This window comes from Muntiacus reevesi, chromosome 13 (assembly GCF_963930625.1).
Source record: "Muntiacus reevesi chromosome 13, mMunRee1.1, whole genome shotgun sequence".
Classification (NCBI taxonomy): Eukaryota; Metazoa; Chordata; class Mammalia; order Artiodactyla; family Cervidae; genus Muntiacus; species Muntiacus reevesi.
In genome coordinates, this window is record NC_089261.1 from 59,731,181 (window position 1) to 59,875,359 (window position 144,179).

Sequence of the window (144,179 nt, forward strand, 5' to 3'; positions counted from 1 at the left end):
CCCCAAATCATAACATCACACCTTGAATGTAGCCAGAGTAATCAGAGCCTTCCACTGTGAGTACTTCCAACCCGCCAAGCCACCTCGCAGGAGGAGCAGAGGAGACCTCAGATCCTTTCTGAAAGACGGAGAGCAACCTCTGAGTCAGTGTTGTCATCTCATCCATATAGATAAATGAACAAACCAGGATTCAAACTGTCAGACTGCAAAGTCCGGGATAAACTTTAACCCGGGCTTTCGACCTTCTCCCCATCTGCTCCCTATTAAGACCATGGAAGGAAAGCACCGTGCTAATACCTGCAAACAGTGTGTGGTTAATTCAATGGAGTGGGTGAACTCATGGGTCTGATGGCAACTCCTAAGTTTGATCCAAATTGACTAAATCTTGACTTTTGTAGTCCAAACTATTATTTGTTCATTTTCAGCCCCACTTCATTACCAAAACACAGCTTACAAAAATGCATACAGTGTAGCACAATAAAATGAATCAGAAGTAGATGAGAAAGAAAAGTTAACGTGGATAGGGACACAAAAAGGTGCCAAGATTGATGCTAAGACAAAATCACAGAACACAATGTCCTTCTATGTACTTGAGCGTTCATTCTTTTGTAAACTTACATGGCATTTTAGAGTGCTGCCAATAAAACTCAAAGTCACATGATTTACCGCCTAATACCTAGTTATGTCCTAAAAAGACAGGCCAGCTTTGGTATAAGTTGCTTTACGTGAACACTCATCACAGGTCAGAAAAGTTTAGTAGTTCAGAATTGCTTTTAGAAACTAAGACATTACCATGGATTGTGAATCAAAAGACAGTGAGGGACTCATAACACCAGTGTTCTGACTTCTCTATCATACAGGTTGTGGCTACCAGTGCCTACAGGGGAGAAATATTTAATTTAAAATCAGGTAAATGTTAAATTCACCACCTACAGCCTCTATCGCATGCCACAACTCCCATTCCCCAAAATAATGATAGAACTGTGCTATCTAGAACAATGATAGAACGAAGAGTGTACAGCAGTCATAAACATATAGCATTCAACATTTATGGTATTTAATGCTATTAAGATGCTAATAATACCTTGAAAAGTGACTCAGTTGATAGGAAACAGAAAACAAATGCAGATGTTTATCTGTACTTTGAAGAGTTATCAATGAACTACACTGCATATCACAGAGCACAAAGCAGGTACTTAATTGGAAGCAATGATTTTTCACCTTAAGACAAAGTCCTAAGATGCAAACACAGTACCCTCTTACTCCAAGAGAGCAAGAAAAAAGGTTCAGAGCAGAGGTGTTGCTGTTGCTGTTCAGTCGCTCAGCTGTGTCAGATTCTTTGTGAGCCCATGGACTATGTATAGCCCACCAGGCTCCTCTGTCCATGGGCTTTCCCACACAAGAATACAGGACTGGATTGCCTTTTCCTCCTCCAGGGGATCTTCCCAACCCAGGGATCAAATGTGCACCTCCTGCACCGGCAGGTGGATCCTTTACCGCTGAGCCACCTGGGAAGCCTGAAGCGATGTGTAAAGAGCTAGAAAAACATTACTCTAGGGGGTGTCTGTGAGAATTTCCTCCAGAAGGGATTATCATCTGAATCAGTAAAACTGACGATCACCTCTCACCCCTGCAGGTGGCCATTGCCCAATCTGTTGAGCATCTGATTAGAACAGAAAGGAGGAGGAAGGACAGACTTGCTCCACTTATGCCAAGACATTCATCTTCTCCTGCCCTCAAACATCAGTCTCCAGATTCCTCAGGCTTTGGTCTCAGACTGGATTCCAACGTTAGCTTTCCTGGTTCTCCATCTTGCAGACAGCAGATCATGAGACAGCCTCTATAACTGCATGAGCCAATTCCTACAAGAATCTTCTCTTATCTGTCTCCAGCTCTATCTCTTATCTATATTTCTCTCTCTTATTTCTATCTCAAGCTCTTAACTCCATCTCTATCTCTCTTTTCCCTCTGTTTATCTCCAACTCTTATCTCTACTTCTTGTTGTTGTTCGGTTGCTAAGTCTTGTTCAGCTCTTTGTGACCCCGGGGACTGCAGCACGCCAGGCTTCCCTGTCCTTCACCATCTCCCAGAGCTTGCTCAAACTCGTGTTCATTGAGTCAGTGATGCCATCTGACCATCTCGTTCTTTGTTGCCTCTTTCTCCTCCTGCCCTCAATCTTTCCCGGCATCAGGGTCTTTTCCAATGAATCAGTTCTTTGTGACAGGTGACCAAAGTACTGGAGCTTCAGCATCAGTCCTTCCAATGAACACCCAGGACTGATCTCCCTTAGGATGGACTGGCTGGATCTCCTGGCAGTTCAAGGGACTCTCAAAAGTCTTCTCCAACACCACAGTTCAAAAGCATCAGTTCTTCGGTGCTCAGCCTACTTTATTGTCCAAATCTCACATCTGTACATGACTACTGGAAAAACTATAGCTTTGACTATTTCTACCTCTATCTCTATCTATCTCTGTGCATCTCTATCTCTACTTCTACCTCAGTTTGTATATCTATATCTCCTATTGGTTCTATTTCTCTGGAGAACCCTAACTAAAACACTTGAGTAAAAACAAACTGGATCATGTATGCATAACTGACTCACTTAGCTGTACAGTAGAAACTAACACATTATAAATCAACTCTACTGCAATAAAAAATTTAAGCAAAAAAAAAAAAAAAACTTGATTTCACAGATTTCTCAGATGCTCTTCCCCAGTTATAATCCTCAAATTTGTCTCACATAAAAATTTCCAATTTCTACTCCAAAAAAAAAAAAACCATACTAGAAATTGATATTTGAAAACAGTTGGATCTGTACTATGCAATATGGTAAACTCTAGTCTTGGGTGGCTATTTCATTTTAAGTGTAAATCACTTTAGATGAAATAAAATTTAAAATGTAGTTCCTCAGCCACGTTAGCCACATGTTTAAGTGCTTAACAGTCACCTGTGTCTACTGGCTACCATACTGGACAGCGTGGAAGGACATTTCCATTACTGCAGGAAGTTCTATGGAGCCATGAGATGGTTCAGTTACCAAGCACAAATTCAAAGAATAGACTATCAAGTTTATCCCACTTTAAAACAAATCAAAAAGTGAAATCTTACACTGTCATCTATAAAATTCCAGCCACCTTTGCTCACGGGAAGAAAAACAAGCATGGGTCAGGACAACATGAAACCCATTAATAAAAGCAGCTTACATTCCTTCTTCCCAGCAAAGAGCAGTACAGCTCAGCCTCAAATGGAACGTGACATTAATGGGCTAAAAGGGGGAGATGGGTAACAGGGAGAAACTGAAGCTAAACAGAACATGCCCCAGACTCTGCATGCTTCATTCCAAAGTCGTTCTTAACTGTTATCAGTCTATCTCGTGACCTGATGAGGGAACTAATGCCAGTGAGAAAGTGTCTAGGTAATGCGGAGCACCATTCTATGTCCGGCTTTCTCTGGAACACTCAATTCTTCTACAAGCAACAACGGCCAAAAGAAGAAAAAAGAATGTATTAGTCAGGGTTCTCCAGAAAAACAGAACCCATAGGAGACAGATAGGCAGGCAGATATAAAAAGACAGATGTAGATAGAATTATATGTAATTGTAATTTTATACTATAATTTATTGTTAGAGAGAGGGGATTTCTTTTAAGGAGTAGCGGCATGGTACTGCGAGGACTGGCACATCTGATTCCACAAGGCAGGCCCGCAGACTGGATCCCCGGGGAAAGCTGATACTGTACTTTTGAGTTTGCAGACAGTCTGAAGGCCAAATTCCTCCTTCTTTGTCAGGCCTCAGGCTTCTCACGTAAGACCTTCAACTTATTGAATGGGGCCTGCCCACATGGAGGAGACATCTCCCTGACTCAAAGGCTACTGATTTAAATGTCATATCTAAAAATACCTTCGCAGAAAGATCTAGACTGGTGTTTGACCCAACAGTTGGGCCCCACAGCCTAGCTAAGTTAACAAAGAAAATTAACCATTACAGGAGCACAGAGGTGATAAAATCTTTGGCTCCAGGTGCCTAGTATTTGAGGGCTACCTACCCAGAGGCCCTGGTGGCTCAGCTGGTAAAGATTCTGCCTGCAGTGTGGGAGACCTGGGTGGGGAAGATCCCCTGGAGAAAGGAATAGCTACCCACTCCAGTTTTCTGGCCTGGAGAATTCCATGGAGTGTGTATAGTCCACGGGGTTGCAAAGAATGGGACATGACTGAGCGACTTTCACTTCACTTTCTACCCAGATCCCTTCCTTGCTTCTTTCCTCCAACTCAGCAGCCACATCAGTGGAAACGATGATACTGATGTTGTAATAAAGGCAGACTGAGCTGTGGGGACCACCTGTCACCACTTAAGTTTGCTGACAAAGCCACCGTGAGCTTTCAGAATGGGACACCTGATGTCAACCCTGAAACTGTTCCAGGACAAGGGAAGAATGGAAAGCACTGGCATTTCTCTTTCCCCCAAACTCTCCCTTGTGAAGGCCCACCTAAGACACTGAAAATTGAAATTGCACGTCATTTTTTATACGATCACTTGGGAAATCTGGAAAATAAATGAGATGTTTGTCAACTATGCTGAGTATTTCAAAAAACAAGCATGGCTCAAAGGGAAAGGGGGCTTTCATTAAAAGAGCCTTTCTAACCTGCTAAACACAACTTGAATTTTTCCCTGGATTTGGTAGGTGGAGAAGGTAATTTGCTCATCTTCTAGGAAAAGAAAAAAAAAACACAATTCTTTCAGACCATGGACTTCATGGTCTATGAAAGATTATCAGTTTATACTTCCACTAGAAAGTTCCTTCTGCCTTTCATTACTCCTAATTTATATTCAGAACTGATGAATATATAGCCTGCAGTAGTGTTATCTGAGTGAGGAGGAATTAAGTTATACATCTATAGAAAGCCTTCCTCCTCACAATTATATTAAATATTGAGGGAGCAGGTTTATGGATTGATTTCTTTCAGCACTTATTTCAAAGTCTAACCATAAACTTTGTCAATCACAGGTACTAATATCCAACTATCCAACTTGGAATCCAACTGCAGCTCTCTGCCATTGCCTTGGCATAATCCTTGGGGTGTTTTTTTCCTAAGCATTTTGGTCAGACACAGACCCCTTTGGAATATCACAAGCCACATTATCTGCAGCTGCTTATTCCACAAAATACCACTAAAATCCATGATTACCAGTTTCTCTCAGTTGTTGGTGAGAAAAGATTAGCAAAAACACAATTATTTAAATCCATAAAAGTATCTATTTATTTCCACTCCATGCAGACTTTTAAAGATTCCATGGACCAAATGCCACCATAATTGGGTTTCATAGGAAGTAGAAGGATTCTATATGATTAAAGGGACTTGCTTTCCACAGTCAGTGTAAATTCAAGGAACTAGCAAATTCATTCATATGGGATGAAAAATTAGAGTGAGAATATGTTCCTTCTACAACTTGGCCTTCTACCCACCGTTACACACTCTAGACTTACCTCTTGCTACCCTTACCTACCCTGTCTTAAATCCCACCTTCTCAAATTCATCCTTCCCTTTGAATTAATCTAATCTATTCCCATTTATTAGACTCATCAAAAGTCTCATTTGAAGAACCTAGAAAAACAGTATAGATGATCTTATTTGCAAGGCAGAAAGAGAGACAAAGGTGTAGAGAACAGATGAATGTATGGATACCAAGGGGAGAAGTCGGGGAGGAACTGGGAGGTTAGGATTGACACATAGACACTATTGATACTATGTATAAAATAGACAGGGGCTTCCCCAATGGCTCAGCCCGTACAGAATCCACCTGCAATGCAGGAAACACAGGGGATGCAAGTTTGATCCCTGGGTTGGGAAGATCACCTAGAAGAGGAAATGGCAACCTGCTCCAGGATTCTTCCCTGAAAAACCTCATGGACAGAGGAGTCTGGCAGGTTAGAGTCCAAAGAGTTGCAAAGAGTCAGACACAACTGAGCGACTAAAGACACACATAAAACAGATAACTAATGAGAACCTAAGATACAGCACAAGGAACTTGGTGAATGCTCTGTGGTGACCTGAATGAGGAGGAGTTCCAAAAGGGTGGGATATATGTGTGGCTGGTTCATTTTCCTGTACAGTAGAATCTAACACAACATCGTAAAGCAAAGTTAGTTTTTTTAAAAAATCCCATCTGCTAGGTACTTACCATTCAAATCTCACATCTTTCATAAGCCTTCTAGTTCACTTCTCTAAGCACTGAGAATTTAACCTCTCCACGTCCGTACTCTCAGAATGCACTGCCTTCACCCGAATTAAAGCCTTTAAACATTTCAGGTTGGGGTTCCTCATGTATCTTTCTCATCATTTGTGAGCTCTGATTCAAAAAACTTACTGTGTATCATTTTTCTAGCATTTAACACAACCATATGCCCAAATAAATGGTCTGTTTATTTAGACAGAGTGGGAGAGAAAGGAATGGAAGTAGTTCTAAGGGATAGCTTTGCAGGACCAGGTTAAGTTGCCAAAACAGCTTTTCTGAAGGTCCAGGAATTCTGTAATGTAATACAATGTCTTTAGGCCCTGGGACCCTAAAAACAGGGGAAAAAATGTCCTTAGAGAAACTGACATAGAGAAGTAGAAAGAGAGAGAGAGTCCAGTAAAGGCGATACTTCAGCAAAAAGCAAGGTGTACTCACTCTTCGGAACTCCCTTAAATTCCTTATTCTTGCAAGAAGAATCTCCCAACTCTGCCACTGAATCCTCCCCCATCAATGTGAACCATGACTCCCTGCCACCACCCCAACACCACAGACCACAATAACAGGGTAAGAGCATTTAAAGCTCCTCTGTACACACGTCCACGTTCCATTCTCTTGTACCTTGCGCGGGCAGTTTTCCTCATTTTATAGATGAAGAAAAGAGAATCACAGAGATTCATTTTCCTGAGGTCGCACAAGCAGTTTATGGCAGAGCTGGGACTGTCAGCCAGGTCTTTTTTATCCCTGTTTGAGAGCTGGAGTTGCTGTCTACCCTTCCACTTTGTAGGAGTAAGATTTCCAAGCCTTGACTACAATTGAACCTTTGGGGGTTGCAGAGGGGAGAGTAGCAAGCAGGTCCAGCTGCGGAAGCAGGCCTCAGGCAAGGCAAGGTGGGGAGGGAAGAAGGTGAGCCCTGAGGCTGCAGTTTATTGTATCCCGGACTTTCAGAAGCAGAACCTTCCTCTAGCAGCATAAAGTTTGTTCTATTTGGTTAAGAAAAACCCTTCAAAGAGAAGCAGTAATTCAAGTCAAGTTCAAGGAAAGGACTCTATTCCTGCTGGCAGGATGGGACAAGAGAACGCTTGTGACCCACTCTGGAGTCGTCTGTCCAGTTAGGGTGGAAAAGGGACAATCGGTTTCTCAATGAGAAAGGAAAAGTCAGGATCCTTTGAGCTCTGAAAATATGCAAACTTGAGACATCTGATCTTCAGAAGACAGTGCAAATACCTCCTTGACTAAAGTCCATGACATTCAGCCACAGGCTGAAGTAGCCACTTCTCATGGACAAGAGTTGCTGACAAGGATGCCGAATTCAATGTTGTGACATTTTATGGCAATTAACCCAACACCCATGGTTATATGTTAATGATAGGCTGGATAGAAAAGACGGTCCACAATTCAGGGCAAGTTTCTTCAAGAAAACTTTTTGACTCTTTGACATTTGGTATGAAGCCAACATTAACATTAAGTCAATGTTAATGCAACTGAACTAATGCAAAAAATACATCTAGTAATAAGAGAGGAAAAAAGCAAACCAAGATGATGGAAAGAGATAATTGAAAATGGAGACAGAAAATCAGCAAATCTCTGTAAATATGAACATCTGCTCATCATAAAAAGATTTTACTGTTTAAAATATGTTGTATGAGTACTACTTTATAAATTTATTTTAAATATTATTCCATCTTGCTTCAGTAGGTTTAAGATATGCAAAAAGAATTTGAAATTATAAAAGTGTATGTGTATATACACATACACACATATATATACATACACACATATATATACCTACACACATATACATACATATATGCTTATATACACATACATATATACGTATACACACATGTATATATACACACACGCATATGTATACACACACGTGCACATGCTACATGGCTTCCCTTGTAGCTCAGTTGGTAAAGAATCTGCCTGCACTGCAGGAGACCAGGGTTCAATCCCTGGCTTGGGAAGATCCCCCAGAGAAGGAAATGGCAACCCAATCCAGTACCCTTGCCTGGAAAATCTCATGGACAGAGGAGCCTGGGGGGATGCAGTCCATGGGGTCACAAAGAGTTGGGCACAACTGATCGACTAGCACTTACTTACATGCATATATACTTTCCTTTAAAATACAGGCAAAGACTCATAAATCTTAAGCAGGTTGTGAACTCTGGGTTCACTAGGCTAAACAGAATAATAATTTAGCTAAAGAAACAAATTTTAAATATCCATTGACAAAGGAATGGATCAAGATGATGTGGTACATATATACAACAGAAGATTACTCAGCCATAAAAAGGAAAGAAGCTGGGCCATTTGTAGAGATGTGGGTGGATCCAGAGCCTGTCATACAGAGTGAAGTAAGTCATAAAAAGAGAAATATTGTACATTAACTCATATATTTGGAATATAGAAAAATGGTATAGATGATCTTACTTGCAAAGCAGAATAGAGACACATATGTAGAGAACAAACATATGGGATAGAAAGGGGGGTGGGTTGGGATTGGGATTGACATGTACAGACTACTTACACTATGTATAAAATAGAAACTTACCCAACACTGTGCAAGCAACTATATGCCAATAAAAATTAACTGTAAAGAATAAATAAATTTTGAGAGGGATGAATGACTGTGCTGATAAGGGAATCTTCTCCTGGCTGGTCCAAAAAGCTACAGGGAAAGACTGAAAGTAGGAGCTGTCCTCACTCCCTCCCACACTCACAGCTCCCAGATGTCAGCCACCAGGAAGTGCAGCAGGAAAGAAAAAGACTCAGTAGAGCAGTCTCTGGAGAGCTGGAGGCCATGAGTAATCCAAAGAACCAAACAGAAAAACCACTTCCTCCTTTCCTGATCTAGAGGAAGAAATTTAAGACTTGGTTACAGCATTGCTATAGAGTGTGTGCACATGTATGTTCTAACGCAAACTTAAATCAAGTTCTAAATGACTATCAGATAAGCAGAACTTATTTTTGACTCTGAAGAAAAATCCAAAAGAACTGTATTTTATCTGAAGAAGTAAATCCATTATTATTTATGTATTATGATTTCTTGCCTAATTAAAAGAGGGTAGGGGGATTTGATACAGCTTTTTGCTAAAGTCAGGCATAAATACTGTTTGAATAGAAATTAAAACCAGAAAAGGAGTAAGAAACAAATATCCTAACCACAAAGGATAATACAGTTACTGTGACTGAGCCCCACGCCTGGCCCCAAGCTTCTTGGCAGTCAAGACAAAAAGGAAAACACAGTGAGTTATACAGTGCCAATGAAGGAAAGCATACAAATGCTTCAAGGGAGAAAACCTTTGTTGCTGGTAACAAATTTTCCAAAAAGCATTCATCACTAGATTAAACAATAATTGATAACAGTTGAGGTCTTGCGGAAGGAGCTTGCATTTGTATTTCTGAAAGAGAGCTATTTTTTATCGTGGCATAAATGTATAATTCATCTCTTACTTTATAAGAGGTTAATACGTCTGTGACTGATGCTACAATTAATTGTATAACTATACAAAAATGTCTAAGATCGTGGACAATATGTTAAAAGTCTCTCTCTTAGTTTTTTTAATAAGCAAACTTTACCATTTCAGTCAAAGCCAAATGCCAGTTCATGGGGGAACCCAGCAGAATTGGTTTTAATCTTCAAATCTACTAAGACATACAAGGCACCATCTCTAGCTTCATAAGTGAGGGAGCATTCTAGTCCCAATGGGATTTTAAAATAGCTTGGATATTTTACCATAGTCCAAAGTTTTTTTGAGTACAGTGGGTTTGTTCTCAGTTTGATATCAGAAGTGGCGAATGGTTTTCTGCTTCTGCCTTGGAATGATGAAGACAAGGGTCTGCCTCAAAGCATAACACTGACACATGGAAAGAGGTTATAGAAAAGATTAAGAAGTGAAAAGCAAAGTTTTAAAACAAGAGGCAAAACAGGAAGTTCACATATCAAGGGAAAGCGTGGCAGCTATGAAGGACACAAGAAACATTTGCAGGTGGATTTTCAAGGAATAGGTAAATTTCAGAAGGGATTGAAAGTCGCTGAAAATCTGCTTTAAAAGCAGAACTCATGAACTAATAGGAAGAAAAACTTACAAAGACTATAGACGTTTTGGAGATCCAAGGGGCTACTTAAGAGTTCAAGGGGCCTTATTCTAGAATACATATCAAGTGTAAGAACAGAAGTAATCACGTCCACGTGGGGATTTAAAGCCTGTGACTATTGCTAGCAGAGTTGAACAAAGTGAAAAGAAGAGGGTAGACAGAATAGGAGATTCAGTACAGAAGTAAGAAGAGAGAAAGACGACCTGCAGGGCAGCAACACAGAAGGACCGGTAGAAAGAGGCTGGACTGGGAGCTGGACGCACATGGACGTGACCTCTCTCTGACCACTCACTGTCCTGCCATGTGAGTCAAGTTACAAAACTTCTCCAAGCGTCTCATTCTTCATTCAGAAAAATAAGAGTAAGAATAGAGTTATCAGGCAAGGTAAGTGGCATCATACAAAAAATACCAAGCACAGTGCCCTCCACAAAGACTGCTGAGGCATTTACAGGGACTAGGGGTGGGGGAGAGAGAAAGAGTGAGAGGTGAAAAAGGAGGGCTGGGGGAGAGAGAAGGGGAGGATGAGAGAGGGAGTAGCGAGGGAGGGAGGGGGGAAAGGAAGGAGACCCAGAGGAAGAAACGAAGGATGGCAGGGAGGGAGGGAAGGAGGAAAGAGAAGGAGGGAGGGAGAAAGAGAGAAAGAAAAGGGCAAGGCAAGAGGAAGAAGGAAGCAAAGAGAAGAATCTCTACTTCGGGAGCCTGGAAAGAAATGCAGGCAGCCAAGTAAATTACCGAAGACAGCCCATGCTGTTGCACACTATTGGACGGAGCATGTTGGAGTAGCCATGCCTGAGACCGTGGTCCATGAGGTCACACAGAGTCGGACACGACCGAAGTGACTGAGCAAGCAAGGTACCTCAGAGATGACTGAGTTCAACTCCAATTTTATAGAGTTAAGTCCTGTCCGACTCTTTGTGACCCCATGGACTATACAGTCCATGGAATTCTCCAGCCAGAATACTGGAATGGGTAACCATTCCCTTCACCAGGGGATCTTCCCAATCCAGGGATCAAACTCAGGTCTCCCGCATGGCAAGCAGATTCTTTACCAGCTGAGCCACCATGGAAGCCCACAGATAGTTAAACGGATGCCCAAAGTAGTTCTATCTCAAGATCTCACTGTGAGTTTGCAATAGATCTCTTCTCCGGGGGTGGGGGCGGGGGGGGGATCTATTATACTCATTTTAGAAAATTAATGTCAGGCAAGGTTGGGTGATTATTTACAATCATAAACAGGGGATGAGCATAGCCCTGGCTGACCTACATTTCCAAAATTTATGGTCTGAAATTTTTACTTGCTTTTGGCCTAGTCACTTGAAGACATTCTCCTAAATTTAATGAATAGTGTTTCAGATTCTATTTAAGTATAAATCTAAAGAACTTATTGAACATTTTATTCATTATAAGACTGCCAAGACTGAGCATGTTGCTCTTTGGAGTAAATAATTATTACCTCTTTGTTACTGTAACCACTGTCTCTGAAGACAATTTAGCCCAGACATGCCAATTAATGCCAGAATCATTAGTTCTTGGCAGCCAGTGCCCCTTGATACCTTCTCCCTTATTCTAGCCAAATCCCAGCAGCTATAAAAACAGAGATCCTTTTCAGTGCCCTGTACCCTTGGTTGTTATTTTTAAATTGTAGCTAGAAAGTGTATTTCTAAAAGAAAAAAAAGCTTTTTTTGAAAAAAAGAAATTATGTATTCCAGCCAATGAAGCCTATTGTTGAATACTTGTAGGGAATATACATGTATTATGTATACATGAACACATTTCAGTTCTTTCATTGTTTCAAAGCCCAAACTAAAAAGTCACCAAAAAATACTAACTGGAATGGGGTTTTGGTTTATTTTTGACATCAGCATATGCCCCAAGATCTACTCAGGTTGAGTTTGTCTTAGGAAAATGGCAGAGGGACTTGGTTCTACCTTTTAATCAGATTTCACTTGGTGACCACAATCACTCTCCTTTCAGTGATTAGACGTTAGCTACGTTTTTAGACTCTTACATCTTTACAGAAAAGTATCAGACAGATCCCCTCATTTCCTGAAGAAGTTTAGCATCTAAAAGAGGAGATAACACTTAAAAAGTTTAAAAGATGATCCCACAAGATGGTAAACATATTAAAATTTTTATTGAATCCTAAAAACAAAGGTAATTACCAACACAAGAAAAGACACCATTCTGTCAGTTACTAAATGTGTGTGTGCACGCTCAGTCACTTCAGTCATGTCTGACTCTGTGACCTCGTGGACTGAAGCCCACAAGGCCTCTCTGTCCACAGGAGTTCCCAGGCAAGAATTCTGGAACAGGTTGCCATTTCCTCCTCCAGAGGATCTTCCCAACCCAGGGATCGAACCCATGTCTCCTGCAGCTCCTGCATTGGCAGATGGATTATTTACCACTGAGCCACTTGGGAAGCCCAATTAATAAATGAGTAATTATTAAAAGCATAATTTAGTCAATAAATGCTGAGTTGAGAGGGGTAAGATGCTCAAAGAAGACCTACTTTCTCATCATGTCATCACCATCATCAAAATCACCATCATCACCATGTATCTAACATGAAAATTGTTTATCATGTGCCGCTGGCTAGTTTAAGTACTTTATGCACACTACCTCATTTAATTTTTACAACAACTTATGAGATCGCTGATATTATCTTAATGTACAGATGAGGAAACTGAAGCTCAGAAAGGTTAAGTGACTTATCCAAGATCACACAATTAGTTAAGTACCAGAGCTGAGACTCAAATCCACACATTCTGGCTTCACAGTGTAAACCCAAAGGAAGTAAGGTTTAATCTCAGTCTTGAAGAACTGATAGATTTCACTAAATGAGGAGGAGACTGAAGGGGGAAAGTATGTGCAAAATCAAAAAGGTGAGAAAATACAGTCTGCCAAAGTGGAGAAATATGACTGGAGAGTTGTTGTTAACAACAACGAAACCGCTGAGACTTCTGAGCAAGAAACAAAAATCAAAATGACATTTTAGGAAGATGACTCTGACAATAATGTGCTGGATGGATTCAAACAGCCAAAGGACTAGCTGACAGACCTTCATTATAAGTCAGTTTTGCAGGCATAAAGACTTGGACAAGCAGTAATGAGAAGAAAGAAATGAATGAGAAACATTACAATAAGACATGTCTGATCTCAGTCACTGAACGAGCCTAAAGGGTCAGAGAAAATGGAGACCCAAAGATGGCTCTGAATTCAATCTGGACAAACAGGAATATGGTGTCATCCTGACAAATTGGAGAGGTGATTTTACAAAGACAAGGATGAACTAAATTGATAATTTCCCTGAAGTCTCTGGTTTTCCTACACAACTTATTTCTTCGTTGCATTACTTCTGTCTCTGACACGCCACGTTTCTATTTCCCAAGGCTTAATCTTTGATCCTTTTGTCATCTTCACATTCTCACGATCCTTTACCCTACATTCTCATGATCACTCTATGATAGAAGTGTGAGAAAAGATCACCATTCTCATGATCACTCTGAAGGTTTGGATAGGTTTTCATAGGGACAGTTGTGATAATATGGACTGCCTAAAATATTTTGCTCCCCCTTTGTGTGAAGATGGTCTGAAAGTCTGGCATACCCTGTAGCCTGTACACTTCAGGATAGCACCCTTGCTGAGATCTCTAATTGTATCCAGCTTTGAATTCAGAGGATTTGGGCTGGCTGAATGATGCCTCTAGAATACTGTCATGTTTGCCTTAATGATATTTCCAAACAAGCTATGATCAGAATGCCTAAAAGTGGATAAAGATTTGAGATCTGTGCACCCTTTCGTGCCTGCTTGCTAGTAAATGTTGCACGTGTGTTCAGATGTGTTCTGAAACTTGCTTTCACTGTAACCTGGTAGTGAGGTGGTGAAGGAACGGCAAAGCCTTTCTGGCCTCTCTTGATGGCTGTACCCAAAGGAACAGAATAATCATGCATAACCAATTAGTCTGGGCTAGTTCATATTCTGTGGATTTAAGAGAGAACAAGGGAAAATAGAAATTGGAGACAGTAAGTACAGACAATTCTTTCAAGACATTTTGTAAATGAAACAGAGATTTAGGACCATGATGTGGTCAGGCTGGTGGAGGGGGGCGGCAAGCAGGGTGGTGAAGTCAAGAAGGATTATTGTATTCTTTCTGAATCGTCAATAAAGTAATCCTCCTTTTTAACTTCCTAAAAAAATATTTTCCCAATACACTAAAAGTATCACAAAGAAAAATAACTGAGAGCTTGTGATGCTCAAAGGTGTTCTAAGTTAATTCACATCTTAATAATTATTGTCTATATTTGAATGTGCACATATGTGATCTATTTATTATCTCAAAGAGTTTGGCAAATCAAACAGTTTATTTAGACCAATAAAATCAGTTTTCAAGCTTTAAACATTTTAACCACTGAGAAAGAGGACAGTCTTGGGCTTTCCAGAAGGCATGTGTTATTCTGTTCCATTTCTGTGGAATGCCATTCCCCTTCAACCACCACAAACAAACTTTCAACAGTATTTGTTCTTTGGAGCATTTTGTTTCCATAACTTCAGGTCACAGGAAGGTTGGACAGAAGAGAGGGACTTCTTGTTAATGAATCCTTCTCTTTTTCCAAAGGCTTAACCCTGATCCATTAGAATGCTTCATCTTCTTCTACAATAAATATACCCCAAGGTTATTTTCCTTGGTGAATTAGCTGGGCACAAATGAATCCTGAGTTGTCATGGCCTGACTTCAATTTTTTTTTCTTTTACAATTTTCTGCCTGGCAGAATTCTCAGATTGAAGACTAACTTACAAAGACGGCCAGATTGGGCGTTCTGATTAAAAGAAGGAGCCTCTTCAGCTGATGCTAGTTATTGTAAGGAGCTAACCAAGGAAAGGTGAGTCCTAAATATCTGTTCTAGAGAAAAGACTCAGCCAGCCAAAATAAATTAAGTACATTTAGACAAGGCACATTCTAAACATTTCTAACCCACTATCCAGATGTTTCTATGAAAACATCTCCAAATTGGTTCCTTTTGGGAAGCATAATTTTGAAACGCTGATGAAAACAAATGCCCATTTTTCAACAGATCTAATGAACTGTTCAACTTTATTAAACAGAGAACTTATTATTCTGCATTTTTCTCCCTATACAAAAGGTCTCATTTTCATAATTAAAAAATAACAAATACTTGAGTTCAAGTTGTTCTCCTCTCGAAGGAAGCCATGAATTCTATCGATCTTAAAAATCCGTCTTTGAAGAGATATCATTGGTAAGGTATGAGGACATTAATAGCTGACACATTCATTTAGCTCTGATTTCTTAAAGGAACTACACATTCATTCTCTCACAACCTATGCAATAGAGATGGGCAGGCATTATCATTACCATTTTGCAAATGGGTAAACTGAGGTTCAGAAATTTAAAGGACTTACTCAAGGTCCCAAAGCTTGGAATGCTAAAGGCAAAACACAATTATATTACTTCAAACTCCAACCCCACAGCTTTTCATGACATCACTCATGTCTTGTTTGAGTATCTGAGAAGACAGTCAATCTACCAGTACAGTCCCTATTTCCAAAAGGTTTCATAACAACCATTCCTCAGCTGATTTAGTGACTGAATTCCATATGGGCCTTTCTGAATAGATTACTATAAAGATCATAGCGTCTATAATTTTTAAAAATTTCAACCACAAAACTTGTAATGCTCAAATAAGTTGATGGATCAAATATAAAAAGGAATCTGAAGATTCAAAAGTGATTAAGATAAATATTTCTAGTTAACTCTGCATTCATACCATAATGTCAAATTATTTTTTAAAAAACTCTAACATTAACTCAACAGTTAGAGGGGGGGGAGGAAAAAATATATGTTTGCTTAAAAAGAGACTGAACAAGGCCTAATAAAGTCATAAACAATTGCTAGACAGAGCTCACAAAGTTTTCAAGGTGGCAGAAGAAACATATATGCTTACTTTTTATTCCTTCCCAAAACCCATTTGACAATAAGAAGTTTTTTTTTAAAGAATAAACCTCTAACAGCAATGGAAACAAGAAATAATACAATCAGTAGACCAGCAACTTTGAGGAAATAAAAAGCAGATGAGATCAGACTGATGGAAAATCCAAACCAGAGAAAACTGCAACACACAGTAGGTGTGGGAAAGACAGCCGTGAAAGAGACATTCATCTCGAAGGATTTGTCTCAGAGAAAGTGCAAGTTCTGAATCCACAAAGAGAGGGGCAGAGAGGATGATGAGATTATAAAGATAAAGCAACTGAAGAAACGCAGATAGAACAGGTGAGCCAGGGGTGGCCCTGAATCTCCCTGTGGAAATTTTCTGGCTGGGTAATTGCTTCCAGAGGATCTGACTGAGAAGCGCTCCTAGCATAGGGCATGAAATGGAAGCATAGCCAAGGCTGGGTTGCCATTCCCTTCTCCAGGGGATCTTCCTGATCCAGGGGTCGAACCTGGGTCCCTGTATTGCAGGCAGATTCTTTATAGCCCAAGCCACTGGGGAAGCCCAGAGGTAATTCCAGACACCCACAATGGACACACACACACACACACACACACACACACACACACACATGAAAGGAAGCAACTTCCACACCCAGACATTTCTTGCACTGGAAATCCTGGCATCTCAGCCTGGACAGCTGCTCCTAGTATGTAGTCCAGAAGAAAGCATGTCTGCTTACACAGAAATTTTAAAAGTCACAATGAAATTCTATGTTCCTAGAAAACATAAATATACACAGTTCCAGAAGAAACTGTCAACCCAAACTAGATAATAATTTGGGGGCAAATTAAGTATATATGTGTGATCCCAAAAGGGTACTGGATCCAGACCGTTTTTGGGTGAATCTGTCACACACACACAAAAAACCCCAATAAATTCTATTTTATTTAAATTGTCCCTTGACATTTTTTTTATTTTTTATTTTTTTTTTATTAGTTGGAGGCTAATTACTTCACAACATTGCAGTGGGTTTTGTCATACATTGACATGAATCAGCCATAGAGTTACACGTATTCCCCATCCCGATCCCCCCTCCCTCTCCACCCGATTCCTCTGGGTCTTCCCAGTGCACCAGGACTGAGCACTTGTCTCATGCATCCAGCCTGGGCTGGTGATCTGTTTCACTATAGATATTATACATGCTGTTCTTTTGAAATATCCCACCCTTGACATTTAAAAAGAGAAAAAAAGAATAGCCTCCTAACTCATTCTGTGAGGCTGGCACAAATACATACACAAATATACTAAATGTTACTAGCTGGGTTCTCTGAGCCATAACTATCTTGCCAGTGATCATATTTAGCATTTTTCAATGCTGAAGATACATGTTACAGGAGAAGGAAACGGCAACCCACTCCAGTACTCTTGCCTAGAAAATCCCATGGATGGAGGAGCCTGGTAGGTTACAGTCCATGGCATTGCAAAGAGTCAGAAATGACTGAGCATACATATTAAGAGACCCAACATTCATTCTCCCATTATCACACTCTCCACTTCTCTTTGTGAGCCTCATCTGCTCTACTCAAAACTTTTTAGACAAATTAGATCCTCTAGGCATCTGAGTTTATAGTTCTTACCATAAACTAATTTCACATCAGTCAGTTCAGCCAGTTCAGTCGCTTAGTCGTGTCCGACTCTTTGTGACCCCATGAATCACAGCATGCCAGGCCTCCCTGTCCATCACAAACTCCCAGAGTCCACCCAAACCCATGTCCATCGAGTCAGTGATGCCACCCAGCCATCTCATCCTCTGTCGTCCCCTCCTCCTCCTGTCCCCAATCCCTCCCAGCATCAGGGTCTTTTCAAATGAGTCAACTCTTCGCATGAGGTGGCCAAAGTATTGGAGTTTCAGCTTCAGCATCCATCCTTCCAATGAACACCCAGGACTGATCTCCTTTAGGATGGACTGGTTGGATCTCCTTGCAGTCCAAGGGACTCTCAAGAGTCTTCTCCAACACCATACTTCAAAAGCATCAATTCTTTGGCGCTAAGCTTTCTTCACAGTCCAACTCTCACATCCATACATGACCACTGGAAAAACCATAGCCTTGACTAGACAGACCTTTGTAGGCAAAGTAATGTCTCTGCTTTTTAATATGTTATCTAGGTTGGTCATCACTTTCCTTCCAAGGAGTAAGCATCTTTTAATTTCATGACTGCAATCACCATCTGCAGTGATTTTGAAGCCCCAAAAAATAAAGTCAGCCACTGTTTCCACTGTTTCCCCATCTATTTCCCATGAAGTGATGGGACCAGATGCCATGATCTTAGTTTTCTGAATGTTGAGCTTTAAGCCAACTTTTTCACTCTCCTCTTTCACTTTCATCAAGAGGCTTTGTAGTTCCTCTTCACTTTCTGCCATAAGGGTGGTGTCATCTGCATATCTTAGGTTATTGATATTTCTCCCAGCAATCTTGATTTCACATGTGAATGTATAATTTTAAATTCTTTCTAAAATATTAGCAAATTAAGACTATCTTAATTCTTTTACTAGAGTAAAAAGCATAGAGCATTATAACTAAATATAGCTTTACAAGGCCTCATTTCTCATTGGAAACTTAATTCACAGAACTATGTTAACATAATAAAGAACCATTTGATGGATGGACACACACACACACAAACTTGAACACTTTATATCCATTCCTGACTCTTCATAATTCTTAGTAAGTTAAGAATAGAAGGAAACTGTTTGAAAACCATTGATAAAAAGATTTGTATCTGAAACATGGAGCAAACAACATTCTTAAGGGTAAAAGATAAGAAAGAATCAAGAAAAAGACAAATCATCACTATTACTCAAACTTATCTTGTAAGTTACTAGACAAGAAAGGAAATGAAGCATAAATGTTAGAAAGAAAATAGACAAGTCTATAAATAGTTATAGTTCAAGATAATCAATTGAAAATTATTGAAACTAATAGAGAGTTTCCTGAGGGATCAAGATGTAAGATACATCAAATAATTACATTACCATAAAGCAACAAAGCCATTAAATGAAATTTAAAAATCATATTTATAATAATTTAAATACTCATATAAATAAGAAAAACCAAAAGGTGTAAGAAAGGGTTTAAATACTGCTGAGAAACTTTTTCAAAAGTCTGAATAAATATCAAAATGCATAAATAACTACATTATTATTCTTTTATACACAGGACTATCCTATTGGTATATGTATCGATTTTTGCCAAATCAGTAGCTACAAATTCCATGTGACTCTGATAAAAATCCAAACTATTTTTAATGGAACTTGAAGAGTTGATTTTAAAGTTTATTTGTAAATGTGGCCAGAAAAAGAGCTTAACAGTGAAAAGAATAATTGAGACATTTTTCCTTAGCAAATAATAAAATGAACTATAAAATCATATTAATTAAAACAGAATTCATAATAAAAATATGTGGAGATGATACAGTAGTGAAGAAGCCTGCCAATGCAGCGGATGCAGGTTCGATCCCTGGGTCGGGAAGATCCCCTGGAGAAGGGAATGGCAACCCACTCCAGGATTCTTGTCTGGAGGATCCCATGGACAGTGAAGCCTGGAGGGCTACAGTTCACAAGCTTACAGAGTCCGACACAACTGAGCAACTGAGCACACGCATATACATAGATACACACACACACACACACACACGAATCTCCAGAATATATCCAGTATCCACAGTAGTGAAGAAAACACATGAAACAAGGAAATAAATGAATCTTACTAAACTCTGCCCTCTCAGTGAAGCAGGATCAATCAGAGAAAAGTCTATGAGACTGTGCAGTTGATAAACACTTTAAATGCAGTATGGAAGGCAAAATGCCAGTAACCTGTCAGTGATGTTACATGTAAATCTAACAGTGGAAATCTGGTTAAGGGTGAGCATTTTAGTGATTTTTAATCATGGTCACAGGTGGCTTTTTCTTCAGAAATACACGAATTATGACTCAGTAGCAAAAGAAAACACTTGTACTTGGAAACATGTGGACCAAGGTTTCTCAGCTGACATAACGGAAATCTGCGGCATCTAATCCTCGGTTGTGGGCATGTCCCTGTGCATTTTAGGATGCTTAGCAGCATCCCTGGCTTCTACCCAGGCCAGAAAAACATTTTTTATAAATGAATCAGAGCACCTTTCTCCCTTATTCAAAATTCCCCAATGACTTCCCAGTCAGTTCAGTTGCTCAGTCATGTCTGACTCTTTGCAACCCCATGAACTGCAGCACGCCAGGCCTCCCTGTCCATCACAAACTCCTGGAGTCCACCCAAATTCATGTCCATTGAGTCGGTGATGCCATCCAACCATCTCATCCTCTGTCGTCACCTTCTCCTCCTGACCCCAATCCCTCCCAGCATCAGGGTCTTTTCAAATGAGTCAGTTCTTCACATCAGGTGGCCAAAGTATTGGAGTTTCAACTTCAGCATCAGTCCTTCCAATGAACAGCCAGGACTCATCTCCTTCAGGATGGACTGGTTGGATCTCCTTGCAGTCCAAGGGACTCTCAAGAGTCTACTCTAACACCATAGTTCAAAAGCATCAATTCTTCGACCCTCAGCTTTCTTATACTCCAACTCTCACATCCACACATGACCAGTGGAAAAACCACAGCCTTGACCAGACGGACCTTTGTTGGCAAAGTAATGTCTCTGCTTTTTAATATGTTATCTAGGTTGGTCATCACTTTCCTTCCAAGGAGTAGGCGTCTTTTAATTTCATGGCTGCAATCACCATCTGCAGTGATTTTGAAGCCCAAAAAATAAAGTCAGCCACTGTTTTCACTGTTTCTCCATCTATTTGCCATGAAGTGATGGGACTGGATGCCATGACCTTAGTTTTCTGAATGTTGAGCTTTAAGCCAACTTTTTCATTCTCCTCTTTCACTTTCATCAAGAGGCTCTTTAGTTCTCCTTCACTTTGTGTCATAAGGGTGGTGTCATCTGCATATCTGAGGTTATTGATATTTCTCCCAGTAATCTTGATTCCAGCCTGTGCTTCCTCCAGCCCAGCGTTTCTCATGATGTACTCTGCATATAAGTTAAATAAGCAGGGTGACAATATACAGCCTTGACGTACTCCTTTTCTTATTTGGAACCAATCTGTTGTTCCATGTCCAGTTCTAACTGTTGCTTCCTGACCTGCATACAGGTTTCTCAAGAGGCAGGTCAGGTGGTCTGGTATTTCCATCTCTTTCAGAATTTTCCACAGTTTATTGTGATCCACACAGTCAAAGCCTTTGGCATAGTCAATAAAGCAGAAATAGATTTTTTCTGGAACTCTCTTGCTTTTTCAATGACTTCCTATTACTTTACAGTAAATTCCAAGTTCTCCTCTGCTCCGTAGCTGCCAGAAGAATACACCACACAGGTCTCCACCCTAGATGCCCACAGAACCCTTCTCCCCACTCACCCACCTTCATAGCTATGAAACCAAAAAGGTCTCCAGACATTGCCAAATGTCCCCTTGGGGGCAAAATTACCTCCAGTTGAGGACCACTACTGTGAACAACTGAAATCAAGTCTCTGCCTCCTCAGGGTCTGAAGAACACCCCCCAGTGGGTTTGGCCTCATTTCATGACTATTGTTGACACGTATGAGTACTGTTAACACTCATCTCTGACCATCCCTTTGTATTGCCTGGACTTATGACACTGCACCCTCATGGGTCACTCTCCCAGAGTCCAGGACCAGAAACAACAGTTTCATCCCTTCTCTTTTCCTCAAACCTCCATCTGTTCATTCTCCATCCTCACATTCCACTAATGGCTTTACTTCCTATTTCACTGAGAAAATAGAGGCAATTTTAAAATACCTTTCTCATCTTCCTATTACAAATTCTACCAGCATTCATGTGGCTGTACCTCTATACTCAACCTTTCCTCTTATTAGAGTGGGTGATCCCTCCCTGCTCCTAGCTACGCTCATGTAATGAGAGGTAGCACACACATTAATTGTATAGCCATTAATAATTCATATTTGCCACCATTCAAGGTATATACAATACTTAAATCAAGACACTACCTTATTACAATTGTAGAACTATTGTGATAATGCTCCATTTTTTATATCTGATTTTATAGCCTGGTAACATTATTTATAGATATCAATAAAGTATGAGGAAACTTGATATCTGATAGCTATTGACAAAGTGTTTGGAGGTTCAGTGTCTTTCAAAGAATGGATGACACTCTCCATCTGGTATCAAGCAACCACATTTATAACTTTGAATAAACTGAGGATGTTGAAGAGTAAAGGTGAAAGTCATTGGGTGTTATTTTTAAGAAAAATTCAGTAAGAAAAAAATATGAAAGCATTTTGTCAGGTTTTTTATTGAGAACCTACTATACTGCTTTTAGACTAGCTCTAAGGTAAGTGGAAATCTTTAGTAAGGTAAGTAACCTCAAAAGTTAACTTTTTCTATTTGGGGGGAACAAGATATCCTTAAATGATTCACCTTATGATGCAGTTTCCTGAGAAACTCTGGTAAGAAAATAAGATTTCCCTATTCCTGCCCCACTTTTCTTATAGAAATGCTATGAGGCTTCAAAAATGTTGGCTATACATGCAATTTGAAAAAGTTAAGTGAATTAAATGCAAACTATTACCCCCTTCAAAAAATTTCACTCCCAACCCTGGAAATATTCCAACATAAGGTAGGCAGAATGATGGCTCTGCATTGCTCTATAAGCTCCTTTTAGCTTATAAAATTTCCAGAACCAGGGACTATTATATTCTTTTCCATTATAAAGCCTAAATAAGGGGGGGAAAGGAATATAATTAAATAAGCATTTAAGTAATCTAGAAGACAGAGGAATGGACGCGTTCTAACTCCTGGAGTGATGAGTACAAATGAACTCAGCAGGCCACGTCTGGAAAGGGCTCACAGGTGAGGTGAGTCAGAGGTTGTGATAAAAGAACGAGTGTTTCTGAAAAGGACCTGGGAGGGTGCTCTGGTCATGGTGGGCGGCAAGCGTCAAGCCTAGATATCAGGCAGGACAGGGCAGAGCTGGAGAGCCTTGCTGGAGAGTTATCCAATGTATCTGTCCAACTAAATTCAGAGAACATGTAGGCTCTAAAGTTAGTGCCTGTGGATTAACGTATGAAGTGAAATAAGTCATAGACAAATATGATATCACTTATATGTGAATTTTCAAAATGATACAAATGGACTTATTTACAAAACAAACAGACTCACAGACACAGAAAACAAACATGGTTACCAAAGAGGAGACAGGGGGCAAGTGGGGGGAAAATACACTAGGACTTAGGGATTAACACATACACACTATTACATATAAAACAGATCACCAACAAAGACCTACTGTATAGCACAGGAAACTATACTCAGTATCTTGTAGTAACATATAAGGGAAAAGAATCTGAAAAAGAATAGATATACACATATATATTTATAACTAAATCACTTTGTTATACACCTGAAACTAATACATTGCAAATAAACTGTATTTCAATTCTTTTAATGGTTAAAAATAAAGCTTAAAATAAAGGTAGGGCCTAACCTATAACAAGTTATAAATACAGACTAGTAGGATTTCAGTTTGCAAGGCTGTGGAGAGATAAGACAAGAAACAAGGTGTTTAAAGTTTTCCATAGTTCAAGGTAGAAAACAGTGAAATACTGGCAGTGTCCTGGCAAGAGTGTGTACATGTGACTAAACGTGGTTCTAAGGATGTAGAGTCGGCTCTGAATAAAGACAGGAAGAGGGGATGGGGTGGAGTCATTTATATAACTCTTAAGTTAGTTCCTACCAGGTATCAAAAAAAAATTTTTTTTTCAGTGTTTTGCGGAAATATTACCATGTCCCAAAAATGAAAAAAAGAACATCTCCAATGATAAAGTAGGCAATGGCTCAACATAAAATAGCTTAAAATGCTTTTTTTTTTTAATGTCTAAAATGTAATATCCTGGAGGCATGATTTTTTTAAATCTCATGTGGACAGAAATTACAAAACTAGAGCATGAATAAAGTTTCCCTGTAGTGACTAACAGCAACAGAGTATAGCTAAAATGGTGACTAATGACATCACCACATCCTTGAGACAGCTCATACCAGCATTTCCTAACATTACTTAACCACAGAACACTTTGTCAATGGTAAAATGTTGATGAAACACCAAGCTAGAAGATAGTCTGCATGCTTGACTAAAAGGGGACAGCAAAAAATGAGTGCTTCAGGAAGATCTCAAAATTGAATTCATACATTTGAAAAGAAATAAACATTTAATAAAATCACAAATGAATTCAATACAAAAAGATTCTTATGGGACTTCCCTGGTGGTCTTGTGGTTGAGACTGTGCCTTCCATTGCAAGGGGGTGTATCCCACATGCCTCAGGGCAAAAAAAAAAAAAAAAAAAAAAAAACCCAAAACATAAAACAGAAGCAATACTGTAACAAATTCAATTAAGATTTTAAAAATGGTCCACATCAAAAAAATCTTTAAAAGAAGAAAAAGTTCTCATAGTTGAGAAATAATCAAATATTTAGACATGAGGCTTATAAAGTCTGTAATTTACTTTAGAACAGTTCCCCAGAAGCACATACACTTGTGAAGCACATAAAGCAAAGGTCAGCACACGAAGCAGCAGGCAGGAGCAGAGCCTGGAGCGCGGGGGCTCCATGCTGCCGTTTAGACCCAGAGTGCAAGCGTTAGATGCAATCATGGCACATGGCGTGTAGCAGTGCATATATATGGAATCCAGAGAGAGTGCTGGTGAGCCCACATGCAGGGCAGCAAAGGAAACACATCTTGGACACAGTGGGGGAAGGAGAGGGTGGGATGACAAGAGAGAATAGCACTGAAACATGTACATCACCATATGTAAAGTAGGTAGCCAGTGGGAGTTTCCTGTATGATGCAGGGAACCCAAAGTCAGTGCTCTGTGACCACCTAGAGGGGTGGGATGGGGAGGGAGGAGGGAGGGGGTTCAAGAGGGAGGGGACATGCGTACACCTGTGGCTGATTCATGTTGCTGTATGGCAAAAACCATCACAATATTGTAAAGTAATTATCCTCTAACTTAAAAAATTATATGTATATATATATACACACACACACACACACACACATATAAAGTTGTAGTCATAGGGGAATTGTATCCCCTCTAAAATGCCTATGTTAAACTCCTATCCCCAATAACTGCATTTGGAGACAGGGCTTTTAAAGTGCTAATTAAGACAAAACGAGATCATATGGTGGGCCCTAAACAAATAGAATTAGTGTCCTTGTAGAACGTTAAGACTAAAAACAGACATGAACTCACATAAGCAAAGACCATGTGAAGACCCAGCAAGAAGGCTGCCATCTACAAGGCAAAGAGAGAGGAAATCTCAGAGCAGACCAAATCTACAAACACCTTGATCTCAGACTTACAGCTCCCAGAACTATGAGAAATCAATTTCTGTTGCTGAAGTCACTCAGTCTGCAGTATTTTGTTACAGCACCCTTAGCAAACAAATACAGGTGTCTACCCAAAAATATTCAAATCCGAGAGCTGTCAACAAATGTCCTTGAGATGCTATCTAATCCACCCATCCTCCTTTAGGCAAAACCACCTCTCAGTCTTCCAGTTGAGGGATAAAAAGTGCCTGGGAAGGAAACCTCATTCATGGAAGATGGCTAAGCTGTTGGTAATGGCACACTGAGAAAATTCAGAAATCTATATTTTAAGCTCTTTACAGCACAGAACCCGTCATCAGTTTTGGACATCTAAGTTGTAGTCCTAAAGCCTTGGTTGACAAATTAATATTAAAAACATTGGAAAGCTATGTTACAGAACTCTGCATTAAACATTACTTAAAATCATCAATAAATATACATGAAAAGCCAGAGGTCTTGATTTTTTTTCTTGTATTTTGTTTCATTATTTAAATTCTTGATTCATCTGGTATTTATTTAACAAACGAAACAGATGTAAAGCCCATCCCTAATGTTTATTCATTCCTCAGATAGTCTTTTTCCCACTGACCAATGATCTGTAACAGTTCATTGATACCACTGAGACTTCTGGAGTCAGACTGCCTGGCTTAAACACTTACCAGTGATGGCTTTAGGTAACACTGTAAAATCAAGATAGTAATTGCACCTATCGCAGAGTTAAAAAAAATAATCTGAGAAAGGGTTCCAGTAGTTGACATGTAAGCCATCAACAGACGTGAGCTACTATGATTATATTAAGCACTTATACATACACAGCAGTTTATTTCTGGATTCTATATTCTGTTCACTGGAAACTCACATCTATGTGATCCAACCATTAACACTCCATAACCCAACCCCCTGCCCCACCTAAAAGCTCCTCTTTCCTCATTTTGAAACCAAGGAGGACATGAGGGGCTGCTGGGCACAAAGGCCTTTCTGTGACCCTCATTTCTTTTATAGACATACTGTGCAGCTTACAGGATCTTAATTCCCCAACCAGGGACTGAACCCAGGCTCTGCTGTGAAAGCACCAAGTCCTAACCACTGGTTTGCCAGAGAACTCTCTCCAACTTCCTGATTATAGGAAATAGGCATCCTTCAGCCTCCATGGCCTTCCCTGAGTTCCAGCGAGCAGGTTCAAACAGTGGCTAATCAGGGAAGGGAGGAGATGAGGAGACAAGGGAGGAACAATCAAGGAACAATGGCGCAGGACTTCCTCGGCAGCTCAGTGGTAAAGGGTCCACCTGCCAGTGCAGAGGACAGGGGTTCCATCCCTGCTCCAGGAAGATTCCACATTCCTCGGAGCAACTAAGTCCCTGCATTACAACTACTCTGCCCGCACTAGAGGCCATGCTCTGCAACAAGAGAACCCACTGCAATGCAAAGCCTGAGCATCACAACTAGAGACAGCCCGAGTGTAGAAACAAAGACCCAGGGCAACCAAGAATAAAGAAAGAAACAACAGATCAGGCTTGGGGCAAGGTCCTGGTTCCCCCTCAAAGGATACACAGAACTCTACCTCGGAGCTCTTTTGCAGATACTGAAACCCCCACCAGGTGGGAGAAGTTAGCTGTGTGCGGCCCACAAGCACAGAGACCCCAGATCAGTTGAAATCAGAGGTTGATATGCTGACTCCCATTTACCGATCATCAACCAATCAGAAGAAGGTCCAGGAGCTGGTCTCAATCATGCTTTCTTTGATCCATTACAATGAGGGGGTAGGCTCCTCACTACTCCCTCCAGGTGGGGACACACAGTCTTGACAGCATTAACCCACTGTGACCCATTTTGTCTAGCAAAGCAAAAAAAAAAAAAAAAGCTATTCTTTTCTACTTCACTCAAAACTCTGTCTCTGAGGTTTCATTCTGTGTCTGGGTGCAGAAGTTAAATTCAGCATCCATTCCATCAAAAAAATGTCGTATCTTAACTACCTTTCTAATTGTAACTAGAGCCTGAAACCATGAACCTTGGTGAGGTATGGATGGAAATAAGCCCCTGCTTCATATTGCATAGGAACCTGGAATGTTAGGTCCATGAATCAAGGCAAATTGGAAGTGGTCAAACAGGAGATGGCAAGAGTGAATGTAGACATTCCAGGAATCAGCGAACTAAAAGGGACTGGAATGGGTGAATTTAACTCAGATGACCATTATATCTACTACTGTGGGCAGGAATCCCTTAGAAGACATGGAGGAGCCATCATGGTCAACAAAAGAGTCTGAAATGCAGTACTTGGATGCAATCTCAAAAATGACAGAATGATCTCTGTTCGTTTCCAAGGCAAACCATTCAATATCACGGTGATCCCCGCCTATGCCCCAACAAGTAACACTGAAGAAGCTGAAGTTGAATAGTTCTATGAAGACCTACAAGACCTCTTAGAACTAACACCCAAAAAAGATGTCCTTTTAATTATAGGGGACTGGAATGCAAAAGTAGGAAGTCAAGAAACACCTGGAGTAACAGGCAAATTTGGCCTTGGAGTACGGAATGAAGCAGGGCAAAGGCTAACAGAGTTTTGCCAAGAGAACTCACTGGTCATAGCAAATACCCTCTTCCAACAACACAAGAGAAGACTCTACACGTGGACATCACCAGATGGTCAACACTGAAATCAGATTGATTATATTCTTTGCAGTCAAAGATGGAGAAGCTCTATACAGTCAGCAAAAACAAGACCGGGAGCTGACTGTGGCTCAGATCATGAACTCCTTATTGCCAAATTCAGACTTAAACTGAAGAAAGTGGGGATAACCACTAGACCATTCAGGTATGACCTAAATCAAATCCCTTATGACTATACAATGGAAGTGAGAAATAGATTTCAGGGACTAGATCTGATAGAGAGCCTGATGAACTATGAAAGGAGGTTCGTGACACTGTACAGGAGACAGGAATCAAGACCATCCCTATGGAAGAAATGCAAAAAGGCAAAGTGGTAGTCTGAGGAGGCCTTACAAATAGCTGTGAAACAAAGAGAAGTGAAATGCAAAGAAGAAAAGGAAAGCTATTCCCATTTGAATGCAGAGTTCCAAAGAATAGCCAGGAGAGATATGAAAGCCTTCCTCAGTGATCAATGCAAAGAAATAGAGGAAAACAACAGAATGGGAAAGAGATCTCTTCAAGAAAATTAGAGATACCAAGGGACCATTTCATGCAAAAATGGGCTCAATAAAGGACAGAAATGGTATGGACCTAACAGAAACAGAAGATATTAAGAAGAGGTGGCAAGAATACACAGAAGAACTGTACAAAAAAGATCTTCACAACCCAGATAATCACAATGGTGTGGTCACTCACCTAGAGCCAGACATCCTGGAATGCGAAGTCAAGTGGGCCTTAGGAAGCATCACTAGGAACAAAGCTAGTGGATGTGATGAAATTCCAGTTGAGCTATTTGAAATCCTGAAAGATGATGCTGTGAAAGTGCTGCACTCAATATGCCAGCAAATTTGGAAAACTAAGCAGTGGCCACAGGACTGGAAAAGGTCAGTTTTCATTCCAATCCCAAAGAAAGGCAATCTCAAAGAATGCTCAAACTACCGCACAATTGCACTCATCTCACATGCTAGTAAAGTAATGCTCAAAATTCTCCAAGCCAGGCTTCAGCAATACGTGAACTGAGAACTTCTAGATGTTCAAGCTAGATTTAGAAAAGGCAGAGGAACCTGAGATCAAATTGCCAATATCCACTGGATCATCGAAAAAGCAAGAGAGCTCCAGAAAAACATCTATTTCTGCTTTATTGACTACGCCAAAGTCTCTGACAGTGTGGATCACAATAAACTGTGGAAAATTCTGAAGGAGATGGGAATACCAGACCACCTGAACTGCCTCTTCAGAAACCTGTATGCAGGTCAGGAAGCAACAGTTAGAACTGGACATGGAACAACAGACTCATTCCAAATAGAAAAAAGGAGTACGTCAAGGCTGTATATTGTCACCCTGCTTATTTAACTTATATGCAGAATACATCATGAGAAACGCTGGGCTGGAAGAAGCACAAGCTGGAATCAAGATTGCTGGGAGAAATATCAATAACCTCAGATATGTAGACGACACCACCCTTATGGCAGAAAGTGAAGAAGAACTAAAGAGCCTCTTGATGAAAGTGAAAGAGGAGAGTGAAAAAGTTGGCTTAAAGCTTAACATTCAGAAAACTAAGATCATGGCATCTGGTCCCATCACCTCATGGGAAATAGATGGGGAGACAGTGGAAACAGTGTCAGACTTCATTTTTGGGGGCTCCAAAATCACTGCAGATGGTGACTGCAGTCATGAAATTAAAAGACGCTTACTCCTTGGAAGGAAAGTGATGACCAACCTAGATAACATATTAAAAAGCAGAGACATTACTTTGCCAACAAAGGTCCGTCTGGTCAAGGTTTTTCCAGTGGTCACAAATGGATGTGAGACTTGGACTGTGAAGAAAGCTGAGCACTGAAAAATTGATGCTTTTGAACTGTGGTGTTGGAGAAGACCCTTGCGAGTCCCTTGGACTGCAAGGAGATCCAACCAGTCCATCCTAAAGGAGATCAGTTCTGGGTGTTCATTGGAAGGACAGATGCTAAAGCTGAAACTCCAATACTTTGGCCACCTCATGCAAAGAGCTGACTTGTTGGAAAAGACCCTGATGCTGGGAGGGATTGGCGGTAGGAGAAGAAGGGAACGACCGAGGATGAGATGGCTGGATGGCATCACCGACTCAATGGGCATGAGTCTGAGTAAACTCCGGGAGTTTGTGATGGACAGGGAGGCCTGGCGAGCTGCAATTCATGGGGTCGCAAAGAGTCGGACACGACTGAGCGACGGAACTGAACTCATGAGATAGCAAGACTCAAAATCCAGTCAAGGAATCAAACACAGGTAGGTGAAGGGGCCGGGTTGGGAGCAGGGGGCGGTAAGCACGTTCTCCTATCTTCTTTTCTGGAAGGTCTCAGCCCTCACCATATAACTGAGGTTCTCAAAAATCAGCACCTGTCTTCCTACTCTAGTTTGCAACTAGCGGCAGTCATTCACCTTGGTATCCCGGTGGGCCCTGAACTTGAGGTCACAAGTTTGAAGATTTGGAGCCACCGGCGGGGGGAAGGATTCCTACCTGGGCCCGGGTCCTGACCTGGCCGTTTCCTCCTGGCTGAGGGTGGGCAGGAGACTCCTGGGCCTCTGAAATGTGCAGGGTCCAGCACAAGGGCGGGCAAGAAGGACCGCCAACAGAGCCCTCAGAGAAGACAGCGCGGGAGAGACGGCAGGGAGGAGAAACGAGGAACTGGGAGGGGAGGAGCCAAGGGCGAGCCGCTTCCTGCTCGACTGCGCAGGCGCGACTCTGGTGCCGGGAAGCCGGCGCGGCCCCCGGGCCGTGTGTCCTCTTCCAAGCTCCTCTGTTGTCTCCCAGTACCCCCATACTTCACTGCTCGCTTCTCCTGCACTAGCCTGCTCACTTCTGTGCATGCGTGTTAAGTCGCTTCAGTCGTGTCCAACTCTTTGTAACATTATGGACTGTAGCCCTCCAGGCTCCTCTGTCCATGAGGTTCCCCGGGCAAGAATACTGAAGTGGGTAGCCATTTCCTCTTCCGGGAGACCTTCCCGACCCAGGGATCAAACCTGGGTCTTTTACATCTCCTGCATTGGCAGGCGGGTTCTTTACCACCAGCGCCACTTGGGAAGACCACTCGCCTCCTACCTACCTCTCTCCATTATTGTTCCTTTCCTTTTTTAAAGGTTTTAAATTTTATATCGGGGGGTCATTGTTTTATGGGCTTCCCTGGTAGCTCAGTGGTAAAGAATCTACCTGAGATGCAGAAGACACGAATTTGATCCCTGGATCAGGAAGATCCCCTGGAGGAGGAGATGGCAACCCACTCCAGTATTCTTGCCTGGAAAAATCCCATGGACAGAGCAGCCTGACAGGCTACAGTCCATGGGGTCGCAGAAGAATCCGACACAACTTAGCAATTATCCAACAACAACATGATTGATTTACTATGTTGTATTAGTTTCAGGTGTCCAGTAAAGTGATTGTTAAACAAATACATGTATCTATTCTTTTTTAAATTCTTTTCCCACTTAGGTTATTATAGAATATTAAGCAGGGTTCCCTGTGTTACACAAGAGGGCCTTATGATGATCTATTTTATATATAGTAGTGTGGACATGTTCATGCCAAACTCCTCATTTATCCCTCCCCACAACCTTTCCTCTTTGGTAACCATGAATTTGTTTTCTTAGGCTGTATTCTGTTGTTTAGATAAGTTCATGCATATCCTTTTATTTTTTTTTAGACTCCACACACATGCTCTTTCTCTGCCTGAATTCACTTGCTCTGATAATCTTTAGGTCCCTCCACGTTGCTGCAAACGGCACTATTTCATTTGTTTTAAAGACTAATATTCCATTTTGTGTGTGTACATATATAATACATACAAATACACACCACATCTTCTTCATCCATTCATCTGTCAATGGACATTTAGGTTGCTTTAACAGCATTCAGATAAAGCCACGGAAAACATCTTCACTTTTTAAAAATGTAAATTAGAAATTAGAAAAAGGCTTTGCTTCCAGCTTTACTTTACATGCAGACTTCCTTGTCTCTTGTTCCCCTCCATATAAAAATAGAAATGGAACTATATCCCAAGAAAATTATTTTCCAAAAGTTACCAAGAAGTCTTGGAAAAAAGCCTAATGTAGCACATGCTAATTGTAGATGGTGTTGATTTTTCTTCCACCTATTACAAAAATATACTTAACAAAAAGAGTTATACTCGCTACTTAGCAATGTTTCTGCATGTCTTTCTGCACTGTTTCTAATTACTAAGCTATTTTGAATGTGTGTAAAGTGGAAAAGTTTCCCTAAAGGCTCAACTTGGCGGCCTTGGAACAATATCCCCCTTATTGTCCATCTCCGTGACCCGGCTCCACTCTTCATTCCCTTTGACCTCTCTTGACCACTCATTCATTCCTGAAACTCTGTTCTTTCTTCGTGCCACCAACACTGCCCTTCTCTGGTTCTTTCTCGGATATTCCCTCCATTTGACAAGCTTCTTACTGAATGCTTTGTATGAAGCTCATCCTTGTTTCTTTGCCCTTTTCTTTTACACATTCTCCAAATGAAATGCGTCCAACTCTTGGCTTCAGTTACTGATTACTGTAGTTTTATTTCAAGTCCAAAGCTCTCGTATGCCCTTAGATTCAAGCTGTTAAAAACCTGAATTTCTTTTCTTCCCACATAAGCTCCACTTGCCCCATCAAACCTGGTTTCCCCTCCTAGGCACCCTAATGGATTCACTGTCCATCTTTTTCACCTGGTCACTTTGCTTACATATATTCTAGGGCTCCTTTCAAGTGATCACAGCAGAGTTTAGTGGTTGTGATAGACGCTATTGGGTTCACAGAGACAAAACTATGTACTAGACATCACTTTACAGAGAATGTTTCCCAGCCCCTTATCTAAGGATATCTAAGACCCAGATAGGTCTATCCTAACACTTACTGGGTTGTTTTTAAGCTGATTGCATAACTTTTCCCCATTAGACTCAAGGCTTCTTTAGGATAGGGTCCTATCTTATTTGCTGTTACTTTTTCAAATCTCTGTTCCTAGCTGAACCTAATACAGTTTTTGCTCAATAAATATTGATGAACAGTTTTGAAGTCCCTCCAGGAAATTTTAGGGTCATTTTTTAGACTCTTCTCACTTCATCCCATAGATCCTATCTGCACTCCCTCATCAAAAAAAAAAAAAAAAAAAAAAATTTCTGTGTTGCATTAGCTGGTCTGCACAAATGACTAGTATAATTCCCTTTCTTTTTTTTCACATTATTGTCTAGTTTTCTTCAATACTGACTCTGGGCTTGTGTCACTTGCTTTGGCCAATGGAATGGTAACAAATACGAAGTTCTTGAAAAGTAGCTGTTCACTGAGGCTTGCCCTTCCCTGCTGCCTTGGGATCCTGATACCACTAGATGAATGGGCCAGAAAAGCCTGCTGGATGATGAAAGACACATGACCCTGATAACTAACCCCTTACTCCAGCCAAGAGCCAAATATGTGAGCAAGGCCATCTAATGCTAGCTGCCTTCAGATATGTGAGCACACTCTACTGCATGAAGAAGCCTAGGCAAGACCAACAAAAAGAACCACCTAGATGACCTAGCCCACATTTCTGATGTGCAAAATCTTGAGCTAGGAAACCATTGTTGTTTTCAGCCAATATGTCTTTGGTGGGGAGAGGGGGAAGGATTTGTTTATGCAGCATAAGCAGCATAAGCTAGCTGCTACATTTTAAATGTCTCCAGGACTTTTGCCTTAAACATTACCTTCAAACCACCAAAGCAGTGTCCATTACTACTTTATTCTCTACCTCCATGCTTCATACTAAGATATACCAACCTAACCTGTCTTCTTGCCCCTAGTTACTATTAAGACATGTAAAATGCTTTTGCCAAATTAATCTTCCTAAAACTTTTCTTTCACATATCCTGATCAATGATAAATAAGGACATCTTCTTCCTAAACACAAGGTCCATTTTATCTCCTGAATATCGATTTTTATATTCAGAATATCCATTTTGATCCTAAAGCCAAGGAGCTTATACAATAAGCTCTATGCAAAAGGAATTGTAGAATTATAAAGCATACAAAAGTCTAAAGTTAATATCATTTTACAACTTCCCATTACATATGAGGAAACTGTCTATCCTATAACTACCCCACCATTGTTTTTGTAAGCATATAGCTTGTCTGGTTTCACAGGTTCACAACAGGAGAGAAATTTTGTCTCAGGGTGAATCATACCCTGAGTCTACTTGAATCTTATTTAGATAATGTTTAAATGAAACTTTTGGACCTTAGACTTTAGAATTGATGCTGGAATGAGTAAAGATTTGGGAATTGTTGGATGAGAATGAATGTATTTTGGGAGTTTTTATTAATTTATTTGTTTATTCATTGGCCATACTGTGTGAGTTGTGGGATCTTAATTTCCTAACCAGAGACTGAACCTGGGCCCTTGGCAGTGAGAGTGCAGAGTCCTAACCACTGGACCACCTGGGAAGAACAATGAGTATATTTTGCATGTGAGTAGGACATGAATTCTGGTGTGGAGTGATATGAACTGAATGTCTGTATCCTCCCCTCCAGGTATTTGGAGATGGGGCTTTGGGAGGTAATTCAGATTAGATAACATCATGAGAGTTGGGCCCTGAGGATGGGATTCAGTTCCATTCAGTCACTCAATCATGTCCAACTCTTTGCGACCCCATCGACTGCAGCATGCCAGGCTTCCCTGTCCATCACCAATTTCCTGAGCTTACTCAGACTCATGTCCATCGAGTCGGTGATGCCATCCAACCATCTTGTCCTCTGTCATCCTCTTCTCCTCCCGCCTTCAATCTTGCCCAGCATCAGGGTCCTTTCCAACAAGTCAGTTGCTTGCATCAGCTGGCCAAAGTATTGGAATGTCAGCTTCAGCATCACTCCTTCCAATGAATATTCAGGACTGATTTCCTTTAGGATGGACTGGTTGGATCTCCCTGAAGTCCAAGAAACTCTCAAGAGTTTTCTCCAACACCACAGTTCAAAAGCATCAATTATTCGGCACTCAGCTTTCTTTATAGTCCAACTCTCACATCCAAACATGACGATTGGCAAAACCATAGCTTTGACTAGACGGACCTTTGTTGGCAAAGTAATGTCTCTGCTTTTTAATATGCTGTCTAGGATGGGCATAGCTTTTCTATGGGATTAGTGCCCTCATAAGAAAATACCAGAGTACTCTATCTATTTATCCATCACCTATCATCTCATTCTTTCTCTCTGCCATGTAAGGACAGAGCAAGAAGGTAGTAATCTATAAGCCAGAAAGAGAGGACTCTTACCAAACCCTGAGCATTATAGTCCCTGATTTTGGAATTTCAGGCCTCCAGAACAACAAAATTTCTATTGTTTTAGCCATCCGGTTTGTGTATTTCATTGTGGCAGCCCCAGCTGACAATATCACATCCACAAGGCACTAACCAGTCAGGACACCTACCAATCTTTTCTGTCAATGACAAAGCCTACCATGTTTCCCTAATATATCTAAATAACGATTAAAACCTAATTGCCTTTCCCTCTCCTGATATGAAGTTACTACATATGAGACCTGCTGTTGCCTTGTATGGCCAGACCATTCAAGATGATTATACTCTTGCTATCTGCACACTCCCTGCTTGTCCAGAAACTATTCACGTAAGTGACCTTCTCACTCAATCAGAGAGCCCAATCAGCAAATACCTACATATATGCCCCCTGCCTTAGTTGTTGATTTTTCTAATCCTTAGATCAGAATGGCTCCCCTACAATAATTTATCAAATGGAAGACCTCTGCCCCTTAAAGGTACTTAGATCAAGGGGCTAAGAAGGCTGTAACCCTCTGCTGGTTTCCTTGGTAACTGATGAGTCAATTCCCCCTATAACTGGTAGTCTTCCCGTTTGCCTCAGGAGTGAAGGCTGCTGCTGTGCCCTGCAGCCTGTCTGCTGTCCACAGTGGGCTATTGCCCCAGGACACTTTTGCTTCAGACATGTAGGAGCTCCCATCTAATAAAGCCCCGATGTGTCTGTCTCTGAGTCTAGGCCCTATCTTCAGTCTTAAGGCTGGGCAATACAGGGCCTGCAGGTCCTTGGGGTGCAGCCCAACACACCTCCTTTCACTAAGTCTCCTTCATTCACAATCAGGCTTTTGGTTTGTCTTCTTTGATTACAAGTGCAACTCACAATTCTCAAGCCCATTTCAACCTAAGGATCATTCAAGAGCCAGAGACACAGTGATGTCATGAGAGGACCCATCTTGACCTGTCCCAACTAACAAACTCTGTAACACTTAGGCCCCTCCATCTTTTTTTTTTTTTTTTTTAATTTCTTTTGGCCATACCACACAGCATGTGGGATCTAAGTCCCCCGACCAGGGATCGAACCCATACTCTCTGCCGTGGAAGCAAAGAGGGCTAACCACTGGACCACTAGGGGAATCCCAGGCCACTTGCATCTTGTTAAGGATTCCTGCTGCAGTGTTGACATCAGCTCTGCTGTGGATAACTATTCTCCTCCTGACCGACTCAAGGTGGCAGAGCGCCTGTCAACTTTTACCTGTGGCTCCTCAGATGCCACTGGTCTCCCTGGCCTTAGTCCCGCTACTGTAATATCAGATGATGCTGCTTATTCTGCTCTACCAGTAACCACATGGACAAATCAGGAAGGAACCCATGAAAGTGAAAAAAGCTATCATTTATTGCCATTACTCCTGTTATGTGCCAAGACTTCGGGTATTAATACTTTCTTCTTTTTTTCTCTTAACTCTTTCTTTTTCATTTCTTCTTTGGTAGTTAAAAGTAAATTCTATCTCCCTTAAGAGAATCTTGAAAAGATAAGACTATTCTTCTATATGACCCTCCAATAATATCACTGAATAAGTTAATAATTTCTTAATAACATCTAATACCTTGGTGTTGTTCAGTCGCTAAGTTGTATCCGACTCTTTGCAGATTCCCATGGGTTGCAGCATGCCAGGCCACCCTGTCCTTCACCATCTCCCAGAGTTTGCCCAAGTTCATCTCCACTGAGTCAGTGATGCCATCCAACCATCTCATCCTCTGTCACCCTCTTCTCCTCCTGCCCTCAATCTTTCCCAGCATCAGGGTCTTTTCCCATGAGTAGGCTCTTCACATCAGATGGCCAAAGTATTGGAGCTTCAGCTCTTCACTATTAGCTCAGATAGTAAAGAATCTAATGCCTAGTCCAAATCTAAATTTCCCCAGTTCCCCCAAAAAAATGTCCTTTATAATTGGTTTATGAAAACCAGGATCCAATCCAGGACAGTGTAACTCCTTTAAGTTTTTAATCTAGAAAAAAATCCCTTTTTTATTGATTAATTCATTGAAGAGACAGGGTTAGTTGTCCTGTAAAATGTAATACTTTCTGAATTTATCTATCTGCTTCTCCGTGGTATTTGTTTAACTTGTGTGTTCATCTTCGATCTTTCCTGGAAACAAGAATAGCTAAAGTTTTGATTCAGATTAAACATTTTGGGCCAGATGGAATATGTCATAAGAGGACACCTAATATCTGCTCAGCCAATCATGAGTGATGCTTGACTTTTCAGCCCTCCAGTGAGGCCACCAGCAGTTTATAAAACATCTGGGCTACATTCTACCTTCAATATATTTTGATGAGATATCCTGCAGTCTTGACCACCAGGTGAAAAACATTGTTGCAATGAGAAAACACTTTAGAGGGACTTTCCTGGCAGTCTAATGGCTAAGAATCCACCCTCCAAAGCAGGGGACAATTCCTAGTCAGGGAACTAAGATCCCGCATACTACAGGGCAACTAAGCCTGAGCATTGCAACTACTGAGCCCCCACGTGCTACAACTAGAGAGCCCACAAGCTGCAACTAAGACCCAATGCAGCCAAATTAAATAATCAATCAATTACGTATTTATTTAAAAAGCAACAGTTTCAAATACTTCCTTTTGTGAATTTAGATTAAAAATGGACCTTCAACTCCCAGGGCTTGCTTTTTCGCCTCCAGACCAGTGACACTCACTGCCGACAGCAAGTCTCAGCTCTGACAACGCTTAGTTCTGCTGTAACAGGTTCAGGATCTGGTGTACGCTTCCCCAATCTCTCAGTCTCTCTTCTCACAACCAGCTGTCCAGCCTTTATCGCTGTGGTTCTTCCCTGAACCATTCGTGTTTTATTGCCCCCAGGGAGCCCCAAAATGAACACAACATTCCTAGAAAACACTGCAAGATTCAGATCCTTTATTGCAGTTCAGATTTGAGGAGCTAAAGAATTAGCGATTATGAAATGGGTCTGCACATTTGAATCAAGGAACTTAAATTAAATTCAAAGAACATTTACCCCAAGGACAGATGAAAAGTTGCTTTTTAAGTGCTATCTTGAGTATGTCTTAATCTTCTGCAATTATTCTTCAGGAGATCAATGATAATATGACGCTAAGAAAAACCATTGTAACTGTCATTACAGTAATTCTCCACTTAATGAGCAGCTTGAACTAGAAGTCAAGTGCACCTGAGAAAGACTCCCTGCAACCTATAAGACCTGCATATTGCATCCAATCCACCTTCTAGGGAAAATAAACAACCTTTGGGAGCTGAGTTGAAAAACTTGGTCAAAAATATAAATTATATGTTTGTTAAAAGTACAAGGCAGAGAATACAGAAGTGGGGCAAGTATTTAAAGTCTTGGCTATGGGGAGAGGGTTGGTAATTTAAATAGCTGGTTTAAAATCCACTGAAGTCATTTTCCCCAAAGTAAAGCAGAGAGGATGAGAAAATAAATCTCCAAAAACTAAGGAAGGTTTGGATTGTTCTCACCTAGAATGAGGCAACTCCAGTGTCTTACAAAGGCAGATCTGTGCTGGCGATCCACATAAACATATTTGTTTGTATCTGAAGATCTTTATCAGAGAGACAGAAAGCTCTTTAATGAACTTATAGAGGAGGTCAAAAGATAATATTATAGGCGGGAAGATTTCATCTTAATGTCAGGAAGAATTTTTTTATTGTGGTAAAATATATGTAAAATCAATTTATCATTTTAACCATTTTTAAATGTATGGTTGTGGCATTAAGTGCAACCATCACCACTATCCACCTCCATAACATTTTCATCATCTTATACTGAAACTCTGAAGCCCATTAAATAATAAATCCTCCTTTCCAGAGTCCCTCTTAACCACCATTCTACTTTCTGTCTCTATGATATCAACTACCATTCCAACTACCCCATATAACTACCACTTAAATGAGGTGCAATAGCTCTCCTTTTGCATTTGGCTTACTTCACTTAGCATAATGTCTTCAAGTTTCATATATGTTGTAACATGTATCAGAATTTTATTCCTTTATAAGCCTGAATAATATTTCATTTACATGTATATACTACATTTCATTTGTCCATTCATCCATAGATAGACATTTGAATTGTTTTCATCTTTTGGCTATTGTAAATTATGCTGCTATGAATATGAGTGTATGAATATCTGTTCAAATTCCTGCTTTCAATTATTTTGGGTATATATCCCAAAATGGAATTAGAGTAATTTTGTCTTTAATTTTTTGAGGAACTGCTAAACTGTTTTCCACAACTGCTGCACTATTTACATTCCCACCAGCAACACACATGGGTTCCAATTTCTCCACATTATTTCCAACACTTGTTGTTTTCTACTATTCGATAATACCTATCCTAATGAGTGTAAAGAAAAAACTTGGAATAAGCAGACCTGTAGCACAGCAGGATGAGCTGTGCCCACAGGTGGGGACTGACGGATATGCCCTACCAGAGCCCGAACAGACTGGCGTGTTCAGTTGCACAGGTCATGCACCATCCAAGTGCATCTGGTCACAGGGTACATAAAGGCTGAAAATCAACACGTTTCACGTGCCAAGGTTTGAACCCTGGATTAGGACATTTTCTTCCCTGAAAATATTGCCAGCTTGCTAAGCCATGTGCCTGAAGTGGCACCTTTTTTAATGCAAACAAAGGCACTTATAAAAGCTATTAATTATTCTGACTGACTGACTCTTCACTATGAGGAAGCTGTAGATAGAACAGATTAATGCACAGGCTAATACCCAGTCCATTGGACTAGATGACTATTAAGGTCCTTTCCAATGGTGGTATTCTGTGGATCTCTTCAATAGTATTACAAAATGAACCTTGAATCCTTTGACACGCCTTGCCTTGACCGATGAAGTCGATAACCCCTTACCTTTCATCTGGGGTGGTGAGTGCTTCACTAATAGGAGTAACTGGAATAGGAATAGGAATTCTGCAGGAGTAACACTGTATCAGTTTCTAAGCCCAGACTTTAAGACACTGGCAGCTACCATTTCCTGTCTCTTGGGACACGCCTTCTTGGACCCCAGCCACCACTCTGTGAGGAAATATGAACCACTTCGTAGGGAAATACACATGGAGAAAACCCAACACTTATTACCAAGAAAGCAAACTATCTTGCAAGTGGAGCCTCCAGCCCCAATAAAGAGGATGATCTGTCCCAGCCAAACCCTGCCCAAATTGCAGATTGATGAGTAAGGTATGTTGTTTTAAACCACTACCATTTTAGGGTGATTTTTCTTTAGCTGCAGCTGATAATCAGAACAGTCTGGAATATAATGTGACCTGTGCTCCAAACTCACATTTCCACAACATGCCTCACACCAACAGTGCACTGAAGGATTCCCAGGTGCGGTCTTCCCTAAGGAGCCCTTGATTAACTTTTTTCCATAAAATGTTTTATTTTGATTATTTACTTGATATTAAACAATCAGATGATTAAATATTCTGTCATGATTTTTATCAAGGTGTAGTTGATTTACAATATTATGTAAGTTACAAGTATATAACATAGTAATTCACAATTTTTACAGATTATACTCCATTTAAAGTTATCACATTACCTATATTCCCTGTGCTATGTATCTTTGTAGATTATTTTATACATAGAAACTTGTACTTCTTAATCACCAACTCCTGTCTTATCTCTCCTCTCTCTCTCCCCACTGGTAACCACTAATTCATTTTCTATATCTGTGTGGTTTCTTTTTGTTATATTTATTGTTGTTTAGTCATGTCTGACTCTCTGTGACACCATGGATTATAGCCCACCAGGCTCCTCTGTCCATGGCATTTTCCAGGCAAGATTACTGGAGCAGGTTGTCATTTCCTTCTTATATTTATTAGTTTGTTTTATTCTTTAGATCCCACATATAAGTAATTACATACAGTACTTGTCTTTCTCTGCCTTATTTCACTAAATATAATATCCTTTGAATCCATGTATGTTGCAAATGGCAAAATGTTTGGGTTTTTATGGCTCAGTAGTATTCCATAATATACATATGTACTTTAGTAAAAAGCAGAGACATTACTTTGCCAACAAAGGTCAATCTAGTCAAAGGTATGGTTTTTCCAGTAGTCATGTATGAATGTGTGAGTTGGAACATAAAGAAGGCTGAGCGCCGAAGAACAGATGCTTTTGAACTGTGGTGTTGGAAAAGACTCTTGAGAGTCCCTTGGCCTGCAAGGAGATCCAACCAGTCCATCCTAAAGGAGATCAGTCCTGAATATTCATTAGAAGGACTGATGCTGAAGCTGAAGCTCCAATATTTTGGTCACCTGATGCGAAGAGCCGACTCATTAGAAAAGACCCTGATGCTGGGAAAGATTGAAGGCAGGAGGAGAAGGGGACGACAGAGGACAAGAAGGTTGGATGGCATCACCGACTCGATGGACATGAGTTTGAGCAAGCTCTGGGAGATTGTAAAGGACAGGGGACCCTGGTATGCTGCAGTCCATGGGGTCACAAAGAGTCGGACACGACTGAGTGACTGAACAACACCACCTTCTTTATCCATTCATCTATTGATGCACACTTGGGTTGCTTCCAAATTTTGGTGATTGTAAATAATGCACTGGGGTGCACGTAACTTTTTGAATTCGTGTTTTCCGTTTTCTTCAGAGATATACCTAAGAGATATACCTAGGAATTGCTGTATCATGTTGTAGCTCTATTTTTAGTTTTTCAAGAAATCTCACTACTGGGTTCCACAGTGGCTGGACCAATTTACATGCCCATCAAGAGCATATAAGGGTGTCCTTTTTAAGGAGGTTTTTTTTTTTTTTCCCATCTGCCTCATGTCTTCTCCCATATTCCCATTTAAGATAAAAATGTTGAAACCCACCTTCTGCAGCATCTGCACCCTCCCTGATTGAATTTCTTGAGGAATCATAGGTTTCTCAGAGCCACACGCTGGGCCCTTCCACAGTCTCTTCAGAAGCTCCCATTTTACCCTGAGCCAGTAGTATATAGCCTTCAAGGGACAACGTAGACACAAAACGGCCTTGATACAGTCAGCTGATGTGCACACTGGCTATTTGTCGCTGTTCAGTTGCGAAGTTCTGTCGGACCCTTTGCCACCCCGTGGACTGCAGCACACCAGGCTTCCCTGTGCTTCACTATCTCTTGGAGTTTGCTCAAATTCATGTCCATTGAATGGGTGATGCAACCTAAGCATCTCATCCTCTGCCGCCCCCTTCTCCTTTTGCCTTCAATCTTTCCCAGCGCTTTAACTTGCTATAAACTTAAGAGGGAGCTTAGGAAGCCCAGCAAAGGGGCAGGGAACGCAGAGCTTCGAAACCGCTAGTTCCGGCCCCTGACTCTGCAGTTGCTCCATCCAGATCAAATCTGCCTGCACTCACTGCGGAGGGAAAGGTTTCTTGGCAAGGCCTTCCTTAGTTCCTGGTCTGTTAAACTACCCTCCTCCTCGACGACCGCCCCCTCACCACCACCACTTTCATTTCAGGAAGGAAATAGTTAAAAAGACTCCTGCCCTTCAGGGCCTGGGAGGGGGCGGCCGCCTAGTGCTTCATAGTGGCTGCATCCCTGGAGGACTGGAAGGCTGGGACATTCTCGCCGCCCTAGATGGAGTAGAAGATCTGGGAGCTTTGAGAGGAGAAGGCGAGGACAGAAGCGAGGCGCGTTCCTTCGGAGTTTTCTTTTTCTTGCGAACCCTCGCGCACGCACACAGCCAGCCCTTTGGTCTGGCGATTGCGGACAGGAGGTGGAGAAGCTCCATCCCCAGGTGGCTGAAGCCTGGCGGCTCGGGGAGGACCTCCCCAGAGAAGCCGTGCCCAGGAAGTTTTCCGAAGCGGCGGCAACGGTGCAGCCGGGGCCGCCGCCGCGCCGGATCCCGGGACACTCGCCATTCACCCTCGCCGGCTCGGCTTCAACTCGCCCGGGCGCTGCACGCGGACCGCGCAGCCGTCTGAGCCCGCGGAGCTCCACGGTCGGTGCAACTCTTTTCTCTCGGGGTCCCAAGTCGGGTATGGGAGACGCTGGTGGGCCCCTGGGTGGGGAGGAGAGGCGACCCCCGAGCGTCGTCGCCCGTCGCCGGCACCTCCTGCACCGGGGCTGGCATCACCTGCCCTCGGGGGCGCGTGGCTGCGCGGGCGCCTTCCTGGGCGGGGGGGCTCCCGAGAAAGTTTGGGGTTTGGGGAGCTGATCCGAAGCCCCTCAGCCTTCCCGGGCGGGCGGCGGAGTTTTCGTCAAAGGAAAACCTGGGTCTCCCTGTTCCAGGCGTGCGAGAACTTTGTAGACCATCACGCCCGTGTCGCTGGCTCCAAAGCCGGCTTGTGAAGTTTGCCCCGCAGCCCGGGGCCACCGCGCGCCCGGGACGTGCCAAGGGCAGCCAAGGGCACCCGGTGTGAGGGGCAGAAGTGTTTGGGAAAGATGTGTTTGGAGAACCCCCAGGGCAGAAATTTTGGAAACCCGCCCGTGGAGGTCTGCGCGTTTTATTCTGTACCCTCCTTTAAGGGACACTTGTTGCCCTTCACGTGCGGAAAACAAGGGCCGTTCCCAGATAATCAGCCTCTGTTTACGCCGTCCTGATGGCATTCCGGGTACTTGGCGGCAGAGGAGGGTGTGCTGGGAGGCATATTAAAGACAGGCGTCGTCAGTCAGGAGAGTTACTAATTTCTTACTCAGTGAGCAAAACCCACCAAAGTCGGCGGGGAGGCGGGGGGGGGAACTTATTTAAAAGTTCCTAGTTTATCTGTGGTGTTTTTTTTTTTTTTTTCCCCTCTTGTAGATTATTTATGGCTCCCTCGCCCCCACCCTCCGTTTTGTGTTAACTAATTGAGAAATACCTTGGCAATCATTTCATGTAAATTACCTGCTCTAAACTCATGCCAGGTGGGTAAGGTTGGAATTTCCAAATCGCTAATTTGGTGAACTTTGATCCTGAGAGTCCCCAGATGTGAAAAGGTTTAAGCATCAGGATAGAGTCCTCTTGCCTCATAATAGCTTTTGAACTCCAGCAAATCTTTAGACCCCAAACATGAAGAATGCTGAATCTGTAAACCAGGTCCTTCAGGTCTGAACCTGAGAGGCTTCGCTAGAGCTATGACTGATGATGAGTGATGATCTGAAGCCAGTGTGACTTAGAGCCATGGAGATGAGCTAAGACTCATCCTTGGAGGAACATGCAGTTCAGAGGGTTTTCTTCCATTTGGTTTTGTGTCTTTCATCCAATGATGATATGGCAGTCACATGCCTTTGCCAAATATACCTTAGTTCTGCAGCTCCATGTCTGCACAGACAAGGCTGAGCGAGATGACTTCAGAAATGGTGGTGTCACTGTTGGAGGAGGGAGGCAAGTGGTTTTTATGGTAGCCAGCTCACCCTTTGATAAGAACCCACAGCTTTGATAAGACTCCTCAACTCCTGCGGTAATCAGCTCACCAAATGAACCAAAGGGCTGATGTTCAAACAGTAGTGCTACTTCTGTGAACCACCTAACCAGGTCCGTTCACAAAATATCCTCCTAGCAGACTGTGATGGGCAAAGAGCCATTCCATTTCTGAGAAAGGCCTTCTGTCTCTTACTTTGAAGAAAACTCCTTATTAAGATTCATTCCCACTGGGAAACTGGAAGGCATTAGTCATTAAATAGCACAAGATATTGAAGAATTTCTTTTTCCATCTCTGATCTGAAGAGGAGGATGACAATATGCTTTATTCTTAGAGTGGTATGGAGTGGAGTCCTGATCACCACTGTGTAACAGAAATAGCAGCATTTCATAGGTCTGTCAATATTTTGTCAGATACTCCAAACTGTAAGAAGAAAGGGGGAAAAAAAAAAAAACACATAAGAAAACTGCATACTATTTGACTTGGTCAAAAAGTTCATTTGGGCTTTTCCATAAGCTGGTACCAAAAAACCCAAATGAACTTTTTGGCCAATCCAATACTTACAATTGTCTAGGCAGAACTGTATGCCCAGTATGCCCATAGCTTAGACAAATTGATATTTTAATCATTTAATCAGACTGAATCAAGTCCTATGGTTAATTAGAGTGAAGGGTTATACCTGTCCTACCACTTCTTGGTCACAAAAATGTAACTTCTTCAAGGCTGTTTCCTCATGATATTCTCCCTGCCTACCTAGAGTTGTAAAGCTCAAGTCAGATAACAAATAGGTGTACAATAGATTACCATAGTATGTAAATTTTTTTTTTGGCCTCATGGCCTAGTTTCCTGACCAGGGATGGATCCCATGCTCCCTGCAGTGAAAGCACAGTGTCTTCACCACTGGACTACCAGGGAAGTCCCAAATATTTTTATTAATTCAGATTCCTGGGGGAGAAAATCTCTGGGGAAGGCAGAAGTATACAGTATTGCACCTTACATTTACTTTAAACCTTCTATACACCTTGAATAAATCTTATTTCTTCATATATTGACTAAGTCCTAAGCTTTATTAATAACCAAGATAACTGTCAAACTCCTAAAAATGGTTAATATCAACCATGGATAGACTCAAAAGGACACAATTCTTAAAACTTAAATTGTGACCTGGGTGTGTTCATCATATGAACACACTACATCATAAACCAAAGATTCACAAAAACAGAAAATATCCAAAATATTAAAATGGGAAGAGCCATATCTGTTGTGTAATCACCAACCTCCCTTATTTTCCCAGCATCTTTTCTTTAAGCATTGAAGTAGAAATCTAGACTTCCTGAACAAGAAGGACCACTTGCCCTCTGTGAGTGACTAAAACAAAACAATGAAATGGTCTTTTGAAATCATATCTAAGCATCCTGCAATGTCTGTTGCTTCTTCAGAATGCTGGAAACATTGTTGAACATTTTCAGTGCTAAGTGAGTGTACAGTCTAACAGTTAGGAGCTCAGACTCAAAGTCAGACTCACCTGCCTTGGTGTCATAGAAGGGCCACATCAGCTATGGCCTTGACGAGCTACTTGACCTTCCTGAACCTGTTTCCCTGTGTTTATAATGGAAACAGATATATGGTTCTCATGGTCATTGTATGGATGAGATGATATCACATGTATAAAGTGCTCAATGTGGTGAATGGCTGGTCAGAATCAATGTAGCTATGAAGGATGTTTAAAGAATATATAAAGGATATTTGGAAAATCAAATAGTACACCTGGGTTGGGAAAGTCCATTACTCCTAGTTCTACTCATTGACAAATATCCTTATAGTAATTTCTGACAAATGGAAGAGCAAAAAAACTCCTGTTAGAGGGTGTAAATTGGACTTCCCTGAAGGTTAAGACCTGGGTTAAGACTTCCTGCAGTTAAGACTCTATGCTTCCAAAGCAGGGGGCGTGTATTCAATCCCTGATCAGGGAACTAAGATCCCACATGAGTGCAATGCCCACCCCCCCAAAAAATATGTAGATTGTACATATTATTCATCCAGGTTTTTAATAAAATAGATATTCTGTCTTTATCAACTATCTTATTTTTAATTGACTAAGATTGTTAAATGTATTGATGGTTTAATCACAGTTCTGATTTTCAATGAACATCTCATAATACTTAATAGCTTCCTGAGCTGCATTTTATTTCTGTGTTCTACCACATGGAAAACAGCACACATGTTGAAATACTAGATTGTTAATTATAGAATTTGGTGATTTTATGCCTTACTACTCTATGACTTTCACTCAGTATGTAATGTCTTTTCCATTAGTAAGTAAAATATTGTTATCTCAACTCTTGAAGATTTTCTGTAATTCAGGCTATCAGCCTAAGTGTAAGGGAGAAAAGAAAGTAACTTCTTCTATACTACTTAAAGGAAAAACTGTCAAGTCCTCATTCATATTATAATCTAGATGTAGATGTGTGCATGCGCGTTCAGTTGCTTCAGTCATATCTGACTCTGTGCGACCCTATGGACTGTAGCCCGCCAGGCTCCTCTGTCCGTGGGACTTCCCAGGCAAGAATACTAGAGTGGGTTGCCATGCCTCCTCCAGGGGATCTTCCCAATTCAGGGATTGAACCTGACGCATCTCCTGCGTCTTCTGTATTGCAGGTGGATTCTTTACCACTGAGCCACCCAGGAAGCCCCAGATGTAGGTATAGCTATGGAGAGAGGTGAGAGAGACAGAGGCAGAGGCAGAGATACAGAGATATAACTTGCCCTAATAGAGAGCTTTGATCTTGTCTGCTTTTGTTCTGCCATGGGGTAACCTGACACAGATGTTATCTTATCTACTTACCAAATAAATCCTGCTTTTTAATTGAAGCAGTAAATTATCATTGACTGCAATCTTACTGGCAGCTGGATTTGTAACCAAAATCATTTTTTCTCTTTTCTTTTTCCAGGTGGAGAAAGAAAAAAAAAAAAAAAGAGTGTCAGATCAACAGATTAAGTGACATTTCCTGAAATTTGCATCGAGATGGAAACCTTTTGGCTCAGGGTGTCCTTCTGGGTGGCGCTGGTTGGAGGTGTCATCAGTGATAACCCTGAAAGCTACAGCACAAACCTAAGCATCCACGTGGACAGTGTCACCACTTTCCGTGGGACAGAACTCAGCTTCGTGGTTACCACTCATCAACCCACGAATTTGGCCCTCCCCAGCAATGGCTCAATGCACAACTATTGCCCACAACAGACTAAGATTACTTCAGCTTTCAAATACATTAACACTGTGATATCATGTACTATTTTCATCGTGGGAATGGTGGGGAATGCAACCCTGCTCAGGATCATTTACCAGAACAAGTGCATGAGGAATGGCCCCAACGCGCTGATAGCCAGCCTTGCCCTTGGAGACCTTATCTATGTGGTCATTGATCTCCCTATCAATGTATTTAAGGTAGGAAATCACCACATGTGCGTTTGCAGGTTGGCATGCATGCTCTGGTTCCACAGTTGAGAGAGGTGCTACAGACCTTTCTGTCCTTTGGAATTTCAGTCTGTGTTTTTACTGAGAGCCGTTTCTGCTGTCTTAAAACCGGGTGACATTTATAATCTTTATTATTTCTTCAACGGGACACTGATTTTCTGACTTATTTATTAACAAAAGAGTATCTCAGGGATGACTCTTCCAGGTTATGGTCTTCTATGAATGGGGTTCTCATGCCAGTCCTAAGTTGGCTGAGTGGATGGGCAATATGGGAAAAGATCAGTGGATTTTTTTTGAGATTCCATTTCTGGGGTGAGACCTACTGAGCCCAACAAGTATTTAAAATAAATATGTCTTCAGTTTTAGTTACCTTTTCAGCATGACGCTGTCTGGGAGTCAGATATCCACAGTGTGACTTGAAATGAGAGGGCTTGTTTTATTTTGACTGTCTGGATGATTGAAGTCAAAGGTCATGCTGGCTTCTGCAGTTATCTGGTTGACTTAGAGATAACAGGGTGCACTTGACGGCAAGCCAGTGGTGACCACGTTGAGCAGTGTTGCTAAAACCACTTAAAACAGGCATCGGTTTACTGCTGCCTCCTTCCTTGTTTCAGCTTACATTTTTGGAGCACCCACTGTGTGCCTGTGTGCACCCACTGTCCAGAGCTAGGAGGTAGGACCCAAGCTAGTGCCTGGGTGGGAGAAAATGATAACTCGCCCATTGTTGGTGAGATCACCTTGCTCTCGGAACTAGTTAGTACCAAAACAACTACAGCCAAAAAGAGTAAGTCATTCCATATTTGGTTTAGTGGTTGTGAGGGGGAAACTGCTGCAAAAATTCAAAATGAGCTAAAATTCAAACGAAATTTCATGATCTTTGCCAGATGTTTTGGAATGTCTTTATTCCTAGCCCAGGGATAGCACGTTCCTCAGCCTTTTTTTTTTTTTTGTCTTCTATGTATTATCTGTAAAAGCAAAACTATTCTGAGCAAGAATATCCTGAAGTATGACTGGAAGTGGAAAGTTTTGTCAGTTATAGACATGATTAGTTTTACGAGAAATAATAGCATCTCGGTTTTAAGTAGATAGACTCCAACCTTGGTGAAATGACACTAGCCTACTAGAAAAAGCAGTGGTCTGACAGCAAAGATGAAAACATTGATGAAAACTTTGAACATTACAAGGAAATAAGTCATCTCACAATTATTCCAATACACTGTTTGCCAAATTGGGGGAAAAACAAAAAGTTAACAATTTTAACAAAAAGTTAAAAATCACATACCATCTTTTGACAGAAGGGCATGAACACATGTGTTTTCTATTTGAACTTAAAGCAGAATTTCAGAACCAAATTAGGAGGCAAAATTGTAAATAGGAGGCAAATGTGTAAATAATTTAAAATATTTAGCATATGCTACAGAACTTTATTTTTTTTTCTTTTCAACAGTTTTTTTATTTTCTCTTTGTGAAATATTATATGTACTCAATATAGCTTCCTCAAGACATCTCTTTAGTAAGAGATTAAAAAATGTTGACATGACTTATTCACAATTGTGGTGTGGAATATTAAATAAACATTGATTATTCATATTTATACAGCTAGTTAACCAACCCATTATGGCTCAGGAAAACAACAGAACTGTCTCTGAATTAATAATCCCTATCTGACCATGTGCAGAAGCAGCTCTTTGGCACGTCAGTATCTGCAGAGAAGGAGACTTATCTCTTAGAGGTGCTCCCTGCCATTCACTAGACTAAACTTCATTTCTATTCCATAATAACATTTTAAGTCAGATCACATGGAATATCTCCAAATTTGGTGAAAATTCAAATAAAGCTTTGTTTTACATTCACATAGCAATGCGCGAAAACTAGCACTTCCTTATTTGACCTTATAAGTCTTCCATCGTGGGAATCCCATACTTTATACTGCCATTTTCAACCATGTGGACAGTTTGATGTGTTTCTTTGTTGTGGTAGTACTTTTGTATAATTCCTGTTTTTCTAAAATTCATGTAATGAGTCATTTAACCAACGGTTATTTTAGAAAGTAAACCTTTGGGGTTAAAAAAAAAATTACTCTTTAGTCATTTCGGTCTTCTTTCAGGGGAAAAGAGAAAAGCACTGAAATGAGCATAAAAGTCTCACAATATTCGAGAGTTATTTCTGCTTCCTCCTGGCAGTCTTCTTGTCTAGGTTAGGAAACCATAAGATGCCCCTGTTTCTCTGACTTCTGCCTGAGAGTCAAGAGAATTCCTTCTAAGCAAGCTGCCTCCTGCTGTGAGAGTCTGATGCCTTGAAGTCTCACATCAGATCAATGGATTTCTCTGACCATGTCAAGCTATCTCTGCATTTCAGGGCAAAATAGTAGCCATCCAATCTCACTGTACCATTATGTATAGGTACCAATGAAAAGTGCATAGACTTGAAGAACATTCTATTAAAGGGATGCATGAAGCTTCTTTATCTCCCCTACTATTAGAATTAGGTTGAAAGAAGAATGGGTGAAAGGATGTGCCATGTTCTTCAAAGAAAGATACTTTTTCAAATCACACAGGTCATTGTGTTTAGCAGTTCCATCCGTTGCTTTTTAGACTCAGTTCTAAGGTGTCTCCAGAGGGCAAACATTGCATTGAGTGGGGTTAGAATCTGAATAAGTGAAAGCAGTGTACAGGCGGCAAGCTAGACTTGCTGATTAGACTATTACAATAAAAAGGAGAGTGTGTGATAAAGTGCTCTTTCTTTTTTTTTTTTAATTTGTTTTTATTAGTTGGAGGCTAATTACTTTACAATATTGTAGTGGGTTTTGCCATACATTGACATGAATCAGCCATGGATTTACATGTGTTCCCCATCCCGATCCCCCCTCCTACCTCCCTCCCCATCCCATCCCTCTGGGTCTTCCCAGTGCACCAGCCCTGAGCACTTGTCTCATGCATCCAACCTGGGCTGGTGATCTGTTTCACCCTTGATAGTATACTTGTTTCAATGCTGTTCTCTCAGAACATCCCACCCTCGCCTTCTCCCACAGAGTCTAAAAGTCTGTTCTGTACATCTGTGTCTCTATTTCTGTTTTGCATATAGGGTTATCGTTACCATCTTTTTAAATTCCATATATATGCATTAGTATACTGTATTGGTCTTTATCTTTCTGGTTTACTTCACTCTGTATAATGGGCTCCAGGTTCATCCATCTCATTAGAACTGATTCAAATGAATTCTTTTTAATGGTTGAGTAATATTCCATAGTGTATATGTACCACAACTTCCTTATCCATTTGTCTGCTGATGGGCATCTAGGTTGCTTCCATGTCCTGGCTATTATAAACAGTGCTGTGATGAACATTGGAGTACACGTGTCTCTTTCAGATCTGGTTTCCTCGGTGTGTATGCCCAGGAGTGGTATTGCTGGGTCATATGGCAGTTCTATTTCCAGTTTTTTAAGAAATCTCCACACTGTTCTCCATAGTGGCTGTATTAGTTTGCAATCCCACCAACAGTGCAATCTTACACCAACAGTGTAAGAGGGTTCCCTTTTCTCCACACCCTCTCCAGCATTTATTGCTTGTAGACTTTTGGATAGCAGCCATTCTGACTGGTGTGTAATGGTACCTCATTGAGGTTTTGATTTGCATTTCTCTGATGATGAGTGATGTTGAGCATCTTTTCATGTGTTTGTTAGCCATCTGTATGTCTTCTTTGGAGAAATGTCTGTTTATATCTTTGGCCCATTTTTTGATTGGGTCATTTGTTTTTCTGGAATTGAGCTGCAAGAGTTGCTTGTATATTTTTGAGATTAATCCTTTGTCTGTTGCTTCATTTGCTATTATTTTTTCCCATTCTGAAGGCTGTCTTTTCACCTTGCTTATAGTGTCCTTTGTTGTGCAAAAGCTTTTAAGTTTAATTAGGTCCCATTTGTTTATTTTTGCTTTTATTTCCAATATTCTGGGAGGTGGGTCATAGAGGATCTTGCTGTGATTTATGTCAGAGAGTGTTTTGCCTATGTTCTCCTCTAGGAGTTTTATAGTTTCTGGTCTTACATTTAGATCTTTAATCCATTTTGAGTTTATTTTTGTGTATGGTGTTAAAAGGTGTTCTAGTTTCATTCTTTTACAAGTGGTTGACCAGTTTTCCCAGCATCACTTGTTAAAGAGGTTGTGTATTAAAGAGGCTGTGTATAAAGAGGTTTTTCCATTGTGTATTCTTGCCTCCTTTGTCAAAGATAAGGTGTCTGTAGGTACATGGATTTATCTCTGGGCTTTCTATTTTGTTCCATTGGTCTATATTTCTGTCTTTGTGCCAGTACCATACTGTCTTGATGACTGTGGCTTTGTAGTAGAGCCTGAAGTCAGGCAGGTTTATTCCTCCAGTTCCATTCTTCTTTCTCAAGATTGCTTTGGCTATTCGAGGTTTTTTGTATTTCCATACAAATTGTGAAATTGTTTGTTCTAGTTCTGTGAAGAATACCATTGGTAGCTTGATAGGGATTGCATTGAATCTATAGATTGCTTTGGGTAGTATACTCATTTTCACAATATTGATTCTTCCAATCCATGAACATGGTATATTTCTCCATCTATTTGTGTCCTTTTTGATTTCTTTCATCAGTGTTTTAAAGTTTTCTATGTATAGGTCTTTGTTTCTTTAGATAGATATACTCCTAAGTATTTTATTCTTTTTGGTGCAATGGTGAATGGTATTGTTTCCTTAATTTCTCTTTCTATTCACATTTTGTTATCTTTCTTTCACTTTGAAAGAGTTTGTACTGAAGCTGCTTCATGTATTTATGTGCTGGAAAGCACAACGGAAGAGCAGTGCAGCCAGTTTCAGACAACTAGGCTCTTTCTGGTCGGTCATCATCCCATGCAGCTAGTGTTGGGTGACTTGGGATGCTCTGTGGGCATGGAAGAGGCATGCCCTATGTATCTGAATTTCCAGGTTTCCTTGTTGATGTCTGTTGTGTCAGGATTCCTTCCTCCAGTCTGCAATGATCCTTGCTTGCACTTATCACATGCTGCTCTGCTCAGACACCCCCAAGAGCTCCTGCTTCTTCCTAACACACATGTGCAGCTCTCGTCCAATGCCGTCACTCCCCCTAAGTAACATTCTCTGCCCTGAGGCTGGATATAGTCACCGAATTGCCTCTGCTGAAGCATGTACAAATCCTGAATTTAAACATGAATTAGGTCTTAAGTTATGTACATTGTGTGGAGAAGAAATAACCCAAAAAGTGAAGAGAAATTCCTCTGACCTTGGTTATACTTGTGTGAGTACACACACACACACACACACACGCACACACTACCTGGTAATAAAAGTCAGTCTGAGACAATAAACTATAAAGTAGAAGGAACCAAAGGATGCAAATAAATGCCAATTACCCTGTTGACTTTCAAATGGCAATGTTAAAGAAATGCTATTATTTATCAAGGGATTACTCTAATTTTGAATTGTAAATATATATATATATATATCATTAGCATGAGAAGACTGACAAAAATAGGAGAGAGAAGAGAAAAGGAGTTAGTAGACACTTTGAAATAGTCACACTTATAACCAAACTGATGGTGGATTCAATCTATCAAGAATTATACTATCTGATATGCTAAATTTTCAAGGAAGACAAAAACTTAGCAAAATAGATCAGTCTGTATATAAAATATTTACATTCATTATAATGACAAAACATCATTATCTGTGTTTTGAATCCAAAAGTACCCCCTAATGACTCAACGACAATATAGATTAGAAGTATAGAATTTAATAATTATATATATTTTTAATGACTCATTTATGTAAACTTCAGGGAGATAGGTTTTAAACTTGAATAGAGTGGCAACCCTAAAAGTGATATTGGTGCATGGGTGGACCAAAGCTTGGTATCATGTGCTTTCAGTTCAGTTCAGTTCGGTTGCTCAGTCATGTCCAACTCTTTGTGACCCCATGGACTGCAGCACACCAGGTTTCCCGATCCATCACCAACTCCTGGAGCTTGCTCAAACTCATGTCCATCGAGTCGGTGATGCCATGTGCTTTCAGGATAACAGTAACTCAGAGGTACACACAGATATGCCCCTAAGTCATTGCGCCATAGCCTCTTAAGTAGAAACAGGCGTGTGGGGAAATATACGTAGGAAGGAAGCAGAATGGAGAGGATGAGGACGGCAGCCGTGGAAAGAGGAAAGCAGTTGAGTCCAGTGACGTGGCATGGAAATGTCATCAGAGGGGGGAGCTGGAACCAGTGACATCATAGACAATACTGTAGGTGAGTAACGTCTCCACTTAGTGGGTAGGGTAAAGCAGATCTCTGAGAACAAGTTAAGCAGCCAGTGACACATCTAGTAAATAGTTGTTGACTAATTGAGTCCACTCCAAGCAACCACCTCTTCCTGAGGACAACAATGAAAAATAAACAAATGCAATTTCTGTATGAAATTATCAAGGATATTTTGCAACAAAAAGCCAAGATTCTCAATATGTTGCTCTGGCAGAGGATCTGAGCGATGTGGAAACCAGAGACGTGCACACAAACACAGTTTATCTCCATATTCACACAGACTTTGACATCTTGTGCAACTGGAGTCCATCTTGTTTGGGCAGCCATACAAAAATTGTTTCCGGACGCATCAAATCACCAGGGCAATATCTGTGTTGGAAACAAATTGCCACAGCATATAAATCATGTGCCTCAAACATAGAACCTGTTCAATAAGTGCTTTTTAATACGATTTAACAAGACCATATCAAAATGATGTGACTAAAATTAACTTCTTTTTTTCCCACTGAAGTAGAGTTGATTTACAAGGTTGTGTTAATTTCTGCTATACAGCAAAGTGATTCAGTCATGCAGATATATCCCTTTTCATATTCTTTTCCATGATGGTTTTTCACAGGATATTGAATGGAGTTCCCTCTGCTATACAGTAGGACCTTGTTGTTTATCCCTCCTATAGATAATAGTTTGCATCTCCTCATCCCAAACTCCCAATCCTTCCTCTCCAACCCTACCTCCCCCTTGGCAACCACAAGTCTTTCCTCTATGTCTGTGGGTCTCTTTCTGTTTCATAGGTAAGTAAAATATGTAGGAACACTTCACAAATTTGCATGTCATCCTTGCCCAGGGGCCATCTGTATCATTCCAGTTTTAATATATGTGCTGCTGAAATGAGCACTAAAACATACTTCTAATCTGATTTTTCTGAGGCCTTCAAATTAAAATATTGATGATGGTTAGGACAATGATGTTGATCTGTCAGAGGGAGTCTTCATTTACAAACAAGGCACATACTGCTCCCCCAAGCTGATCAAATTACCCACCGCTGCATATATAATCATGATGTTTGCCTCTTACTCATCATCAAGCAAGTAAAAACAGGCCTTTCTCATATATTCCAGTAATAGCACTATAACCATAAAATTAGGTATTCCCTAAATTTTCAGAAAGAAAACTGTCCCTTCACTGAGCTTTCTCTCTGCTTGTTGGCACCCCATACCCCAGCTCATCACGTCCTGTTAAATGTCTCTGACTCAGCCTCATCTCCACATGCTTCTCGTCCACTCCTCTTTATCCAGCTAATCAAGAGTAGCAAGACGATCCTTCTACCTGAAATATCCCCCCTCATGCCTCCTCTGGTTTATTCCACTGTACTCTTCAGATCTCAGCTGCAGCGTCTCTTTGTCTGGCAAGCATGCCTGACCTAGACTGGGTCAGGGCCTTCCTCCTGGGCTCCCATGACTCTCTGTTAGCCCTGTAAGAGCATGAAACACACGCTCCGTTGTCTCTGTCAATCCCCTTGCCTGTCTGCCCCTCCTAGACTGCAGGTCCCGCTGCCATTATTCTCATTTATCACGGTTTCTCCACATCCAACACCGTGCCCAGTTTCAAAACTACTTGATGAATGAGCAAAATAAGAAAAATGTACTGTATTTGTCTCTATAAGAATGTTTTTCTCCCTTGCAATTACAGATCTAAAGACAGGCTTGCTTTTTGAATTTATTGAGTCTCTACTATTCTCCTGCAAATCAGGGACAGCTCAAAGTCCATAAAACCAGGAGAGAAATACATGCAACATAACAGGATTGTTTTCCCTTTGTCTTTAGAGGTCAAGAGTTCTTTTTCTATGGTTCTGGCATTATATTGTTTAATTTCCTGTCTCTTGAGTAGTGTAACCAATTAAAGAATCTCGTTTCAAGATTTCTGTGCAATACACAGTCCTTCAGCCTAGTTGTAATTGTGGTTTCAACTGAAATATTCAACCTACAAATGATTTGGAATATCAAAATGAACATTCATATCACCAAAGATTTTATTTGCTCTTTAGAGAACAGGAAACAGATTGATTTTCTGGCATGGCTGAGACACAGGAAGATTGTAAAAGTTCATTATGCTAACTAGCTGACCTAAGGATACATGTACATATTAAATGACAGAGTGATAAATTTATTACCCAATTTGCTGTTTATTATAAGGAAGTTACTGTCTGAAAAAGCTTCAGAACACTCTCCAACTCTACCTCCCTTTCTGACTTTTCGTTTCCTGTGTCTGGGAATCTCACTGCTTTCTCTCATGGTCCTGTTAAGTAATTATTCTCATGTGAGGTTACTCAGCTAACCCTCAGCATTTGGCTCACAGCACAGTTATTCCCGTTTCAGTGATGGGGGGATGGAAACCACGCATAACAGCAGTATTGTTCCCAGGGCTGAGAGATGCTTTCAGTCCCCTTCTCACTGGGAAGGTGTTGGGATGTACAGAACATTGTGACTGATACTTCTGCATCAAACAGGACAGATCACGGAAGAGGTTGCTGTATTCTAAACTGAAAGAGTGATGCATAAATGCTTTACTTTTGAGAAAAGTATTTTCTCATACACACTGTGTGTTACAATAATTCCATTCTTCTGTGCAGTAAAAGCAGATGTCCTGGCTATGGTATTCTAAAATATTTCTAGTGTCTTTGTCCCATGAGTTTGCTAGCATGGGAGTGTTATTTCTTTATTATACAAAATTTACACAGTTTGTATATAGAGTGTATGAACTAAAATGAAAGAGGATGGGGTATGAAGTTTCTGTCTCTGAAGTCAATTTGAAGGCTCGAGTGGTTAAATAAGGAATGTTCTAAGAAACTCTGTCAAAATAAATTTGATACACAGCCAGAAATTCTACAACTGTTTTCTAGATCTACCATAATCTCTTGGGAGCTAGAATTATTGCTTTCTATAGCTACCATTTTATTTTTAACTAGGTCTAGTTTTTCTTGGAAAGACTTTCCTACGTTATAAAGGTAATAGTTGATATTAAACTGTAATAGAACTGAACATAAGTCTCATTCAGTGTTAATATTTGATAGCCTTATTTTCAAATTTGAGCATCAAAATTTTTACAAAACCACATGCTCTAAAATGTTTATTTAAATTTGGGAGGTTTGAAGTCTTCATGTTCCTGAACTCAAGAAGCAAAAATCAAGTGTGCCCTCAGATTTAGTATTATTTTTGTGAACGTGCAAATTTATTAATTTCTCTAAAATTTAGAGAATTTAGAATTCAAACTTCTCTAAAAGTTTCATCAGCATCATTTGCCATCATGACTAACTTGGCAAATGGGATAGACAGCTGAAGCTACTCAAATCATGCTTCTTATAGCACTTAAACATAATTTTAGATTGAGTTTTGTACTAGAAAGTAATGGAGGTGGGCAACTGTTGGCCATTGGTTACTCAGTTACATCAGATCTCTTTTCTCTAAATATTCTTTATTTATTCATTCATAAATTTTATTGAGCTCCTCCTATATGTCAGTTATTGGGGAAATAGCAGTGAACAAAAACAATCCTTGTCCTCAAGGAGTTTACATTTTAGTGCAAGAACAAGACAATGATCAAGCTAAGTATGTGAAATAACAGCTAAGGAGAAAAGCAAAACAGGAAAGAGGAATAAAAGAAGGGGGAGGAACGGGTAAAGAAGAACTCAGTAGAAGGCAATGTTGAATAAAAACTAAAACTTAAAAGAGCAAACCACGCCACTATCTAAAGAAAGTGCATCCAGTCAGTGGAAATGGCAAGTGCAAAGGCCCTGGGGCAAGAATGTGCCCAGAGGGTTAATGGAGCAGCAAGAAAGCCATGGTGGTTGATTGGAAGGGAGAGAATAGGAACACATGATGTCACAGAAATACTGGGGTAGGGGAAGCAGATAACATAGAGCCTAGCAATAGATGACAATTTAACTTATTGTCCAAGCCAAGATGCTTTGAGAGTAAAAGGAGACACTATCAATAATTGCATCTGGACAACACGCATAAACCAAGACTGTCCTGAGGAAAGCAGGAAGCCTAGTCACCCTACCCATACATCTTTAAAAAACCTTTAGCCTCTTTCTGTGAGTGAGATTGGAAACTTTTAGAAGATTATGAACAGATGAGTGACATGATCTATTTTACATTTTAACAAGAACTTGCTGGCTACTGGGTTGAGAAGCATTTCCTAAATCGATGAAGGAAAAATATACACTGAAAATACACCCTGTGTACCAGTCTATAGGGCTCCCCTGGTGGTCCAGTCAGCAAAGAAGCTGCCTGCGATGCCAGAGAGGTGGGTTTGACCCCTGGGTCAGGGAAGATCCCCTGGAGAAGAAAATGGCAACCTGCTCCAGTATTCTTGTCTGGAAAATCCCATGGACAGAGGAGTCTGGTGGGTCACAGTCCACAGTTCGCAGAGTTGGACACGACTGAGCAACTAAACCAGCACCACCATACCAATTTATAGCATGAGAATACTGCCCCCTAAAGCTTAATTAGTGTTTACCCTGTACCAAGCTAACTCACTGGATCCTCACAGCAAACTTATTGCACTGCTATTGCCTGAAAGTGAAGAAACTGAGGCACAGCGTTTAAAGAATGTTCTCAAGGTCACACAGTCAGCAAGTTGCAGAGCCAAGATCAGGATCCAGTCTGATCCCAGAGGCCATGCTGTTAGCTAAGCCGCCACACTGCTTCTCTTCCATATGCCTCATAAGGCAAACTTGATAGTCATCCAGATGTCAGCCCTAGTACAGAAATAAATTTTCAAAGACTGTGTTCAAAAATAGTCATCCCCCTTTCTTTCCTGTACTAAATCCAATATTTCTCTAGTTGTTTATTTAGGACAGAAGTCACACACTACAAAGGAAGGATGTATACGCAACAGAGATTGCTCTCCAGAATAGCATTTGTGTTGTAAGTCTTACAGATTGCATTGGAACATCTGGTAAACAGATTTTTATATTCTATACTCATTGTCATGTTGGTGAGATCAACTGACAGAAGGAAGCCAGAAAATAAAAGTAAATAAACTGTAAAAAAAAAAAAAAGAGAGAGAGAGAAGAAAAAGGTTAAGTCCTTTGATGATCTGATTGCTTTGACATATATATCTGCTCAGAGGAACATTTTTTGCCAAACTGATGTCTCATCCAGTTATTACAGGAAAGGCTAGGCAATTTGTAGGCATGAGATAGAAACATGAGTGTCTATGGCTATCCCACAGTTCCAGGTGGGATGTGAACACCTGATTTTATTGATAAAACTAAATGTTGCATTTCTAGACCTTCCTCCCCAGGAGTTTACCAAATGCATAGGAATTAAACGGGGAATGTGAAAGAATAATGAATGACATTTGGGGACATGTCTCAAATTATATTTTAAAAGAAACTAGAAATAAAATGCCTAGGAATAAACTTAACCAAGCGGGTAAAAGACCTATACTCTGAAAACTGCAAAACACTGATGAAGGAAATTGAAGATGATACAAAGAAATGTGAAGATACTTCATGCTCCTGTATTGGAAGAATTAATATTGTTTAAATGGCCATACTACAAAAAACAATCTCCACATTTAGTGTAATTCTTATCAAAATACCCATGACATTTTTCACAGAACTAAACAAATAATTCTAAAATTTATATGGAACCACAGAAACCCAAATTGCCAAAGCCATCTTAGCAAAACTGGAAGTATCACCCTTCCTAACTGCAGACTATACTATCAGTTCAGTTCAGTTGCTCATTCGTGTCCGACTCTTTGCCACCCATGGACTGCAGCACACCAGACCTCCCTGTCCATCACCAACTCCTGGAGTTTACTCAAACTCATATCTATCAAGTCAGTGATGCCATCCAACCGTCTCATCTTCTGTTGTCCCCTTCTCCTCCCACCTTCAATCGTTCCCAGCATCAGGGTCTTTTCAAATGAGTCAGTTCTTCACATCAGGTGCCCAAAGTATTGGAGTTTCAGCTTCAACATCAATCCTTCCAATGAATATTCAGGACTGATTTCCTTTAGGATGGACTGGTTGGATCTCCTTGCAGAGTTTTCTCCAACACCACAGTTTAAAAGTAACAATTCTTCAGCACTCAGCTTTCTTTACAGTACAACTCTCACATCCATACATGACTACTAGAAAAACCATAGCTTTGACTAGATGAACCTTTGCTGGCAAAGTAATATTTCTGCTTTTTAATATGCTGTCTAGGTTGCTCATAACTTTTCTTCCAAGGAGCAACCGTCTTTTAATTTTATGGCTGCAATCACCATCTGCAGTGATTTTGGAGCCCCCCAAAATAAAGTCTCTCACTGTTTCCATTGTTTCTCCATCTATTTGCCATGAAGTGATGGGAGCAGATGCCATGATCTTAGTTTCTTGAATGTTGAATTTTAAGTGAACTTTTTCAATGATTCAGTGGATGTCGGCAATTTGATCTCTGGTTCCTCTGCCTTTTCTAAATCCAGCTTGAACATCTGGAAGTTCACGGTTCACATACTGTTGAAGCCTGGCTTGGAGAATTGTGAGCATTACTTGGAAAATTTTAAGCATTTGAATGCAGACTTTCAAAGAATAGCAAGGAAAGACAAGGAAGCCTCCCTTGGTGATCAATGCCAAGAAATAGAGGAAAACAATAGAGTGGGAAAGACTGGAGATCTCTTCAAGAAAATTAGAGATACCAAGGGAACATTTCATGCAAAGATGGGCACAATAAAGGACAGAAATGGTATGGACCTAACAGAAGCAGAAGATATTAAGAAGACGTGGCAAGAACACACAGAAGAACTGTTCAAAAAAGATCTTCACAACCCAGATAATCACAATGGTGTGGTCACTCACCTAGAGCCAGACATCCTGGAATGTGAAGTCAAGTGGGCCTTAGGAAGCATCACTACAAACAAAGCTAGTGGAAGTGATGGAATTCCAGTTGAGCTATTTGAAATCCTAAAAGATGATGGTGTGAAAGTGCTGCACTCAATATGCCAGCAAATTTGGAAGACTCAGCAGTGGCCACAGGACTGGAAAAGGTCAGTTTTCTTTCCAATCCCAAGGAAAGGCAAAGCCAAAGAATGTTCAAACTACCACACAGGCTATATATAAACCTACAGTAAACAGAATACAAGGTCCTGGCACAAAACCAGCCACATCATTGATCAATGGAACAGAATAGGGATACTAGAAACATACCCATGCACCTATGGTCAATTAATCTGCAACAAAGAAGGCAAGAATATACAGTGGAGATAAAACACTCTCTTCAATAAGTAGTGCTGAGAACTGGATCGCTACATTTCCATATACCATATACAAAAAAGAAAAAAAAAAAAAAACACTCAAAATGGATTAAAGACCTAAATGTAAGACCAGAAACCATAAAATTACCAGAAGAGAACATAGAACACTCTTTAACAAAAATCATAACAATATGTTTTTGGATCTGTCTCATAAGGCAAAAGAAATAAAAGCAAAGATGAATAAATGAGACCTAAATGAATTTAAAAGCTTTTACATAGCAAAGGAAACCATCAACAAACCAAAAAGACGACCTACAAAATAGGAAAAAATTATCGCAAATGATATGACTAACAGGACTTAATATTCAAAATAAACAGCTTGAAGAATCAACATCAAAGAAAATTAAGCAACCCGATCGAAACATGGCCAAAGACCTGGATATACATTTTTCCAAAGACAGCGTACATGTGGCTAACAGGCACATAAAACAAGAGCTTGACTAATTATTAGAAAACTGCAAATCAAAATAATAATGAGATATCACCCCACACCTGTCAGAATAGCTATCATCAAAAAGTCGACAGATAACATACGTTGGCAAGGATATGGAAGAAAGGGAATGCTTGTACACTGTTGGTGGGAATGTGAATTGGTGTAGCCACTGTGGAAAGCGGTGTGAAATTTCCTCAAAAAACTAAAATGAGAAATATCAAATGATGCATTCTTGGGTATATACCTAGGAAAAAATTAAAATACTAATTTGAAAAGATACATGCAACCCCATTGTTCATAGCAGCATTGTTTACAATAGCCAATATGTGGAAGTAGATGAATGTATGAAGAAGATGTGGTATATTCATACAATGGAATATTACTCAGCCATAAATAATGAAATTCTGCCATTTGCAGCAACATGATGGACCTAAAGAATATTATGCTTGATGAAGTAAGTCAGAGAGAGAAAGGCAAGTCCTTTATGATATAATTTATTTGAGGAATCTAAAAAATAAAGCAAATGGATATGTATCGCAAAACAGAAAAAGGCTCATAGATATAGAAAACAAACTAGTGGTTACCATTGGTTTAGGGGAGTTAGTGTAGGAGATTAAGAGAGATACAAACTACTATATATAAAATAAACAACAAGTATATATTGTATAGCACCTTGAATTATAGCCACTATTTTGTAGTAACTTTAGTGGAGTATAATCTATAAAAACACTGAATCACTATGCTGTACATCTGAAACTAATATGATATTGTAAATCGACTTTGCTTCAATATAAAATAAGGATAAGCTAGAAATTCTCAACTTTTAAAAATTTACATATGAAATTTAATGAAATGGTCTCATTAAGTCTGAAGCTATTTGAATAGGAACTTTATTAATATCCCTAAATTTGTTTTTTTAATTTTTATTGAAATATAGTTGACTTACAATATTCAGGTTACAGCAAAGTGATTCAGTTCCTTTTCACATTCTCTTCCATTATAGGTTATTATAAGATATTAAGTATAGTTTCCTGTGCTATACAGTAGGTCTTTGTTGGTTATCTGTTTCATATATAGTGATGTATATATTTTAACCCCAAACTCCTAATTTACAACTCCCCCTGCTTCCCTATGGTAACCATAAATTTGTTGTCTATTTTTGTTTTGTAAATAAGTTCACTTGTATCATTTTTTTGGATTCCACATGTAAGTGATAGCATATGGTATTTATCTTTGTCTGGCTTACTTGACTTAGTATGATCATCTCTAATATCCCTAACTTTAAAAGCAACCAGTAAAGCTAAAAATACTGAGCACGTCCAAAATATCCAGAATCATTCATTTCAAAATATAAAAAGTAGTGGCACATATGTCTTTGCCAAATATTGAATAATGTACTACTGTGCCCCAATCCCGCATGAGTTTTATGTCACATAAAGCAATTCTATAGAATGTCTGCCTTAAAAAGAACATGTGAACTTTTAACTTAGTTTCACAAAACAGAAATGTCTAGAAGACTCCAGAATCTGCCTTTTGTGTGATATGTGTCACAAATGCTGGGGGTCTCTGCCTATTTCCTTTGTTTCCACAAATTTGATGTTCTTATAAAAGCTAAACCTATGAAAATTAAGGTAGTGTTATATCATTTAAGAGCCATAATACTTTGTAAATTTTTTGACATTTTATTGAAGTATAACATACATACAGGAAAAAAAATGCACGTAAATGTCAGCTCTGTGAATTTTTACCAAGTGAACTTGATCCTGTGTACCCAGGGTCAAGAATTAGAACACGAGTGCACCCAGAAGTCCCTCGGTCAAATAACTGTCCAAACTCCCAAGGCAACCACTTTCCTGACTTCTAACAGCATGAATTTGTTTTCCTACTTTTGTGTTTTATATAAATGGAACTATACGGTAAATATCCTTTTCTGCCTGACTTCCGTTGATCAGCATGATATTTGTGAGAGTACCCCATGCTGGTGGGTTTAGCTGTAGCTCATTCATTCTCGTTATTGTATAGCACTTCGCTGTCTGGATATATCACAATTTATTTATTCATTCTACTTAAGTAGGCATTTGAATAGCTTCCAATTTTGAGCTCATATGAATAGTGTGTGCATATATATTGCTGAAATATATGCATAGATATAAAGACAACATTTACATACAAATGTATATAATTAAACATCAACATATGTATCTGTATGCTAAATATGCTTTAAATATAAATCTTGAGCATAATCCTTTTATATTTTGATCAGAATTTTAGAGCGCCACCAGGGCAGGCACAGGGAACTAGGCCGAATTTCCTAGGCAGAATTCTTCTCTAAACACTTTAAAGACTTGTGTGGCTTATGTCTGAACTTTGTTCTTTATAATTCTTCTTGGCATTTCAGGCAAATCCACTATCTGCCTTCATATTGGATAATCCCCAAATCAATTCACACATTTACTAAGTGTCTATAGAAAGCACAAAGAAATCTGGGACAGACATGCCTTTGAGTGGCTGGCATTCCATGTTGAGGATACAAACATATATTCCATCAAATTAGCCTGACTGCCAGGGGGATTTTATATTCCACTGTTTTGTTAAAATTTGGAGGATCACCGGACACAATTTTACTGAAAAAAAAAATTACATTTTGAATGTAAAACACCTACTAACATTTTCTTTAAAAACAGAGAGACTGTCATTTCTCCTTCTCCTAAAGTACTATGTACAGCTATACCAAAGTTAATCAAATTACTCCCCAGAGACACAAAGATAAAATTAGGTTTCAGCCTTTTCCATTAATGCTACAGTTAATGGTCATTTATTTTAAAACTTTACAACGCCCCATGAAACACAGATTAAAAAGCACTGATTTCAGACAGTAAATGTTATGAGAGTTTAAGTTGGATTGATGAAATTTTCCAGACGATCTCTCTGAGGTTATTTTTGTTAAATGACATATTTGGGGTATGCCAGTTGCTTGGTAAAACTTGGAGGTTTAGTTGTAATCGGGTTACTACACTATTCTAAGACAAGATTGGTGAGAGGGTTGTTATAGAAATTCACCAAATTGTAGCATATGAAGACAGATCTATTAATAAAAGAAAATCTTCCTAGTGTCAACACCCAAATTTGCATTGCAATATCCCTAGAGAGAAATTTTATTTATCAAAACCAATGACTAGATTTTAAATGGAACACAGCAGTGGTCTTACATGGCACTTAATACATCCTCCCAAGAAGGTATTCAGAATTGCATGAACACTGGGTTTTGCAGTCTTATGATCATGCCTTTAACTTTAAAGGTAGATGATTAGTTGAGACTTTTCCTGCTTTTTGTTCTGAGGAAATAGTTTTATGGAGTAACCTTAAAATTGCCTCCAGCTCCTGAATTACCATAAAGGAGGAAAGTAAATCCACAGGGAGTCTGGAAGCACTAAGGTGATATTCCAGTACCTAATCTGCAAGCAGTGAGTGCTCACCACTTCAGCTTAATCCTGTCTGATTCTCTGACCCAGAGATGGGCAAACTGCAGCCATGAACCAAATCTGGCCCAAAGCCTGTTTTTGTAAATGAACTTTTATTGGAACACAGCCATACCCATTGCTTACATAAATGGTTTCGACAGATACCAGAGGATCTGCAAAGACTAAAATATTTACTGTCTAACCATTTACAGAAAAAGTTTATCAACCCCTGCAGCATCTCACCAACTGCCCTGGCCCTGCCTTTCATCTGTGTCTCTCATCCTCCTCCATTTTGTCCCAAAGCAGGTCAGAGCTCAAGATCTGAACCTCAAAATATGAGTAAGCCTTCATAACCTTCACTGTTCTTAAGTGACTTATGCCCACAACCACCAAAATAGTAGATAGCATAATCCCAAGAGATCAAAGTATGTTTCTTTTCTAAAATAGTTTTGTGACTGATCGTAAATAAATCACTGACCTTTCATGTAATTATCTTTTTTCAAGATTTTTTTCTTGATGTGGACCACTTTTAAAGTCTTGATTGAATTTGTTACAGTATTGCTTCTGTTTTATGTTTTTATTTTTTGACCACGAGGCACATGGGATTTTAGCTCCCTGGCCAGGGATTGAACCCACACCTCTTGCATTAGAAGGTGAAATCTTAACCACTGGACAACCAGGGAAGTCCCTTCAAGTCATTATCTCCGTATGAAGAAATAAAGATCGGCCATCTCATGGAATCCCGTTAAGCACAGTGACACATAGTCAGCCTGTTCCTGAGGTGACTGCTGACATAAATCAGTCGAACAACCCAGGGCTATTACCTTCCTTCTGCCTTCCCCATTTATGTTAGCAAACTTCCAAACCTGGTTTCCTGGAAGGTCTTAGCAACTGGGTATCCATCAAACCTGTTGGACAAAACTGTATGTTTTCTATCAAAATTGAAGAAGTTTTCAATTCTTTGTCACACACTTAGAGACATTCATTCCATTGTCTTTCAAGCAATCAGTAGCAGCTCTGAGCCAGGAGGCTTAATCTTCAAGCAGCAATTCATGCTGCAGTTAAAAAGAAAAAGAACAAAACAAAGACGAAGTTTCCATTTATTTCAGGGAAATTTCACACAGAAGAAAAAAAGAGAGGTACTCTCCAGAGATCTTAAAGATAAAAGCTTTACATACTTGAAGTTATTTGATCTGAAAAATCACTGCATTTTATATTTCTTTGATAGACCAATTAAACTTTGTGGTCATAATTAAGCATAGATGAATTTTTATCTCTGGGCTATAAAATTCAAGGAATATTTATTGATAATGGACAGAACTATTCCAGTATAACTATTCCAAATCCAAAGAGATGATGCCATCAACGTGTTGCATTCAATATGTTAGCAAATCTGGAAGACTCAGCAGTGGCCACAGGACTGGAAAAGGTCAACATCCCAATTCCCAAGAAGAACAGTACTAACGAATGTGCTAACCATCAGACAGTTGCACTCCCATGCTAGTAAGGTCATGCTTAAAGTCTTACATGCTAGGCTTCAGCATTATGAGAACCAAGAACGTCCAGATGTTCAAGCTGTGTTGAAAAAAAGAGAAACCAGAGATCAAATTGCCAACAGTCGCTGGATCATAGATCAAGCAAGGGAATTCCAGAGAAACATCTCTACGTCTGTTTCATCAGCCGTGCCAAAGCCTTTGACTGTGTGGATTATAATAAACTGGGGAAGCTCTTAAAGAGATGGGAATACCAGACCATCTTATCTGTCTCCTGAGAAACCTGTATGCCGATCAAGAAGCAACAGTCAGAACCCTGTTTGGAACAATTGATTGGTTCAAGATGGAGAAAGGAGTGTGACAGGCTGTCTGCTATCACCCTGTTTCCTTAAGCTACACACCGAGCCCATCATGAGAAATGCCGGGCTGGGTGAGTTACAAGCTGGAATCAAGATAGGCTGGAGGAACATCAACAACCTCAGACACGCGATGATACCACTCTATGGCAGAAAGCAAAGAGGAACTAAAGAGCTGCTTGGTGAGGGTGAAGGAGGAGAGTGAAAGAGCTGGCTTAGAACTAAATATTAAAAAAAACTAAGATTATGGCATCTGGCCCCACTACTTCTTGGCAAATAGAGGGAGAAGGTGGAAGTACTGACAGATTGCCTCTTCTTGGGCTCTAAAATCACCACAGATGGTGACTGCAGCCATGAAATCAGATGTTTGCTTCTTGGCAGGAAAGCTATGACAAACCTAGACAATGTGTTGAAAAGCAGAGACATTACTCCTCCAACAAAAGTTCATGTAGTCAAGGGTATGGTCTTCCCAGTGGTCACATACAGTTTTGAGAACTGGACCGTAAAGAAGGCAGAGTGCGGAAGAATTAATGCTTTCAAACTGTGGTGCTAGAGAAGACTCCTGAGAGTTTCTTGGACTGCAAGGAGATGAAACCAGTCCATCCTTAGGGAAATCAACCTTGAATACTTACTGGAAGGATTGATGCTGAAGTTGAAACTCCAGTTTTTTGGTCATCTGATGCAAATAGCTGACTCATTGGAGAAGTCCCTGATGCTGGGAAAGATTTGAGGGCAGAAGGAGAAGAGAGCATCAGAGGATGAGATGGCTGGATGGTATCACTCATGCAATGAACATGAACTTCGGAAAACTTCAGGAGATGGTGAGGGACAGGGAGGCCTGGCGTGCTGCAGTCCATGGGGTCACAGACAGTCAGACACGACTCGGTGACTAAACAACAACAATGGACAGAAAGGCCTTGTCACAGACAAAGGGGGAGGTGGGGAAGCATATAAGACCTACTCCATGTTCCTTCTTTTTTAAAACTATGTATGTATGTATGTGATTTTGTGGCACAGGTATTATCTGTATACAACTTTTAAAAATTATTGGGGAAGGAAGGGGGAGCTACAGGGGATGGGGGGAAGAAGACAGAGTTGGGTGATGGAGATTCATCCTTGAGACCCCACTTTCAGCCCCTGTATAATTCAGCAGTCACACTGAAAACTTTCAGATATGTTTTCGAAAGGGGGGACGTGAAGGAAGAGAGGGAGGGAGCCTAGACTCTCAGAATGTGAGGAGTCAACGCTTGTAGTTCCAACTATGTGAACCAGAACTTGGAGCTATTTATAATTTTACAGACAGTAATCCAAACTGGCCCTGCTTGCAGGCGATAGAATATAGGCAGTCTCTCAGCTGATGGGCCCAAGTCTACCTCTACGGTGGTTTTGAAATTTTTTACTTGTTTGCAGTAACTGTGATGAACTCTGATGAAGTGATAAATATTTGCTTTGTGGAAATGGCCCAGAAGAAAAAGCTGGTACTAGAACTGAACATGTCTAATAAAGTGTTATTTCTTAGCTAGAAACTGGAGAGAAGTAGGTGCTTTAGGACTTAACATCTGTCATTTGGGGCTTCCTAGGTGGCTGAGTGGGTAAAGAATCTGCCTGCAATGCAGGAGACTCAGGAGAAATGAGAACCAAAAGGGGGAGCGGTTGGCAAGGAAGATCCCCTTCAACCCACTCCAGTATTCTCACCTGAAAAAAATCCCATGGACAGAGGAGCCTGGTGGGCTACAGTCCACAAGGTCACAAAGAGTCGGACACAACTCAGCGACTAAGCATGCACAGCAATGAGTTCTTACACTTGACACCAAAAGCACCATCTAGAAAACAGATAAGTAAGGCCCCATCAAAATTTAAAACGTTTACTCAGCAAAAGAACTTCTTAAGAGGATGGAAAAAACATCAACAGGATGAAAAAATAAAACTGCAGATTGGGAGAAAATATTTTCAATCAGCATGTCTAATCAAAGGAGTAGTTTCTAGAATTTATTAACAACTATCTAAATTCAACAACAACAACAAAAAACCTTCAAACAGGGACTTCCCTGGTGATCCAGTGGTTAAGAATCTACCTTCCAATAGCAGGGGACGAGGCTTCAATCCCTGGTCAGGGAACTAAGATCCCACAGGCAGCAGATAAACTAAGCCCATGAGCCACAATTACTGAGCCTGTGCACCACACCTAGAGAAAACCCATGTACCACAACCAAGACCCAACATAGCAAAATACATAAATAATTTTTAAAAGATTAATATTTTTTTAAAACTCCAGGCAGAAAATGGGCAAAAAAAAAAAAAAAAATGAACAGAAGTTTTACTGAAGAGGATACAAAGATGATCAGTAAAGACATGAAAAGATGTTCACATTATTAGCCATTAGGGAAATGCAAAATTGAAACCACAGTGAGATATCACTGCACACCTGATAGAATGCATAAAATGAAAACCCTCAATAGTAGCAAAGATGAGGACAAATTGGATCATTCATATACCTTGTTGGTGAGAATGAGAAATTGTAGAAGCACTCTAGGAAAGAGTTTGAAAGCTTGTTATAAAACTGCCCATGCAATTACCATAAGACTCAGCAATTGCTCTTGGGCATTTATCCCAAAGAAATGAAGATTATGTTCATGCAAAAACTTGTTCAGGTGTGTTCATGGTAGGTTTATTTGTAATAGCCTGAACCCCAAAACAACCCAAATGTTTTTCAATGGGTAAGTGATTAAGCAAACTATGGTACATCCATTCCATAGAATACGACTCAGGGATAAAAAAAGAACAAGCTATTGACACACAGCAACTTGGATAAATCTCAAGGGAATCATGCTGAGTGAGTAAAAAAAGCCAACCTCAAAATATTACATACTATGATTGCATTTAACTCCATTAATCTTGAACTAACAGAGTTATTGAGATGGAGGGCAAGTTAATGGTTGCCGGGGATGAGGGAGTTCAAGAGAAAGGGCAAAGAAGTGTGATTTTTATAATCACACTTATGAGGTCATTATCAGGGATCCTTATGGTCTCGAATTTGCTCCATATCTTGATTGGAGGTCAACACACAAAACTATACCTGTGATAAAATTGCATGAATACTAACACATGAGTAGCAATGGAGACATCTGAATATCACTGGATCACATCAATGTAAAAAATGGTTGTACCAATTTACATTCCCACCAGCATTATACGAGGGTTCCAATTTCTCCACATCCTCACCAACATTTATCACTGTCAGTCTTTCTTATTATATAACCCATCCTAATGATGTGTAGTGGTATCTCACTGTGGCTTTCATGTACATTTCCTTTAATGATGAATGATGTTGAGCATTTTTTATTTTCATGTACCTAGCTATTTGTATTTCTACTTTGGTGAAATATCTATTTAGGCCTTTTACTCATTTTAATTATGACTTTTTTAAATTGTAGGTGTTCTTTATCTTTTTTAACTGTAGGAGTTTTCATGTTATTGTTGTTTTGCTTCTTTTTCAATAGAGTGAAGTTGATTTATCACACACATGCCTGACAATGGACAAAATGTTGTTTATATGAAACATCATAGATTAAATTATATATAGTATTTATATTTTAATAAATAATATTTATCCTGGACAGAAGTCCTTCATCAGATATATGATTTGCAAATATTTTCCCACTCTGTGGCTTTTCTTTTCATTTTATAAATGTAGCTTTTGAAGAGCAAAATTTTTAAATTTTTATTAAATCCAATTTATCAAATGTTTCCTCTGTGGATCACATGTCTGGAGTCATATCTATGAAATCTTTGCCTCAGCCCAGATCACAAAAAAATCTTTTAATTTTTTTCTAACAATATTACAATTTTAGCCCTTAATTTAGATCCATAATCACAAAGAATGTCTATGCCATGTATAAGGTAAGCATCTAAGTTCATTTTTTACATAGGCATATGCAGTTGTTCCAATGCCATTTGCTTACAAGACTGTCCTTTCCTTACTGAATTACCTTGGCACCTCTGTTAAAATTCAATTGATAATAAATATAAGGGCTTATTTGTCTTTTCTTTCTTAGTCCAGTGACCTGTGTGTCTACTGTTGTGCCATCCTGTCTTGATTACTGTAGTTTACAGTAAGTTTTTAAACAGGTACTATAAGTCCTACTTTGTTCTTTCTTTTTCTCCAAAAATAGCCAAAAATTTTTGGCTATTCTAGGTCCTTTACATTTCTATACAGATTTTAAGATCAACTTGCTAATTTCTTTGAATTTACATAGGGATTGTACTGACTCTTTGGATGAATTTAGAGAATATTGCCATCTTAACAATGCTGATCCTTCCAATCCAATAAGCCTTTATTTAGATCTTTGATTTGTCTAGTATTTGGCAGCTTTCAGCATACACGTCTTATACTTCTTTAGTTAAATTTGTTCCTTATATTCTAAGTATTTTATTCTTTTTTGATGCAATTTTGAGTGGAATTGTCTCAATTTCATTTTTGTATTTTTCCTTTCTAGAAAAATAAATTGGTTTTTTATATAAATGCAACAAATATTTGTCTAATTGCTGTTGTGGCCTAGGACCTTGCTGGAGTCTTCACCATTGCTCTTGCAGCATCAGATTTTTTCCTTGGTAGTGTGTGATGGCTAAGAATGCAACTAGTGTTAGAACAGTTTGGTGCCACTGCTTAATACATGCTAAGGCACCAACAGTTTTACCCACTGTCACTTTTGCACCAACAGTGCAAAGTCAACCGGTGGAAAAGGCAGTCGTCTCAGTGTTTTCATGATCTTGCAAATGCTCTGGAAGGTTCGCCTGAACCTTGAAAGGGAATCTCCAGGGCTCCAAGGACAGCACTTAGAGAACCACTGATCTAGATGATCTCTAAGCACCTGTCTGATTCTAAAATGCTATTGTTTTGCAGATCTAAGATATATATCATTTACCAAACTTGTAATAACATTTTCTTAAGTGGCTGATTTTCATGAGTCAATATCCCTAGACAATTGCTACAAAAATGTGCCAAGTCTTTTAAGAGAGATTAAAAGGAAATAGAACTTTGGCCCTAAATATCAAGAAAATAGCACAAGCCTCTCTCAGTACTCAAGTGTCTATGAAAGGAAACCCACCGTCACTGTAGGCTAATTACATTAGACCCCAAATTTGTATGTTTTCTGTTCTAGGTAGCACTAAAAATAAACAAAATGCTTTTGGTGGAAATATAGAATGTGTCACATATCAAGACAGAAATAAAACTAGGTTAAACTCTATTATTCTTGACTCATACAGTTTAATATTGTCTCATTTCTAAATGTCTGGAAAAAAGACAAAGTAGGATCAAACTAATTTTCAAGGTTTTTTTAAATCCTTAATTTTACGCTATGATTTATAACAAGCCCTTGACTAGAAGCTTAAAATAGCCATTTACCTACTATTTTTTCCTACACTTTACAGTATGGTGCCTATTATATTCACTTGGCAAATTTTCCATGTATTTTAACTTCTCCCTGGAGAGGAATAAAATACTATTTATATAGTCAAGGTAAATAAATAGTCTCAGGGCTTCATCTATGGGATTCCATAATATCTGACATCCTTCATCCTTTGGGGTAGAAAAAGGACCAAAAAAAGCAAAAAGAACTAAAGGAAAAGGCAAAAAGGACTAAAATATTCATGGTTGGGAAGAATAAAAGAGAAACTGGGAAAACCAAATGAACCATATAAAATTAAGGGAGAAATTAAAAATCCATGTTTCCACTGCAAGAAGCACAGGCTTGACCCCTGGTTGGGGGACTAGATCCCACATGCTGCATGGTGCAACCATAAATAAATAAATATGTATATATAAATAAATAAAGTGAAGGGAGGGATTGAGGTTAGACTCCAGTTCAGTTCAGTTCAGTCGCTCAGTCGTGTCCGACTCTTTGTGACCCCATGAACTGCAGGTTAGACTAGGTTAGGGATAAATGGAGCTGAAAATAATTTCAAAGAAACCAGTTACAGGTTGGAGTTGTGATTTTTTTTTTAAATCATGCAATTTAAGAGCTAGCAGAGAATTTAGAGATAAGAAATATTGGGCCAAAACAAGGTCATATGGCAGAGGAGGAAGTCAAAGCCGAAAGACTTTCGACAGTGCTAGAGCTGGAAGCCAGAATTTCTCCTTCCCTGAAGTATGGTCCATCTTTCCCTCTTCTAATACTTTAGTGGGTGACGATGCATGTCCTTCTTAAGGGAAGCATTATTACATGACTGGTAACTAAGACATCTTGAACATGTCTTCCTAATTCACTTCATGCCTCAGCTATTGCAAATTGTGAAGTCTTATTTCCCAATGAATTTCTGTTACTAAGTATTCAAAATAACGTCAACCTTGTTTACTGTAATACACCAGCTTTAGCATCAACCATATTCTTTTTTCTCCAGAAGACACATATGGTATCATTTTCTTCACACCACATTCCATATCTTAGTTGGGTCATCGTTTCCATCGACACAGGATAATTGTGAACACATGACATACTTTACAATGAAGAACTAACCCCAGTTCTTAAGATTTTACACATTACATCATTCACTATGCTGCATGCTCTAAAATATTCCATTGGTTTTTGCTTTTTTCTACTTACTACCACCTTCCTGATAAGTTTTTTGGGACTACTACCTAAATCTACGTGTAGAAATCTCTGCCGGTTATTTCATTTTGTTTGGTTCTGCTTCATTTTCACCTTCATGTTTCTTTTAAGTAAGTACTAGCATGTACTACCACAGAGAATGCTTAAGATAAACAATAACATTTTTTCAATAAGTTTTGAGTCTTACTGTGTGTCCAGGTCAGAGCAATTATTTTCTATAATTAACTATCTTTTCTCCATTCAGGAAAAGTTGGCTTCATTCTTTCCAATGTAAAGCTTCTCTCCATTATGAATTAAATTGTAAAGTACTGACAGTAAACTGTACAATCTTGATATTGAGTACTTCTCACTTTTCTCTTTTAGAGAAGTTTAATTCTTCTCCACCCAATGACCTTTTGGTTTTAGGTATACTGAAAAAGTGGAAGTCTGAAGTCTATTGATTCTAGATTGGCATCCTTATAGCAGAGTTATCAAAGAGAGAGATTTCTTTTCATCCCCAGCCTCTGAGAATGAAACTCTTGGATGACTGAGATTCTTGGACGTACTAAGCCCATATCTTGGGTGAACCATCTTTCCTCTAATGAAATACCCTTCCTGGGTTTGGAATTTGGTTTTAAAGGTATTTTTTCCTCTTTTTCATTCTCTCCTTCACCTGGTTATTAACATCTATGTATTTCAGATTCTAAAAAGTGAAGACCTCAGCCAGAACCAAAACGCTGAATATTGAGTCGTTAAATAGATGGATAGCAGGTAGTAGCAACAGCTTCAAGTTTCTAATCTAAGTGCAGAGTAGCTGGAGCAGTTCCTCAAAATCCTTGTCTCACAGGAACTCCCATTTACGATCCTCAATGAGTCAGGCCCTGCCCAGGTTCATTTCACACCCACATCAACCATTTATGGCGTATGTTCTCTTTCATCTCTGGTTTTCACTGAGAAACACTTCTGTCACGTGAGTCACGTAGGTCAAGGCCTTCATCTGCTGAGCTCCTCCAGGATGCTGCTTGCAGCTTCCTTAGGGACCATCGCATCTGTTCATCTTCTGGGTAAACCACAACTCCTGGTCTGTGGGACCTTTTGTGCCCATGGGGTCTGCCACCACCCAGCACCCGGTGACCTGGATGCCCCTCCTCCACAATCTCACTGGAAAAAGCAGACACAGAGACTGATAAAGGTAGGCTGTGCAAATAGCTCCCATTGCCAGATACTTGCTTCTGCTAAGCACTTTCTCTGGATGGTCTCTTCTGTCACCCACAGTAAACTGGCAAGGTAGCTGCCAGCACCGTTTCCATTTTCTAGAGGAGGAAACTGTGAAGCAGTGAGGTTAACCAGCGCGCCAAGGCCACATGATCTGGAATATAGAAGAGCTGGAATTTGGTCCAACCCAGGAAGTTAAGCTTCAGGGCTCACACTCTTTATAACGCTAAGCCGCTTGCTCTCATTCAAAGGAGTGCTTCTCCGTTCCCCCTTACCCCCCACCCCCGGCCCTCATCACAGAGAGCACCCAGCACCAGATTCGGGAACATCTATGGAGTTTCTGCTCTGCATCTGTCATGCTGTCCAAATTCTAGGGCTGGCCAGGAGGTATGAGAACCCTGTCAAAGGAAAAATCGTAGGAGTAGGGCAGAAGCCATTGGTTTTGCCTTATTGGTTTGATTTTGTTTCATTTGACTTCTGTGAAAATTCTGCCTCAATCCTGAAGCAATTAAAGCCTCAGGGAAGCAAAATTCATTCTCAGTCACGCAAAGTGATTTATTTTATTACAACCAATCTGAGGTTTGCAACAGCCCGAAAACATGTTCTGATGAAAGGCCTGGGCATCACAGGCTTTATTACCATGCCAGTCTGTAGTGTCAGAAAATGTAGAACATCTTTACTGCTGGTTCGATGATGTACAGGCTTCTAGAATACCTCCCAGCCCCTCTCCCAGAAAGAAAAAAACCTCAGAACCCCACTTTTTAAAGACTATACCTGGTTCACCATGTCCAACTTCAAGTGACCTGCGTAATCCACGTTGAGGGGAAGAAAACATTTTATTTACTTTGAGGTTTCCAGCTATTACCAACTGTACTCATAAATCCCTCATTCCTCTCTAGGATGGGTGGAGTGGGATGAAGGGAAGGAGGAGAAGCTGTCAGCCTCCCTGGATGGGATGGAAGGGAAATTAGCACAAAGAAGAAGGCACCCCTGGTTTTACTTATCCCATTAATAAGATGTCATGACAATAACAAAGATAATATCCAAATAGTGGCATTAACATCTGGAACGGGTTTTAAAAGGGGGGATAAATTCATTTTTATTATCCTTTTCTTCATGGTCATGAATAATTGGTATGTTTCAGTTTATAATTACAAACTATAGCAGTTCAGAATAACTAACATCTGTGCAGTGTACATTCAGTATGTGAAGTTCCGGCCCTCCGGATGATTCTGATGGCAGCCAAAACTTGAGAACAAGTACACTAAAGCAGTGAGTCTCAACCTGGGCTCTGCATTGGAACCACCTAGAAGCTTTCAAAACTCCTGAACATGGAGGAGAGAAAGCAGAAAGTATGATGGAAGAGGGGGAGGTCACTGAGGTTTGGGGCGAGGTTTGGGGGGACCCACCAAGGACTCAGAGTCGTGAGTCAGACAGTGCCGCTTGGCCACTTGGGGTAAAGCCATTGCCAGCAATAACAGTTTATCATGTTCATTAATTCATTATTTTGGGATGTCAAAACACAAATGAGAACTCCTGACCACCCACACTCAAGTGCATGTCTTCATCACGTAAAAGCAAGTTCCATTTGAAAAAAAAGGAAAACTGCTGGCCTTGTGTCCCAACTCAAGAGACTATGGGGCTTCTCCAGTGGCTCAGCAGTAAAGAATTCACCTGCAATGCAGGATAAGCGAGTTCAATCCCTGAGTGGGGAGATCCCCCTGGAGAAGGGCTCAGCAGCCCGCCCCAGGATTCTTGCCTGGAGAATCCCATGGACAGAGGGGCCTGATGGGTTACGGCCCATGGGATCGCAAAGAGTCGTACACGACTGAAGTGACTGAATACGCCAGAGATTCTGATTTCATTGGCCTAGGACAGGATTTTCAACCTAAGCACTATAGACATTTTGGGCTAGATAATTGTTCATTGGAGTGCCTGGCCTGTGCATTGGGTGTTTATCGGTGTCCTTGGCCTCTGCCCCCCAGATGTTAATAGCCTCCCAACAAGCCGTAAAAACCAAAAATGTCACAAGATGTTGCCAAATGTGCCCTGAAGGACAAGGTCACCCCAGGATGAAGAGCAGTTGTCTAAGGGCATAGCCTGGACACTGGGATTTTTAAAAGCTCCTTCAGTCATTCTGATGTACAGCCAAGACTAAGAACCACTCCTCAGGAGGGCTCGTATTAATAAGTAGCTTTGTATGTGCAGTGATGAATAATAGAACAATAAAACTGTGTGTAAAATAAAAAGTAAAATCAACTTGTGTGGAAGACTCAGGCAGTCTGCCCATAAGTAAAGGACAAGAGCTTTAGGGCATAAGTTTCACAGCAAGCATTTGGCGCCTTACATTTTTGCTTACTTTCTGGTTGTCAGGTATGTTCCAGAAAACTGACATAAAGAGGTATGCTGTGTTTATCTAAAAGGTCACAATCGCATAGAAATTGCTTTGTACTAAATGTAGTAGTGGCTGGACAACCTGCTTTGGGACCTACTCATTCTAAAAACGGGGTGCTTATCAGTGGATCATGTGGTACAAGTAGTTAGGTAAATCTGTGTCAACGGGTTAAAAAAATGCAACCTGTCAATTGCTTTTTTGGTGTATTTCTAATGCAGGCATTGTATTTCAAGTGGGTATATGTTATGGAAGATATTAAGTATTCATAGAGTACTTATAAAGGGAAAAAATTACTTCTCTGGAAATAGAGGAAAATAGGGAAAAAATCTACTGTGTTTATTTTTTAAACTTTTTATTTTATGTTGGAATATAGCCAGTTAGCAATGTCATGATAGTTTTACGTGGACAGCAAAGGGACTCAGCCGTTGGATCCTTTACATGAATATACATGTATCCATTCTCCTCCAGACTCCCCTCCCATCCAGACTGCCACATAATATTGAGCAGACTTCCCTGTGCTATGTAGTAGGTCCTTGCTGGTTATCCATTTTAAATATAGCAGTGTGTACCTGTCAGTCCCAAACTCCCTAACTATCCCTTCCCCCATCCTTCCTCTGTGATCATTTTCCAAGTCTGTGAGCCTCTTTCTGTTTTGTAAATAAATTCGTTTGTATCATTTCTTTTTAGATTTGGCACATAAGGGGTGTCATGTGATAGTTCTTCTCCATCTCCCTTTTTTCACTCGGTATGACAATCTCTAGTTCCATCCATGTTGTGCAGCCTGTCAATTTCATAATGTTAATTTTGACTCCATCCAAGTCAGCCACACAAACACAGAACTTCCACACTCGTTGGGCTGTCTAGTAATGCTTTAATTTTCAGGTGGAGATCGGGACTTCAACTACTTTTTGACTGAAGAAAATTCCCCTGAACTAGAACCACAGCAGGGGTCCTAAAACAAAATCCACACTCAGCAGACGGCCCTTTGCTGCCCTGGAGTGTTCCTCTGCAGTCCACTTGAGCCCTCGATCGGGCCACGGGACAGGCGTCATCTCAGCTGCTTCTCTGAGCCTCTCATCCAGTTGGACAGTCTTGGCACAAAGAGAGGGGTCGCCACAGAGTCTGGCAGCTCCTCTCCACTGTGGACTTTTCAGCAGAGCTCTCATCTCCCACCTCCTCCAACAACTAGTTGAAATGGTGCATTGTTTGTTTCCACATAAAGATGGAAATACTACTTCCGGATACAGTTAGACAACTTTCAAATAGTAAACTATAAGATGATTGTATTTTCTGAGGAAAATTGGTACTATCAGATTTCAAAATGTAAAAGTATTTTCCTGAATTAGTGAATCGAAATTCATTCATTGGTTCAGCACCTACAGGGTACTAGTTACCGTGTGATGCTCTTGGAAGCTATAAATATGAGGGTTACATAAAAGCACACTCTTTTGTGGCAAAAATAAGCTGTGACTGCTCCAAGGTGCCAGATTAACCCTTGCACCAATCAGACTTGTTAGTTTGTCAGACTGGTTTGGTTTCTCTTTCATTATATTTTTAATAACTTGTTAATGGTCATGAAATCAACTAGTTCTTTTACCATGGTCTGTTTATGCTAAACAGTTCTTTATCTTTTCCTCAGTTCAGTTTAGTTCAACCGCTCAGTCGTGTCTGACTCTTTGCGACCCCATGAACCGCAGCACACCAGGCCTCCCTGTCCATCACCAACTCCAGGAATCCATCCAAACCCACATCCATTGAGTCGGTGATGCCATCCAACCATGTCATCCTCTGTTGTCCCCTTCTCCTCCTGCCCTCAGTCTTTCCCAGCATCAGGGTCTTTTCCAATGAGTCTAAATTGTTTTCCTCAACGTGCTTTTAAAAATCAAAACCTTTTAATTAGGTAATAGAACCAGTTCTCAGAAATCTGCTCTAGGAAAAAAAAGATCATAAAAGACTGCTGAGAGGTATTATTTCCATATGGTCTCACTTTTTTAAAAAATGGCATATGCTTTTATGTACAGAGGGAGTTTTCTGGAAGAAAACACACTTTATAATTAACTGTGACTGCCTTTGGGCAGGGAATTTAGAGTTCTTGAATAGAAGGGTGACTTCCTTTTCATTATATAAGTTTTTATACAGCTTAACTTTTGCAATTTTAAATACTGTATTTTCCATTTTATATGCTAGTAAATAACAGAAAGCGTGCATTTCCAGCAGCCTTTCTTAAGCTCCAAAATGACTCCTCTAAATAAGAGAAAAATAGGTGGGCTACACTCTATGTCTCTTTGCCTTCCTTTTGTACATGTTTTCCTGCTAAGGCAGAGTTGTCTGAAAGGGGTCTTTGAGTATAAACTTACTCCAACATTGGTTCCATGAAAGAGGTTAACAGGCAGATCCTACTTGAGATTGAGTAGGTAAGCTCATGCCAACCCACTCTAATATTCTTGCCTGGAGAATCCCATGGACAGAGGAGCCTGGTGGACTACAGTCCATAGGGTCACAGAAGAGCCGGACACAAGTTAGCGACTAAACAATAACAGTTCCATGGTGTTGGAGAAGACTCTTGAGAGTCCCTTGGACTGCAAGGAGATCCAACCAGTCCATCCTAAAGGAGATCAGTCCTGGGTGTTCACTGGAAGGACTGATGCTGAAGCTGAAACTCCAATACTTTGGCCACCTCGTGCAAGGAACTGACTCACTGGCAAAGACCCTGATGCTGGGAGGCATTGGGGGCAGGAGGAGAAGGGACGACAGAGGATGAGATGGCTGGATGGCATCACCGACTCAATGGACATGGGTTTGAGTAAACTCCAGGAGTTGGTGATGGACAGGGAGGCCTGGTGTGCTGCGGTTCATGGGGTCTCAAAGAGTTGGACACGACTGAGCGACTGAAATGAACTGAACTGAACTGATATCTCTCTCTTGAGCTCTTCCTTTACTGCTAACCCTAATTAAGAGTTTAAGTAAGCATTGTTGTCTCATGTTATTGTTGTGCTCAGTCGTATCTGACTCTTCACAACCCTATGGACTGTAGCCCTCCAGGCTCTTCAGCCCATAGAATTTTCCAGGCAAGAATCTGGAGTGGGTAGCCATTCCCTTCTCCTGGGGAATCTTCCCAACCCAGGGATCAAACCCAACTCTCCTATGTCACCTTCATTGGCAGGCAGATTCTTTACCATCAGCCCCACCTGGGAAGCCCAAAATCTTTTTCAGTTGAGATTGGAAGAGCCTGGAACCATGCGCTATAGGGTTTTCCAGATCATTTTCCTTAGCGCTTGTTACTTAAGACTTTCACAGGATTTCAGAGTCTCCCTTGTTAAAGCCAGAAACATCCTTTTCTCTTCTTGTTGGATGTATGAATTGGAAATTTTGTTCTCGTGGATTTCAGGATTTTCTGTCTCCAGGAATAAACCAACCATCCAACCATAACAGTTCAACTGTTTCAAACCTTATCCTATAACAGTTCCTACATGTTTAAATTATGTCTCTCTAGTCCTTTAGTGGAGAATTACTGTTGTGGAACAAAATACTAAACTCTCATCCTATAAAAAGTAATTTTCAGGTCTTCTTTTTAGGGGGTGATTCATTCCAGAAATAATGTTTTGTGTCTTTACTTGCATCAGGCATTAATAACTAGCAATCAGCAATGGTATAATTATTTTTTAGCTTCATGAGAACTGAAAGTGTTTAGGGAACTGCTTCTGTAAAGAGTTCACTGGTTGTCCTTAGACAAGAGTTTATATGGAAATTCTAAGAAGACACCAAGCAAGACCAGTAAGAATGAGAGGGAAAAGATATCTGAGACAGGACTGGATTGAAGGAAAAGGCCTTTCAGAAAACAATACAAAAAAAGGGAGGGAGGAAATATGTTTAAAAGTCATACAGGATCTTAGCCATAAAAAATATAATTATAGAGAGCCCTATGTTATTAAATTTTCAAAATGCATATGTTCTGATTTTGTATTTCTGGGGTAAGAGTTTCCCAACCTCTTTCCATGGACTCATATTAATGACCACACCAGCCATGAAATTAATCCTCGGTATGTTAGACATGGTAGAATAACATTGGAAGGTCAACTTAGAGTTAGTATGGCAATGGGTACTTTGAAAAAAAAGGAAATTTTGTCAGGTTAGCATGGTATTATTTCCTATTGAGTAGAGTAAGTTTAAGTTCTGAGTCACTAAGCAAACATTAGAAAGGAAATCAAGGCCATTTTTGCTCTTGAAAAGGCATCATATATTCAGTTGGGACTTCCTCCCTCCATTTACATAGCGGCACTGTTATTTAAGCCCATGCTTCTAGCCCATTCATCTAAGTAGATGAATAAGAATACCAGCAACTCACAGAGGACTTGTGTTCTTGCTATTTATCACAGCCACTAGAGGGTCATCACCCTCTCCTTAGAATTTCAAAAATTTCAGATTGTCAACCTGGAAGAATAGACATTCCTGCAAACACTACAAACAGGTCCCAGTAACCACATTTTCCTGTGTGATAAAGAGAGAAATCTGAGCCTAAACAAAGATAGGTCACTGGTGTCATACCTGCTGAGGCAAGGCAGCCTGTTAAGCACAGAGGAAACGGTGAGTTTCAAGTGATTTTAGGTGTTAGCCAGCTGGCAAAGCCAGTATATCCTAAACCACTTCATTTTCCCAGTATTCTCCATAACATCTTATTCAGAGCTTTGGCTGCTTGTCAGGAGTGAATATAATCTCCCAATGCCACTTGTTGAAAATGACTCATTTAACTCATGACTTTGTAAGAACTGCTCAAAGATGACTTCCTGCTTCTTGGTTAAACTGTCATCCAAACCCCCAAGTTTTGCTCCTCTGAAAAGTAGGCCGCGTGACCACTTCCTGTAAGAGCAAAGATTTATCTCTTGTTATTATATTTATCATTCTCCACATCTTTCAGGGTTAAAAAAACTTGCTGAAGCATTAAAATATGAAAAGATAATGATGATAATAATCTCCTGTTATCACTCCAACTGAAAAGTGTCATAAATGATAAAATTTACAAGTTTAGAACTGTGATTAGAAATGTGTGTCCAAATGTCCCATGCTGGCTCTGCCATTTATCTTACATGCTCTTTCCTTTTTTCAGCTGCTGGCTGGGCGCTGGCCTTTTGAACAAAATGACTTTGGCGTTTTCCTCTGCAAGTTGTTCCCCTTTTTGCAGAAGTCCTCAGTGGGGATCACCGTCCTTAATCTCTGCGCCCTAAGCGTTGACAGGTAATGTGGCTCTTTTGTTGGGATTGCTGCTGCTGCTGCTAAGTCGCTTCAGTCGTGTCTGACTCTGTGCGACCCCCTAGACGGCAGCCCACCAGGCTCCACCGTCCCCGGAATTCTCCAGGCAAGAACACTGGAGTGGGCTGCCATTTCCTTAGAGAAGTATTTTTCTCAGAAAGAAGAGAACTCAAGGAGTTTTGAGAGCAGATGCCCAGGACAGTGGTTCATTGGTTCCCAGGAATTAGACTATTGTCAATCTTGCTGTACTGTTCAGAATTACCTTCCACAGTTGCTGATTACTAGCCGTGTTTGGTTTAGGCCACCTGCACCTAGAGCATGTCGCCAGCTTTATCCATTTGACATCCTTATGGCAAAGAGAAGCCCAAGGAATATGTTAGATGGAATGAACTTTGGAAAAGGAAATTCTAGGACATCCAAACTCTGTAGTTTCAGTGGTAGATTTCTCATTGGAAAAAAAAAAAGATATGACTCAATTATATTTCTAAAGCTTGATTCCTTGAACAGAGTAATGAGTACTCAGAATTATATTCTAATCTATGCTTGAAAGCCTTCCTTAAAAGAGGACAATAGAAGTGCCCTTTCATCCAGCTCTGAAAAACCCATCAAGTGTCCCAAAGTCTTTCCAGAATTCTTCTCAAACATGGAGGTCAAGACTTCTTTAAAGAGGTCCTTCTAAATTCTATGAATTTCTAGAAGGTATTTTATATATCTTCTAATTTTTATAGTGGGAATTATTAAAAAATGAAATTAGGAACTCTGTGGTACTCTTTTATATTGAATACAGTCCTTTGAGGGCTTCTCAGATAGCTCTAGTGGTAAAGAACCCACCTGCCAATGCAGGAGACATAAGAAATATAGGTTCAATCCCTGGAGCAGGAAGACTCCCTGGAGGAGGACATGGCAACCCACTCCAATATTCTTGCCTGGAGAATCCCATGGACAGAGTAGCCTGGCGAGCTATGATCCATAGAGTCACAAAGAGTTGGACATGAGTAAAGCAACTTAGTAGGCATGTATAATCCTTAGCAAATGCTGTTTAATGGCCTATTTAACTGGTTTACCTACAATTTAGAGGAGGTCTTCATTTTTCCTTTCACATTCTAACAATCACTTTATCAGAGCACCCAAGTCCCATCAATATAGAAATAAAAGGCCCGATTTCTTAAAGAACAGTGTAAATGTTTACAGATATTCTGTTATGTATCATTTACAATTAGTTTTCAGGACCAAAACTTTTATTGTTAAACCATAAAGTTACTCATTCCATTGATAGTAGAAAATTAAAATGATATTCTTGTTATAAATGTATGGTTATAATAATTGTGAAACACTAAAAAAAAATTAGTGGTATTATTACAAATAAATTTATTGCTGAAATCAAAACAAAGAAAATTTCATTAGTATTTTAAGTTGCAGTAAGGTATTGACAAAAATTATAAACACAGCAATGGTAAACACAAAGATGATAAATAAAATCATGAATAATTAGGATTCGCAGTGATTGTTAGGAAAACCTGAGGTCTACAAAGGTTTCTTCTGCATCACATCAGATGTTAAAGACTGCTACATACGAATATTTACATACCGTAAGTAGTCACTGTATCACTTCCACTTAACAAATAATTGTTACTTGTGACCATGTCTGAAAATATGAGCAAGCAAATAATCTGGATTTTATTCACTAATGAGTTCTCACTCTGCCATTCCCACTCCTAGCACCCCAGTAACATCATTTTTAGATAATACAATACTTATGATATGTAAAATAATCATGACAATTTTTTTAAAAATTGTGTTTCCTATATGCAAATTCTTCCTAAATGTTATTCTTAAGTGTTATAAAGCTACAATTGTGAAACAATGTGGTATATACCTGTAAATACATTGACAAATCAGTGCAAGAAACAGAAACAGGTTTCAAAGTGTACAAGGATATAATAGGATATAATAGAGGCTGAAATCACTAAAATAAGTATACAATAATATAATAGAGGCTAGAATCACTGTGATTGTAATGGGAAAAGGAAAGATTCATCAACAAATAGTGCTATGTACCATCTGTGGAAAAAACATGCTAACAGCTTATCTTGTGCTACATATCAACAATATTAGTTACAATTATTCAGTTCAGTTCAGTTCAGTCACTCAGTCCTGTCTGACTCTTTGTGACCCCAAGGACTGCAGCACACCAGGCCTCCCTGTCCATCACAAACTCCCGGAGTTTACTCAAACTCATGTCCATCGAGTCGGTGATGCCACCCAGCCATCTCATCCTCTGTCGTCCCTTCTCCTCCTGCTTTCAATCTTTCCCAACATCAGGGTCTTTTCAAATGAGTTAGCTCTTCACATCAGATAGCCAAAGTATTGAAGCTTCAACTTCAACATCAGTCCTACCAATGAACACCCAGGAGTGATCTCCTTTAGGATGGTCTGGTTGCATCTCCTTGCAGTCCAAGGGACTCTCAAGAGTCTTCTCCAACACCACACTTCAAAAGCATCAACTCTTCGGCACTCAGCTTTCTTTATAGTCCAACTCTCATATTCATACATGACTACTGAAAAACCATAGCCTTGACTAGAAAGACCTTTGTTCACAATGTAATGTCTCTGCTTTTTAATAGGCTGTCTAGCTTGGTCATAACTTTTCTTCCAAGGAGTAAGTGTCTTTAAATTTCATGGCTGCAGTCACCATCTGCAGTGATTTTGAAGCCCAAAAAATAAAGTCTGCCACTGTTTCCACTGTTTCTCCATCTATTTGCCATGAAGTGATGGGACCAGATGCCATGATCTTAGTGTTCTGAATGTTGAGCTTTAAGCCAACTTTTGCACTCTCCTCTTTCGCTTTCATCAAGGGGCTCTTTAGTTCTTCACTTTCTGCCATAAGGGTGGTGTCATCTGCATATCTGAGGTTATTGATATTTCTCCCAGCAATCTTGATTCCAGTTTGTGCTTCTTCCAGCCCAGCATTTCTCATGATGTACTCTGCATATAAGTTAAATAAGCAGGGTGACAATATACAGCCTTGACAAACTCCTTTTCCTATTTGGAAAAAGTCTGTTGTTACAGTTATTACCATTTATTAAGTATTAGTATGTACCAGGCCCTGTTAAAAACACTTCCCAGAAATTATTTTATTTAATCCTTATAACACCTGTGATGGTGCTATAGTTATCCCCACTTTACAAATGAGGAAGCTGAAGTTGAAAGAGCTTAATAAAAGTCACTCAGCTACATACTTTTGGAGGCAGTGATCAAATAAAAGTAGTGTGTGTTCTTCAGCATGTATATTATCTATAGTGAAACAGATCACCAGCCCAGGTGGGATGCATGAGACAAGTGCTCGGGCCTGGTGCACTGGGAAGACCCAGAGGAATCGGGTGGAGAGGGAGGTGGGAAGGGGGATCAGGATGGGGAATACGTGTAACTCTATGGCTGATTCATATCAATGTATGACAAAACCCACTGAAATGTTGTGAAGTAATTAGCCTCCAACTAATTAAAAAAAACAAATAAATAAATTAAAAAAAAAAGTAGTGTGTGTTCTTAAACACTATGCTTAATCATGCAGAAACTCAAACCATCAAGCAGTAGAAGAAAATAAACCAGTATCTTTTTGGTCTCTAGAAAAGGAAGCGTTTTTAAACCTAAAAGGGATGGTAGAAAATCTGAGTAAAATTATAAATGCATTTTAGGACATAAAGTTTTAAAAGAAGATCAAACATTCATAAAATTAAAAACCAGATAAAGCAATAATCTGGGGAATATATTTACAGCAAAACTGCATGTTAATATTCTTGGTATTTAAAGAATCCATATAATTAGTAGTTAAAATCTTAATACTTTCATATTAAAAGGCATGAGTATAAAAATCGCCAAAGAAAAAATTAAAATGACTAACATTAGTCATTAATGTGAATAATGTTCATGTAATCAGAGAAGTTCTTATTGAAAAGCATACTTCTCTGGTAATGATAGAAACTTGAACAGCCGCTCCGGATAGTAAAGTCCTACAAATGCTTTTGCCTTCTTTTTCTAATTCATTTACTTATTGACTGTGCTAGGTCTTTGTTGCTGTATGCAGGCTTCTCTTCTTGCTGAGCACAGGCTCTGGGGCACTCAGACTTCAGTAGTTGCAATTCCCAAGCTCTGGAGCACAGGCTCAGTAGTTGTGGCTCACAGGCTTAGTTGCTCCAAATGGATTTTCATCCATTGAGCCATTTGGGAAACCCTACCTTTGCCTTCTGACCCAATAATTACAATTTTTAGAATAAATCCTATGGAAATGATCCAAAATTTGAACAAAGAAATTAGGTACATATACAAGATAATTTACAGAAAATGTTGAAAGCAACATTTTAGGGAAAAGGATAGGGATGTTAAATGCAATTTAAATTTGTAGGTTTATGAATATAAAATTTCTTGAAAGTAATATGATCAATATTACTGGTAGTTATGTCAAGGGATAGACTAATGGGTTTTCATCATATTATTAGTAGTTGTTCTATTAATACAAGTAGAAAAAAGTTCTGAAAGTTTATTTAGTTTTATTATCTGTGACCAGTTTTCCTTATTTACTTCATGGTATTCTTTACATTTTATTTTTCTCATTTGTCCAACTCATTCCTATGACTTTTATTTTATATTAACACTAATTTCCTATGACTCTAGCTCTAAAACACAAATATATATAGGCCTTGTGTGGAGAAATACATGTACATACCCAGCTCAGAGTTATTTCCACGCCTACACTTGCCTTTACAAAAGCACCATCAAATTTGGGAAAATAACATTTTATTTTAAAAATTACTTTTTATTTAGAAAATTTCCCAAATTTTAGGTAAAAACTAGGATGATAACAAGTTTTAGTAAAGAGACACTCAGTGTTCTAAGAAAACTGCACCTCTGAGGAAACATCTAACCAATTCCAGAAAAGAACAGCCTATGACACAAGAATGAGAAGCAGGAGAAGGAAGACAAGGAAGATGCTTGACTCCTATAAATAGTAAAACCTTTTTGAAGGCAGCTGGGTATAATCCTCTGAGAAGAGAGGGATTGATGAAAAGAGAGACCAAGGAGAGAAAAGAATTTGCTTGGTTTGATAAGAAATATAGGCAACTTTTCATCTCTACAGTATATTTTCATGTGACAAAATTTACTATATGTGCTCTAAATAGTGTTATGTGCTATAGTTTAGTGGTCCCTTTTGCAGTTCATATGAATCTTAATATAGAAAATATAAAATTTTTTCTTGGGACTTTCTTGGCAGTTGGGTTCAATTCCTGGTCAGGGAACTAAGATCCCACATGCCATGAGTCACAGCCACACACACACACACAAAAGAAAAGTATGAAAATTAATTTTTTTCTTGATTGAAAAATATTTTAGGGTACTTATTCCTCAGTGATATACCATATCATGAATTATCCCTAGATGGAGAAGCATAAGTCATCATTTAGTTCAACAGAACAATTGGAGAGAAGAATATGAGGTACAGACATGAAGAATCAGGCCTGGCTGCTGCTTTAGAGTTTCAGTGGTTGTGAAGATACGGACATGGGAACCAGGAAGAATGAAATGCACAAGGGAAATAGTCATGCAATGGGATTCCCCAAAGTCCTAAGTCATCAAAAACTTCCAATTCCTTCCTTATTTCATGTTGCTTTTCCCCCTCTCAGGGGACAATATTGCTTCAGTATCCCCAGTATAAACCCTCCCTGAAAAAAGAAAATTACCCTACCTGTAGATAGGAGGAAGAAGGGAACGGGGAGGAGAAGATGGGAGGAGGAAATGGAAGGACTGGGTCATAGACTCCTATTTCTGGTGTAGGTTCACCTCAACCATACCCTGTCCTCCCCTAACTCGTGCAGGGAGAAAAATTAACTCAGTGGTTCAATCACAAGTTTTCAGTTATGTATCAAATAAAATGTCCTTGGTTTGAAAAAAAGAAAGAAAAAAGAATGCCAAGCATCTCTTTCATTAGGCTTGCTCTCAGTTTTTTGTTTGTTTTTTATTTTACTTTGTTTGGCTTCATCAGATCTTATTTGCAACATGAGGGATCTTTAGTTTCAGCATGGGAACACTTGAGTGTGGCATTGGGATACAGCTCCCTGACCGGGGGTCCAGCTGGGACCCCCTGCACTGGGGGCGTGGTGTCTCAGCCACTGGACCACCAGGGAAGTCCCCAGTCTCGGTTTTAGATCAAGGAGATGAACCGTTTTAAAATTCCACTTTCTCAAAAATCTGCCTTAATCCAGATTTTTCCCTGGTAATCAATTCACCATCCTGTGTTCCTCAGTCCTTTCTTTATAAATTATTGCATTTCACTTGGTACTGACTCAACTTTGAGATCTGTATGGAAGGAATCTTTTTTGACATTTTTATTTCAAAAGCTTTCACACTGTAAAATGAATCATTCATACTTGATTCCTGAAGATTAGATACCATTTGCTTTGAATCTTGATTCGGTTGCATTATATTCTACTAAAAATAAGAAAATTTCTTCCTTAAAAAAAAAAGCAAACAGTAAAAAGAGGGAAATTGGATTCTGTTACGAAACAATTTGCAATTTGAGAATCTCTGCTTTCCTTTTATGAGCTGAATCAAATTATGTCCCAGGAAGAGTCTGTGATTTATATATATATATATATATATATATATATGTATATGTGGCTTTTGAGGTAAAATAATGGGAGTGACTGGGCTCAGTAATAAAGAATCCACCTGAAAAGGAGGAGATGCGGGTTTGATCCCTGGGTCAGGTAGATGCCCTGGAGAAGGAAATGGCAATCCACTCCAGTGTACTTGCCAGGATAATCCCACGAACAGAGGAGTCTGGCGAGCTACAGTCCATGGAGTTGCAAGGAGTTGGACACCACTTATCAACTAAACAACAATTCATCCAAGCTCTATACGATATATTACTTCATTGATAGCTTAGTGAATACTAATACTGCAGAATCCAAAAAAAAAAAAGGCCTACCTTGCACAATCTAGGTGTTTGGTTTTGGGGTTGTTCTTTTTAATATTTGTTTATTTATTTGGCTGTCCAGGTCTTAGTTGCTGCATGTGGGATGGATGAGGGATCAGAACTGGGCCCCCTGCATTGGGGGTGCAGAGTCTCAGCTTCTGGAACACCAGGGAAACCCCCTCCCTAGAGATTTTTTTTTATCTAAATAAGGTAAACAAAACAGAGAAAGCTCATCACTTATGCCAGCCATTACCAATAATTTGAATAAGTATTCTTACATGCTTTAAGTGGCAAGCATTCTATGTTACTTTGTTTCAGGGGAAAAGGAGGGGCAGGGATTGGAAAGAGGAATTCAATGCTATTCTTTGTAAGGTTAACAGTTGCGTTTAAAGTGGGAAATGATGGGGGTCAGACCAGTAAAGAGGTCTGGTTACAGCTCCAAATGGTAGTTAAAAGCTGCCTGGGAAAGGAAGCTATAAAAAGATAAAACTCCTTTAACAACTACTCCAGATGATGTGTAATTAGATACCTGGGAAAGTTGCAAGGATCCATTAATAAGGCAACTTTGATTGATTTGCGTCAGTTCCTCATCCCTCTTTTCAAGTAGTTATGCAGTGGATTCTGTGATAGTCTCAAAGATTGACCATAACTCAAGAAGCATGGAAGTGACTTCCTAAAACACTTCACTTTTACTTAGACTTGGTCTTGGCGTCTCTTTTCTTCTCCTGTGTTTTGATTTTCCTTTCACCCTGCATGTAGTGGGTTTCCCTGCTGACTCCTAGGAAGTCGTAAAGAATCCGCCTACCAGTGCAGATGTAGGTTTGATTCTTGGGTCAAGAATATTTCCTGGAGAAGGAAATGGCAACCCACTCGGTACTCTTGCCTGGGAAACCCCATGGAGAGAGGAACCTGGCCGGCTGCAGTCCATGGGGTTGCAAAGAGTTGAACACGACTTAGGGACTAAATGACTAAACAACAAAAACCGTGTGTGCTGCAGCTCAGGATCTCATTTTGGACTCTGCTCCCCATTGCAGAGTTTTTCACTCTTTTAATTCTGTTGTCAAGATCAGGTGACTGGTTAGTCTTGCTGCCTCATTTTTCTTTGGTAAGAAACTACCCCAAAGCTGAGTGGTTTAGAACAACCATCATTTTCTTACAATCTGACTGTGTTGTGGGGCAGAAATTGGGGCAGGTCTTCCACTTCTTGTTACTCTGACTGGGGTCTCCTGGTGGATTTCAGGTGGCTCCTGAGCTTGTTTCATGGTTCCAAGACTCACATGACTGGCCCTTTGATAAGAACAACTAGACACGTGAGCTCAGCAGAGCGCATCTCCCTCTCCACCAGCCCAGGGCTGCTCAACACTGCTCCAGCCAGCTCGGAGCTCCAGGGTACAACCTGCTGCTCCGTGGAGGGGACAGGTGTGAAACTGAAAAAGCTTGATTCCAGCTGTGCTCAACTGGTCCAAGCAGCCACAGACCAGTCCAGACGACACACCCCACCAAAGAAGTGTCCAAATATCTGCAGCTAGATTCCACATGTATTCATTAATATACAATATTTGTTTTTTTCTTTCTGACTTGCTTCACTCTGTACAACACAGATAAGCCTATTTACAAAGCTGAAATAAGAGACACAGAAGCAGAAAACAAATGTATGGACGCCAAGGAGGAGGGGATGGAGGGATGGGATGAGTTGGGAGATTGGGATTGACATTATACACTATTGATACTATGTATAAAATAGATAACTAGTGAGAACATGCTGTATAGCACATGGAACTCAACTCAGTGCTCTGTGATGATCCAAAAAAGAGTGGAGATATATATATGCATATAGCTAATTCACTTTGCTGTACAATAGTAACTAACAAAACATTGTAAAGGAATTATACTCCAATAAAAATTGAATAATATATATATATACATATCTGCAACTGTCTTTTTGTTTTTTAATTTTATTGATTTATTTTTTCTTTTTGTTGTTAAAGTATAGTTGATTTATAACATTGTGTTAGTTTCTGGTGTATAGCAAGGTAATTCAGTTTTACATATGTAAGCATTATTCTTTTTCAGATTTTTTCCATTATATGTCATTATATGATATTGAATATGGCTCCCTGTGCCATATTCAAGAGTAGTTCCCTTGCTGTGTATCTATTTTATATATAGTAGTGTATAACTGCCAATCCCAAACTCCTACTAAATTATCCCTCCCCCCTTCCCCTTTGATAACCATAAATTTGTTTTCTTTGTCTGCGAGTCTGTTTCTGTCTTTATATAAAGTCATTTGTATCATTATCTTTAGATTCAATATGTAAATCACATCATACAATATTTGTTTTTCTCTGACTTCACTGAGGATGGTAATCTCTGGGTCCATCCATGTTGCTTCAAATGGCATTATTCATTCTTCTGCAACTATCTTTTAATCCATCTCACCTGGCTTCTCTGTAACATTCTTTCTGCTGCTGTGTTGCCCCCAAACCTCTGCATGGCAATTAGTTTGCCAATCACATAGGAGACACAAATCATAAAAAAGTGTTACAAATAGTCATATTTGTTGCTAATTAATGATGCACATAAAGATGTAAGTGCTATTTTGCCTTATGAAAGTGGCAAAATTGAAGAAAAATAAATTCTAATGAAGGGAAGCATTGGCAGGCACTTAGTAGAAACATTTTTAAACGTACTTAAGTTATTTTTTCATTCCTTTGATTCAGTCACCTCAGTTAAGATTATTAACCCAGGAAAATCACTCAAAAAACCTGTATATGCAAACATAGTTATAGACATGTTTTTTACAGCCTTGGAACACTGGAAATAATGTAATCATAGGAGGAAGATTTAGGTAAATTTTATCAATATCTTGTTATACTGTGTAGCCATAAAATTAATAAATGCCATTCCTGTGTAGAAACATTAAAAAGTGAATACAAATCTGTAGCAAAATTGACAAGATTATAATATATATTCAGATCATACTTATGAGAACAGAAATGGGCAAAGGATAAGGAGAAATGAAAATAGATTTTGCTGAAGTGATCCTTTGAATTTAAGTTTTCTTTTACATTGTTCATTAAATAATATTTACTTTTATTTCCCAGATCATAAAGATTCAAAAACATGTATTAAATAACTCTAGCCTTGAAAACATGTATAATAACTATTTATAGACATACACAGTAGCACACATATTTTACATAAATATAACATGTAATTTATTCTTTTATTTTGCATGCCACATGACAGGGTTCAAGGTGGGGTCATGGGAAAAGACTGCCCTGGAACTTGGCAGACCAGAGCCCTAGGCCAGGCGCCCCATACTCACTGATGGCCAGGCAGAGGACTTGCTTCCACACCCAGAACACAAAGAAAGAAAGGTCAGAACAGGTTCCCAACCAGAGCACAAAGGGAGGAAGATCAGCCCAGAGTTCCCTCTTGGTTTTAAATTATTTCATTTTAGGATTCTAACAGTATTAGCTGTTTATCTGTTGCCTAATTCAAGTCTGACTTGAAAAATAAGAACACTTTGGGATTGTAAATTGGCTTTGCCCAGTAAAGCCAAATGCATGGTAAGGAAACAAACAAAGATGCTTAATTCAACAGGTATTTATTTGGCATCTACTGATGTAGGTCTTGTGACCAACACACAAGATGTCTGTCCTAAAGAGATTATATTCTTAAGGAAGAAGTAGACAGAGAGAGTAAGCAAAATAAATAAGTAAAATATTGGGTTGCTGGCAAAAGTGTTTGTTTGGGTTTTTCTGTAACATCTCATAGAAAAACCTGAACAAACTTTGTGGCCAACCCAGAATTTGATTGGTCCCCTAGTAATAAGTCCTATGGAGAAAAATCATCAGGCTGACTGGGACAGGGGGGTCTGCAGGGGAAGCTGGCAGTTCAAATAGGGTGTTGAGGGAAAGCCTCTGTTAGAAGACACCATTGTGTGAAGACCAGAGGGAAGTGAAGAGGCCAGTCTACGGACACCTGCAGGCATTCCTGTTGCCATAGGAACCACCAGGGGATTTGAGCAGAAGGGTGACATGATGGACCTGCATTTTAACAGGTTCCTCTGGTTCCTGTATTTAGGGCAGACCACAGGAGGGCAAAGGGGACACAGGGAGATCAGTTAGGAAGTTATTACAATCATCTAAGTGAATGGTAACTGGCAAAACGGTGAGAAATGGTTACTTCTGAATATATTTTGCAGGACAAGTTTGCAATGTTTACTAGAGAACTAAATGTTGGGGGTGAGATGAATTGGGAGTTTGGGATTGACATTTATACACTATTGATACTATGTGTAAAATAGATAACTAATGATATAAAATAGATAACTTTTGGCAGAAAGTGAAGAACTAAAGAGCCTCTTGATGAAAGTGAAAGAGGAGAGTGCAAAAGTTGGCTTAAAGCTCAACATTCAGAAAACTAAGGTCATGGCATCTGGTCCCATCACTTCATGGGAAATAGATGGGGAAACAGTGGATACAGTGGCAGACTTTATTTTGGGGGGCTCCAGAATCACTGCAGATGGTGATTGCAGCCATGAAATTTAAAGACACTCCTTGGCAGGAAAGTTATGACCAACCTAGACAGCATATTAAAAAACAGAGACATTACTTTGCCAACAAAGGTCCGTCTAGTCAAGGCTGTGGTTTTTCCAGTAGTCATGTATGGATGTGAAAGTTGGACTATAAAGAAAGCTGAGTGCCGAAGAATTGATGCTTTTGAACTGTGGTGTTGGAGAAGACTCTTGAGAGTCCCTTGGACTGCAAGGAGATCCAACCAGTCCATCCTAAGGGAGATTAGTCCTGGGTGTTCACTGGAAGGACTGATGCTGAAGCTGAAACTCCAATACTTTGGTCATCTCATGCGAAGAGCTGACTCTTTGGAAAAGACCCTGATGCTGGGAGAGATTGGGGGCAGGAGGAGAAGGGGATGACAGAGGAAGAGATGGCTGGATGGCATCACCGACTCAATGGACATGAGTTTTAGTAGACTCCAGGAGTTGGTGATGGACAGGGAGGCCTGGCGTGCTGCGGTTCATGGGGTCGCAAAGAGTCGGACACGACTGAGCAACTGGACTGAATGGGAACTGACCATGTAGCACGGGGAGCTCTACTCAGTGCTCTGTGTGACTTAAATGGGGAGGAAATCCGAAAAAGAGGGGATGTATGTTTACCTACAGCTGATTTACCATGCTGTAAAGCAGAAACTAACACAGCATTGTAAAGCAACTGTCAGCTCGTTCAGTCGTGTCCCCATGGACTGCAGCACGCCAGGCCTCCCTGTCCATCACCAGCTCCCAGAGCTTACTCAAACTCATGTCCATCAAGTCACTGATGCCATCCAGCCATCTCATCCTCTGTCATCCCCTTCTCCTCTTGCCTTCATTCTTTCTCAGCATCAGGGTCTTTTCATGAGTCAGTTCTTTGCATCAGGTGGCCAAAGTATTGGAGTTTCAGCTTCAGCATCAGTCCTTCCAATGAATATTCAGGACTGATTTCCTTCAGAATTGACTTGTTTGATCTCCTTGCAGTCCGAGGGACTCTCAAGAGTCTTCTCCAACCCCACAGCTCAAAAGCATCAATTCTTCGGCACTCAGCTTTTTTTATAGTCCAACTCTCATCCATACATATATGATGCATACATACATACATACATATAGTCATTCATACATGACCACTGGAAAAGCCATAGCTTTGACTAGATGGACCTTTGTTGGCAAAGTAATGTCTCTGCTTTTTAATAGGCTGTCTAGGCTGGTCATAGCTTTTCTTCCAAGGAGCAGGCTTCTTTTAATTTCATGGCTGCCATCACCATCTGCAGTGCTTTTGGAGCCCAAGAAAATAAAGTCTGTCACTGTTTCCAGCAAGCAACTATACTCCAATAAATTTAATTTTAAAATAAAACTGGATATGCAGTGGAAGATAAAAAGAGGAGTGAAGGTTAAGTTCAAGGTTTGTGGGTCTGAGATGGTAAAAACTGGAGAGAGGGCAAGGAAAGGGGCAAGGAAGAAAGCCAGGAGCCTGGTTTGGGTGAGTTTCACTGCCTGTTAGATATCCAAGTGGAGATCCCAAGCAGGTAGGTGGATATACAATTCTAGAGTTAGAGGTGCAGTTCTAAGTTAGAGTTACAAATCTGAGAATTAATTATCAGCATATAGTTTAAATGATACTAAAGCCATGAGAATAGATGAGATTACTGTTATGTGTTATGTTTTTCTCTTCAGATAGAAATCATTTTTGGAACATCCAGTATTTCTTATTGTCCACATCTTTCTCTAACTCTATCATCACAAATGATTATTTGTAATTGCTTTTGTTTTCTCAGGAAACAAGATCAGTGTGATTAAAAATGGAAAACATTCTAGTTCTCAGTCCTGCAGGTTAAGGAAGGAGCAGACTGATTATGAATCATTCGCTCAACTAGATACGAAAACTTACTTCTACTTATTTTTAAATGTTGACTTTACATTGGATTATAGATCTGTAATATTCTGGGAACTCACTGGCACATTACAAAATGAAGCTGCTCTGTGAATATATTCATCATTAGAACATGTAGACCACATTTTCTTACTAAACCACCTTCCATCTCCAATCCTGCCTAAGAAATCTGGCTTTCTGACTCTCTTAAGAGATAAAGGGTTTTATTTACATCACCTTTCCTGATAAGAAAAAGGGAGAAGAAATAGATAAAATTTATCAGCAGCCTGGGGATATAGACATCCCGTCTCCATTCCTTTTAGCTTTTACTGGACATCAGCCTGCCAGTCTAATAAGGCAGCAAAATCAACAGAAGTAGAAATCAAAATATATTGCAGTCTTTACTCCACTGGTAATAGCCATAAATTTTAAAATGTAACGTTGGCTATATCGTAAAAGGATTTTCTTGGTCTGTTTGCATAGCTGTATTTTATTCCATTGTGGACTAGTCTCAACTTTTTCAGAGAGTCTCACTATACACCAATCTTATTTGCCCTAAAAGTCTTTTGCAAAACATTTCTCCAGCAAATTGAGCTATGTATATGTCACGTGGCATCATTGTGTGTACCAAAACTATAGGTTCTAATCTATAGTGAAGAACAAGGTAGCATAATTCCTAGGAGTTATGTTTTCACACATGTACTTTCTAGATGTACTGAGACAGAACACTAACTGTAAGTGATGAAGGGCTCATTTCAGTGGTGATGAGTATTTTGTATCTTGCCTGGGTGTTGCTGACTAATCCTTCCAGTTAAGTTGCCTGGCCTGCAAACCCATGTGCACCTGTCTCCAATGCCTTGGTCTGTTTCACAGCTTTCTTTTGGCAGTATCTAATGAAAGCTATAAAAAGAGAATGTTTCCTTTCCATTACAACAGCAGCAAAAATTTCGAGAATGAAGCCACAAAAATACTGTACCACATCCCAGATCCTTTCTTAACTGTAAATCTGAAAGCAGCACCATACCATCACAACAGGTCAAAGAGCAGAGTTTCTAAAACCAAACTTTCTTTATACTTAACATTTAAATGTGATTATTATCATAAAATATTAAGGTAAGAAGTAAGGCAAACACAATTTCTTAATGCCAGTTGGTGTTTTGGTTTGCAAAATTGTTCAGTTACATTTATATCCCGTGCTTCTATATGAGCCATTCTTTTTTATATTAAATTATAAACCCTAAAGATTAGGAACCAAGGTATATTTAGTTCAGTTTTACATAGTCTGGCACCAGGCCACATGGGAGAACTATAGTTATTCTTTTACATTTTAAAGTATTATGATTTTGTTGTTGTTCAGTTGCTCAACCATGTCCAACTCTTTGCAACTCCATGGACTGTAGCACGCCAGGCTTCCCTGTCCTTCACCATCTCCCAGAGTTTGCTCAAACTCATGTCCATTGAGTGAGTGATGCCATCCAACCATCTTGTCCTCTGTCATCCCCTTCTCCTCCTGCATTCAATCTTTCCCAGCATCAAGGTCTTTTCTAATGAGTCAGTTCTTCGCATCAGGTGACCAAAGTATTGAGCTTCAGTTTCAGCATCAGTCCTGATGAAAGTCAGGATTGATTTCCTTTAGGATTGACTGGTTGGATCTCCCTGCAGTCCAAGGGACTCTCAAGAGTCTTCTCCAGCATCACTGCTCAAAAACATCAATTCTTCGGTGCTCAATCCACTTTATGGTTCAACTCTCACATCCATACATAATTACTGGAAAAACATAGCTTTCACAATATGGACCTTTGACAGCAAAGTAATGTCTCTGATTTTTAATATGCTGTCTGGGTTTGTCATAACTTTTCTTCCTAGGAGCAAGAATCTTTTAATCTTGTGGCTGTGGTCACCATCTGCAGTGATTTTGGGTCCCAAGAAAATAAAGTCTGTCACTGTTTCCATTGTTTTCCCATCTATTTGCCATGAAGTGATGGGACCAGATGCTATAGTCTTAGTTTTTTGAATGTTGAGTTTTAAACCAGCTTCTTCACTCTCCTCTTTCACCTTCATCAAGAGGCTCTTTAGTTCTCTTTGCTTTCTGCCATAAGGGTGGTGTCATCTGCATATCTGAGGTTATTGATATTGCTCCCAGCAATCTTGATTCCAGCTTGTGTTTCATCCAGCCCAGCATTTCACTCGATGTACTCTCCACAGAAGTTAAATTAGCAGGGTGACAATGTAGAGCCTTGATGTACTCCTTTCCCAATTTTGAACCCGTTCCAAAAGTTCCAAAGAATAGCATGGAAAGATAAGAAACCCTTCTTCAGTGATCAATGCAAAGAAATAGAGGAAAACAATAGAATGGGAAAGACTAGAGATCTCTTCAAGAAAATTAGAGATACCAAGGGAACATTTCATGCAAAGATGGGCACAATAAAAGACAAAAACAGTATGGACCTAACAAAAGCAGAAAATGTTAAGAAGAGGTGACAAGAATACACAGAAGAACTATATAAAAAAGATCTTAATGACCTAGATAGCCACGACAGTGTGATCACCCACCTACAGCCAGACATCTTGGAGTGCAAAGTCAAGTGGGCCTTAGGAAGCATCACTACAAACAAAGCTAGTGGAGGTGATGGAATTCCAACTGAGATATTTCAAATCCTAAAAGATGATGCTGTTAAAGTGCTGCACTCAGTATGCCAGCAAATTTGGAAAACTCGGCAGTGGCCACAGGACTGGAAAAGGTCAGTTTTCATTCCAATTCCAAAGAAAGGCAATGCCAAAGAATGTTCAAACTACCGCATAATTGCACTCATTTCACATGCTAGCAAAGTAATCTCAAAATTCCCCTAGCAAGGCTTCAACATACATGAACTAAGAACTTCCAGGTGTTCAAACTGGATTTAGAAAAGGCAGAGGAACCAGAGATCAAATTGCCAACACCCGTTGTCTCATCAAAAAAGCAAGAGAATTCCAGAAAAACATCTACTTCTGCTTCATTGACTACACTAAAGTGTAATGATTAGAAATATTTATTTACTAAAATGGCCACCCACTGTAACCATAATTTGGAGGTCGAAGAAGGGAGAAAACAATGGAATATCTATGGTCATGATTCACTTAAAGATATCTAGATCCACTTCATATATAATATTTCAAGTTTTTTTTAAATATAGAAACAGAAATGAGATATTACCATAAGTACCAGCAGTTTTCACTACTCAATTTTTCCCACAGCTTAAAAAACATAGCACGCTTATCTTAGTGACCACATGCTAAACTCTCACGAGATTTCACTAAACCCCAAGTGAAGATCTCAGACGCAGGCCTGCCAGCCAGTTGAACCCCCAAACGAGTGGAACTTTTAATGGTCCCAACTGTTTTTCACACACAGAAAATTCCTAAAAAGTCTTGGTCAGTGGCCAGTGGAAGGATTTTCCAACATTTATTAACAGAATTTTTATTGAATTGAAATAACAAAATTTCCTAACAACTTGGTTCCGTCACTCTCCTCTTTCTTTTTTCCCAGGTACAGAGCAGTTGCCTCCTGGAGTCGTGTTCAGGGAATTGGGATTCCCTTGGTCACAGCCATTGAGATTGTCTCCATCTGGATCCTTTCTTTTATCTTGGCCATCCCTGAAGCCATCGGCTTCGTCATGGTACCTTTTGAATACAAGGGTGCGCAGCACAGAACCTGTATGCTCAATGCCACGTCAAGATTCATGGAGGTATGAATAGTCTAAAGGAAATTAAGTGGGGAGTGGGAGAGGCCGTCGCTTACCATCACCAAGACTTGATGTCACTACAGTGCCGAGTGTGACTGACTGTGCTGTGTGCTGTGTGTGCTGAGTCACTCAGTCATAGCTGCCTCTCTGCAACCCCGTGGACGATAGCCCGCCAGGCTCCTCTGTCCATGGGGTTTTCCAAGCAAGAATACTAGAGTGGGTAGCATTCCCTTCTCCACGGAATCTTCCCAACCCAGGGATCGAACCCAGGACTCCTGCATTGCAGGTGCAATTTTTACTCTCTGAACCACCAGGGAAGCCTGGTTTACTCTGTTAGTTCAGTCAAATTCAGTAAGTTCCTACAAATGAGCCTTCAAGTTGTGAACTTCCAGAGATGTGAACATGGGCCTGTATGCCAGCTGTCACACTGTACTACTGTGCTTTTCCAAGATACTACACTGTAAGATTAAAAACATTTTCTTTATATTTGTTTTTTATATATCATTTGTTGTTTTTATGTATTATTTGTGTGAAAAGGACAATAAACCTATTACAGTCCAGTACTATATAACTTATTGTGTTAGTTCGGTACCTAGGCTGATTTTGTTGGGCTAATGAACAAACTGGATTTATGAACGCTCTTGTAGAATGTAATTCATTCATATGTAGGAGACTTACCATATTATTCAATTGCATGAAAAGTAGATGTTAAACCAGGGCTTGGCTTCTTGACTAGAACGTCTGTTCTGTTTTCCCTTTTGTGACTGTAGACACAACTGTTGCTCTGTGCCAAACAACTCAGAATTCTGAAACAAACTAAGAGAGATTGTTGTGTATACAGGTAGTGCAATTTGTTTTGAGAATAAGGAATACAGCATAACAATTTCCCTCTGACAGACACGCTGATACTTATTTGATGCTGCTTTGGGAAATGCATGTTTCTCTTATGTTTTTTAAAAGATAGATGTACTAGTTGAAAGTAGGAAGTCATTCTCATGTGTGCTTATCTTAGTACAGATTCTAAAATGATATAATATAAATTTTCAGAACTTTTTTAAAAAGCATTTTAGAGTAACAAATTCAGTTGTGGTTTATTATACCTGACAACATTAATTTTTATGAACAGCTTAATTACATAGCCTAGCATGTAAGGAAACATTTCAAATGCATATTTCCTCTGCAAAACTAGTCCCATGTAGACCAAGGAGAAAAACCAACAGTAACTATTTCTATTTCTCTTAAATCAGCATAATTCAGTCCTTTGATGTAAGTTTCACAAATTCTGCTTCCACCTTTAATCATTTACAGACAACTTATGGTATGTTTTCTACCTTGGAAAATTCACAAAAATTAGTGGTCTTATGGTTGACCAGTTACCCTGCTTGGAAATTCTTGTTTTAAAATTAAAAGTGTTCCTGAACACAGCCAAATTGGCAACTTTAAAAATTAAAGTTTTCTGCTCATCTACTGACTTTTTTTCCTAAGTCAACATCCACAGTGAAAAATAAAGTGGTAGGAAGTGCTCAGAATTTCAATTCAGTTCAGTTCAGTTGCTCAGTCATGTCCGACTCTTTGCGACCCCATGGACTGCAGCACACCAGGCTTCCCTGTCCATCACCAACTCCCAGAGCTTGTTCAAACTCATGTCCATCAAGTCAGTGATGCCATCCAACCATCTCATCCTCTGTCGTCCCCTTCTCCTCCTGCCTTCTCCTCCTGATGCCTCCCAGCATCAGGGTCTTTTCCAATGAGTCAGTTCTTCACATCAGGTGCCCAAAGTATTGGAGTTTCAGTTTCAGCATCAATCCTTCCAATGAACACCCAGGACTGATCTCCTTTAGGATGGACTGGTTGGATCTCCTTGCAGTCCAAGGGACTCTCAAGAGTCTTCTCCAACACCACAGTTCAAGAGCATCAATTCTTTGGTGCTCAGCTTTCTTTATAGTCCAACTCTCACATCCATACATGACTACTGGAAAAACCATAGCTTTGACTAGATGGACCTTTGTTGGCAAAGTAATATCCCTGCTTTTTAATATGCTGTCTAGGTTGGTCACAGCTTTTCTTCCAAGGAGCAAGCATCTTTTAATTTCATGGCTGCAGTCACCATCTGCAGTGATTTTGGAACCCCCAAAAATAAAGTCTGACACTGCTTCCATTGTTTCCCCATCTATTTGCCATGAAGTAATGGGATCAGATGACATGATCTTAGTGTTCTGAATGTTGAGTTTTAAGTCAACTTTTTCAATTTTCTCTTTCACTTTCAACAAGGACTCTTTAGTTCTTCACTTTCTGCCATAGGGATGGTGTCATCTGCTATCTGAGGTTATTGATATTATTCCTGTTAATCTTGATTCCATCTTGTGCTTCATCCAGCCCAGCATTTCACATGGTGTACTCTACATATAAGTCAAATAAGCAGAGTCATAACATACAGCCTTGATGTACTCCTTTCCCAATTTGGAACCAGTCTATTGTTCCATGTCCAGTTCTAACTGTTGCTTCTTGACCTGCATACAGATTTCTCAGGAGGCAGGTCAGATGGTCTGGTATTCCCATCTCTTGAAGAATTTTCCAGTTTGTTGTGATCCACACAGTCAAAGGCTTTGGTGTAGTCAATAAAGCAGAAATAGATGTTTTTCTGGAAGTCTCTTGCTTTCTCGATGATCTGACAGATGTTGGCAATTTGATCTCTGATTCTGCTGCCTTTTCTAAATCTAGCTTGAACATCTGGAAGTTCACAGTTCGCATACTATTGAAGCCTGACTTTTACAATGTTGAGCATTACTTTGCTAGTGTGTGAGATGGGTGCAATTGTGCAGTAGTTTGAACATTGTTTGGCATTGCCTTTCTTTGGATTGGAATGAAAACTTACCTTTTCTAGTTTTGTGGCCACTGTTGAGTTTTCCAAATTTGCTGGCATATTGAGTATAGCACTTTAACAGCATCATCTTTTAGGATTTGAAATAGCTCAACTGGAATCCTATCATCTCCACTAGCTTTATGTGTAGTGATGCTTCCTAAGGCCCACTTGACTTCACATTCCAGAATGTCTGGCTGCAGTCCAGTGATCACACCATCATGGTTATCTGGGTCATGAAGATATTTTTTGTATAGTTCTTCTGTGTATTCTCAGAATTTGGGCAGTGTGAATGAGTGATCTGGATACCTCTAACTGAAGCGTTAGAAAAAAGGCTCAGTGTAATAAGGAACTTATTGATGGTTCTTGCTGGATAAAAGGAAATAGGTTTCTTCAGAAGAAAGCATCTCCTTGTTAGCAATGAAGCTGAGTGGCTGCCCTTCAGGCAGGGGCAGGGGTGCCTGGAGGGTTGCATAAAGAGTACTGAGTTTGAACTGATAGTTTTTTGGTCACACCCCTCAGCATGCAGGATCTTAGCATACTAAGTTGCTTCAGTCACTTCCAACTCTTTGTGAGCCCATGAACTTGAAGCCTGCCAGGTTCCTCTGTCCTTGGGAATCTCCAGGCAAGAATACTGGAGCAGGTTGCCAGTTCCTCCCCTAGGGGACCTTCCCAACTAAGGGATCAAGCCCACGTCTCTCACAGCTACTGCACTGGCAGGCAGGTTCTTTACCCCCAGTGCCACGTGGCTTCCTTGCTGGCTCAGCCTGCAGGATCTTAGTTTCCTGATTACAGATCCAGCCAGCACCTCCTGCATTGGAAGCACCAATTCTTAACCACTGGACTGCCAGGAAGTCCCATGCACTGATGATTTTGTAGGTTTCTTTTCAAGTCTAAGGTTTTAGGCTTCTCTTTCCCCCTGGTCTCTTTTTCTAATTTGATTCCCCTTCTTTTTCCAGTCTTTCCTTCTCAGCTTTGCTCTAAGCTAGACTGGAGGGAGGGGCTTCCCAGGTGGTGTTAGTGGTGAAGAACCCATCTGCCAATGCAGGAGACATAAGGGATGCCGGTTCGATCCCTGGGTGGGAAAGATGCCCCGGAGTGGGCACAGCAACCCACTCCAGTATTCTTGCTTGGAGAATCCCCATGGACAGAGGAGCCTGGCAGGCTACAGTCCATGGGGTCACAAAGAGTCATCCACGACTGAAGTGGCTGAGGACTCACAAGACTGGAGGGAGGTCCCTCTGTATCCTTGTCGATGACATCAGTTCGAAAGAAATGTGTGATCCCGTTCTGGACTGTCCTCTGCCTCGGAAGGGGCAGGGGACTCCATCCAGTCTCCTCCAGCAAGGGCCAACTCCCAGGCCCCCCACAGCTGCTCTGGGCAGTCACAGCCCACCACTGGGCCACCCGGCAGGAGGGGGGACAAAGGAAGGGGCTTCTTCAAGGAGTGTGTGCGTGGTACTTAAATGAAGAGTTCTTCTGATTTTTTTGTTTGTGTTTTAAGTTCAGTACTAAAATCTTTCTACAGTGTGATGTGAATAGGAAAATATTTGTATAAACAGATTTGAATAAGCCAACTCCTTTGAGATTCTGTACTTAACCTGAGGCTACAATTCAGTGGTCTGTGAACTTGAAGGAAAAGGAAATTACATGTTTATTTTCACTAATTTCTAACTGAAATTTATCATTTCCTTCTAATTAATGTGGATGTAGGCAACAAATCACAGTAGTGTTTAACAGTACCATGTTGGGTTTTTTCCCACTAAATGGAAATAACAGACATTTTCATACTATATAACATATAATCTGGAAATGTCATTTACATTCATCATTGGTTCCACATTCTGATAGAATTCATTAGATCTGTCATTTAATTTGTTAATAAACCCTTATATTGTGATATTAGAATTTTATTTTTCATATTTTTATAGCTATTTTTTAATGTAATTTGTTTCCATTGTAATGGTATATATTTTATTTCATGCATTTTAAAGCATTATTCTCAACAAATTTATGGTTGCCAGGGGGGAAGAATATGGCAAAGAGATAGTTAGGGAATTTGGGATCAACATGTACACACTGCTATTTTTAAAATGGATAACCAGCAAGGACCTACTATATAGCACAGGGAACTCTGTTCAATGTTATGTGGCTGCCTGGATGGGAGGGGAGTTTGGGGGAGAATGGATACATTTTTAAGTATGGCTGAGTCCCTTCATTGTTCACCTGAAACTATCACAAAATTGTTAATTGGCTATACTCTAAAATAAAATAATTTTTTTTTAAGTATTATTCTCAGAATTATAGTCGTCACCAGAAATCCAAAGGGGTCCCTGACAAAAATAGTTATGAACCCCTGCCCAGAACTTTTTTTCCTCAGGAACCATTTATAGCATATTTTAATAGACATGTTATAAATGCAGCCTACTGGGCCTCTTTCTATATTCAGAAACTCTCCAGTTTTTCACAGAGCAGTGTGATTATTTTTTACTGTGGGAACTGAGATATTGCAGGAGGCTGCATTATCCTTAGTAAATAAACTATCTGGAGAAACAGCATTAGGAAAGGAAAAGCGTTCTTCCCAAGTTGGTGATTAATTTAGTGGGAGGAAGAATTTAGCTATAATTTTCTAATTTCCATTTTTATTGGGTATTACATTTTCTCCTTTAAAAAGACATAAAACTGAGTAATCCTGGTGTTTACAAATCCTGTCCACATGGAGATCAGGTTCAACATGCCTTCAGATAAGCTGCTCTGCCTCAATAGTCTCCAGGTGGTAAGCATTAAGAGAGAGAGGAAAGACATGGTTATTGATGGCTCACACTGGCTGGCTGAGGTCGCATAGCAGACATACCAGACAAAGGGTTAACTCCCAGTAACCAGAGCTCCACAGATAAGCCATTCATAACCTCCGCTCTTTCCAAGCAGGACAGGCACATTAAGTACACTTTCCCCACAGCAGTCAGAAGTAAACCAGGCGCTAGCAGAACGCTGAGAATCACCAATAGAGATACAGATTCTGTATGTCTCAGAAGCATATTTTATGAGCTTCGAAAGGGAATTCCTTTTATTGATGAGGGTTCTCCCACTGTGTAATTCAAACCAACTTCGATTTATTAAAAATATTAATAATTGTTAATAATTATTAAAATTATTTAATAACTTGGATAATTTTAAACTTATTTTATTGTAGCTGATTTACAATGTTAATTTCTGCTATATAGCAAAGTTACTCTGTTACATATTTTCTTTTTCACATTCTTTTCCATTATGACTTATGAAAGGATACTGACTATAGTTCCCTGTGCCATACAGCAGGACCTCGTTGTTTATCCATCCTATATATAATAGTTTGCAGTTGTTAATCCAAAACTTCCAATCCATCCCTCTCCCACCCTGCCTCCCACTTGGTAACCACAAGCCTGTTCGCTATGTCTGTGCATCTGTTTCTGTTTCATAGATAAGTTCATTTGTGCCATATTTTAGATTCCACATATAACTGATATCATATGTTATTTGTCTTTCTCTGTCTAAATTTCTTCACTTGGTATGATAATCTCTAGGTCCATCCTGTTGCTGCAAATGGCATTATTTCATTCTTTTTATGGCTGAGTAATATTCCATTATATACGTATATATACATATATGGTGTGTGTGTATATATATGGTGTATATTGTCTCTGTATATGGTGTGTGTATATATATATGTGTACAGTGTGTGTGTGTATATATATATGTACACCACATTCATCTGTCAATAGACATTTAGGTTGCTGTTGTCTTGGCTATTGTGAATAGTACTGTCAGAATAATACTAATGTAGTTTCTTTGTGTGCTGTTATAAAAAGCAACCCACAGCGCACAACACACAGCTAAACCAGAAACTACACGTTCGGGGTTCCCAGTTTAGTTGAGTTTTGAGCACGACCTCCAAGCCCATTACTGCAAGCAGCGAGCATGAATATACAAACAGCTGTAAGCATGAAGCCCCCAGAGGCACAGCGCAGTGAACTTTCCTTCTAACACTCTTCCTCCTCTCTCCCTCCTCTCCTCTTTCCAGTTCTATCAGGATGTCAAGGACTGGTGGCTGTTCGGGTTCTACTTCTGCATGCCTCTGGTGTGCACGGCGATCTTCTACACCCTTATGACTTGTGAGATGTTAAACCGAAGGAACGGCAGCCTGAGAATTGCCCTCAGCGAGCATCTCAAACAGGTACACCTCACAAGGTCATGACGATCTGGCCAAGACTGGTTTGTCCTTGACAACGAAAGGACTATTGCAGATTTAGCCTGGTTTCCTAAAAATTAAAATACTGTCTTACTTGTCGGTATGCCTTGTTTTCTCTAGAATATTGAGCATTTCTCGAGTGAAGTCAGGATCCGACCTGTGAAACAGGTGGCCCTGGGGGCAGGGCCCAGATAGAGAGGAACTATTCATTAATTTTGCCAAGAGTATCTATCAAACGTGTGTTTGTGATTAGTAGTACATTGAACTGGGCTTGGAATTGTGCCAGGACTATAAAAAAAAAAAAAAAGAAGAAGCACATGACTTTCTCCCCAGCAGACTTTACAGTCTTGTTGTGGAAATAAAACACAAACATGAGATAACTGAAAAACAGAATCACAAGGTGTGGTAAAAGTAGCCTGTGCTATAGAAAGCCAAGGAGGATATGAGATAAAGTCATAAGAAACTGTTCACGCATGAGGAGGATTGAACTGTTCCTGATGGGGACAAGCTAGAACACACATGAGTACTGTGCCTTTGAGGAGTAGGAAGAGGAGACAGACCTCATTAAAGCAACATCGAAGGTATGACTCACGGAAAGAAATGGGATTGGGTACATAAGAAGTCGCATTTTGGAAAGCCTCAAGTCCTAGAAGAAATCTGAACCTGTCAGGAGGAGGCTATCTGTCTCTCCCAGGCAGCAAACAAAACAGATAAAGCTGTGAAGCTTCTATTTGCTGACTCTGTGACACTGGGCAATTGCTTTCTCTCTCTGAACTTCTAGTTTTTTTGAAAAATCTATAAAATAATGTCTGCCCTTTTAAATATTTATTTATTTGACTGTGAGATCTAGTTTCCTGACCAGGGATCAAACCCAGGCCCCCTGATTTAGGAGTGTGGAGTCTTAGCCACTGGGTCACCAGGGAGGTCCCACCTGCACTTTTCTGTACAAAAACTAGCTCAGTTTTGAGTCTTAAAAATTTTTAATGCAATGTATATAATAGTACATTATGTACTACATAATGTACATAGGGATTATGTAATGCATATACGGTGCCTAATAGAACCCAGCTGATACTAAGTAGTCAGATACTGTTGATATATATTAATTCAAAGAGTAAAACTAGGACTGTGGGTAAGTGTTCAGTTTCAACAGACAAGTATGTATATGTGAGTTTTTGATGGAGCCTGGATAACTGCCCTGTGTGATTACCATGCATGAGCATCAGTCTTCATCGGCAACTCTTTTCGACCAGAGTACTGATTTTTTTGAACCTCAATTCATTATCTTAAACTAGACATAATAATACATGAATCAGTATTATTATGAGAATCAAGGGAATTAACATGCATTAACATACTTCATAAAAATCTAACATGTTATACAAATGGAAGCTATTATCCTTTATTAAAACTTAACAGGAAAATTATCTTGAGAAGCTTTAGCATGACATCATCCAGGCATGAAAGTTCAGAGTACTCCAGATATGAAACATATTAAGCTGTATGACCTTTCATTCCTGCAATAGAGGTAACTAATTAGAATAGATTAGTGAAAAACTGTTTTTAAATGTCAATTTTGCATTAGCACCACAATTGAGCCTATTCAAGCTATGAGTGACACCTGCTCTGAAAATAATTAAATAGGGTTTGGGAGCAATAAGATGCTGCTGCTTCACATTTTCATAGCATTTTTTTTTAAGTTCCCAAAGAGCATTTCCACGTCATTTTGGTATTTGATTCCTCCAAACACTCTGTGAGATAAGCTGGACAGGCATGTGCCCTTATTATACAAGTGTTTAAGAGACTAGCACAACGAAATGGACATTAGAATCCAAAACTTGGTCCCCATGCAGTAGACATTGCCTTGCGTTCCACTCAGAGATTGAGCAGGTTCGGACTGCAGGTGAGCAAGCCTAGCTGGGACGCCTTTGGGGGTGAGGGTCGCAGGGGAGCTAGCTTAGAGTGAAAACCCTGCCTCCCCATCCAAGTCCAACATGACTCTTGATCCTGCTTCTGGTATGTTTTTCTAGAATTTCTCTTCACTATACCAGCAACACCTTTATCAGTTAGGGGTTGTGTTTGGATGATGGTAGCAGAAAATCTTCCCAGGTGGCTCAGTGGTAAAGAATCTGCCTGCCAATGCAGGAGACATGGGTTTGCTCCCTGGGTCAGGAGGATCCTCTGGAGGAGGAAATGGCAACTGTCTCCAGTATTCTTGCCTGGAGAATCCCATGGACAAAGGAGCCTGGCAGGCTACAGTTTATGGGGTGGCAAAGAGTCAGACACGGCTGAGTGACTGAGCACAAGTATGAACAGAAAACCCCAAATAACAGGTAGGGGCTCCCCTGTCTCCCACAGCGGAAAACTCAGATGTCATCGGCTCAGTGGTCAAGGCACTCAGGAGCCAGGGTTCTGCTGCTTTGCTCACCTTTCCTTTATTACTGGGAGACAGCAGCGACAGCTCTGCCCTTAGACCTCCTTTCTAGGCAGCCAGAAAGGGGAGGATGCAGATCACATTAGCGTGTGTGCACCAAAGGAGTAGCCCCCACGTTTAAGTGACTTTTCCAGAAACCCCACGTCTATGGCCATACCACTCTGAACATGCCTGGCCGCATCAGAAACCCTGCGCAACGGCTTCTACCTGGTGTGATCGGTAACATCCGTACGGGTGAGGAAGCCAGGCTCCTCTGCAGCCGTGACAAAATCCAGGATCTGACTGATAGAAAGGAAAACTCAGAAGGATGGATATTGATTAACCAAATAGCTGACTGTCACGTGGCAAAGTATTAATATTACCTTTTAAAAAGTTATCCTCTTGCAGACTTCCTTGGAGGTTTAGTTAAGATGCCACACTTCCGTGGCATGGGGCACGGGTTCAATCCCTGCTGAAGGAACTAAGATCCCACATGCCATGTGGCATAGCCTAAATAAATAAGTTAAGTTTACCCACTTTGAGGACGTGCTCCAAAGAGACAGTCTCTCTCCCGACACACTCCTTTCTACACTGTCTTTCCGTGGACACAAAATGGCCCTTAAAATGATCCCCCATTCCTGTAGATTAATAAATAAAGGAATCCTTTATTGTTCTCAATCATCATTCAGTTTATACATTCTCTGAAGCCATAGCCAGCTAGCTAGCTAACTCAAAGATTAAAGAACTCCCAGTTCTTGGGGCTAAAGCCACAATTTGTGACAACTGCCCTGAGATCTTTTTAAATAGCTCCATCAATCACATGGTTTTATTGCAGGCTTCCCCTACTTAACACTGTATGCTTCAGATTGAACCAGCCTTACCCTTCCAAACCCTGTTTTCAATCAGTTTTATTCTGACATTAAGTGATCCCAGTTACAGACAAGTTGTATTTTATGTTCCCAGTTGGGCTTCCTAATGCCATGCCCTGGCACTCAAATACAGGGCACACAAATGGCTGGCTGCAGATAATTCCTAACCTGAGGTTTTACTGATCCTGTGCAGACCCCAAAGCATGTAAACCTTCCATTGAAGTCAGGCCAGAGTCCACATGTCCCCGTTTTTCCAATTGTCTCTGCTGATAATCCTTCACTCTCAGGTGGCGCTAGGTGGTAAAGAACCCGCCTGCAAATGTAGGAGACAAGAGACGCAAGAGACGCAGGTTTGATCCCTGGGTCAAGAAGATCCCCTGGAGAAGGAAATGACAACCCACTCTAGTATTCTTGTCTGGAGAATCCCATGGACAGAGGAGCCTGGACGGCTATAGTCCATGAGGTTGTGCAGAGTCCGTCAGGACTGAAGTGACTTAGCACGCCCGCATTCTATATTTGCAATGTATCTTTGGAAACTACCTGTCATTAATGAAAGAATTTTAAAAGCCAAAAAAATCCGAATGCCAGCTTTCTCCAAGATCAAGAAATGGAGAAAACATGTTGTTCTTCCTTTTCCTTTTCTGTTTCCTACTCCTATTTTGTTTTCCAAACATCTTTGGAGACTTATTCATTGTTTTTGGGGGGTGCCATACCACACAGCTTACAGCATCTTAGTTCTCCAACCAGGGGGACTGGTTTTAGGCTAGACTGAACCCAGACCCTCAGCAATGAAAGCCAAGAATCCTACCACTGGATCACCAGGGAATTTCCTAGATTTGTCCCACTTTATCATGCTAAGGTCAGTCACCTTGACTACCATGCTATCATTAATGCAGGTGAATTACCTGCTCTGGAGACTTTTAACTAACCTTCCACCCATATGTTCAACAGACATACAGACCCAGTCACAGTGTTGGCTCAATCCCAGCCAGTGCCCCGCTCTGCCCACCATCGAACCTTTGACCTGGCCCTAGTAACCAGCCTGAGGCTACCATGCTTCCTGGCAGCTGCCCCAGAAGAATCACTAACAGCTCCTTGCTTAAGACAACTGGACTCCAAACCTTATTTATTTTTTTATTTGGCTGCACTACGCTGCATGTGAGATCTTAGTTCCCCGACCAGGGATTGAACTCATGCTTCCTGGAGCAGAAGCTCAGAGTCCTGACCACTAGACCAAGGGAGCTTCCTGGACTCGAAATCTTGAAGAGGTAGAGGGTAGTGAGGTGGGCTGCTCTGGCTCTTCTTCCAGTACTCTGTCCCAATCTACTGCTTTTTTTTTAATTGGAGTATAATTGCTTTACAATGTCATGCTGAAACTAACCCGACATTGTCCTACTTCCTTCTGTGTATTGATTTTCTCTAGTAGAAAAACACTAAACATGTATTTTTTTCTCTCACTTTTCTTTAGCGTCGAGAAGTGGCAAAAACAGTTTTCTGCTTGGTTGTAATTTTTGCTCTGTGCTGGTTCCCTCTCCATTTAAGCCGCATTTTGAAGAAAACTGTGTATGATGAAATGGACACGAACCGATGTGAATTACTTAGGTAGGATCCTATGTACTCAGAAGGAAATTGGAGTTTCTCTGATTTCACATTTCTAAGACTTTTACAAAACCACCTGCTCTACACTCACGCTCGCCCTGGAAATAAAATCTTCTAAGTTGATTGTTTTTCTTTAACTGTTGCAGCCCATAACCAACCTCAAAATTTTTTGCAAACCATATCAATACTTTTGCTGCTCCCCTCCTGGGTTAACCAAGTGGTGGGTATATCTGCACATGTCCTGCAGAACTGAGACTGCCATTTAAACAAGGGCTTTAAAAATAATTTTGACTGCCACCTCTGAGAAATGTCTCCCGGGCAAGAAAAATGCTTATTCTAGAGATAAATGCTAGTTAGGTTTTAAAATATGATGTTCTAATTTATCTCTTCTATTTCCTTTTGCTCAAGTTTCTTGCTGCTCATGGATTACATCGGTATTAACTTGGCAACCATGAATTCGTGTATCAACCCAATAGCTCTATATTTTGTGAGCAAGAAGTTTAAAAATTGTTTCCAGGTAAGTACTTCTTTTAGCAAGAAGATCTTTTTCATAATAATTATTGGCATTAGTGATTGATTATATGTGATGGTTGTTGCCGTGGTTGTGAAGTCACTCAGTCGTGTCCAATTCTTTTGGGACCCCATGGACTGTAGCCTGCCAGGCTCCTCTGTCTGTGGGATTTTTCCAGGCAAGAATGCTGGAATGGGTTACCATTTCCTACTGCAGGGGATCTTCCCAACCTAGGGATCCAAACTGCATCTCCTAAATTGGCAGGTGGATTCCTTTTTTTTTTAATTGGAGGATCATTGCTTTAAGATATTGTGTTGGCTTCCGCCATACACCTGCCACAGGTATGCATACGTCCCCGCCCTCCTGAGCCCCCTCCCACCTCCCTCCCCAGCCCATCCCTCTAGGCTGCCGAGGAGCTCTGGGCTGAGCGCCCTGCGTGATGCAGCAGATTCCTACCTGGCAGGCACATTCTCGACTGCTGAGCCGCCCATTTACAGTAGTATATAATAGCAAATTCAATTGTTTCCATTTAATTAGAATTTTTTTTCCTCTTCTGTCTTGTCTTTATTATTTCTAATAGAGTATAATTGCTTCAGAATGCTTTATTAGTTTCTACCGTACAGCAATGTGAATCAACCATACATATACCTATATCCCCTTTTACATATATATATATATATAATATATATATATATATATATAATATATATATATATATATATATATATATATATCCTTCCCATTTAGGCCACCACAGAGCACTGAGTGCAGTTCCCTGTAGATTCTCATTAATTATCCATTCTATACAAAGTACCCGGAGTATGGATATGCCAACCCCAGTCTCCCAGTTCATCCTGCCACCTCCCTGTCCCCCTTGGTATCCATACATTTGTTCTCTGCTTCTGTCTCTATTTCTGCTTTGTAAGCAAGTATTTTTAAGAACAGCCAACTGTGTATCTTAGACATCCAACTGGCATGGCTCATTCCAGTTGTAAATAGCACTTTCATCAGCTGAACTTTTCAAAAGAGAAGTGAAAATCACAATAGTACTTTCAGCAGCTGAACTTTTCAGAAGAGAAGTGAAAATTACATTTTGTTACCCAGAAAGAGCGTCAAATTGTCAGCATAACAGAAAAGCAATATCTATTCAAACAACGTACTCAAAAGTTAAAATAAAAAGAACTAATTTAGTAACATGCCAATTTAGTATCCTGCTTTGAAAAGAAATATTCCCAAGTTGTGCTCCAAAGCCAACAGAATAAACTTATTCATGCCTTACATGGCCTTAGATTTTTAACCATAGTCTCAACAAAACATAAACTCACTGTTAAGAAAGCTCTTGCTAAATGCTACTTAATAGTATACTTCATAATAGTCTTCTCAAGAAACATAAATGTTTATGGCTCTGGAAATCTGAACTAATGTAATTTAATTCAAAATCAGTTTCCTTCCGTTCTTCAAACCTCCTTGTAGCTAAGCCAACACGTGTTCTCCTGAAGTTCCAAGCACTTCTCACTGAGGTATTATTTTTCCAGTTTCTAGAATGATTTTAGCATAGAATTAGTCCTAACTGGAATCCGTTAACTTTGGCCAGGATGTTTAACTTCATTTTATGGTACGTATTAGGAAGAGTAGCATAGAGTTCAAGGGTGCAGGATCTGGAAGTGAACAGTCTTGATTTACATCCCCGCTCTGCACTAGCTGGCTATCTAAAACCAGGTCCAAGTGGGGCCGCTCCTGCTTCCTCAGTTTGCCCGTCAGTAAATCAGATGCTGCGTCTGTACCTGTATCAGACACTGTATCCATCTCATCAGGTGGAATAAGTGGTTCAGTGCTTGAGACAGCAGAAAGTGCTCGGTGTGAGTTTATCGGTGTTAGGGATAAAAGAGAGGAAAAACACAAGTGACTACCTTCATGACTCCTGAAGTCTAAAAGGAGACAGACAGATATTAGCCAGAGAATCATAGGAATCAATAAAACTTGGTGTGGAAGTTCTTACTGCCACACTTTCACAGTCTCTGGGGTCATGTTTACAAGTCATGAAACTCCCTAAGAAAGATTCTGCCCTAAGAAAGACTGACGAAAATGCAGGTCATAACAAATACATTTATGTAATCTGGAGTAAAATCAGTTGCTAATTAGTTTACATATTAACCAGAGGGTAAGGGGGGAAAAAAAATCCAGGTGCACACTCTAAGAAATTAAACACAGTTTTGACTGATATTCCTAAAAAGGCAGTACACCCAGGGGAAGGAGTCCAACAGAGAGAGTGCTAGGTTCTGAGTTCAGTTCTGCCTCTTCTCTAAGCCCCCCTGTTCTCATTCAGGAGGAAAATAGCACCTACCCCCTGGGGCTGTTCAGGAGCCTCAGGTGAGGTGCCCAGTGAAGAGAGGCACGCAGGTGATGCAGTGAAGACACGCCAGGCCCTTCCGGGTCCTTCCCACCCACGCCCACCCCAAGTCACAGAACAGTCTGCCCCCACCAACACTGCCTACCTTTCCTCTTTGACTTGGTGAATCAGTTAAAACAAGAAACACGGGATCTGTCACTCTGCACTAGAATAAACCACTTAACATTTCCCTAGAGGTTACAAACGCCCTACTCCAGATTTCTGGCAAGGCCCACACTCTGTCCTCAAATGCCTGTGGACATTCACCCTTGTTGGTGAGCCTGTGTGTTCTGCTGGGAACGGACTGCTGGCCTCCTCTTAATCTGGGTCTGTTCCTTCTCCCAGTCTTGCCTCTGCTGCTGCTGTTACCAGTCCAAGAGCCTGATGACCTCGGTGCCCATGAATGGCACAAGCATCCAGTGGAAGAACCAGGAGCAAAACAACCATAACACAGAGAGGAGCAGCCACAAGGACAGTATCAACTAAACTGGAGGAACATTTATCGGTGTACTTCAAGCCCTACTGGAGGAAAAAATCAACACAGCAACTGTGTCTCCAGGAATCTGTTCCATCCTTCTCTCGTGACTCAGCCCCACCCCCTGGAAAAACATTTCCCAAAACATTGAAGGGCTGACCGGTTTATACCCACAAATTCAACGAATCTTACTTCTTTGATTTATCTGATGTACATATTCTGCATGTTATATTCAGCCCTAAAAAATGGTGGGAGTTGGCAGGGGGAAAGGAGATTGTTCAGTTAAACCAGAAGGATATTTACTACCTTTGCATGAAAATAGATTTTTCGAGTACATGGCAAACTTTCATGGTGGTTCTGTAGAATGTTCAATGAGAGCAGTCACCATGAAAAAGTTATAGAGATTGTAACAAGATTTTCTATTTTTTTTTTAAGTAATTTTGGTTTTTTGGCCAAACATAGTATGGGTTTAAGTCTCCTTTGTTTGAAATGTCATTCAGTGCCAGTATTTTTTAACTGCATAGTAGCCTACAGATGATGATCTGAGCTCATTGACACATATTTTTGCCCCTAAAGACACATAAAACGGAATTCAGGTGAGAAATTAGGTTAGTGTTTCTCATGTCACTGGCTTATTTTTTAAAACATAAATTCTCAAGCTGCACGAGCTTACAAGACCTTAAAGCACAGACTGATATCCATATATGGCAGTTTAATAGCTGCTATGCAAACTTTTTAAGAACCTATATTTTCTTTTTAATGGGGTTTCATTATAGGAGGTCTTGTGCCTATTTTTCTGTTAGATTGAAAAATAATGCTTGAATCAAACAGTTCTATTTTTCACAAGCCTAGTTTTTTAATGGAAGCATTTTATGTAAAAATCAAAATACCATTTACTAAAATTTAAATGTATGTATCATTTAACTATGCCCAAGACTTTCAGTGATAGTACATAAAAGTTCAGAACGAAGCAAGAAAAAAAGGATTGTGTATTTTTAGAAGATTTGGAAATTCTCATTGAGGTTTATTTTTGGTAATAGTAACATGTATATGTGTGTATGCAAATATACACGTAAGTATCATGTATATATATATATACATGCATATACATATATACATGTATGTATATATTCCTTTGCTTGCTTTTAAAATGTTAACTGACAGGAGATTTTTTTTGGTCATTCCTTTTTCATATAGGAATATGGAAAACATAATTTCAAAGTGGCCAGCTGAGTTTATTGTGTCAATGAAATATAATTACTCCCAGATGCCACCATGAACTTAAGGTTCTTCATGTTCCTGGGTTTTCAGTATGAATCTAAATGCTTTCCCTACCCACACTCCTCACATGGTCACCATTTCAAAAGGCCCACAGTGACTTCTGCTGGGCATTTTCCATGATGTTTACAGACTGTGAGTACAGCAGCAAATCTTTTACTGTGTGTATATAAATATATATGTATATAAACAACCGTAAATTTCTTTTAGCCAGTTTTTCTGTGATCGTCTCTGTGGAATGTATCCGTGTGTGTGGTATATACATGAGGTCAGATGGTATGTATGGATTTCATGTAATCTCATATTAATGCCTTGCATTTGTGCCAAAGCACACACTCCAAATGGAATATAGGTGGCTCTTCCTCAAAACAACCAACCTGTCAGTTTTAATCTATCTGTGTTCATAAATCTCATGACCATGTTACCATTACAAATGGAATGTGAGAGGCCTCATGAAAAAGGATGAGGCACAGGTTGACAATGGATTTTGGTTTTTTGGTTGCTGGTTAGTTGAAAAAACCAGTATTTGGGGTTGTATTTTTCCCTGTGCTGGAGCAAAATTCATTAAAGTCTGAAGTATTATATTGTCCCAGTCCTCAACATGGTAATGAGACTGACAAGTGGGCAAATGCTTCTATCAGATTTCACCAGAAAAATGTCTGATGATAAATTAGCTCAGCTGATTCCTTGGGCTGTATTTTAGAACAGTCATGTATAAAATGATAGCAGGTGCCAGCCATCCAATTGCAGGGCTCATTTGTGTGTTAGCAGTCAAATTCCATTAGTCCATGGGTGCGTCACAGGCAGTGATATAGCCCTATAATATAAGCCGTAGGTTCACACCATTTTGTTCAGACAGTGGTCTTTTTCTTTAAGACGCTTTGTCTCTTGCATATCAAAAATGCATTTTACAAGTTCAGAAAGTCATAGATTTCTGAATAACCACACGGGCTTTCATGTGCATTTTGTTTATGGACCAGTAAGTGACTGTGGTTGATAAGTAGGAATATTTCCAGTTTCTACGTTTATCACATCTTTCCAAGTATATCTGTAGAAATGAGCCAGAAGCCAAGGGTCTGCATTGGCAGTAGCCCACAAGTACAAAATAAACGTTTACAGAAGCCTTGTGAGTGTCCCTTCATTTGGATTAATACATAGTTCTACCTAGGAAATGTTTGCTACGCAGTGCCTGTTGCAAACCTCTCCCGAGTAATAACCAGGTGAGTGGTTTTCAAACATAATTCCTAACTGTACTGTATTCTCAACTAGCTTTGTGGTATTGAACACTTAACACTCCCATTCAATCCTTCATTCACCGTTCCTGTAAATTTTACTGAGCATCTACTATGCACCAGGAGTTCTTCTAGTGACTGGAGGTATAGCAGGGAACAAAACAGGCAAAGTGCCTGCTCTCATGGAGCTTGCATCCTAGGAGAAGCTAGAAAATAAAAAACTATCGTCAATAAACAATGTCCAATGGATACCTGGACTCATCTATATATAACTGCTTATTTGACATTTTCAACTAGGGAGCTAGTCAATAGGGCTTCCCAAGTGGTACTTGTGGTAAAGAACCCATCTGCCAATGCAAGAGATGCAGGAGATGCCGGTTCAATACCCAGGTCAGGAAGATCCCCTGGAGGAGGGCATGGCAACCCACTCCAGTATTCTTGCCTGGAGAATCTCATGGATGGGGGAACGTGGCAGGCTACAGTCCATGGGGTCGCAAAGAGTTGGACACGACTGAAGCGACTTAGCACACATGCACACACAGCTATTTAATCGATATACTACATCTAAAACTAAGCTCCTGCTATCTTTCTAACCTGTGCTGCCGTATTATCCCTCTGCTCATGTATTACTCAAAATACTCCAGAGAAACAGAATCAGTAGGATAGATAGACGATAGATGATAGATAGAAGATTCTGTGGCCGCTGAGATATGTGTGCTCTGCTGTGCTGTCTACAAGCTGAAGAAACAGGAAATTCAAAGGCATAATTCAGTCCAAATCCTAAGGCCTGAAGAACACAGGAGCTGATGGTAGAACTCCCAGTGTGAGGCCAAAAGCCTGAAAACTATGGACGGCTCACAGAAGTCCCAGCGTCCAGAAGCCAGAGACCCAGGAGCCCCAGTGTCATGAGCAGAAGATGGATGTCCCACCCCAAGGAGAGAGAGAGGGAATTCATTCTGCCTTATTGTTCCTTCCAGGTGCTCTACTGATGCGTGATGCCTGTCCCTGCTGGTGAGAACAGATCTGCTCTAGTTAGTCTCCTGACTCAAGTGCTAGACTCTTCCAGAAACACCCTCAAGATACACCCAGAGATCATATCTTCCTAGCTATCTGGTTGTCCCTTAGCCCAGCCAAGTGACACCGAAGATGCACCATCACAGCTGAAAGAGCCCCATCCTTTGAGTTGTCAGGACAGAGTCATGTCCCATTTCTTTCTCTCAGCGCTTATACCCAACTCCTCAATAAATCCTAACAGCCCCATCCTCAGATTATCTCCAGAATCTGACTCTCTCTCGCTCGCGCTCTCTCTCTCTCTCTCTCCACCTCCCTTTTCTGAGCCACCACTGTCTCTTGATCTCTTGCCAGGATAGCTGCAATTGGATCCCAAATGCCTACTTTTTCCCAGCCTTGGAAACATCACACTCTAACGGGAGCCTGTCTCTCAACCCCCGTGGTGGTCTAAAGGTGCTGACATTTCCAAGGTAGGCGAACCAGCAGTGGGGAGTTTTCTAATAATAGCTGAAGTAAGGAAAAGTCCACTGGCGCAAGCCTGGAAGGTTGTACGCTGAGGAGGTGCTAGCCACCACTGGTGTGCGCGTTCTGAAGACAGTCTAGAGTGTAACAAAGATGAAAAAGAGCATTTTAAGTCCTGGTTCTGGTTTTCCCTGATGCTTTCCCATAGCTTGAGCAAGCAAACCATGTATTTTAGAGTAGCTTTAGTTTGACCCCCCAAAAAAAAATTGATTGGCAAATCCAGAGAACTCCCTGTGCCCGCTTTTCCCAGATTTCTCATACACAGCTCCCCCTATTATCTACCCCTTGTGTTAGTGGGGTACCTATGATGAACCAATACTGAAATATTGTTCACTAAAGCCCATAGTTTACATTAGGGATCGCTTGTTTGTGTTGTCCATTCAATGGGTTTTGACAAATGGAGAGTGACAGCCATCTACCATTGTGTTATCATTCAAAATAGTTGCACTGCCCTAAACCCGTCTGTGCTCCGGCTTTCCTCCCCTCCTCCTCTCCCTCTTGATTTATCTTTTCACTCAACACAGATGTAGTAAACACCCACCATAGTACCTCGTGCTAGTTGCCGGGAACGTGAGATCAGATGTACAAATAAATACATGCACTGAAGTGCTTCGTGGAGACTCGGCAGCTCTCAGCATCAAGGACAGTAATGGCACAAAGGCCAAAGCAGCCCAGATTCTTGAAACTTCTGCTGGTAACATCAGTGAGCACAGTGTGAAGGCTCAGCTATAATTCTTCTTTTTACAACTTTTAAAAAAATTCACTATTTTTTCACCACATGGCTTGCAGGATCTTTTTTCCCCAACAAGGATTTAAACCTGGGTCCCAGCAGTGAAAGCACCAGTCCTAACCACTGGCTGCCAGGGAATTCCCTGAAATCCTTGTTTTGGTGAGTATAACCATGTCACTGCTCACGGAATTACATAACAATAAGCAATACAGCGTGCTGCGGTTCATGGGGTCGCAAAGAGTCGGACACGACTGAGCGGCTGAACTGAACTGAAGCCATATAGCACTGTGTCTACATTAGAAGCTTTTTAAAGCTCCGAAAAGGGAATTCCATGGTGGTCCAGCGCTTCGGGCTCCACACTTTCACTGCCAACGACCCAAGGGCCTAGGTTCCATCCCTGGGCAGAGAACTAAGACGTGGCAAGTGGCATAGCCAAAAAAAAAAAAAAAAGAAAAGAAGTAAAAATAAATAAATAAATATCTGCAAATGTACGTTATTCTCCATCCAAAAATAAACCTACCCAGGATAATTTATTATAGGAGCAAAACAAATTGGAGATTAAGTCCTAGAAATAGCCAAGACAAATGTGAATCTTTCTTTTTTTTTTTTTCTTTTTTTTTTTCTTTTTGTGAGTGAATCTTTCTTTATTACCTCTATTGTTCTTTTTAATGGTATCGTCAGTCCATGAGAGTGCATTAAACACTATGTATGTGCAGAGTGAAGAAAATGCACTGTCAGTCTTCCAAAACCTTTCCAGGCCTGAAATTCCGATTCCTGTGTTTGAAACATAACCTAGCACCGTACTGAATTTACTGATTTTTCTCCATACTTCAAACAAGCAGAGTTAAGTCAAGGCACACATCTACCATATGCAGTTGAACACTTCTAAAATTCCAATGGAGTCTTCACACTGAAAAACCTCAGGGGTTTTTAACAATCCTTTACTAGAGAAGCTACTGTCACTCTCTTCTATAAGGAGTAACAAAAACAAACTAGAACCTATATTTGGTCAGCACTGATATGCCTGCTTTCTTGTCTCTAAAACTGAAAGGAGACAAGCCACAGTCCTTAGCATCAGGGAATAATGAAGTACTGGAAGTTGTAACTACTAAGTCAGCTTTCCCTACGAGGCATGCTAGCAAAGGCCACTTTTGATTTGATGAAGTCAGAAGTCCTACCATCTCACGGTTTCCCAAGCCTTTAGCATCAATATTACTCAGTTGACTTTCTATTTCTTCCTGGGAAGTAATAAATTAGGAACAGCAATACCAACCTAGATAGAATCAGAAGAGTCATGGAATCGTCCGAAGGGGACAGAGAGAATTCCACAGATTTTTCCTTTTTGGTCCTCATTCACAGTCCCCTCACCTAATTTACGTACATGGAACTGATCATCTTTTACTTGAATTTGATTCCATGACGGTGGAGGCAACTGAGTCCTTGGTGTCATGTGACAGATTTGTCCCAGATGGGAGAGGGTAAGAGATGCTGCCCACATTACACAGGATGGATCACGTGATCGGCCAAACCACAGGCCCCGGGCATAGCCTGTCTCCCTCCATCGACACATGTTTTTACAGAATAAAACATTCCTTCTTGAACTATACCTATTTCTCTCAGAGTGTAACAAGTCTGGCTAAGTACAGTTAAATTCTTATATTTTAAAAATATCCTGGAATGAGAAAATCTGCTAAACGTGATCAAGTAAGGGGAACATATGTACCTTTTAGCTTTTCAGGGCAAACATTCATGCATACGGAAAATCTCCCAGGTCCAGGCTTTTGTCTATTTTATGCAACCCAGTGGGGTTCAGCCTGGATCACTCACTGTCAATCAAGACTGTGATGAGAGGGATGGAAGTCTGTTGACCAGCTTAGGCCAAGATGGGCCAACTCCTGGAACTGGAGGCAGGGAGCCGGGGGTGCGGGGAGTAACTTCTCAAAGGAAAACCCACATCACCTTAGAAAGGGAGAGAATAGCTGAGCCACTTCTCTACTCCATCTTCTTTAAAGAGATTTCTCCATCTATAAGGATATATCCCACTCCTCCTAATTTCTGCTGCTTTTTCACATTTTTCCCTCAGTTAATTCCTCAATTTTTATTATTTTCTTTAAAAGTAACTTTTTCTCTTCAAATTATAAAAAATAAAATAGCTATAGGATATATTTAAAGCCAGTGCAAACAAAACAATAATGAATGAATGATCCATGTTTGTAAAGAAAGGAAATTCCTCTACCTGGGGCATTATATATATATATAATATATAATATGTATGCAATATAATATATATAATGTCTCCTACTTCAATATCTTGCATTTAATTTATCCAGTTCCTTTGTTACCACAAACAAGCTACATTGACTGTACATCTTTGTACGAGTCTCCATGGAGATATTGGAGAAGGCAATGGCAGCCCACTCCAGTACTCTTGCCTGGAAAATCCCATGGATGGAGGAGTCATGGGGTTGCTAAGAGTCAGACACGACTGAGTGACTTCACTTTCACTTTTCACTTTCAAACATTGGAGAAGGAAATGGCAACCCACTCCAGTGTTCTTGCCTGGAGAATCCCAGGGGTGGCAGAGCCTGGTGGGCTGCCGTCTATGGGGTCGCACAGAGTCGGACATGACTGAAGCGACTTAGCAGCAGCAGCAGCCATGGAGATATGTGTGATTTCTCTAGGAAAATTAAAGAGGAGAGGAGCAATTCATGCATCCTGCCAAACCATCTCCAGAATGACCCACCAGTCCTGGGGTGATCCATTATTAAAGGTTTCAGGGCTCTCAGTGCCTTGCAATTGCTCCTCTTTACGTGGGTGCCATCACACTGGGGGGATCCTACCTTTAGGTCTCTGTAGCAGACAGCTGGACACCTGACCAGATCCTCTTGGATCCTGTGTGCTAGCCCTGTTCACCCATCTCCAGTTTCAGCTTTGTTGCTACTATCTGCACCTGCACCTGTCAGTGGTCGGCCCTTGGACACTGGAGCCCTCTCGCATGAAAGGAGAAGAGGAGGAGCCTGGGGATTTTACACCCCCTCCATCGCCACCATGACCTATGGCCAAGGACTGGCCAGTGTGGGAGTGCAGAAGCCCAGCTCTTGCGGCTCTGGGGGGTGGTAAATAGCAAGCACCCCCAGAGAACAGGCTGATTCTGCAGCCTCACCTGAAACATCAGCTTAATAAAGATGAGGGAGCTTCTTCCCTTCCCCTAACTGGTTTCTTCTGGGGGACTGTGCCTTAACAAACCACTGACACCCACACACCTGCCTTGAGGTCTTCTAGAAGAATCTGACCAAAGACAGCACATATTTCTATCTCACTGCTGAACTTAAATGCAAATTGCAAGACACTGAACATGTCAGATTCTTTAGCATACTAAGTGATAACTGGTATTTGAAACCACTTCTGATTTTTCTCCGAGGCATCGGAGTATGCATGAGAGCTCTCTGCTAACTGGCAATCCAAACTTCCTCAAACACAGCCCTATTGGCTATGAAGGCCCACTTGACCACTCTAAGACCTCCATGTCAGGCTCCTTGGAGCATGGCAGTTAAGTTTTTCTGTATACCCAAACATTCCTCATATAAGAATTCAACTAACAATTTCTCTTAAGAGAACATGTCTCTCTCCAAGTGGCTTCTAAATGAAGGTATAGGTCATGAATGAAGCTAGAAATCAATGAGAAGGCTAGCGAGATTAGTCAGTTGTCGGTTGGGAAGTGCTGGCCACAAGCACAGTTCACTCTTTCAACAGGTTTGCCCATGAATGTACTAAGAGCTGAGATGACAAGATGAGGAAGGCAAGGTCAAAGGAAAGGTTTTTATCTCTTCAAGAGAAAGAAAACCAGGGACTTGCCTGGCAGTCCAGTGGCTAAGTCCACACTCCCAGTGCAGGGGATTGGGGTTCGATCCCTGGTCAGGGAACTAGATCCCACATACTTTAACTAAGAGCTCAAATGCTGCAACTAAAGGTCTCGATGCCTCAACTAAGACAACTAAGGCCCAGTGCAGCCAAAAACAAAAATATTTTTTTAAAAGAAATAGAAAAACAACCTCAGCAAATTTAAGACAGTAGAATTAGGCCAGTGACAGGAACAGATCATACATGGATGAAAAAAAGAAGAAGAAAATAATTGATGGATCAACCTCCCATACAAGACCAAAGGAGATGCAAATGGCAGCGTTGGAAAAGAAGAAGTATTCTTCTTCACTAGTCAGTGAGGAATCAAGGTCAGTAATCAACCACGGCTGTTCCTTTCAGTTCAGTTCAGTTCAGTCACTCAGTCATGTCCAACTCTTTGCACCTCCATGGACTGCAGCTCGCCAGGGCTTCCTGTCCATCACCAACTCCTGGAGCCTATTCAAACTCATGTCCATCGAATTGGTGATGCCATCAAACCATCTCAACCTCTGTGGCCCCTTCTCCTCGTGCCTTCAATCTTTCCCAGCATCAGGGTCTTTAACAATGAGTCAGTTCTTCACATCAGGTGCCCAAAGTTTTGGAGTTTCAGCTTCAGCATCAGTCCTTCCAATGAATATTCAGGACTGATTTCCTTTAGGATTGACTGGTTGGATCTCCTTGAGAAGACTCTCAAGAGCCTTCACCAACACCACAGTTCAAAAGCATCAATTCTTTGGCACTCAGCTTTCTTTATAGTCCAACTCTCACATCCATACATGACTACTAGAAAAACCATAGCTTTGACTAGATGGACCTTTGTTGGCAAAGTAATGTCTCTGGTTTTTAATATGCTGTCGAGGTTGGTCATAGCTTTTCTTCCAAGGAGCAAGCATCTTTTAATTTCATGGCTGAGGTCACCATCTTCAGTGATTCTGGAGCCCAAAAAAATAAAGTCTGACACTGTTTCAATTGTTTCTCCATCTATTTGACTTGAAGTGATGGGACTGGATGCCATGATCTTAGTTTCCTGAATGTTGAATTTTAACCAAACTTTTTCACTGTCCTCTTTCACTTTCATCAAGAGGCTCTTTAGTTGTTCTTTGATTTCTGATATAAGGGTGGTATCATCTGCATATCTGAAGTTAATATTTCTCCCAGTTACCTTGATTCCAGCTTGTGCTTCACCCAGACTGGCATTTCGCTTGATGTACTCTGCATATAAGTTAAGTAAGTAAGGTGACAATATTCAGCCTTGACGTTCTCTTTTCTCGATTTGGAACCAGTCTGTTGTTCCATGTCCACTTCTAACTATTGCTTCTTGACCTGGATACAGAATTTTTCAGGAGGCAGGTGAAGTGATCTGGTATTCCCATCTCTTGAAGAATTTCCCGCAGTTTATTGTGATCCACAATGTCAAAGGCTCTGGCATAGTCAGTAAAGCATAAGTAAATGTTTTTCTGGAACTCTCTTGCTTTCTCAATGATCCAATGGATGTTGGCAATTTGATCTCTGGTTCCTCTGCCTTTTCTAACTCCAGCTTGAAAAATTTCAAGTTCACAGTTCACGTACTGTTGAAGCCTGCCTTGGAGAATTTTGAGCATTACTTTGCTAGCATGTAAAATGAGTGTAATTGTGCAGTAGTTTGAACATTCTTTGGCATTGCCTTTCTTTGGATTGGAAAGAAAACTGACCTTTTCCAGTCCTGTGGCCACTGCTGAGTTTTCCAAATTTGCTGGCACACTGAGTGTAGCACTTTCAAAGCATCATCTTTCAGGATTTGAAATAGCTCAACTGGAATTCCAACACCTCTACTAGCTTTGTTTGTAGTGATGCTTCCTAAGGCCCACTTGACTTTGCATTCTAGGATGTCTGGCTCTAGGTGGGTGATCACACCATCGTGATTATCCGGGTCATGACTATCTTTTTTGTATAGCTCTTCTGTGTCTTCTTGCCACCTCTATTTAGTATCTTCTGCTTCTGTTAGGTCCATACCATTTCTGCCCTTTTAATGTGCCCATCTTTGCATGAAATATTCCCTTAGTATCTCTAATTTTCTTGAAGAGATCTCTAGTCTTTCCCATTCTATTGTTTTCCTCTATTTCTTGGCATTAATCATTGAGGAAGGGTTTCTTATCTCTCCTTGCTATTCTTTGGAACTCTGCATTCAGATACTTATATCTTTCCTTTTCCCCTTTGCCTTTAGCTTCTCTTCTTTTCTCAGGTATTAGTAAGCCCTCCTCAGACAACCATTTTGTCTTTTTGCATTTGTTTTTCTTGGGGATGGTCTTGATCATTACCTCCTGTACAGTGTCATGAACCTCTGTTTCTTTAGGCATGTGATTTCCTATTTCTTCTCATGAATGTCCTCTGTCTACATAAAGGAGAAGAACAGGCCGGTTTGCACTGTAAGAGTGCCCTTTCAAAATCATACTTTCAGGAATATCCTGGAAAGATACCCACCCAAGTATAATCTGAATGAACTCTTCAACTCCTCACTGGAGGGACTCAGGGAAGACAAACCCACAGCTAGAGTCAGAGGTTTCCATCCACACTCAAGGCTGTCCAGAGATGCCAGGGAAACATTACCATATGACTTTCCTATGATGAATATGTATTGATCTGTAAACAGCATGCATAGAGAAAGAAAGTTTATCTGATTTTTGGTGATGATAGTGTTAAAGTTTCTTCAGTTTAACAATTGTGTTAGACATGACTTAGGAGCTAACCATAAGACATAAGAGATTTATTACAGGAATTAGCTTGCATGGTTGGATGATGTTCTCCTGCATTGGTGAGAACAATCTTTATTCAGTCTATCAAATGCCAGTCCCTCCCTCCCAGAGACACTCTCACAGACACACCCACAAATAACATTTTAGGAATGTCCCTGGTGGTTCAGTGGCTAAAACTTCATGGCCCCAATACCAGGGGACTAGATTCAATCCCTGGTCAGAGAACTAGATCCTACATGCCACAATTGAAGACCTCGCACGCTGCCACAAAGACCAGGCAAAGTCAAATAAAGAAAATAAACATTTTTTTAAAAAAGAAATAACGTGTTACCAACTATCTGAGCATCCCTAGTCCAAATCAAGTAAAAATAAAAATAGCACGTAAAGTTAATCATCATAGTGATGTAACAAATACTCAAGATAAATCAAAACCATTTCGTGATATGCTTCCTTGGAGAATCTATCAGGGAAAATAAATTTTCATAAAGCTGGATAATAATACTATCCACATAACTATGCCTTAAAGCATAAATAAAGATTTTACAAACATCTCCAACTCTCATAGCCATTTCATGCTAAGGAGTCTTTCTCAGTCTTCCAAATCTCTCAGTCAGGATGGCTGGTGGAGATAAAGCCCTGAAGTGGTCCAACATGTTTCCCTCCCCTTCTTCTGTGTATCCGTAGAGAATCTATAAAAACCTAGACCCTTTTCTAACTCCTCCCTCTTCACTGAGGGCTCCATTTCCAAAATTCATCGGGCAGAAAGAAGCCCAAGTTGTACTTCCTCCACCGTGGACCCTCCATTTCTCACATTCCACATCATTTTCAGGTATTCGGCAATCACATTATATTGTAAATTGTACAGTTCTTTGGGCTTGGGGTTACTTGGGGCAGCCACGCACTTGCCATCAGTCCAACATCCTAGGGTCTCTTTCAATCAAAAAGCACCAAGGTCATGGGAACTTTGTATTCTACTGAATCATGAATTAATTCAAGCAAAATAATGGCATAACTTCTGACCATGCTGGGGATCACTCATCATTCCACCAGGTTGTTCCAATACTCCAGGGAATGCTGTGTGGTCACACAGCTGAATATTCTCATCCAAAATCTTACAAACTCTTGACTCTGTGGATTAGACAGTGTGCGACACGTAAAAGGTTGTCATTCTGATTTCAGCTTAAAGGTCACTTCCTCTGAGGGACCTTTCCTGACCACATAATGTAAATGAGTCACCCATTCACTCTATCATTTCACTCTGCTTTAATTCTCTGCATAGCGCACATGGTTACATGACATTTTTCATGCTCATTTAAGTTGGTCTACTGTCAGCTCCCTTCCACTAGGTAAAGGACCTGGTCTACCTTGTTTACTGTAATATTATTCCCAGTGCCTGGGGAATAATTCTGGGCTTCCCAGGTGGCTCAGTGGTAAAGAATCTGCCTGCCAATGCAGGAGACAGAGGTTCAATCCCTGGGTTGGAAAGATTTCCCTGGAGGAGGAAATGACAACCCACTCCAGTATTCTTGCCTGGAGAATCTCGTGGACAGAGGAGCCTGGTGGGTTACAGCCCATGGGGTCGCAAAGAGTCAGACATGACTTAGTGACTTAGCACACATAAACACTAGAATAATTCTGAATGGAACCCCCAGTATGTATATGTTAAATGAGTTCAATCAAGGTAACAATAAAAATGGCTAGGAGGCTACCTGGAGGATACTTTTAATATAGGTTGGTCAGAGAAGGTCTTTCTGGAGCGAAAACTTTTTAGTTGAAATGTATATAATGACAATTAGGTAAGAGTACAGGGTTTTGATTATTACATCAGCCTGCATGTTTTTACTTTGATATCAGACTGTTCTTGTGAACAAAAGCTTTGTAACTATTGATGAGTGACCCCAAATCATGGACTTGGCCCAAGAATTCAGCAGAACAGGTATAAGACTGAATCTACAGAGTTGGTATAAAGGAGGTAATGAAGGGGACTTCCCTGGTGGTCCAACGTGTTAAGACTTCATGCTTCCACTGCAAAGGGAACTAGGATCCCACATACTGGTGGCACAGCCAAAAATAAATAATTTTTAAATCATGTAAAAGAGGTAATAAGAGAAGTCAGTTCATGGGGTCGCAAAGAGTCAGACGCCACTTAGTGACTGAACAACAAGAAAAATCATTGTCAGTGCTTCCCAGAACATTTTCCTTTTTAATAGTCCAGATTTTGTTTCCTCTGAAGATCCATCCATCACTTAATCACCTGAGGGAATGGGATGGCAGATACCACCTAGAACAAAAACCCACAGTGGAAGACATGATGAGAGAAGTATCCACCAGAATCCACCAGAATGGAGAGAACACAGTTCTTCTGATGAGCAGTGGGAAAGCCTAGTGGGGAACACCATGCACATTCCACCTGGATTCTTTCAGGTTTCACGATTCCTACCTACACTCCTAAGATTTAGCCAGTTGAGGTGCTGGTTGATTGTGGAGACAGAAATCAGGCAAAGAAAGACAAGATGGAAGCCTCAGGATGGTGAAATTCACCCTTTGTAGGAAAAGGCCCTGTGCATTACAGTTCCTATTTAGAACACATGAGCAGACCACCTTGGCTGACCTAAACTGGTGTGGTTGTCTGCAGCTAAAGACAAATAAGCATGAGTGACTAGAGAGTGAGGATTGTACTAACTGCCCTCAAGTCTCCCATATGGTAGAGAAAGGGTATAGAAGTTCCAGTTGCTCCCAGAGAAGGTCATGGAAGCTTACCGAGAGGCAAGTCCAGGGAGCCTGCCTTTGGGTCATTAGAGAGAGAGCTGTGATGACACTGAAGTCCAAGGGGAGACAGGGTAGGTCAGAGAGCCAGGAGGGGACGAGGCTGGATGTTTCAGCAGCGGATACAGCAAGAACAGGTCACTCCCTGCAGGGGTGAGGCTGTATCTCGACTGGTGAGCAGCAGAGATATTACATAAGCTCCCATTTGCACCCAGACACCAACTTGGGCACAAGGAGGAGGAGAAACAACTTCTTCAGAAGAGAAACAACTCTGGTGCGTGCGTGCTAGGTCACTTCAGTCATGGCCGACTCTGTGCAACGCTATGGACTGTAGTCTGCCAGGCTCTGCTGTCCATGGGATTCTCCAGGCAAGACTACTAGAGTGGGTTGCCATGCCCTCCTCCAGGGGCTCTTCCAGACCCAGAGATCGAACCCAAGTCTCTTACATCTCCTGCATTGGCAAGCAGGTACTTTACCACTAGCGCCACCTGGGAAGCCCCAACAACTCTGGTAGGAAGTTGGAATTTTTAACTGCTTGAATATGTGTACATAGACACCCACACAAATGAACCTATTAAACTGGAATAAGCTAAATCACCTGTTAATCTGACTTTCTACAATCGCCAGAAATTTAAGTAGGAGCAGAGGAAGAAGTCAGCATAGAAACAGAAAAGTTAAACTCATCTAATAGTCACTTTAGATTGATTCTGGCTTTATCGTACTCTGTACATACAGCACAAGCGTCTGCTTCTAATGTTCCAAACTGAGATGCTCAAGCATGCTGAGCTCAACTCACAAATCTCCTCACCAGGTGTCCAAGCTCCTCCTTAATCGTTAGTCGTCCTGGGGGCAGAGGTAGGGTACCAATAAGACAGTGGCTTCCTCTATGTGTTATTGAGTCAAGGAGAGCAGAGACAGGTAGGCATGGCTTTCACACCCACAGTGGCTGTATCATTTACGGGCAGGACGCTTGAGGCTGGCAAAACAAAATTCCCAGTAAAGATCAGCAACATCACTGGCATAACCTTGAACTTCCCTGGCAGTGACGCCTCTTTCCAAGCCCGTGCTCACCTCCACACCCCAGTATACTCCACTTCTCCCTTCCTCAGCCTCTTCCAATTAAACCTATGTCCTCCTTCTTCTGTTGCCACTACAAGAAATTCCTGTTTACTCTTTTCCTAACATAGTAGCTATTAACAACAAATAGGTAGAACTGTGATCATCCATTAAACCTGGATGCCATAGCATCCATTTCTTCTGTTCAGGAGTAAGAAGTGTTTTCTCCAGAAGCATTATTTCCAGATCTCCCATATCTGGAAGGAAAGAGAGCTTTGCTTCTCATTCTTCAGAAGGTCCCCCAAACATTCTCCATCCCCAATAAGTCAAATGTCTTCTATTAATACCAAAAATAAAAGACGGGCCTGAGAGAGTTTGGTAGACAAAGAGATTGACTCTAGTGAAATAAGAGGGTTAGAGGGTTAACCAAAAAAGAGAAAATGTGAGATTCAGAAAAACAGAGGCTCCAACACAGGAGAGAGGCAAAGAGACTTCCCAGAATAAGAGTGAAGAGAAGTCCCAGGGTGACAGCTGAGCAGCAGCTGGTCTAGAGCAATCAGTCCAGATGGGAGCAGGAGGACAGAAAGTTCTAGGAAGGGGGTCTTGTCTTCAGAGAAAAAAAGACAAAATTAGTAGATGATCTAATATTGTCCAAATTACGACTTCGCTCCATTGGGGTAATTAGAGAAGGGAAATTGTGTGTGTGTGTGTGTGTGTGTGTGTGTGACAGAAGGGGGCAGTGGAAGTGATTGAGGTAAGATCTCATTTACTCTGAAAAGAAGCCAAAAAGTAATGCATAAATTTGTAAAATCTACAGAAATGCAGTGTAATCATTGTTCAAAAATACAGAGTTAAATACTAGTAAAAAAACAGTTAAAAAGTTGAAAGTAGTTGCAAACTATGGTGCTGGAGAAGACTCTTGAGAGTCCCTTGACAGCAAGGAGATCAAACCAATCAATCCTAAAGGAAATCAACTCTGGATATTCATTGGAAGGACTGATGCTGAAGCTGAAGCTCCAATACTTCGGCCACCTGATGTGATGATCTGACTCGTTGGAAAAGACCCTGATGCCGGGAAAGATTGAGAGCAGGAGAAGAAGGGGATGACAGAGGGTAAGATGGTTGGATGAAGTCACTGACTCAATGGACGTGAGTTTGAGCAAGCTCTAGCAGACAGTGAAAGACAGGGAAGCCGGTGTGCTACAGTCCATGGGGTTGCCAAGAGCCGGGCAGGACTTAGCCGCTGAACAACAACAACTGGGGAGTAGGTCTCAAGAGAGGTAAAGGATGCGGCAGGGGGCTTCCTTTCTTTGTTGTTAGCTGTGGTGTATTAAAGATCATCACAAAGTCATTGACATTCTTCCCACGGAGGGCTGGGATATATTTTGCCTCCCCATGAATGATTACGGACTGGCCTGTGACTGCTTCCCAGTAATGGGCCTGACACTCTACCATTTCCGGTCCTGACTTTTAAGATTAGAAGTTTCCAGTGTTGGCTCATGAATCCGTGAACCAACATGGAAAAAGACCAACACCTCCCTCAAGAGACCACACAGAGAGGCCCTGAGACAGCATTGAGAGAGAAATAACCAGCCAAGCACAACCTTCTAGTCACTCCACCGAGACACCAGACATGTGAACAAGACTGTCTTCAAACAGCCAGACCAGATCAGACACCAGCTGATCACCACCAGTCAATACCACGTGGAACTGAAAAAGCACCCAGCCAAGCCCCACTTGTATTCCTCATCTGCAAATCATGAGACAATAAAATCACAGTTGGTTTAACCTTTTACATATTGGAGTACTTTGTTGTACATCAATAGATAACTAGAACCTAAGTCTTTTAGTATTGACACTTAAGAGTAGTAAGTTTTTAGTACTAATCTTGTAAATGTACATGAATCATTTTCATTAAAACAGAAATTAATTTGAAATGCTTTGGTCTGGTGACTTTCCTGCTGGCCTGGTGGTTGAGAATCCACCTGACAATGCAGGGAACACAGGTTCGGTCCCTGGTCTGGGAAGATTCCTCACGCCGAGGGGCAGCCAAGCCTGTGCACCAGGACCGCTGAAGCTCACAGTCAGAGAGCGCCACAAGAAGCCACTGCAGTAAGGAGCGTCTGCAACGCAAGGAAGAGCAGCCCCCACTCACTGAAGCCAGAGAAAGCCAGGCACAGCCACAGAGACCCAGCAAAGCCAAAAATAAACTTTAAAAATAAATAAACAAACAAAAATGTAAAATTAGTTTGCTTTGAATAAGGTCAATATACTATATTGATGTCAGTGTCATGGTTTCAACATTGCGCAGCAGTCATACAACATGTCACCGTTGGGGGAGACGGAAGGAAGGATGTAGGAGGTCTCTACTTTTTACAACTGCACGAGACTCTACAGTTATCTAAAAATGAAAAGTTTAAACGATAATGAGTTTGAATGTTTATACATTGTCACATTTATATATTTTTAACAAAAATCATGTCATACTTTACATATCATCTACATTTTTCTATTTAATACATTTATACCTATTTCCAATCCAGCACTTAAAGACATAGCTTACTAATTTAAGTGACTGCATAATATTCCACTGTGAGGATTTACTAAAACTTAGTTAGCTAGCAATTTACTGATGGATATTTAAGTTATTTTTCTTTCTAGAGACTACATACTCTAACAAATAAGAATTTTAAGTTCCCTTTGAGTTAAAAATCAGAGGCTGGGAAACATGGCAATATTTACCCTACTCTAAACTGAAGGTACTTACTTCTATCCTTATTATGATAATTCCTTTCTTATCTAGATATCTTCCACAACTATAGAATCATTAATCCTTGTAAATCCAGGTCCACATATATATGCATAACAGGCAATGGCAACCCACTCCAGTACTCTTGCCTGGAAAATCCCATGGACGGAGGTGCCTGGTGGGCTGCAGCCCATGGGGTTGCTACGAGACAGGCACAACTTAGCGACTTCACTTTCAACTTTCACTTTCATGCACTGGAGAAGGAAATGGCAACCCAGTCCAGTGTTCTTGCCTGGAGAATCCCAGGGACAGGGGAGCCTGGTGGGCTGCGTCTATGGGGCCGCACAGAGTCGGTCACGACTGAAGCGACTTAGCAGCAGCAGCAGCTCAGCTTCTGGCTAGCAGATTGCAACTCAAACTGTTAGATGTCTGGAAAAAAAGCACAATAATTAAAACTCAAAACCTGAGCCCTGAGTCACCCTGTTTGAAGGGGTTTCAGAAAAAAATGAAACCAGGAAAGAACTGATCTTGAAAACTAGGTCTCAGATCTCAACGTTTCTAATACCCATCCTCCCCAAATAATCATTTAATCTGATTAGCATGTTTTATATTATGACATGGTTAAGATCTAAAGAAAAGTAAAAAGGAGGTTCTAGGTGGATACACCCATGAATTTCTGGGCAAGAATAACTCATGCTGCCTTTTAAAGACTCTCTGTGCTTTTAAGAACGTGTATCTGAGATGTATTATTCACTCATCCATTCAACAAATATTTAAGAGCCTAATAGTGTATCAGGAGCAGACAAAGTCAGCTATTGCCCTGGAGGAGCTCATAGGCTAGTGGAGGGACAAAGAGTTAGATAGACAAGTATAAACAATGTGGCAGAGAAGAATAAGAATAATAAGCACATTGTACTTATGTGGCAGCCTGGATGGGAGGGGAGTGGGGGAGAATAGATGCATGTATATGTAGGCTGTTCACCTGAAACTGAAACTCCCACAACTTTGTTAAGTGACTGCCAAAACAAATTAAAAAGTTAAAAAAAATGAGCACAGTGTAACATGGGGTGACACAGGAGGGCGCCCAAGGCCTCTGTGAGGGAACTTAACAATTTTTTTTTTTTAGGCTGAGCCCTATGGCACGTGAGATCTTAGTTTCCCAAACGGAAAACAAACCTGTGACCCCCGCATTGGGAGCATGGAGTCTTAACACTGGACCACCAGAGAAGTCTCAACACAATCTCCAAGTAGGAAAAGGCGTCACTGTTCGGTAGAAAGAGGTCATTCCAGGAAGGGAGGAGCATGGGCAGCCTGAAAGCAAGCACTGGGTTGAGTACAGCCTGCAAGCTGGGCTGGTCCATGGGCAGGGATGGCTCTACAAGCAGTTACATGATGCCCAAGTAGGTACAGGAGCATGGAGTGACACGAGAGGTCGCCCTACCTGGGGCCACTGTGCTGGGCTGTGTGCCTTTCTGAAGAGTTTGAAGTTTATTCCTCAGCTAAAGACTGAGCGACTTCACTTTCACTTTTCACTTTCATGCATTGGAGAAGGAAGTGGCAACCCACTCCAGTGTTCTTGCCTGGAGAATCCCAAGGACGGCGGAGTCTGGTGGGCTGCTGTCTATGGGGTCGCACAAAGTCGGACACGACTGAGTGACTTCACTTCAAGGGCAATTCAGTGAAGAAGAGCTTTGCTTAGAGTGAACGGATGTCCCTGTTCAACCAAAACTATTCCAGTTTATGCCTGTTGTCCCAGGATAATTATTAATTAGTAGTGCTCATTTTCTCATTCAAATAAATGTGTCCTGGTTAAGATGACAACCCTAGTTATCACTGTAGTCATGTTAGATCTACTTCCAGTGGTACTCAGGTCACTGAAAATCTGCTTAAGTGAAAAACAACAGAGAATTTAAGGAAGGAAGGAAGAAGGGAGGGAGGAGAAAGAGAGGGAAAGAGAGAAAAGAAGAAAGGGACTCGTTCCCACTCTGAGAGCTTGATCAATGCTAAATAGCATCAAAAGATCAGATGTAAAGTTTTCCTTTCACACAGTAGCAATTTTTATGAAGTTTTTTGCATTGAGAAACCCAAAAATATGGATTCTACAAACTTTTTCTTGGTTTTCTTTTCTTTCATTTGCAAGATTATCTTTTCCTTGAAATGATACTTGTTAATTCAGAAAGGAATACATGAACATGATAATAATTATAAAAGTATAAAAGGAGAAATTAAAGTCTATCTTTCCCCTGCAACTCAGGCCCATTACTCAAGTGACACCATATGAATGCATCAGTTTACTAAACAGGATGAACCCAATTGGGTAAAATAAAAGAAAAACTTTTTTATCCTTATCCTACTGCCCCTTTTGTTGTTGTTTAATCACTAAGTCATGTCTAAGCCTTTCATGACCCCATGGACTGTAGCCCTCCAGGATCCTCTGTCCATAGAATTCTCCAGGCAAGAATACTGCAGTGGGTAGCCATTTCCTCCTCCAGGATATCTTTCTGACCTGGGGATTGAACTAACGTCTCCTGCATTGCAGGTAGGTTCTTTACCGCTAATCCACCAATGAAGCCCCAACTGACCCTTTTTAGGATTAGCTAATTCCTAAAATAGAAAACAACTGACCTGAAAAGCTTACCTTTCATACATAAACCAACTAACCTAGAGCCCACACCATCTTTACCTGGCTCTCACACTCAGGGATACTAATCCTTTGCCCTGATCATCTGAGAACCAAGTACCAAACAACTTGGAACAGCCCCTAAGTTTCAGAGCTCTCCAAAATGACTCATACTAGGAGTGACATCAGCAAGATGGCCAAATAAGACATCCCCCATTTATACTGCCTCTCTCAAAGACAATGTCGCATTCACCCACAGACAGAAGCGCCTTTGTGGGAGCCATGGGGTTCCATATCACACGCCAAGAGACCCAGGAAAAGCCTTGGCCCGCCTCCCACTCTGTGCATTGGGTAATAGGCTTGCAGATCTAGGACCTGACGTGGCCCATGAACCAGCTCCAGCTACTCTCAGCCATGGACTGGGAGCCCCTGGGGAGCACTGTCTTAGACAACTATCCACAGATGGCAGAGTGCTTGCAGAGGTCCAAGTTTTCAGCAGAGAGGTTCTAGCACAGCACTGAAGAAAAAAAAAAAATCCATGTCTGGACACCATGGGAGAGGGTAAGTGGAACAGCCTGACTTTACCCACACAACCCCTTCCCAAGACAGCAGAGACTAGGGCCAGGAGAGCCCTTCTCAGCTGTGACTCCTCCCACGGTGGGAGGTGATGGATGGTGCAGGGAGAAGGAACTTGTGAGTGATCACCTGGCTTCTCCAGCAATGCAGGATGCTACCAAAGAGGCCCATTTCCCTCTCACACGGACAAAGTACTGAATCCTCAGAGGCAAGACTGGGGGCAGTAGAGAATGATGGAGAGAGAGGCAGAGAAGACTCTCAGAGGGCATGAACGAGAAGCAGATCCTTCTGCTTGTGTCACTGATCCCTTCGAATAGCCCGTTCACAAGGTCCTGGGGACAACTTGCCTCAGAAGCCCCCAAGCGGCCCTCAGTCACGCCCAGCATGCCCCATGCCACAAACCTCAGCCACACACGCTCCACTCCATGGCCAGCTGCTTTGCATGCTTACAACATGGTGAGCACGTTGTGAGAGTGAGCTTTGGCAGACTCAAACAGATAAAATCAGAAACGGAAGAGGAGACATCACAACCAATACAACAGTAACGTGACGGATCATTACAGATGAATATGAATAATTATATACCAACAAACTGGATAACCTAGAAGAAATGAATAAATTCCTAGAAACATAAAACTTACCATGAATGAATGATGAAGAAATAGGAAATTTGAACAGATCAATACTGTGTAATGAGCTTCAATCAATAATCAAAAACCTACTAACAAAGGAAAAACTCAGGATCAGATGGTTTCACTGGCAAAATTCTACTAAACATTCAAGGAATCAACACTATTTCTTCTCAAACTCTTCCAAAAATTGGAAAAGTGGAGAACACTTCCAAACTCACTTTACGAGGCCAGCAAAACCTTGATACCGAAGCCAGACAAGGACACTACAAGAAAAGAAAGTTACAGGTCAATATTCCTGATGAATATAGACTCAAAACTTTTCAACAAATAGTAGCAAAATCAATTCACTTAGGCCATGAACCAAGGAGCATTCTCCACTCATCATCAATGAGGATCCAGTTGCAATAATGCTCAGCAACCTTTGGAGACTTAAACACTTTGCGGAATGACAGTAATATAATGAGAAAGCTTCATCTTCCACCCAAGACGGGACTAGGCAGAACTGCCTAAAATTGCTCTACAAACCAAAAGAGAAGTAAAATTTGCTTTGGTATGTATTTGGACTATGTATGGGATGAAGCATTTTACTTTCTGTCTTCCATTTATTATTTTGATAACTGAAGAGAAATATGCTTTTGTGATATTAAGATGTTCTGTGTTTTTAATCACACCAGTTGTGGTTGGAAATGCTTTACTTCTGAAAGACACTCTTTATAGAGCCGCTGTTTACCTGTTCCATTATGGGTATTGCTTTCTAAGCCCCTATAGAACTGCCATTCTGCAGTCACTTTGCATTGAACTTCTGGCTTGCACTGCCTCTGGATTCAGTGTCTCCACCTTAAGGTTTTTTGGGGTTTTTTGGTTTTTTTCCTGGTGAATATCCTTAGGTAATTTTTTCAGATGGGAGAAAATGTCTTCCTTTTGAAAGTATTGGAAATGCTTTTATTTTTTTCTTTAAATGGAAATTATAATTTTGCTGCATAATGAACAAGGTACAAAATCATTTTCCCTTAAAATTTTGAAGGTACTGCTTATGTCATCAGGATCCATAGATGTTGAAAAGATGTTTCAATTTCCATCAATATAAACACTTAGTTGTGTCCGACTCTTTGTGACCCCAAGGACTGTAACTCACCAGGATCCTCTGCCCACAGGATTCTCCAGGCAGGAATACTGAAGCAGATAGTCACACCCTTCTCCAGGGGATTTTCCTGACCCAGGGAATGAACCCAGGTCTCCTGCACTGCGGGCAGATCTTTACCATCTGAGCCAACAGGGAAGAGACATTTACTAACAATCAAATACTTATTATTTGAAGTATGCTGTTCTTTTATTCTCTCTGGTCACAATTGAGAATTTTCTCTTTTTCCTTGGTTTTGAGGCTTCATGGGAATATTTTCATCTGTTCATTTGTTCATTCAGCAAGTTTTTACTGAACAAGTGATATAAGTGCAAGTGACAGAGCTGTGAACAAAACAAATTAATGCTCTTTTCTGTTTTGTTTTAGCGTTTATTGTTATTTGCTTAGAGCTCTGTGAGCCCTTTCCATTTTAAGATTCAGGGAAGTGTATTATTATCGTATTTTTATTTTACTCAAGGAAGCAAGGTATAAGGAAAAGATTTCTCATGTTTTTTTCATCTCTTTTTCTTTTTGGCTCTAAATTCTAAGATATTATCTCATTTTATCTTTAAATTATCAAATTGATCTTTTTCCCCATTTATTTTATAACTCAGCTCATCTGTACAAGTTTTTAAAATTTTACTGTTCCTTCTTAAATTTCTGTGTAGTCTTTCTTGAAATCTGCTTTCTCCCTTTATATAGCAGCCTGGTTTTTGATGGACATAATAGTTTCTTAAATATCTCTGAGGATAGTCTTCTGTTCTCTGAATTATTTCTTTTGTCCAGAATTGGTTATTGATTCCATTAGTCTTCCATTTCTCACTGTCTGCTTTCCTCCTGTGTCTACTGAGCTGCTCTCTATTCATATTCATCAATGATGGACAATGCTAGTTAGCATAGTATAACTGAGACAGTTTTTCTCTCTAGTTGTTTGGGTTCCTTTCTCCAGGGGGCTCTCCCTTGAAATCTGACAGTGGGTAAGTGGACAGCAGTGTGTTTCCAGGCAGCCAGTATGGGAGAGGAGCTAAGAGCTCTTTCAAATATCAAATTATGAAGGACTTCTTAGTGCAGTTTACCCCCTGGAAAACTTCCTCCTTCTCCTTCCTCTTCCTTCCCATTCCCTCTCCTCCTTCCTCCCCTCCTCCCTCTCCTTCCTTTCCTTCTTTTTCATCTTCTTCTCCTCCTTGTCCTTCTTCCCCATTTTGTTTTGTTTTGTTTTAGAAGTCAACCATTATCTCAAATTCTGTGCTACCTTTTTGTTCAGAGTAATCTCTCCAGGATCCTCGTGCAACCCACTGTTGACTAAAAACAGTTACTGTGGACCTAAGAGTAAAATGACTGTTCCTCACCACCCCAATTTAGGGATAGAAGAATACTAGTAGGACCCAGGATATAATTTGCAGGTCTTGGTGCAAAATAAAAATGCAAGATTCTTCATTTTAAAATTAAGAATTTCAAGACAACAACAGAGCATTAAGCCAAGCCGAGGCTGCTTCTAAGCACAGGGACTTCTCCACTGTACAGATCACATACCCGTGGAAACAGACCTGGCTTCCCATTGGGCATTTCAGCACGCTTTTCCTACCAATAAAAGTGAAAGTGAAAGTCATTCAGTCGTGTCTGACTCTTTGGAACCCCACAGACTATACAGTCCATGGAATTCTCCAGGCCAGAATACTGGAGTGGGTAGCCTTTTCCTTCTCCAGAGGATCTTCCCAACCCAGGGATCGAACCCAGGTCTCCCGCATTGCAGGCAGATTCTTTACCAGCTGAGTCACAAGGGAAGCCCTTTTCTACCAATAAATATCCTTAAATTCCTTGCCATTACATTCTTATGTTTTTCTACCGCTGTACTTTTTCCATCAATACTACACCTTCTGCTTTCTATCAATCTGAAACTCTCCAGGTCTTCTGGTTTGCTTCTGATAGTTCTTCTCTTCACCTTCCAGTGATTTTTTTTTTGGTCTTATTCTTTTAAAAAATGTATTTTCTATTATTTTGGGACTTCTAGAAAAAGAGGAAATAGATGTCTATTTGAGCCAAAATCTGGTTTCTTTTAATCACAAATGTTTAAATGAAATATGTGAGCGGTATGAAAGTGTTAATGGCTCAGTTGTTCTCTTTGTGACCCTATGGACTGTAGCTCACCAGGCTCCTCTGTCCATGGGATTTTCCAGGTAAGAATACTGGAGCATGTTGCCATTTCCTTCTCCAGGGGGTGTTCTTGACCCAGGGATAAAGCCCAGGTCTCCTGCATTGTAGGCAGATTGTTTACCATCTGAGCCACCAGGGAAACCCTGTGAGTGGTATACTGATTTCAAAACAACCCAGTCCACTATAATTTAACTTCTAGCCCCCAGAGCTTAAGTTAAACACTAAAATAATACATTTCTGGGGCACTTGTGAACTTCTCCTTTAATGTTCCACAATATTTCTTATGTGAACTTATTTTAAAAACAAACTTTGGTATCAATTAAGTTCTCAGTCTTCAAAGTTAGTGAAGTTTCCCATTGCACAAATGAACATCACTTACCAGGAAAGTCAACTATTTTTAAGGTCTATTTTTCTTGAGTCAAAGGATGTGGTTTATATAGTGAAAGATAAATGAACACTCTAAGTCTGAGGGGGGAGAAAGGAATTTTCTGATTTAGCTTATTATTTTTTGCTTTCTATCTGTACATCTTCATAAACTCCACCCCCATCAAAAAGACAAAAAGTTTAGGTGATACTTTATTACCTGGTAAAGCCCTTAAGGGAAGAACTTCCCTCACAGCTCAGTAGTAAAGGAGCCATCTGTCAATGCAGGAGATTTAGGTTCGATCCTTGAGTCAGGAAGATCCCCTGGAGCAGGAAATGTCAACCTACTCTAGTATTCTTGCCTTGGAAATCCCATGGACAGAGGAGTCTGGTGGGCTATAGTCCATGAGGTTGCAAGAGTTAGACATGACTGAAGCTACCAAATAACAACAAAGCCCTTAAGGGAGAAGAGACTTTCGTTTGCTTCTCCAACATATGCAGCAGTTTTATTGAAATGATTTATCAGGTGTTCAGAGTCCTAGGACTTTCTTGTGCATGAACATATTTTTTTCTGAGAATTTTCTTTTGTGAAGGACAACTCTATTTAGATCTCTCTAGCTATACTGAGTCAATTAGTGAGAAGTGGATTCAACTAGTGAAACTTTACATGAGAACCATTATTTAAAGTCACTCCTACTTCATGACTTTTCAAACAAACCACTGATTTCCCAAGTTTTTTTCCGGCAACTTCGGAAATGAAAATTGACAAGGAAAGCAAGACATAACAGTATCAAATTTTTTCTAGCAATAACACTATTTTCAGTGGACAGAGCAAGAATATTCTCTAGCTCAAACGATTTTTAAACTCCTTTACCCACAGAACCCTTTGTTCAAGTGAAGTTATACTAGAAGTGTTCAGACAAAGATATAATGGATAAAAGTTTCTCTTGTAGAAATGGACCCAGAAGGGCCAGGGTCTCCCCTTCCTTATCAGATAATAAGGATAGGAGTTTCACAGAATATTACTAGCAATCTACTTATCTTCTTTTCTGTTTAATTGAGGAAGTAATTGATAAGTACCAGGAACACAGAGAAAATAGGTACATAAGGGCTAAGAGGTAAAGGAAGAAAAAAGTGAATTTTTGAAGGGCTGGAGAGGAGATGGTTATGGCCACTTTCAGTATTTAGGAGATGGAAATTCACAAAATAACCAATCTGTGGCCTCCTGGAAATACCAGAAGAGAGAGTAAAAAGACAAAGAGAAAAGGAAGGATGGACCTCTTTATACAATGATTTAGAGTAGTAGTTAGTGTTTTTATGGCCCTACCATGGACTCATAGATGAAGCTCTAGAGTTTCCTGGGTCAAGTTTGAGGCAATTAGCTACATAGTGCAGGCAAGTTTACACTGAATGACTTAGAGATCTTCAGTTTCCCAAATAAGTAGATAAACAGAAGACTTTAGTCTCCAGACTCATTAATCTAATACCTTCTGTGAGCACTCAGCATGCATACAAGGCCAAATAAAAGCATTCAAGATAAATAAATCAATAACAATTTATATCTTTTGATCTCTCCAAGGAGAAATGTTTATATGTGGAGAAAAAAAATAAATAAAATGGCATTTAAAGGAAGAAACATCCCTCTACACAAACCCACAGGACATTAAAAAAAAAAAAAAAAAGTGAGACATTAAGCCATTCGATGCGTCTTTAGAGTCTTTACCAAAGGGGGGAATTATCTGTCGAGACGCCAAGGCCTATGAGGCAATGGGTCAGCTAAGTTTTTCTGAAGTCCTGCTCCCAAGAAAACACTTTAGTTTGTTGTCTTAGATAGTTTAATAGTTGAACATATTAATTCTCATATCTTAGAACTTGCTGAGTCTGATATAGGGCAAATAGCTACTTGAAAACAATTTTAATATCAAAATATTGCTAAGTGGTATTACAAAAATTTTTGTGAGAACTGAATATGGGATATTTCACCCAATGGACACTGGGCCAACAGCTCCAACTTGACTAGTTCTTGGTACAAGGGGCTGTCTCTCTCTGAGCTCCTACAGGATACCATAGGCTCAATGGTTAAAAAAAAAAAGAAAGAAAAACTATTTCTCATGGTTCGAGAGCTGAGAAGGCTAAGATCAAGGTACTTGCAGACTGGGTGTCTGGTAGGAGTCACTTCCTGGCTTGCTGACAGCCATCTATCTGCTTGCTGTTTCCTCACTGGTGGAGAGAAAGAGCCAACCTCCTCTTCTTGTAAATGCATTAATTCCATCATGGGGGTACTGTCTTTGTCTCCCCTAAACCTAGCTACCTCCCAAAGGCTGTATCTCGGAATGCCATCACATTTGGGTTTAGGGCTTCAACAGAGGAATTTGGAGGGCCACACAAACATTCAGACTTCAGCAGGGGCTCTTAATTTTTTAGGGGTCATGCACTCTTTTGGAAGGCCAGTGAAGAGTATTCTTAAATGCACTTTTCAAAATACATGGAATGTATTTCTAGGGAAAATATTAAAGCTCCAACAGACATGCCTGTGTATGTGTATGCACACGTATATCCTCACCTACATACATGACAGTAAACATTACTTGGGGGTAAAACTCTGCTTTCAGGATCAACTCTGCACCCTCTAAAAAGAAAAACAATAGTATAATACATAGAACTATAAGAATGCCAATTTCATTAAAATACATTTATCAGAATATTTTTAAATAATTTTATTTATTTATTTTTGTCTGTGCCGCCTGTGGGCTTTCTCTAGTTGCGGCCGCGGGCTCCTTGCGGAGGCTTCTCTTGTTGCTGAGCACAGACTCTAGGCTGTGTGGGCTTAGCAGTTGCAGTTCCTGGGCTCTAGAACACACTCTCAATAGTTGTGGTGCATGGGCTTAGCTACTCCAGGGCATGTGGGATCTTCCTGGACCAGGGATTGAATCTGTGTCTCTTGCATTGGCAAGTTGGATTCTTTACCCCTGAGCCATCAGGAAAGCCCCAGAATACTTAATTGATTTA

The 144,179-nt window shown here is 40.5% G+C and overlaps 1 protein-coding gene and 1 pseudogene across 1 annotated transcript; one reads left to right on the forward strand and one right to left on the reverse strand.

Moving 5' to 3' along the window:
• Positions 1-43,016: 43,016 nt before the first annotated feature.
• EDNRA (endothelin receptor type A) lies at positions 43,017-117,591 on the forward strand. The gene is made up of 8 exons (XM_065904558.1): positions 43,017-43,616; positions 47,970-48,463; positions 83,123-83,250; positions 100,190-100,388; positions 107,306-107,458; positions 112,224-112,357; positions 112,763-112,871; positions 115,600-117,591. Exons 2-8 carry the CDS (start codon positions 48,044-48,046, stop codon positions 115,738-115,740), a joined length of 1,284 nt encoding a protein of 427 aa, XP_065760630.1. The 5' UTR covers positions 43,017-43,616; positions 47,970-48,043; the 3' UTR covers positions 115,741-117,591.
• On the reverse strand, positions 55,570-55,665 carry LOC136146178 (U6 spliceosomal RNA; annotated as a pseudogene).
• Positions 117,592-144,179: the final 26,588 nt, after the last annotated feature.

Bases quoted from the DNA above. Each gene is read 5' to 3' on its own strand.
- EDNRA (XM_065904558.1), top strand. From the start codon at position 48,044: ATGGAAACCTTTTGGCTCAGGGTGTCCTTCTGGGTGGCGCTGGTTGGA. The intron at 112,358-112,762 runs GTAGGATCCTAT...CTTTTGCTCAAG, and splicing joins AACCGATGTGAATTACTTAG to TTTCTTGCTGCTCATGGATT. The intron at 112,872-115,599 runs GTAAGTACTTCT...TCCTTCTCCCAG, and splicing joins AGTTTAAAAATTGTTTCCAG to TCTTGCCTCTGCTGCTGCTG.